At 39.8% G+C, this 121,896-nt stretch overlaps 4 protein-coding genes and 1 long non-coding RNA gene across 16 annotated transcripts in view; 4 read left to right on the top strand and 1 right to left on the bottom strand.

The window, feature by feature from the left end:
* The first annotated feature begins 1,145 nt into the window (after positions 1 to 1,145).
* Positions 1,146 to 27,854, top strand: PLK4 (polo like kinase 4). 3 transcript variants are annotated; one of them, XM_014063048.2, is made up of 16 exons: positions 1,146 to 1,361; positions 8,217 to 8,312; positions 8,908 to 9,003; positions 9,077 to 9,191; positions 9,789 to 10,818; positions 11,197 to 11,297; positions 12,816 to 13,162; positions 14,094 to 14,198; positions 14,478 to 14,580; positions 16,715 to 16,864; positions 18,286 to 18,413; positions 19,001 to 19,089; positions 19,216 to 19,342; positions 19,604 to 19,741; positions 20,290 to 20,396; positions 27,376 to 27,854. In XM_014063048.2, exons 1-16 carry the CDS (start codon positions 1,332 to 1,334, stop codon positions 27,473 to 27,475), a joined length of 2,862 nt encoding a protein of 953 aa, XP_013918523.2. In that variant the 5' UTR covers positions 1,146 to 1,331; the 3' UTR covers positions 27,476 to 27,854. The 3 variants fall into 3 exon arrangements, with proteins under 3 accessions (XP_013918523.2, XP_013918522.2, XP_013918524.2); XM_014063047.2 differs by lacking the exon at positions 1,146 to 1,361 and adding an exon at positions 7,250 to 7,426; XM_014063049.2 differs by lacking the exons at positions 1,146 to 1,361; positions 8,217 to 8,312; positions 9,077 to 9,191.
* Positions 19,617 to 46,897, bottom strand: MFSD8 (major facilitator superfamily domain containing 8). 4 transcript variants are annotated; one of them, XM_087724393.1, is made up of 12 exons: positions 46,650 to 46,897; positions 44,640 to 44,731; positions 43,060 to 43,103; positions 40,762 to 41,002; positions 39,466 to 39,579; positions 38,763 to 38,907; positions 36,927 to 36,985; positions 35,843 to 35,951; positions 32,627 to 32,761; positions 32,280 to 32,383; positions 31,940 to 32,196; positions 19,617 to 19,747 (listed from the first exon to the last, which is right to left on the bottom strand). In XM_087724393.1, the coding sequence occupies exons 1-12, from the start codon at positions 46,724 to 46,726 to the stop codon at positions 19,700 to 19,702; spliced, it is 1,425 nt and encodes a 474-aa protein (XP_087580519.1). In that variant the 5' UTR covers positions 46,727 to 46,897; the 3' UTR covers positions 19,617 to 19,699. The 4 variants fall into 4 exon arrangements, with proteins under 4 accessions (XP_087580519.1, XP_087580521.1, XP_087580518.1 ...); XM_087724395.1 differs by having other exon boundaries at positions 19,669 to 19,757; XM_087724392.1 differs by lacking the exon at positions 19,617 to 19,747 and adding an exon at positions 28,349 to 30,980.
* A 120-nt stretch (positions 46,898 to 47,017) lies between these two features.
* Positions 47,018 to 76,911, top strand: ABHD18 (abhydrolase domain containing 18). Of its 5 annotated transcripts, none has more exons than XM_087724399.1 (15): positions 47,020 to 47,151; positions 48,029 to 48,073; positions 51,947 to 52,031; positions 56,068 to 56,172; positions 56,463 to 56,547; positions 58,191 to 58,291; positions 58,431 to 58,509; positions 58,596 to 58,682; positions 59,118 to 59,143; positions 61,905 to 62,043; positions 63,137 to 63,226; positions 63,815 to 63,916; positions 65,173 to 65,542; positions 70,470 to 70,632; positions 71,431 to 76,911. In XM_087724399.1, the coding sequence occupies exons 4-15, from the start codon at positions 56,081 to 56,083 to the stop codon at positions 71,480 to 71,482; spliced, it is 1,386 nt and encodes a 461-aa protein (XP_087580525.1). In that variant the 5' UTR covers positions 47,020 to 47,151; positions 48,029 to 48,073; positions 51,947 to 52,031; positions 56,068 to 56,080; the 3' UTR covers positions 71,483 to 76,911. The 5 variants fall into 5 exon arrangements, with proteins under 5 accessions (XP_087580527.1, XP_087580525.1, XP_087580522.1 ...); XM_087724400.1 differs by lacking the exon at positions 47,020 to 47,151 and adding an exon at positions 47,199 to 47,393; XM_087724396.1 differs by lacking the exon at positions 51,947 to 52,031.
* LOC148043855 (uncharacterized) lies at positions 59,151 to 61,639 on the top strand. Its single transcript, XR_015697889.1, has 2 exons — positions 59,151 to 60,598; positions 60,834 to 61,639. It is a non-coding gene; the product is annotated as an uncharacterized LOC148043855 (long non-coding RNA).
* A 16,855-nt stretch (positions 76,912 to 93,766) lies between the features above and the next one.
* The window catches only part of LARP1B (La ribonucleoprotein 1B), a 39,603-nt gene continuing 11,473 nt past the window's right edge, over positions 93,767 to 121,896 (top strand). The window contains exons 1-11 of one of the 3 annotated variants that reach the window (XM_087724388.1): positions 93,767 to 94,494; positions 103,398 to 103,459; positions 105,864 to 105,923; positions 106,890 to 107,061; positions 107,229 to 107,375; positions 107,483 to 107,626; positions 112,638 to 112,806; positions 113,329 to 113,473; positions 114,978 to 115,152; positions 119,870 to 120,039; positions 120,940 to 121,308. In XM_087724388.1, the coding sequence (XP_087580514.1) occupies positions 94,143 to 94,494; positions 103,398 to 103,459; positions 105,864 to 105,923; positions 106,890 to 107,061; positions 107,229 to 107,375; positions 107,483 to 107,626; positions 112,638 to 112,806; positions 113,329 to 113,473; positions 114,978 to 115,152; positions 119,870 to 120,039; positions 120,940 to 121,308 (1,965 nt within the window). In that variant the 5' untranslated portion in view covers positions 93,767 to 94,142. The remainder of the gene's footprint in view (positions 94,495 to 103,397; positions 103,460 to 105,863; positions 105,924 to 106,889; positions 107,062 to 107,228; positions 107,376 to 107,482; positions 107,627 to 112,637; positions 112,807 to 113,328; positions 113,474 to 114,977; positions 115,153 to 119,869; positions 120,040 to 120,939; positions 121,309 to 121,896) is intronic. The other 2 variants (XM_087724390.1, XM_087724389.1) reach the window with 2 other exon arrangements.

The raw sequence follows: 121,896 nt of genomic DNA, 5'->3' as shown, positions 1-121,896 counted from the left end.
CTTGTTAATTGATTCAAAGCTGTTATCTAGATTAACACCATTTTTTATTCTTTTAATTATTGATAGGATTCACACAGCACACTAAAGCATGCTTCATTTAAAGATTTATGGTTTAAACTGCAACTCACTGGGTTAATTCATGTCACGATATAAGTCAAAATAGCCAAATTCACCAGTGCAGTAAGAAAAAATAAATTCACAGGATAGTTTAATGTAACATGATCCAATCATAATAATACTCAGTATATGAATCCACTATTGAGCACTGGTGTAATGCGCTGTCTCCCTCGGCTAAGAAACGGAGATGAACACTGCCTCCTAGAGTTGGACAGAACTAAACAGAGAAAAAATTTACGGTACACTTCTCAAATATATAAGCACCACCTTTTTCTTGAACTGGTTCCAATAACACTTCTACAACAATTGTATATAAATTACAGAAATCCAGCTATCCATTATATTTACACTATCTAGCTATATTAGCTACAATGTCTGGAGCACTACATTCTCCAATTTTATCCTCATAACACATAGCTGAGATAGATTAATCTTAGATTGGGTGGGATCAATACAAAAATAATAATTTCTGGATTAGCATGTTTATATAGTATGGTAGTTCAACGTACCTTGGCTTGACACAAGAAGTTTGAAGACTGAAGGTAAATGAATAGGGGAAGCACAGAAACAATGAAAGCAGCTTTCAAAGTATGCTTATAAGTTTCCTTCCAGTATTTGGACGGCCCCTGCACGAAGTAGTTGCTGAATAGCCAGCTAATATATTTTGGCTGCGTTTGCTCAGCACGCATAATCCTTTAGTCGCAAAAAATTCCATTCTCAGCCAACAACTCCATTCTTATCTTATGGTTTATCGCGTTGGGTAAATCTAATAAATTGGGAACACTACGTAAACTAGTAGTAGATGTGTTGTATGACTATAACCCTTTTTTTTACAACATTTATTTACAACAGCTCCCTCGGCTATAAAACCCGCCGTTCCGTTAAAGCAAAAAATGACTACATCCCCCCTCCCTCCCGCGCGTGCGCTTTGTTCCCCTTTTTCCGACGATCATAAACAGTCCAGGGCGCACGCGCTCCTCTCAAGGAACCAGAGAGAGGAAATGACGTGTGACGTCAGACGCAGCTTTTCTGGGCGAAGTTTGCAACGGGCGCGATTTTTCAAAATGGAGCCCCGCAAGGGAGTTTCTCCCCGACCCCCATAGTGGGGAAGGACAGGCCTCTGGACCGACAACCGTACCGACAAGGACGCAGACTAGGCGGTCATGCGATAGCGGTAACGGATTACACGAAGGAGTGAGAGCATCGCCTTCACCATGGCGACCTGCATCGGCGAGAAGATTGAGGTGCGGAACGGCCATTACACTACGGGCGGGGCGGACAAAAAGGATGGACCTGGCCATTCACTCCTTGGGGAAAGATCCAACCATTATTCGGTTGAGGGGAGGGAGGTTTTTTTGAGTGATCCAGTAGTCCCATCTAACCTATCATGACAGATGCTGCGCAAAAGTATCACCCTTGCAGAACACAATTGACGGTCAATTATTACCGACTCGGGTCCCTTTCCTATATAAGAGATATTTCTAGAGGTTCTTTGTGGAAAAGGACTTCATTCTGTCTAGTCCCGCATAAAGGGATAGTTCGGCGTGATCCCAAAACTGTTTTATTAAGATTGACTCCAAGTAACTTCCTGGACGCGTCTCTGTTTTCTAGTCCGGAAATGATTGCCACTGCTTTTCTTCGGAGATGCTTTTTTAAACTTCCGAATCTCAACCTGCTTAACATCTTTGGGATCAGTCGAGATCAAGTACACTACCCTTTGTAAACAAAGCAAAATGTGCCCACCATTTCCAAAATTTTAAACCTTTGGGTTTAAGATAAACAATGGAAACAACGCAGTTTAGTTATCCAGTGCAAATTATCCCATCTGGAAAGCATTCATAGTAACATATGCCCATGGCCTAATTGATTGTAGAAATACTTTATGAAGCTTGCTTCAATTTTTCAACAAGTTTAGATAATTGTAAATTACATCTAACATTTCTGTATACTAAATACAGAGTTCTACAGAGTTCCATATGAAGTAAGCCATTTTGTTCAACTATGGTTTGTTGAATAAGTTATAAGTGGTGTATAAATGATTCTCTGGTCAAAGTCAGGTTTGATTTCTGGTGAATTCATGGACACTTCTGTATTGTTGGGATTTTTTTATTATTTTTGCAACAATAAAGAAGTGGTTTACCATTGCTTGATTTCCTAGTTTAAGCTAGTCTTGATATTTTCTGGAGCTGTCCTATCCAAGTATTGAGCAGGCCTAATCTTGCTTAGATTTTTAATCCTGCTAAGGTCAGCTAGGTAACTTCAATCATCACAATCTTACCTTCTTAGAGGTAAATTACTGTACACTAACTACACTGAGCTACAAAGCATTCAACAATATAGTCCAACAGGTTCTGTAGAACTAACTGGTATGGTTAGTTTATAGTTCAGTATGCCTCAGAAAATTGGATTGAGAAATCTACAGTTAAGCCTTTTGTAAACAATGGAAATACTCAATACTTTGAATGGATATGGACTACAGCTTCGAAAATCATGATCCTGAATTTATAGTTACAGTTCAATACAGACTTACCTAGAAGTTAATCCAGTCAAATATTATGGAACTAAATTATTTGCTACCAATTTAGTTCAATTACAAGGCTGCCTTCCTTAGCCATGTACCATTGTTTCAGGGTCTAATAATGAATAGCAGACAGAAATGTAAGCAGAAATTGCTTTCAGTGTTGAAATTCTTATGCCACTTATGTGTAACACTTCCGATTCCATTCCAAAAGGGTCTTTGAAAACCAAACACCTCAACTCTCTGGAACAGCTTAAAGCAGCTACATGCAATGCCAGGAAGACACATAACTGCTTAAGAGTATTACAACAGGTGCTCTATTGCCTACACATTCGGAGCACCCCCTCCCTCACTTTTTTATGTTGAAAACCTCATTGCTTGATTAAGCATTACAATGACTTTCCAAGTGTAAGTCTGAGTACATGGTAGCTTTCCTACCTTCTCCGATCTATTATTTCTTTGCATACAGTACAGATAGAACCCGACTTATGACAATTGAGCCCTACATTCTTAACACTGGTACACCCAGGGTTGTGTGTTGAGTCCCTTACTCTATATTCTTTATGTGCATGACTGCATTTCCACTACCGCCAGTAATACTATTACTAAATTTGCAGATGATACAACAGTGGTGGGACTAATCTCGGTGGGGGAGCGGGGGTTGAGTCTGCCTATCAAGATGAGGTGGAACGGTTGCTTTTAACTTGGTCGTCCAAGGAACTTATAGTGGACTATAGAAGGAATAGATCCAGCCCTTGGTTATCAATGCAAACAGAGTGGAGTAAGTGGCCAGTTTTAAGTTTCTGGGTGTTATCTTAAAAGAGGATCTGACCTGGGGTAGTCACATTGCAGCACTGTCAAAAGGGCCCAGCAGAGAATATACTAACTGAGACTTCTCAGGAAACAACAACTGACTGAAAAAATAGAGAGTATTTTAACTTACTGCATCTGTGTATGGTTTGCCAATTGCACAGTGGCAGATAGGACAGTACTCCAAAGGGTCAACGTCATTGCCCAAAGATCATTGGTTGCCCTCTCCCCTCTTTGGAAGAGCTTTGTAGCTCCCACTGTCTTAAGAAAGTTCAAAACATTCTTAAAGATCCATCTCATCCTGGGCACTCTTTTTTTGAACTATTACCATCTGGCAGACAGGACAGACAAGGACAAATAGGCTGAAAAACAGCTTCTATTCCAGGGCAGTAACCATATTGAATTCTATGGTATAGTGCAATATCGGGTTTTCAATTTCAATTATATAGAAAGTAAAGGATGTATGTTTGTGTTTTTATTTTTATAATTATAATGTATTGTATTGTATTGTATTGTATTATTTGTATGCCGCCCTTCTCCGGGAGGACTCAGGGCAGCGAACAATTCAGGGGGGGGGGGAAAGGGGAACATAAAAGACAAAATACAAATAATAAAAATAGACAACAGTCGCACAACCATACATGTCGAGAGGGGAGGGAACTCATCACCCCCAGGCCTGCCGGCAAAGCCAGGTTTTGACGGCTTTTCGGAAGGCCTGGAGAGAGGTGAGGGTCCGAATCCCTGCGGGGAGTTCTTTCCAGAGGGCCGGAGCTGCCACAGAGAAGGCCCTCCCCTGGGTAATAGCCAGGTGGCATTGGCTGGTAGATGGCACCCGGAGGAGGCCAACCCTGTGAGATCTAATGGGTCTGTGGGAGGTAATTGGCAGCAGGCGGTCTCTCAAGTACCCAGATCCAATACCATGAAGGGCTTTATAAGTTACGACTAGCACCTTGAAGCGTATCCGGAGACTGATCGGTAACCAGTGCAGCTCGCGGAGGACAGGTGTAACGTGGGTGTACCGAGGTGCACCCACAATCGCTCACGCGGCTGCGTTCTGGACGAGTTGAAGTCTCTGAATACTCTTCAAGGGCTGCCCCATGTAGAGCGCATTACACTGAAGATGGCATTTAATTTCGTTGTACCATGTGCAATGACAATAAACTAAACTAAACTAAACTACATTTCTGTTGCTAAATAAGACCATTGTTAAGTGAATTTTGCCCCCGTTTTACAACCTTTCTTGCCACAGTTGTTAAGTGAATCACTGCAGTTGTTAAATTAGTAAGAAAGTTGATAAGTGAATCTGACTTCTCCATTGCTGTTCCTTGTCAGAAGGTCACAAAAGGTGATCACTGACCCTGAGACACTACAACTATCATGAATCAGTTGCCAAGTGTCTGAATTTTGATCATGTGAGCAGGGAGATGCTGCAATGTCATAAGTGTGAAAACTGGTCATAGGTCACTTCTTTAAGTTTCAGTTCCAAATTTTGAATGGTCACTAAATGAACTGTTGTAAGTCAAGCACTATATATATTATAGATTGTAAGATAATGCTGTTTCTGAAAGTGATAAGAAATGGGAAGGAAAACTGACAGAAAGAAAATACTCCACAGGAAATACATATGTATGTTGGTCTCAAATATACATGGATTGATAGTCTAGAAAAGGAACTAACAAACCTCTATTTGTTTGCAAAGTCTTTTTTAATCTGGTTACTAGAAGATTTTTAAAGTAGACACCAGAGATCAAGCTGGAATATTCCATAAAGTTCCCGAGAATGTTTTGTATTTTATAATTGTGTGTGTGTGTGCGCGCACACACAGAGGTACATACATACACAGATCAGTTTTGCTGATCTGTTTTGAGCAGTTTTGCTAACAGGGATTGTCTAAGAGAAAAATGAATGTAAGAGAGTAAATATTACCAAGGAACACATGTTCATGTGAAATTGATATTACCTTTCGTAATACTCATCTGTTTAGTATGTAATTCTAGAAGTTCCTTGGAAGGATCTCTTACAGATTCTTGATGTCAATAGTGCAACAAATAATCCCCTATTTCAGTCATCTTTCAAAAAGTTATGAAAGCACAGCTGTTTAAACGATGGCATATGCCATCTATTTGACTGGCATTGTTTTGTTTTAAGCTTTTTTATGACTACAGGTATTAAGATCAGATGTTATGTTTACAGTATTTAATAATTTGGGTTTGTGCAACTGTAGCATATAACAAAAAATAGAAAACATATATTTACACAATACTAATATTCACACATTAAATTCAAAATGTTATAGTGCTTGGGTTTAGTCTGATTGCAATTCAAGATTTAGAATGTTAAAAAATTGAATTCTTGGGAAAATATATGTAGCAGTTGCAGTAGTGTGCGGAAAGCTCATCTGTCAAATCAGAGCTTTTGGCAAAAATTGGATTCTTTGTAGGATTGGGCATGCAGTCAGTACTGCAAAATCTGTAACAACTGTATAAGATGTAAAGAGCGATTTTATGTTAAAAAATTGGCCTATTGCCTTAACTGGAACAGGTAGCTAGCTATGTTGGCAGATTTTCTTCAAGAATTTCTCTTAGTTGTGTTTGTTGAAAATGCAGGATGGAATGTCTTTTGTGTTTACAACCCTTTTGCTATATCATTCAGTCATGTAGCCTTTGCAATCCAGCCATTTCATTGGGGAGTATGTCTACAACATGAATTGTCAGATATCCAATTATATTCTATTAGTGGCTGCAGGGTTTGACAGAATTGTTTCCCAAACTGTGAAGAGTATTTAGGCTCATTTTTTAAAATAAATCAGCAGCCTATATTACATAAATAAAGTATTTGTTTTATAATACAGTACTTTCTAGCTTATAAACCTGATACAGGTAGTCCTTGATTTACAGTCATTCATTTAGTAACTGCTCAAAGTTACAAAAGTATTGAAAAAAGCAATTTATGACCATTTTTCACAATTGCAGCACACCCATGGTCATGTAATCAAAATTTAGATGCTTGGCCACTGGTTCATATTTATGATGGTTGCAGTGTCCCAGGGTCAAATAATTTACCCTTTTGAGATATTCTGACAAAGTCAATGGGGAAGCCAGATTCCCTTTAAGAACTGTGTTATTAACAGCTGCAGTGATTCATTTAATAACTTGGACAAAAAGATAGTAAAATGGGCCAAAACTCATTTAACAACTGTCTTGCTTAGCAATCAAAATGTTGGGTTCAATTGTGGTCTTAAGTTGAGGACTACCTGTATTTTATATTCCATCCTTTCCTTAAATTCAGAGTGTTTTAAAATCTAAAGCACATTCCAGAACTGACAGGAAAGAAGAAAAAAGTTTCCTTTAAACAATAGAACCACAGGTTGGGCTTTAGAAAAGGCTGTTTTACTAAAGCTTTAGTGAGTTATCCTAATCTGTGTATACGTAGTGTAACACATGTACACGCATGTGTAGCAGATTTAAAGTCTCCGCTTCAAATGGGATTCAAGCACTCGCTTCTTTCCTGAGGGAAAGAAAAGAGGTCCAAACGCTACTTAAAGCGTTGGGCTTGGTTTCATAGTGAAACCGTTGAGGTAGCTTGACTCGGTCCGATTGGTTCTGTTTGTGGGCTCACTCCTCGTTGAAACGAACAGACTTGGACTTCCGTACTTCTCGGCCGGGCGGCAATAGCTTAAACCACCGCGGGATCCCAAGGGGCAGGGAGGGTGTTCGGTCTTGCCCCCCTCCGGAGTTTTTCCTCGGCGGCGTCTGCTGCTGCTATGGAAGCGGGTGTTGGAAGCCGCGTCTCCCTCGGGAGCGGGAGAAAGAGCGGCAAGATCGCCGGTCTGCATAGCTTAAGCTTCAGACCTCTCAGTGGGCTCGATTCCCGATCAGAATGCCGCAGTGGCTCCTCAGTCTTCTGCTCTCTCCTCTGCCCGGCGACGGCGTTTGCTACGCCGGCATGTCCCATTGCTTGCCTTGTGAGAGCTCCATTAAGGTACAGCACTGCCTAAGCACAATCCGCGGCTCTAAGATTTTTCTTCAAATTACTGACGGGCTAGTTCTCTTTTGGTAGGGTGGGTGGGTAGGTAGGTAGGTAGGTAGGTAGGTAGGTAGGTAGGTAGGTAGGTAGGTAGGTAGGTAGGTAGGTAGGTAGATTAGATAGATAGATAGATAGATAGACAGACAGACAGACAGACAGACAGACAGACAGACAGATAGATAGATAGATACAGAAATTGTGTATGGGGGGGAATGTTGAAGGAGCAGGTGATTTACATTACCCCCCATGCCCACCCTCAAATCAGGAATTTTCTCATGAGCTTACAAGATTAGTCTGAAGGACTTTTCATTAGGTTTTATAGTGCAAAGGAGGAGAGAGTCCAAGGCTTCTGTAGCCAACTTTTGAAAAATCTATGGAATAAGAAAAGTTAAGAAGCCAGCAATACTGTGAACTTTGTAGAACAAAGTTTTGTAGACTGAGACCTAAGTCCAACATTGTAGTCATATTTGCATCTGGTAAATCTTTGCTCTGGGACACAGAAGCAATTTTTTTCTTCCAGTATTATAATATCCTTACTTGGCCTCAACTTTAATTATTTTAAAACATTTCACTATTAATTTTTTTTTTGAAGTAACATATTTTAAACTGTTAGTTAAAGTTTAATAATTTTTTCTCAATTTTTGGTAAAAAATCATTTTAGAATGGGAAAATGTGATGTAGCATATTAAAAAATAGTGGCTAATATTTGATAAACAGGTAATATGAGATTTTTTTTCATTTTTAGGATTTCAAGGTGGGGAACCTTTTAGGCAAGGGTTCCTTTGCAGGTGTATACAGAGCTGTATCCTTGAAAACTGGTCTTGAAGTGGCTATTAAAATGGTAAGTGACCAGCAGAACAATAAATACGCTAATGGACTAATAATATCCACATTTCATGTTTGCTATTCTTTTATTTGCACCAGATTGGCTGATTTCTGATTAGGATCTGACACTGGTAGAGTTTTAAAAATATTACTGGTTTGAATATTGTCCTTCAACATCTACCAGTTTGGAAATGATGTTTATTGCCACAAAAAACTTACAATGTAAAAAGTACATTTATATCCCAGTTTGCCCCCCCCCCTTTGATTGCTATTTAACCTTAAAACAACAGCCAAACCATGTTTTAAGGTAAGACGCTGGCTTTTGATAAAGTTCATTATATTTCCATATGTCTTACAAGGTATTCAAAGCATATTTAGATGCAAATCTTAACAATATACTGGAAGTAATGCTGTTTTGATTCAGTTCATGCATTTTTCTGTGATCAAACATGAGATTGTAATAGCAGAAGTCATTCAAAACTATGACTTGAGAGTAAAAAGCAACCTGTACCTGAAATAATAGTGTTATTATTCATTATACTGTTAAATGTGTTTGCTCATTCTTATTTTCACTCTTGTATATAAGCTGAAAAGATTTATTATCTTTTTAGATCGACAAAAAAGCTATGCACAAAGCTGGTATGGTACAAAGGGTACAAAATGAGGTGAAGATTCATTGTCAACTAAAACATCCCTCCATACTTGAGGTAAGAAATTAACCTTTAGAACTTGAACATCTCTAAGTAAGGTTTAACTTGTTATAACTATTTTTTTTCCTAGTTGTATAACTACTTTGAAGATAGTAACTATGTGTATTTGATACTTGAGATGTGCCATAATGGAGAAATGAGCAGATATTTAAAAAATAGGAAGAATCACTTTTCTGAAGAAGAAGGTAAGATTCCTACATGTTGATTGTATACAAAAATATATGCATTTTAAAACTTTTACATAAAAATGTTTACTTGAATTTCAGAAATTGAAATTTCCAAATACTGCAATTATAACTTTGTACATTGAGCCAAGTGCAATTTCACAATTAATATAATATAACTAAGTTCAGCTTGAGAAACAATTCAGTTTCAGAGTTTACTATTAGTAACATTTGCACACAAAAAAAAGAATGGGATTTCGAAAGAAAAGGCCAGACATTGTTTTCCTTGTAGTGTAAACTGAATTTTTATTCTTTGCTCTTTCTATAAATCAGAAGCTTTTAATTGAGATTGATAAGTAATAGAAGTATCACTTATATACTGCTTCATAGTGCTTTATAGCTCTCTCTAAGCAGAGTCAGCATATTCCTCCAATAATTTGGCTCCTCGTTTTATTGACCTCGGAAGAATGGAAGGCTGAGTCAGACAGAGCTGAGATTTTCTTAAATCCTATCTTTATGAATTCTGTGAATGGGTCAGCTTTCTCTCTGAATGTGTACAATATGTATTTGATATGAGAAAGACTTAAAGCATCCTGTATCTCTCTTTGTTCTATACAGTTCGGAACTTCATGCATCAAATTATTACAGGGATGTTATATCTGCATTCCCATGGAATACTCCATCGGGATCTTACACTCTCTAATCTCTTACTCACCAACAATATGAATATCAAGATAGCTGATTTTGGACTTGCAACACAACTGAAAATGCCTCACGAAAAGCATTATACAATGTGTGGGACTCCTAATTATATTTCTCCAGAAATAGCTACAAGAAGTGCACATGGGCTTGAGTCTGATGTCTGGTCTTTAGGATGCATGTTCTTTACACTTCTGACTGGAAAGCCACCTTTTGATACTGATACAGTAAAGAATACTCTGAGCAAAGTTGTACTAGCAGATTATGAAATGCCAGCGTTTTTGTCAAGAGAGGCTCAGGATCTCATTCATCAGTTACTTCGAAAAAACCCGGCAGATCGTTTAAGCCTTTCATCTGTATTGGATCATCCTTTTATGTCCAGTGGTAGGTCAGTAAGAAGTAAAGATTTAGGAAACGTAGAAGACTCAATGGATAGTGGAAATGCCACAATTTCTATCGCTTCCACTGCTTCTCCCAGTGTCAGTACAAGTGGCTGCTTAAAAGAAAAGAAAAGACTTTTAATCGAGCATCCACTTCCCAACAAAATGACAGTTTTTCCTAAACACAAAAGTACTAACAATGTGGCAATTGGTTGTGGAAGCCCACACGACAATCAGGGACTTCCAATAAATGAAGTTGTCAATATTGGAAGGGGAAGAACAATGCAGCTAATTGAAGAAAGACCTCATTCACGCTATCTCAGGAGGGCCCACTCGTCTGAAAGATCAGGCACATCTCATAGTCAAAATTCAGAAATATTAAGTCAAGTGGAAAGATGCCAGTCCTTGGAAATCCTCCCAAAACCAAGACATGGACAAAAAGAAAATACAAAAGATTTTTCTCCTGCAAATTGTTATTGTGACTTCCCAATTGTATTTAAGGAGGACTTTCCCACTAACTGTGACTCAGTGGAAAAACATTTTTCACCACCTACAAAACAACAGCCTTGGTAAAAATTGAAATCTTATTTTGATTGGGTTTAAGTGGGTTTTCTATAATGTACTATCTTTCTTTTATGTAATGATAAATAATGATTTAGAATATGTTTGCTAATACTTTCATTGCAGGTGTAATATTAGAAATGTACATTTCAATTTGTATCCAGTTACAGTTCAATAGATGAACAAACGTAAGCTGAAACCCTTAAATGTGGTTTAAAGAAATAAGCCAGCTACTTTATCAATTTAAAATGCAACTTCTATCTGAAATACTTATTTATATTGTATTATGTTGATTTATAACCCATCCCATTAAATAAATAAGTATTTAAAGATTAGCAAGTTATTTGCGTGCATTTTAATGGAGAGTGCTTATATTTTGTTTTCAGTTCAGATTTTCCCTGTACAATGAAGGCTGACAATGCTTTCTTAGAATTGAAGACTCAAACTGAAACAATGCAGCAATGGCTTGGAAATATACAGCTTGGTGGTATGGATTTATTTATCTGAGTACATTAAATTTGTATAAAACAAGTAATTCCTAAAATGAAAATTTGCAGGAAAACTTTGTGGACATATCCAATATTGATGTAAAAGATAGAAAATTGCTTGGGGGAGAGGTTAGAGAATATGGGAGAGATTGTTTTAAGAGTAAATATACTCTAAAAGAAGTTGCTTTTCTAAGCCTGTTGTGTACAGCAGAAGAAAGACGTAGTCCTTGTATATATTCAAGCATACATATATTGCAATATTATAGTTGCAATTGGGACAGGATAGCATATTTGATATTAATATGAGTCGCTTTATTATTGCCAAATATATTCAGGAACAATGAACATGTATAGTTAAGGGGCAGGGTGATGGTGAATGGAATCACAGAGAGCATACTTTATACTCTCTGTCTTTACGTCTGAGTTGAGATATGTTTATTCATCCTTAGCTGAATCCCAAATTTGATTTCTTGATTATAATGCAGAGTTCTGGAATGTAGGAACTAGCTTTCACTTGATACAAAATGTTTTGATATTTGAATGAAAACAAACAGGTGTTCCTAAATAGATCACATAATTTGAAAATAAAAAAGAGTACTAACTACTCTTTCAACCAAAATTAGAATTGTCCCCATCTGTCCTTAAAATTTGTTACTTTTCTTAACTATTTTTATTTTATTTTTCAAAACTAAAATGTTATTTGCTTCAAAAAGCTTAGGCATTGCCTGGAAATATATATATAATAAGTAATTATTAGCATTAGTTCATATGTGGGGGGGGGGGAAATAATAGGAACAGACGGGAAGGAGGAGTTTTCTTTCCACTGCATCACATTACAGCAGGAATTGAAAGAATACAAACGTAGAGCTGTAATTTAAAACTATGGTAGTTAAATCTTAAGCATCTTTAATTAGTAGGAAACCCTTTGGGAATTGAAACCAAGGATAAACAGTTAGGATTATCTGAATCCTCGGATAATGCTCTTTTCAATTCTTGTTCTTAATTGCATTTCTACTTTGACAGAAGGGATGTGTTAATTCATACACTTTATCAGGATAGTTTTTGGGATTTTTACCACTCCCTATCCATATGCTTATCTTGAAAGGAAGAACCCACATAATTAGATGTTTTCTAATGAAGGAGACTGACAGAAATCTGATCAGGGCATATACAGTATATACTGAATGCTGGAAAATTCAAATTCTAAGTATTGTAAATAGAAATATTATTGCTGTTCATTTATACTTAGGAAAACAATTTACACAGTAAGAAACCTAGTTTATCAGTTATATAATAATATATGCTATCTTAATCAGGCAATTTAAGTAGAATTGAACTTTGTTGAACATTTTCATATTTGAATTTGAACTTAGATTAAAATTATATGCTGTATCAGTTATGAAAGAGTTAACCTGATTTATTTTTAAAAGAAAATGTACTCTTTTCTTTTTTTAAGGAAAAATTCCTTAACAACAATGCATTTCCAAAATGATTAAAATGTTATTTTGCTACTTCAGTTCAGGTATCAGAACCTTCATATAAAATAAATGGGGATTGTCAGTTCTATCTTGGTATGCCTCAAGAGGCTCTAAAGACAGCGAGAAATAGTTCACAACATAAAAATTATCCTGATTCTGCACCAACTGTGGGACCACAAGAATTAAGAAAATATACAGCTAGACTTCCAAGTAAATCTGAAAAGGCCCTGCTAGCACCTGCATTTGGTCTCCATCTTATGTCTGAAATCAAAAACAGAGACAAAGCATCACAGTATGGACACCCAAAACCTCTCCTGCGAAATATCATATCTCCTCTGAGTGCTCATAGACTGAAACCAATAAGGCAGAAAACAAAAAATGCTGTGGTAAGAACTTTGTATGTTTCTAAATATATCTGCAGAAATAAAAAGTAAAATAGAAAAGTAATAGTGTTATAGAAATTGCTTAGAAAAATAATGTGATTATAAATATAATCATGCTTAAATATGTCTAAATTGCTAAAGTATAAAATAGTGTTTATGATTAACATTCTTTTTTTCTTGTAAAATACTGAACCCCAAACATTAACCACTATCTGTGATTAGCTCTGTTCTTGCATTGCGTTAAATGCTGAGTACAAACAATAAATACATAGATTCAATTTATTTCTGTTGCTTATAAGCAGAGTACAGACTTAGTTCTCAATGCTACAAAACGTGTACCCTCAGGATTTCCCTCAGTGGAAATACAAATTGAGTAAAAAGTTGTCAGTGGAACATGAAAATAAAATTAGTGCTGGCTGATCTAGCATCTTTATGCAGATAAATTTCTGTTCAGATTCAGTACCTAAAAAGATAAAATTGGTATAATCTTGCATGTTTCTGTGGTGCTTGCAACTATTTTTTGGAATGACAGCAACACATATAATTGGCTTTAACATTTCCAATTGTTATTGGACTCAAAAGGCTTCTTCGCAATCCTTAATTTTTAATTTTACATCTGTCTCTATTCGAGTGCTGCTGTTTTATTTTTTTCACCACTCATCTTTAGTTCAAATCTTTTGGTTTAACTCTCATGATATTTTTCCATTGATCATCTCCTTTTTTTCAACTAATATCCATGTCTAGTATATTGGTTGTCATAAAACTGAAATCACTTTTCAGTGACATAAAAAGATTTTTCTGTTTAGGTTGATAGCAATATGTAATATATTATAAATGACTTTGGGACTACAGATATGATGTATATTTGGTGGAGGAAATTTTTCTTTAGATTTCTTGCATTGTATATTTTGTTGATTTTCAACATATATTCTAGGTGAGTATTCTAGATACAGGAGAAGTGTGTATGGAATTTCTAAAGGAATATAATTCACAGGAGTTTGTAAAAGAAGTACTAAAGATTTCTCCTGATGGAAATGAGGTAACTATTAATTTCTATTATTTCTAATTTAAATATTACTAAACTAAGTGTTTATGCCAACATTACCATATTATGTAGAATTCAGCTGAAGATCTTAAAATCTCTAAATCTGTATCTGTAAAATTTGCAGATGATGTTGGTCAATAAAGATAGCAAAGCATTATAGAGAAAATTAGTTTGAATTGAGAACCTATGCAGTTTTAATTTGAAGTCTTTATTGTGTAACTGTTGTTTACTTTATAATTTAATTTAATGAGACTTTTTTTCCTGTATATTAAGGTCACAGTTTACCATCCAAATGAAGGTATAGGTGTTCCTCTTAATGACAGACCTCCGGTATCTCCTGAGCACCTAAATGTATATAGCTTTGATAACTTGCCAGGTAATTATAATTTCTTTGAGTCGTTTAGAATTTGTTTTTCTTTTAAGATCACATTTTTGGATAAAATTTGTGACAGGAATCAGATTGACGCAGAATGAAATCAAGAACAAGTGGAAATGATTGATCAGCGTATATTAGTACACTGCTGATTGAGAATAAGCCAGTAATCTAAAGAATTATGATTTACAGTGATGTCTTAAAAAGTTATAGAATGTGCAATATGATAATTTACCATTTTTTCTCAACTCATTCATTCATTCAATTTCCTACTATCCTCTGTGTCAGCAGGTATATAAATATACACAGTATGTATGTATGTATGTATGTATGTATATATGTATGTATATGTATTATGTGTGTGTATATATGTATCTGTGTATATGTGTGTGTGTATTATATATAATATGAATATATGTATCATCTATCAATTGCATACTGGGGCCTTTTGAAAATATTAATGCCATAATCATAACTATCTTTCAAAGGTGTTTCCTTAACTGCTTTGAAAGATATAATTACCTCCCATTAAATAAATAGCTTTTTAAAGACATTGTTATTACTGATTTTGTGCTTCCAAAGTATACTTTCTGTTCATTACATGAGATGTGAAAGTTCAGATAAAACCTCTTACACATACTCTCCCTCACCAACACAATGCCTTTTGTGCATCCCTATGGCCCTGACCTGTGCCATACCTCTTGTACATGTCCTTAATATATCATCCCTGACCTGCACTGTGCCTCTCATGCTCCCATTTGCAACGTCCTGCACTCACACTATGCGTCTCTCACACTATATCCAATCTTCACCTACATCTCCACATATCCCCTCGCTTTCTCCCTCACTTGGCAGCAGTGACTTACTTACTTTCCTGTGGCCTATAACTCCCTGCCAACTTCCTAAATGATTTTGGTTGTGGGAAGCCAGCCAATGGTTGCCTCATTGGTCGCATCAACCATGCGATTCATTTAACAACAGCAATTGGGGCTGCCGGGTTTGCCATCACTAAGCAACGTCACACTTTACAACTTCATTGCTTAGCAACCGAAATTCTGGTCTCAATTGCTATTGTAAGTCAACAATTACTTTTGTTAATATGCAGCAACTTATTAGCCTACCTGCATTGCTTCACAGTGCTAAATTTAATTATTAAAATTAATTCTAAACTTGTTAAATGAAAATATTGAATTACTGGAATAAACATTAAAATTTGTTAAAGGACTTTTGCTAATACTAACTTTGAACTAATTGAGATCAGTTCCTGAGCAGTTCCTCTTCCATGTATTGTTTTAGTCAGGTGCCACTGAAGCTTCTTTGATTTTTATGGTTCTTTGGACAGAAGCTTCTTACTTTGACCTGTCTCTAGGATTAACTTTAGTTTTTCACAGTTCTGTCATCCTATTAGAAATGCCCAACAATCATGTTGTCCTTCCTTCCTTCCTTCCTTCCTTCCTTCCTTCCTTCCTTCCTTCCTTCCTACTCTACCCTCCCTCCATCTCATCCACAGTTACCTGTTTTAAATCTATGACTGGGAAGATAACAGTATTTACAGAATTAAAAACATAGCAAATCAATAAATAATATATATGGCTGCCAAGGTACAAAATCAACTAACACATCAATAGAAGTAGGTGTGATATGGGTTCAACCATACACTTGACTAAGTATCAAAACCAGGTCTGCATAGCCTTAGAAAGATCAGTAAGTCAAGTTCCCAAAGGGAAGATTTATCAGGAGCGCTGCATATTCATAGAGGCTGATTTATTTATTCTGGCAACTTGTTCAAAGTTTTTTTCAAGTGGCTTTAGTAGACACCATGTTATTTAAAGTTTACTGCCTCATGCTTTCTGTATAATAATAAGGTTGCCACAATGATTTGTGCATTTTCTTATCAATTTAAAATAATAGCAGTACATAAGCATAAATCTGTACATGAATGAAGTTTGGAATTATGCCCCATAGGAGATATATCAAAACAAAGGAAGGAAAAGAAATGAAATATGCAATGATTTACCTATATGGGGATGAAGAGTGTAGGGAAAAATGATTTTCTTAGGTTAAAATCAAGATATATTTGTTTGTTATAAGTAAAAAGACAAACTGAACTGTAACAACTTTCTTTTCTTTCTTTTAGAGAAGTACTGGAAAAAGTATCAATATGCTGCCAAATTTGTGCAGTTGGTAAGATCCAAAACACCCAAAGTCACCTTCTATTCAAGATATGCCAAGTGCATGTTGATGGAAAATTTGGCTCCTGCAGATGTGGAAATTTGTTTTTATGATGGTACATGTCCTTCAGTTCTTCTGCACATTTCCTTCAACTGTTAAGTTTGCAATTAAACTGTTAGTTGACCATGACTTTATTCTGCTAATAGTTCCTTAACTTGTGTATTTTAAGGAATTTTGCTAATTGATTCATCATACACTAAATATACTAAAACTCTTAATTGAAATTAATATATTTGTATATTTAAATCTATAGATATTCTCAGTCATCCAGGTCATGGTTGTCCCAAAGGTGTTTTTTCAGGAAGCAACTGGATTTTCTTGTTTTTTCTTTGAAGATGTTTTCCTTCTCATCCAAGAAGCTTTTTCACCTCTGACAGGATAGTGGGAAATGGAAGGGTTTATATTCCTTGCAGACAGCTGGTCATTTGCATCTTTTTAGAGGGTCATTGAAGCTCTTGGTGGTTTATCTGTGTCCTCAGGGTCAGCAGAGTAGTGCTCTTTGTTCCTGTAGTCTACAGTTTAGAGCTGTTTGCAAGGAATATAAATCCTTTCATTTCCCATTATCCTGTATGAGATAAAGAAACTTCTTGGATGAGAAGTAAAATGTCTTCAAAGAAAAAACAAGAAAGTCCAGTTGCCTCCTGAAAAAGCACCTTTGGCATATATTTGGCTATCGCATGCTGGGCACTACTAAATATGTTTTTCTTGTGCTTTTATAGCAATATCACTTAGACTTATATACCACTTCATAGTGGAGACAATGTTTTCATTACTTAAGGATTTTTTTTGTTTTATAATATTAATGTGATTGTGATTATTCGTGACCCGTCAAAAGCGCGGACGGCAAAAGCGCGATCGACAAAATCGCGCCTTTGACGTCATCACAGCGCGACGAAAAAGATCGAAAAATTCAAATAAAAATTAATAAAAATTAAATTAAAGCAAGCCGATTCACATAAAGGTAAGGGTTAGGGTTAGGGTTAGGGTTAGGTTAAGGGTTAGGGTTAGCTTTAGAGCGTTAGCGTTAGCGTTAGGGTTAGGATAAGGGTTAGCGTTAGGTTTTTCGTTACTTTAACGGTTAGGTTTTGGGTTAGGTTAAGAGTTAGGTTTAGGGTTAGGTTTAGGGTTAGGTTTGGGGGGCTTAGGGTAAGGTTTTCGCTTTATTTTTACAATTTTTCGATCTTTTTCATCGCGCTGTGATGACGTCACAGCGCGCTTTTGTCGAGCGCGATTTTGTCCTACGCGCTTTTGTGGTGGAACCGTGATTATTATAAAACTTAATTGTTTGAAAATTAAATGTTAGTATTTACACTTTTATTTTTACCGACCTTTGCATTTGTATTTTATTTTGATACTGAATAATATTGAACTGTAGGAAATTTTCAACTGCAATTTTCTTTAATTTTCTTTTCTTTTAATATTCATCAAAGAGTATGAGAGTACATTTCTGCTACTTGACCAATATTTTTCTTCAAGGGGCGAAAATACACAAAGCAGCAGGAGCAATACGAATAATTGAAAAATCTGGAAAAGCTTATACAATAAGAGAAGAAAATGAAATTTTACAGAAGGATATACAAATATATGTGCATCATGCAAATGAGGTAAATATTGTTTATATTTTAAAAGGTGGAGGTGTGAAAGTGCATTTACCAAGTGGTTTAAACTTACTAGAGATAATCAGCCAGTATAGCAGACAGAGGAGTAAGATAAGAGGGTTAAGAATGGTGAAATACAAATTAAATATAATAGAAGGGGAAACAATATAAGATGAGCGATATCAATTGGCAATTGCTATTAGAAAGAACAGGAAGCTCCTGTTCGTATTGTATTATGTAAATGTGGTGTATGTCTTAAGTTTTGTGTATTTTACATGTTTGTAAATAAAATTTAAAACTTAAAAAAGTGCATTTTCCAATTAGTCTGTTCCAGCTCTATGTTTGAAAAACTGTAAAAAGTTGTGATAAAGTTGGAGCAAATGAATCAATGAAAAGTAATGTCAATTGGTGAATAACTTTTAGCAGGTCGATCAATTTCAGATATTTAGCTTTAAATTGCCTTTTTTATAGAATTATCAATACTTTCCACTGTTATTACTGTTGTCAGCTCTAATCCTGTTCTATCATAAAGGAAGAAACTACATTATCAGTGAAATTTTAATGTGCCTGTATTCATTTCCTTATTTTAATAGGCTCATCGCATTTGCCTTGCACTAGAAACTGCCATTCTGGCAGAAGAAAAAAGTGAAAGTATTCCATTTTTCCCCATTATTGTTGGTCGGTAAGCTGTCACATTTGGTGTTCTTTATTTTCCAATATTATTGCTTCTCACATGGCTGACACTTTTTCATAGAGATCTTCATTTATGCTTTCATGTAGAGCTAAATATATCTTTTCTCCACCTCAGTAAACCAGGAAATCCTGAATCTCCAAAAGCTTTATCAAGTACAGCCCCATCTTTGATGAGTGCAGCTTTGAAAAGAGATGTTCCCAAATCTGAATCTTCAACTCAAGCATCTAATATTAACCTATCTGTAAGTAAACACATATACAGATCATTCTTTTATTATGAGATTTTTAAATATATACATATTGTACATTTAAATTTAAATTTAAATTTTGGTAACTGCCCAAGATTGTTTAGAGAGACCTAAGCAATGGTGTTAGGGTGCATAAAGACAAGATTGACTTCCTGGCATATAGCTAATGAAATTAAATTATTTTATTAAATAGTGAAACCTCTGGCAAAGTTTGATCCATTATTGCAATCTGATATTTCCATGAATACCTTCTAGATGTGTTATGAAGGATCTGCATTCACAGAAGCTACATCTGAATCAAAGAGCTCTTCCGGTAGTTCCAGTGACTGTGTTCCACATTCAGCACAATTGCTAAAGTCTGTCTTTGTAAAGAATGTTGGCTGGGCTTCTCAGGTGAGTCTGTAATTCACTCAGAAAAAAACACAATTAGATTTATATGATCACAGTGAATATGGAGGAGAGAGCAAGTTAAAAATTTATATGTAAAGCTGTAACTCTGTTTTTTCTCTGCCCATATTTTGATATTTGCAACAGTTGCCTATAGTTAATAGTAAAACATAATATTACCATTAATTTGTTATTGTACTTGATACATAAAAATTGCCAGGATTACAATGCATATGAATAGGTGCATGAGCCAGTATATAATTTGCATCGAAAAATGAATGCAATGATTTCCATTCATTGCAATTTTTTGTCTCCAGTGGAATGAGTTATTTCTCTGAATAAATTACTACTTTGAGATGAAACCAAATAACCAAAATAATGGAGTTCCTTCTCATTTAAGCCCGAAGCCAGGTCCTAATTATGAAACCATTAATATAAAATAATGGCCTTACAATGTGGGATACCTTTTTTGATAATCAATTATTGTTGAGTGATTAGGTAAACAGCTATTTTATAGACTTCCTTATATGAAATAAACTTTTTTCCCCTTCTAGTTCACAAGTGGGGCAGTATGGGTTCAATTTAATGATGGATCCCAATTGGTTGCTCAGGCTGGCGTTTCCTCTATTACATACACATCCCCAGCTGGTGACACAGTTAGGTATGTATCAGTTTTGTTATTATTAAGTAATCCATCAATAAATATCAGTCTCTAGACTTTATATTTTCTCATTTGATTTCTAAGCAAGAATCTGGGGACTGTGGAGATTATAGTATGTGGGAAGTTCCAAGCAAAGTGATTTTTTTGTAAAGTCAGTGTGTCAATTTTGATTTAAAAAATTAAATATTAAAATTTCAGTTTGCAAATTCTGATATTTTGTTACTTTTTCCATTTGTTTTTCATCAACTATTGTACTGCAACATGCATATTATTTTTAATAGAAAATAAGTTTTTTCTGTCAATAGCTTTGACAGAAAAAACTTATATAATAAATTATGTTTAACAAATCTGAACTAAAATTGAGAGAGAAAAGAAGAACCCACCCTAAAAACAATAAAAACAGGAAAACCATTAAACAATAAAAATGCTGTGTATGTATATTGAGAAAATGGTTTAAATGTCAAATTAGTCAAATGCCAAATTTGTATTTTTCAATGTCATGAAAAAGACCGTTGGCTTACCTGAACGGTCGTTCTCTGGGCGCTGCGGGAGAGTCCAAGCATGGGTTAACACCGTCTATCTGCCCTAGGACTGAGTATCTTTTTTATTTGACCATGCCTCCCCTTTGCCTCTGATATCTCAGTTTAAAAACGAAGGACACTCCGGAGGACAGCCCTCACAGATCCTTGATATCACCACTGAAGGTAATTCTGACCCTGGGCGGGTTTGGACTCTCCCGCAGAGCCCAGAGAACGACCGTTCAGGTAAGCCAACGGTCTTTCTCCTAGGCGCTGCTTGGAGAGTCCAAGCATGGGACATACCCAAGAAATGATGTCCCCGGGCGGGGAGAACCATTAGAGTCCGGAGCCTCTGCAACTCTCTGCAATACTCTTCGCCCCAAGGAGGCTTCGGCCGAGGCAAAGGTCTCTATCTTATAGTTACGGATGAAGGCGGTGGGGGATGCCCATGTGGCTGCCCTACAGATGTCTATGATGGACGCCTGGGTCGCCCATGCTGCAGATGTGGCTGCACTCCTCGTAGAGTGAGCAGTCACCCTGCCTGGAACCGGCTTGGATTGAGTCTCGTACGCCAACTTAATACCGGCCCACAGCCAACGGCCAATGGTGTGTGACGATGCCTTTTGTCCTTGTGACCCAGGGTGAAAAGAGACGAATAACGCCTCCAAGTGCCTAAAATCCTTGGTTCTCTTTATATAGATGCAAACTGCACGTCTTACATCTAACTTGTGCCACTCCCTTTCCCTGGGATGTCACGGATTAGGACAGAAGTTAGGCAGGATCACTTCCTGCGACCTGTGAAAGAGTCAGTATCATCAATATGCGGACGATACCCAATTGTATCTGTCCGCCCCGTGCCAACTCAGCGAAGCAGTTGAAGTGATGTGCCAGTGCCTGGAGGCTGCCAGGGTCTAGATGGGAGCGAACAAGCTTGCACTCAATCCAGACAAGACCGAATGGCTATTGATGTTGCCTCCCAAAGATGGTCCAGACATTCCACCTCTTAGCCTGGGGGGTGAAGTTATACACCCCTCGGAGGGGGCCCGCAATTTGGGGGTCCTCCTGGATCCACAGCTGACGTTAGAATACCACTTGTCGGTTGTGACCTGGGGGGGCCTTGCCCAGGTTCGCTGGGTGCACCAGTTGCGGCCCTATCTGGACCGGGAGGCACTTCGAATAGTCACTCACGCCCTCGTCACCTCAAGAGTGGATTACTGTAACGCACTCTACATGGGGCTGCCCCTGAAGAGTGTTTGAAGACTGCAGTTGGTCCAGAATGCAGCCGCGCGAGCGATAATGGGTGTAACCCATGTTACACCTATCCTCCGCGAGCTGCACTGGCTCCCCATTGGTCTCCGGACCCGCTTCAAGGTGCTAGTCGTTACTTTTAAAGCCCTACATGGTATTGGAACTGGTTACCTGAGAGACCGCCTCCTGCCATTCACCTCCCAACAACCAATAAGATCGCACAGGTTGGGTCTCCTCCGGGTGCCGACTGGACAATGCCGGTTGGCGGCTCCTCAAGGGAGGGCCTTCTCTGTAGCTGCACCGGCCTTATGGAACGAGCTGCCCGCAGAGATCTGGACCTTACCACTCTCCCGGCCTTCTGTAAAGCGACCAAGACCTGGCTGTTCCAGTAGGCCTGGGGCTGTTGATTAAAATCCAGCCCCATGTGATTGAATGGATGATATCTTATTTTAAATAATTGTATTTTTAATATTTTTATGTCTTATTTTGTTGTGAGCCGCCCAGAGTCCCTAGGGAGTGGGCGGCATGCAAATCTTATTAAAGTTGCAAAGTTGCAAAGAGTTGACTTTAGGCACAAACGTAGGGTCAAGCCTTAGTATGATCCTATCCGGCTGTATAATGCATAGGTCCTCCCTGACTGAGAGGGCTGCTATCTCTGACACCCTCCTAGCCAAGGTGATCGCGACCAAGAAGGCTGTTTTAACGGTCAGGTGCCGAAGAGATGTAGTCCGAAGTGGCTCGAATGGAGCTCCCGTTAACGCACGGAGGCAAGTTCCATGATGGGTATCGGTGCACCGTAGGGGGCCTGATATTCGACGCCCCTTTCAGGAAGCTCTTCATCTGAGGGTGTTGGCTCAAGGTACGGGAGGAACCCCTGGAGAGAACGATGGACAAGGCTGCTACTTGGTGGCGCAAGGTCTTGGGGGCCACTCCCCTATCCAACCCATCTTGCAGAAAATCCAGCACCTGCGGAATGGACGCCTCTATGTCTCGCAGCCCCTTGCCTTTACACCATGTGGAAAATGCCCCCCAGTTGGCCTCATATATTCTGGCCGTCGAAGGTCTCCTGGACGCCTGTATGGTCTGTATGACCTTGTCAGAGAACTTCTGACTCCTCAGGAGTTCCCCCTCAGGTGCCAGATGGCTAATTGTAGCCACTGGGGCTCTGGGTGGAATATTGCCCCCTGGCTGAGGGATATGGTCTCATGAGGAATCCTCCAGGGCTTTTGGATGGAAAGACTGACAAGGTCTGCGTACCAGGACTTCCTGGGCCAATAGGGGGTGTCACGAGCAGAATCTCTGCCTCCTCCTCCAGGAGCTTGGCCACAACCTGCGGGATGAGCGGGAGAGGGGGAAATGCATACAGGAGCCCGGAAGGCCATCTGCATTGCAGGGCATCCGTCCCCTCTGCCCCTGGAGACTGGTAATGGGAGTAAAATCTTGGCAGGTGGGTGTTGAGGCGGGTGGCAAAGAGGTTGACCTGTGGTTGGCTGAACCTCCGTACGATCTGATTGAATATGTCCGGGTGCAACCGTCACTCTGAATGGTCTATCGTTTGCCAGCTCAAGCAATCCGCCTCCTGGTTGCTGGTTCCTGAAATGTGGTCTGCCTTGATGGAGAGCAGGTGCCGTTCGGCCCACCTGCCCAGAGCCTCCGCCTCCGCCATCAGTGATCTGGAGTGCGTGCCGCCTTCTTTGTTGATGTGGGCCTTCGTTGCTGTGTTGACGGTGAGCAACAGAACGTGCTGGCCCGTCACCTGGGGGGAGAACTGACGTAGAGCGAGGCGGGCTGCCCGGAGCTCCAGCCAGTTGATGCTGTGGGAAGACTCCTGCTGGCTCCACAGTCTTTGGGCCAGGAGGCCCTGGCAATGCGCTCCCCACCCCTGTAGGCTGGTGTCGGTGGTTACCACGACCCTTTCGGGTTCTTTGAACAGACACGCTCTCTTCACTGCTTTCGACCACCAGGCTAGAGAGCAAGTCACCTTGGGAGGAACACGGATGTGCCTGTGCGAATTGCTGTCCTTTGCCCTTTGCATGGACAGCAGGAAACATTGTAGTTCCCTGGCATGTAGACGAGCCCAGGGAACCACCTTCAGGCATGAGATCATGACGCCCAGTAGTTGGAATAACTGGACAATCTGCACTGAATCTGGATGTGCTGCAAATTCGCACCTTGTCTCTGAGAGTCCTCAGGCGCTCCGGGGACAGGGAAACCTGACAAGAGTTCGAGTCCAGAATGACGCCCAGGTGTTGTATGCGTGTGGTCGGCTCCAGATGGCTTTTCTTCAGGTTCACCAAAAACCCGTGCTGTTGGAGAGTCCTGATGGTGGTCTGGATGTCCCGCCGCGCCTGGGCCTGGCTGGAGGAGTGAATAATGATGTCATCTAGATAACACTCCAGGCGGATGGGACGATTCCGGAGGTGAGCCGCCACTACAGCCAGCAGCTTCGTAAATGTTCTGGGTGTGGAGGAGAGTCCGAAGGGAAGAGCACGGTATTGATAGTGCTCTGCCTCAAAGAAGAACCTCAGGAACTTCCTATGATTCGGATGTATAGGCACGTGCAGGTAGGCCTCCTTCAGATCTATTGAAGTGAGGAGGTCCCCCCGCCTCACGCAATCCAAGATGGAATGGAGGGATTGCATTTTGAACCGCCTGTATGCCAGATGGAGGTTCAGGCACTTCAGGTCCAGGATGGCCCTCCACCCCCTGGACGCCTTGGGCACCAGAAATAGGATAGAGTAAAACCCCTGCTTCTGTTGCTCCCTGGGCACTGGTTCTATAGCCCTTATTTGAATGAGATGCCGGATTTCCGCCTGCATGAGCTCCCTTTTTAGGGAACTCCTGGGTGAGGGGCAACGGATGAACGTCCGTTGGGTAAGGGAGAGGAACTCCAGCTGGAGTCCCCTCTGGACCATGCTCAACACCCACTTGTCTGTGGTTATCTCCCCCCACTTGTTTGCGTAGAATTACAGGCGACCTCCTATGGGGGGACCCCTGTGATGGTCATTTTCCGCGGCGGAAGTTCCTGGAGTTGGAACCGCCACAAAAGGGCTTACGAAAGGAGCTATGTTGTTGTTGTCTGCCACGGGACCCAAAGGACCCCCTATCCTGTGCCCTATCGCCCTGCTGGGAGTAGGACCTGGAATATGAAGAAGAGATGGAAGGTTGGGCATTGTCCTGGGGATGAAAGGGCTGTCTCCAAAAGGAGCCAGACCCTTTGTGAGCCGACTTCTTGAGAGTCACCGGTAAGACCTTTCTCTTGTCCTTTGTTTCTATAGTGAATTTGTCTAAAGCCTCCCCAAACAAAAGACCCCCCTTGAATGGGGCTGAAGCCAGCTTCCGCTTGGCCTTCATCTCCGTCTGCCAGTGGCGAAGCCAGAGTAGGCGTCGAGAGGTCACGTTGGAAGCTAGCGCCCTGGATGCAAATTTTGCCACGTTCAGGGAGGCATCTGCAGAATATTCGACCGCGGTGATGATTTTGGTGAGATCGTGTTTCCACCTTGACCTCCAGGAGAGGGGTTTCGCCCTCAGCTGCCTCAACCAGAGGAGCGAGGAGCGGATGAAAAAGGATGCGGAGGTTGAAGCCCTAATGGCCGAGGCGGCCGCCTGGTGAGTCTTCAGACACGCCTTCTCTGATTTTTTGTCTTCTGCCTTGAGACCTTCCAAGAGGTCCGCCGGCAGATTCGAGTTAGAGGTCAGGGAGACCACTGGAGCATCCACTTCTGGAAGCTTCAATGCCTCCTCCATCCTGTTATCTACTGCATAGAGAATCTTGTCCCCCCACTGGGGTTTGTTAGGGTTCCCAGCTGAATCCACTGCCTCTGAACCACGTCCATAAAAAGGTCTGGAACCGGAATGGATTCCTGGGCCAAGGGTGGCTCCTTAAACAGACCCTCCTTGTGATCCTTAGTGGAAGAGGTTCCTGCAGCTGACCCCTTGGGAATAGAGCCCAATTCCGTGGATGCCTTCGCCTTAGGAAGAATTGATTTAAATAGGGAAGGCTTAAAGAGGCCGGTGAATGCTGGCTTATCAGGCGAGAGATCCTCATCCTCAGACAGCTCAAAATCCTCTACCTCCCCTTCCTGTAGGGCGGACTCCTCCGTAGCGGTTGAGCCGCTGGGAGATGCCGGGGCGTGTTCAGTCCCATTTGGGACCCGTTTTCTTAGAGGTCCCAGCCTTACTGCCCTTTTTCTGCTTCATGCCTTCCGCAATCCCTTGGGAGATGGCAAGAGTTATAATTTCCCTCATCTCAGTGGAGAGGCCTGACTTCTTCCTCTTCCTGTGGCGGGCTGGAGTCCCTACCTCCTATGCTGGATAACTGCATAAACACTTGTGCAGAAACCAATGTTCTACAATTATGTGCAAGTTCATCTAGTGGTTGTGTTTTAACATTATACAGCAACAAAAACTTGTAATGTCATAAAACAGCAGTTGGGGAATCAATTTTAGGAACTTCAAGTATTTAAAGTATATTTATGTAGAAGAAATGTGAAAAAGATGTAATCTATTTATGGTTAACATAATTTACTCAATCCTGTTTTTTGAATTTGTACCACACACAACCACACGTTATTGTCCACAGTGCAGGTTATATATGGTTGACCAATTTTTGTTCTGTATGTGCAAAATACAACCATAGCATACAATTGTTAATTTTTTAAATCCCTTATCTTTTGTTTGAAACTGTGGTTTAAATCATTAGACCATTGGTTTCATTTGTTAATGAGGTAATAGCTTTCATCATATTTAATACAAGAGGTGAAAGCTTGTAGACTCCACTTTGATCCTCTTCTAACTTACCTATTTTTAAAAAATAACTTTTAATAAAAGAAAATTAGAAAACTGACCTGCTGCAAAGCAAAGCACCAGCTTTCAGCATATTTAGTGGGAAAAGCACAATCTCTTGTGCTTCAGAGATTTCCATCCACTTTGTAGCTGAGGACAAACATCACTATAGTTTATGCCTCTTATCCCTCCATTGCACTGAAATGTAGTTGGGAATCCATTGTCAAACCATTTTAGGTTTGCACTACAATTTAATATAGTTTTGAAAACTAAAACCTAGCCAAAAATTGCAATGGAGTTCATTACAATTTTGGTCCCTTCAGTGCAGTTCTTACTTACTGTAAGATTCTTCTCTTACATACAGGAACGTTGTAGAATAAAAAGTGTTATCCCAAAAGACTAAAATTGGAATATTGGTATCTTCTTAGGTATAGAGAAGATGAGAAACTTCCAGAATTCATCAAAGAAAAGTTGCACTGTCTATCTTCCATTCTGGTAATGTTTACCAATCCAGTTGGCCCCCACTGACAAAACGATGTATGACAAATTTAAATAACTAGTAGACTTTCCTCAAAAAACCCAAACTGGTTTTTCCTGACTGGAAGTAATGTATAAGTGTTCTACTTTTAAAACATTAAAGAAAAATTACTTGCATTTCATGTAATTTATAGAAAATCCTGTAACCATCTTGGTTTTCCCTCCACAAATGTATATATGTGCATGTTCTGTTTCCGCAGCTCTCAAGAAAAAAACACCTCTGCTATTGCAATATATGCCTGTAAATATTTTGTATTTTATGCTATTTTCAGATATGAAAAGTATTGTTTTATGATTGTTTTATATTTTTGTAACTTTTTAATGAAATATCCCTGCAAAAGTGTTAAAAAATAAATGCAGTGATAATTTAGATCCCTTGATTTATTTAACACAAATGTCTACGTATGCACAGTAATACTAGTTACTAATAAAACTCTAATCTACAGTAGAATCCATACGTTTTGTACACTTACATGCATCTCAAGCAACAGGTTTATAATGATTCTGGTGTTGTATTATTTAATTTGGGAAAGAAATCTAGTGTGACTGAAACATTCCTGAGGGTTTTCTTCTAGAAACTATATTTAGGTTTGTATTGTAGTTTAAAGAGAAATTGAAAGTTACAACAGGAATAATAGAACTAATATAGTAAAAAAAAGTTATTGAGCTAATAGAAGTATTTGTCTTGCTTTATTTGCATTGGAAGTCAAAGCTAATATAAAAAGAGCAAATAGGGCTGACAAAAGAAACCCCTCTCCTATAGCACTGAAAGAGTTCTGGAGAAAACAATAATCCGGGTCCCAATTGTAAAAATTTCAAAATAAGGAGAAAGCAGGTCAGAGAATAAAATATAAATTAGGCAAATTTCATCACAGTTTCATATGACTTTATTACCTAGAGGTTACCGTTATGTGGCATTATTTACTTGTTTAGGTCTATATTATATTTAACTGATCAATAAATAAACATCACATATAATAGAAACTATTATATATTTATAAACAACCATATCCTATGATGTTGAGGAAACAGCACAGCACATTTAATGACATCAGACAGGATTAATTGCCATTACTCTCCTCTATTTTTTTTAACCTTCATTGTGAAAACAGGAAGCATTAGGACTTTCATTAATATTCTCTATTAATATTCATTAATTGTCTTCTTTGTGAAGATCACTGTAAAATACATAGTTTCACAATTTTTTAAAAAAAATAGGAAAATGAATTTTTACTATGGCTATAAAGTGCTTTAGTTTCAATCTCTATGGTGCTTCAGAATGGAAGAAAGCACTAAAATAGTAACTATCTGCCATATTTTGAAGTAATCCCACTCTTTTCCAGGATGACAGCTGCTCTAAAATGTTGGAAAACATATATTGGAGACCAAACGTGAAATATTGTACAGTCCTGGTTTTTACATTGTTCACTACTGGTAGACAGTTCAGTGGAAAAAATGTGGAAATGAGAATATATGCATGTATATTATATATAGAACATAGAATATAAAGACTTTTATGTATTTTATTTGATTATGCTTTGACTTAGACAAACAGAAACAAAAAGAAACAGGTATGCACAAAATAGAAAATGTTTTTTTTTCAAATTTTAGATACACATATTCTGCCAAACCATTCTGGATGAGTTATGCTTCAGCAGAAACTTTGATCTTTGAGTATTGTTATTGTATCAGGTTTTGGATGAAACAAAACCAAGCAGGGGATTAGCGTGATTTTTATAAAATGAATAAGCCAAGATTGGCACACTTCTCTTTCACAGTTTCCATTGTAATATAGTCCCCCAAATAATGGCCTGCCTCACCAGCTTCCAATGCATTCCCTTCCCTGTTTGACCATAAATAGTGATGTGTCCACATGGCATGTCCCATCACACTATGCATTCTTCCTAATATTTTCCTTCCCTTCCTACTACTTTCCTGATCTGTCATTGCTATCTTTGACTTTGGCTCAGATATCCACACTTTAGTATTTAGTTGGAACCACAAAGCCCTATACAATGGTGGGATTTGATTTTTTTTACTACCGGTTGTATGGGCGTGGCTTGGTGCTATGGCAGAGGAAGATTACTGCAAAATTCCCATTCCCTCCCGATCAGATGGGACTCAGGAGGCAGAGAATAGATGGGGGCGTGGCCAGCCAGAGGTGGTATTTACCGGTACTCCGAACTACTCAAAATTTCCACTACCTGTTCTCCAGAACTGGTCAGAACCTGCTGAATACCATCTCTGGCCCTAATCAACTGATACCAGCTGTGTCAAACACAAAACAATTTATGACTTCACCATTTTCTATTTCCCTATCCAAAATCTTGCTACCAAACATGTCATATAAGTGATCTACAAATAAGTGAAAGGATGTGCTGTGCAACCAGAACCCCACCTCTGTGACATCACCAAGGGGCGTACTATTTTCATTTCTCCTGAGTCTCAGCAACATCTGACATCACCAGATTTCTGATTTGTGATCTGGAAATCCTGCTTATGAGACATGGAACTATGCAAGCCAAATCTAAAATCAATTTGGTTACATTGTTGCACAATCAGGTAACTTCAACACTGGGCAATTACCATTTAAAGATTTAATAAAATGAAGGCATTTCACAATAGGTTAAAGTTTTACTGCTCAGGAAAGCAGTGACTAAGATTCTTGGTGTAATAGTGGAAACCTCAGATATCCTCCAATTATTAAATCTGAGGAGTGTACTACCAGTTTCAGTGCTTATCTCTGTTACAAGTGCTGCATCAACATTCCTTATTTTTACTTTTAATCTTGATATTATTTGAACCATTTTTTTAAATATAAAATATACACTGAATGAGTGGGAAATCTCAAAATAAATTATGCGTAACAAAATATCAGCATGTTTCTGCTATTTTTTACTTAAAATACATTCAATTTAAAAAAGCCAACCAATTATAAAAATGCATAAACATTAATCATTCTCATAAAACTTCATTAGAATAAATAGCCTTTTTAAGTTCAGTTTAAATAGAGTTTCATTTAAGACATGATTCACAGAATCAATGTGTTTTAAACATATCCAGTATATATAATTAGAACTAGTGTCATTTCTTAAAACTGCTCCAAAATAATAACATCTACTGTATCACAGTCTGTCATTTCCAGTATTAAACTGATATAAATCTTGTGGTAGAAATACTGTCAGTCTAGGTGAATGATAATTCTATAAACCATCTGCCAAAGATGCAAAATAGTGAAAAGAGCAAATGATTAGAGTAAAACAAGACTGAGCAGAGATAGTTAGGAGATCTGTTCTTGTAGGCTCTCGTATCGGACTGAAAATGCAATAAGTCTCTTGTACACCACTTCAAGTAGTAAGAGAGAAAGAATGACTATTCCACAGATAAAACCAAATGCCCAGCGGGGTCCTAAGGAACTGTAGAGTTGACTGACAAATAATGGGCCCAGAATGCGCGCACCACTTCCACAAGCAGTTAGCCATCCCATATAAATGCCCTAAAATAAATCAGATTGTGTTCAGTTTTAATGACAGGTTTTAATCCTAAAATATTCAAACAAAATCTATTATCATTCTCCCAATTTTGCAATAGCAAACTACCACCACCATCATCATCATTAGTAATAATAGCAATAGCAGTATTAGGATTTATGAGATGGTCTGATTGTCAAACAACTCGAGGTGGCATATAAGCTAAGTTAAAAATATATAATATTAAAAAAACAAACTATCAAACAACCTGTAAGGAAATACAAAATTTAAAACAGATTGTAGCATATTCATAAATTCATGAAACTCCTCTGCCCAAGGCCTGATGGAAGATCCAGGTCCCTATAGGATAGCAATAATAGCTTTTAATAAAATGATTGCTGTCCCAAAAAAATCTCGTCCCTCATACACAAAACTTTCAGTAGCTCAGCTTTACTAAAAATTTTGATAATCTGAAAGGATAAAAAAATCTTTAATAAAATAAGACAGGGGTGTCAAACTCAATTTCACTGAGGGCCCCATCAGGGTTGTGTTTGACCTTGGGTGAGCCAGGAACAGCATGGTCAGCTTGTCACTCGTCTGGGGCACCTGTGGTGGTTCAAGCAGTCTGCCAGCAAAAACAGACTCCCAAGTTCTGTTTTTGCTGGCAGAAGCACTGTGGGCCAGTCCTTCGCTGTTTCCAAGGCAGCCTGCAGGCCAGATCTAAGCACCCTGTGGGCTCGATCTGCCCATGGGCCTTGCGTTTGACACCACTGAAACAACACTATTACAGGAAGCAATTCATAGCTGTACTGCACCCAATCATGTGAGCTAGATGATAAAATATACTGATGCTATGTAGTTTTATTGCTTAACCAAAGCATGACAAAAAAAAGAGTTCCAAGCTCAGTAATCTACCACTTGACAACTTGTTTTCCAAAACTATTAAACCTGTTTAAAAACGTATCCACCTAAATTTAAATCTTACCTGGGGTGTAGGCCCTAAAATTTTTGAATATAGAGTATAGGACATCACATTACAGGCTGGATAACCCAATCCTATTAGAATGTCAGAAGTGATATACTGGCCCATATGAATTACTGGAGTATAACTGCACCAAGATTGTATACTAGGACATCCTGTTGCTTCAGCTGTATTATTGGATGAAAATTCAATTTGTGACATCCACAAAAATGTAAAGGTTTCACCAAAGATCTTTCCTGGAGTAGAATTGTTCCTTATGTCTGAAAACATACAAAGAAATACCATATATGGCTAATTGTATTCATCAAAGGCATTAAAATAATTCAAACTTTTAAATTTATACCTGCCCATTGGATATTAGGTAACTGATTTCCCCAAGGTAACAGAACAAAGAATCCAACCAAGATAATGACTAGACCTCCATAGAGGATTGCACCTTCACCAATCCTGTTGAATAATGAAAACTAAAATTACAGTACCCATATTTTATCCAAGGAAAATTTTCAATATTCAAACCTTGAGTCCTTTGTTCGTAATAATTTAAGTATCAATGATATTACAGAAATTTGTCACTATTGGAGAATACATTTACACACAGCGATTTGTATTCTAGGAATTATTCCTTTTTTAGAAATCAGATTTTTGTGAACATAAATAGTATACTGAAACAGTATAACTTGAACATATTACCTTTTAGAAAGTTCTTTAACTGCTAAAAACACAGCCACTGATTCGATGCCAACAGCACCAAGAATTAAACCATTGATAAACACTGCTTTTTTTCTGGTCCACGCATACATATCCATTGTTAATGGTGTAGCTATGCTAAAACATACAATAAAAGATATATTAAATTAAATAAAGTAGAGAACTTTCTGAATTTCAATGTTCACCAACTACGTAACTGTAACCAACAACTCTGAAACTGAACAAAAACTGCATGAAGCATTTGTACTAATAGCATAATACAAAAATCAAGTGCTACGAATAGAAATGTTTCAAATTCAAAATCATTAAAAAAAATATTTGTCCTTGAAAAAAAATTCAAGACTAAAATACAAATTAATGTTTTTATAATAAAATTTTATGTAGAACACTGTGAAATAGATGATTAACATTTCACAAAAAATATAGTATGTAAAGAAAAATAGCAAGTGCAAGAAAATTGATATAGTTGTATAAAACTGTGAAGAAAAAAAATCCATTAATTAGAAATGTAAGTTTGTAAGTTTAATTTTATTTATAGGCTGCCCAATCCCAAAGGATTCCGGGCGGCTTACAGAAGGGAAGAGAAAGAAAATAAAAGAAAGTAAAAATAAAATAAGACAAGTTAAAACGATACACATACATTCATTTCAGTCGGGGCTGGACCTCAACAATGAGGTCAACAGCCCCAGGCCTGCCGGAAAAGCCAGGTCTTGACAGCTTTTCTGAAGGCCATGAGAGTGGGTGAGGTCCGGATTTCTGGGGGTAGTTCGTTCCAAAGGGTCGGGGCAGCCACAGAGAAGGCTCTCCTCCGGGGAGCTGCCAGCTGACATTGTCTGCCTGATGGCATCCGAAGGAGGCCAACCCTGTGGGATCTTACCGGCCACTGGGAGGAATGTGGCAGTAGGCGGTCTCGCAGGTATGCTGGTCCTAAGCCATGTAGGGCTTTAAAGGTAATAACCAACACCTTGAATTGCATCCGGAGACCAATGGGTAGCCAGTGCAGCTCACGGAGGATAAGTGTAACATGGGTGTGCCTAGGTACACCCAATATCGCTCGCGTGGCTGCATTCTGGACTAGTTGCAGTTTCCGAATGCTTTTCAAGGGTAGCCCCATGTAGAGCGCGTTGCAGTAATCCAGCCTTGAGGTGACTAGGGCATGAGTGACAGTTTGGAGTGCCTCCCGATCCAAGTAGGGCCGCAATTGGTGCACCAGGCGAACCTGGGCAAACGCTCCCCTGGTCACAGCCGACAGATGATGTTCCAGTGTCAGCTGAGGGTCAGGAGGACCCCCAAATTGCGTGCTCTCTCTGAGGGGTGTAAGTTTTTGCTCCCCAGGATCAAGGATGGACTATCTGGGCTGTCCTTCGGGGGGAACATCCATAGCCACTCAGTCTTGTCCAGATTGAGCGCGAGTTTGTTTACCCCCATCCAAATCCTAACAGCCTCCAGGCACCGGCACATCATGCTACGGGGCAGAGAGATATAATTGTGTATCATCAACGTACTGATGATACTTAACCCAGTGCTGTCAAATGATCTACCCAGCGGCTTCATGTAGATGTTAAATAGGAGGGGGGATAAGACCAAACCCTGCAGCACACCACATTTAAGGGGCCTAGGGGTCGACCTTTGTTGCCCAACCAACACCGACTGCGACCTGTCAGAGAGGTAAGAGGAGACCCACCATAGAACGGTGCCTCCCACCCCCACCTCCTCTAACCGTCGCAGAAGGATACCATGGTTGATGGTATCAAAAGCCGCTAAGAGGTCAAGAAGTACCAGGAAAGAGGAATGTCCTCTATCCCTGGCCCGCCAGAGATCATCAGTCAGTGCGACCAAAGCGGTTTCTGTGCTGTATCCAGGCCTGAAGCCAGACTGAAAGGAATCTAGATAATCTGCTTCATTCAAGGTCCATCGGAGTTGAAGTGCCACCACCTTCTCAACAACCTTTCCCAAAAAAGGAAGGTTGGAGACAGGACGATAGTTCTTAAGAATAGCTGGGTCCAGGGAAGGCTTCTTAAGGAGGGGTCTTACCACCGCTTCCTTAAGTGGCTGCGGGAAAGACCCCTCCTGTAAAGAAGCATTCGTAATCCTCTGGAGCCAGCCTCGTGTTACCTCCCTGCTGGTTGAAACCAGCCAGGAGGGGCACGGGTCCAATAAACAGGTGTAGGAACTCATTGCTCCCATGGCCTTGTCCACTTCCTCAGGGGTGACAAACTCGAACTCATCCCAGCAAATCTGACTAAGACCCTCCCTCGGCATCTGCTGCCCAAGTAAGATGATAAGAAGAAAAATCCCTGAGGACGAGGGCGGGGGCGGCAAGAGGGCGAGGGCGACCGGAGAAACGCGCCACCAAAAGCCAAGCCCACGTCGTCCCAAAAAGGCAGGCCCAAGAAGGTAGCGGGTGGCAGCGGTAGATAGTAACGGAAAGGCGACTTGATGTTTTAAGAAGTCAGGATCACAGCAGCCGGAGTATGGACAAAGCAAAAGTCCGCAGCAGTGGTGGCCGCGATGGAGAAAGAGGGGGGGGGAGGGACGTCAGCGGCAGCAGTAAAGAGACCAGCCGCCCAGTCCCAACTCACCAACCCCTCCGAGGATATGGAACTCAGTGGGTGAAAATGTATGACAATATAGTTGAATACAGTATGTATGAATTATGTTATTACATACCAAACATGATTTTATGAGAGACTTGCCATTTATCCAGTTGGACTATAAATTATTTTCTAAAGTATATGCTTGATAAATTTCTCCGTGATAACACATGTGTTAGCCTTCTGTGAAATTTTCTCTTAAAAACTCAACTTGTGATTTATTCTGAATTCTGAACATTAAATTAATTTCATTATATACACACATACAGGCTAGAAATCAGGAAACCATAAGTTCAAGTTCCATTTTAGCCAAGTCAGCCAGTTGGGTGACCCACCTGACAGGATTGTTGTGGGAGAAAATAGGAGAAAGGTGTGTTGTATATACTGTATATGAGTTATATGTAAAAAGTAATAAAGGTGAGATATAAATAAATAAATAACACCCCAAGTACGATGGCTGGTAGCGATAATTCATGTATGTCTGGATGTATTAAATCTGTTATGGTAATAAGAAAAAGCTATTGTAGGAAATGTTGCAGCAAACTTTATTCACAAAATTATGTAGAAATGTAAGAAAGATTATTTTAAAAATCCAAATACTTACGTTTCAAAAACTGCAAAAATAAATAGGATAACAAAGAAAAGAAAGTTTGTTGATACCACAGCCACATGGTCAATGTATCGCTGATTATCTTGAACCACTTCATTATTTTCTGTTTTTAAAAAAAGGTAACTGATAAAATAAAGACATACATAGCATCGATATAGATGCAATTATTTTGAGAAAATCTTAGTTCATGAAATATGCATGATTTATGGACATAAAGGATATGCAAACTCCCTTAGCCCCCTTTAATGACAGAACAAGACAGAAAGGTATAGCTAAGTATAAGCCCCCAGGCATACTCTACAATCCTCCTAAACATATGCATGCCTCTCCTTTTTTTGCAAAAAACGGGCCATTTTTGCTTCTTTTTGCTCCCCCCCCTCCAGTCCCGAGTAGCACTCTACAAGCCTCCTAAAGGCCATGCATGCCCTTTTTTGGCAAAAAATGGGGCATTTTTTGCTCATTTTTGCCCCAAAGTGCAAAGCAGCACTTTGCAGGCCTCTCAAACTCTCTGCATGCTCCGTTTTTCACAAAAAGGCTTGGGAGGTCTGCAGAGTGCAAAAACTAATTTTTTAAATTTATCTCTTTAAAATCTTGATGCGTCTGACACTCTTGTGCATTTTATACTCCAAAAATATGGTAAATAGTTATTTCCAAATTGGACAGAAAGATTTTTCTTTCATTAAGAATATATAGGGGTCTAGAAAGATCAGGTACAGTACATTGCTCACTTTTTGCAGCATTTCATTACTTTAAATTTCTGTTTAGAATTTGATACTTTACGATGCCTTCATACTTTCCAGTAGGATCTTATATATTTAGATATTAGTATTTATCTAGAAATTGCATTGTAATAACACTGACACAGGAATTCATTACTGCAGATATATTCCCATCCATGACAAATTGCAATCATTAGCGTGTGCTTGTGAACCACTGAATCTAATAAATTTGATCTGAAGTTGCAGTTAATTGCTCAGACTTGAGACATATATCCCAAAAGCTATCACCCACATCCTTCACACATTTGACACTATTCCTACCTATGTTAGCAAGTTTATCAAAATATATTTCAAATTACCTTCAGTTTCAGTATTAATGCAATTTTGTGGTCGTCCCGTATCATCTACATGATGCTCTCTAAAAATTAAGAGATTATGTATAATTGAGAGTTTTGTGTTAAAACAATGTTATTCGGCACAATTCTTTGTTAATTCAATTATGCAACTTATCTTGTTTTATGGATAAAGCCCTATAAGCACTCTGTATAAATGTTGAGAATAGAATAGAAGCACTTGTATATTATTTTAGAGAATTAGACTCATTAATATCGTGTTTCCCCAAAAATACAACATGTCCTGATAATAAGACCATGCCACATTTTTCGGGTGGGCAAAAATGTAAGCCCACTCCCGAAAATAAGCCCCCTGGACAACCACCCCCCCAGCCAGGCAGAGCACCACTCACCGACCTAGTGGTATCCCGAAGGCGCCAAGCCGTAAGAACGGAGTGGGGGGGGGGGCAAAGCCTTGCATTGCTTGGTGCCTTTTGGATACCACTAGGTCGATGAGCGGTGTTGTGCCCAACTGGTTGCCAGGTGTTTGCTCTCTTGTGAGCGGGCTCCCGAAGAGTCGGGCACAGCCACAGCGTCAAACCGCTGTGTTGCGCTATCACAGCAGCACTACACAGCAGCCATGAGGAGACCACGCTCACGAGTAGCCGCCTGGCAACTCCCCTTTCCAGCCGGGCACAGCGCCATTCACTGACCTAGGGGTATCGCCAAACCACATGAGCACCTGTTCGCCGCCCTCTGGCTCCCGCCCTCTGGCTCCCGCCTTCAGAATGCCCCTAGGTCAGTGAATGGGGCTCTGCATGGCTGGAGACAGGGGGTGGCGCGAGTGGCTTTTCCGCTCCCCGCTCGTGCACCTCCCAGCCTCACAATGCTCTTGCCTAACTCTCTTTGTAGAGAGTGCCCCCGCCACATGGCTTTTCTGCGGCTTCCAAAGCAGGGAGGTAGGATGTTGAGTCTTCCGGAAGTTGCCAGTCTGGGAATACACTCTATGGTTGTACGCTCTGGTAGTACGCTCTGCCTCAGCCAGCCCACAACCATAGAGCGTACTCCCAGAGCGGTAACGGCTGAAAGACTCAGCTGCAGATCTCCAGAGTTTGGAAGCCGAAGAATAGGTTATGCTCGGAGCGCCACCACGGCAGCGGCACACTAGCCCTGCAGGGAGAGCTGGCCAGGGCATGGTGAGGTTGGGAGGCACACCAGCTGGGACGGAACAGGTGCTCACGCAACTTCACTTTCCAGCTGGGAAGAGCACCATGCGCTGACCTAAGGGTATCCCAAATGCGTCAAGCCGCGGGAGCTGGGGGGGGGAGAGCAGAGTACCATGCGGCTTAGTGGCTTTGGGATATCACTGGGTCAGTGAATGGCGCTCTGCCCTGCTGAAAAGGGGGATTGCCGGGTGGCTGCTCATGAGTGTGGTCCCCTCATGGTTGGTATGTTGCGCTGCTGCGACAGCGCAACACAGCCGTTTACCCCTGAGGCTGTGCCTGGCTCTTTGGGCGCCCGTACACAAGAGAGTAGCCACCCGGCAACCCCAAAACAATAAGTCCCCCTGATAATAAGACCCAATCAATATTTTGGGGGGGTCAAAAGAAAATAAGACCTTGTCTTATTTTGGTGGAAACGCGGTAAGATTGAATAAACTTATCAAACAAAGATCTACTGCAGTATTATTGATCAAGAAATAGTAAAAACAACTGCAAAACCCACAAATTACTCTTTTTGGTTTTTTTCTTGGTTCATAATAAGAACTAAAGAAACTAAATGGACTAAGAAGAACAGAGATTTTATGTATAAATTAAAAGACCTTTCTTATAAACATTGACAAATTTTTAAATTTCCAATTACCTAAATACAGCAATTATCAGAACAATATTAATAATTCCTAGAAGACTTCCAAATAAAACTGGAACTGTGTACATGTTCAACTGAAGATAAATTGTTTTCCATGAGATTCCTTTTTCCCCAATAAGTGAAAAGAGAGTCTGAAAAACTAATAGAAAATGTAAGTTTATACAACTGGATTTTAACAGTAAATATTCTTGATGCTGTTGCCTTTGTTATATTTGTGTTTTTTTTATAGTCTCCCTTTATTTATTTATCAGCACAAACACACACACACACACACACACACACACACACACACACACATATATATATATATATATATCAGCTAAAAATCTAATGTATTAACTAAATGGAAAAAAGAATAAATTAGTAAAGTGTTCAACTTCTGATAAAAAAAATCCAAATAAGTTGCATGGTTCTTTTAGTAGTTTGCATTAGTATTTTTTCTTGACATGCACTGCTTCAAATTTTATTTATCAATAAACTGTCTATAAAAACTAAATTAAAATTGGAGTCTGAAGTCAAATTGGGATCACATTCTGTTCCTTAAAACTCAAGCCCCATTTATAAATAGTCCTGTACTATTACTGTTTTTATATAACAAATTAAAGTTTAAATATGTACACATAGATTAAAAAAATATTCTCCTGCAACTAATTAATGAATCACTTGAAGAAAATGAGAATACAATGTAAGCTTGTACCTGGTCCCAGTATGAATCCCACTGCTTGGCAAGCACTAGTGTTTGCCATGGCATTAGTTCTTTCAGTAAGAGAGGTGGCACCAGCAATATATGAACGAACTACTGCTACATTTCCTAAAACAAAACAAAGCAAAACAGTGTTTATTTGGAAAATCTAAGGTGCATATCTATTTTTAATCATATGCATAAGGTAGTTAAAAGCTCAACAGTATAGACCAAATCTTGGTCTTTTGTCTGCTCACCAAATCTATTTTAATAGGTCTCATTAATACCGAAATAACTAAAAAGATGCAAAAGAACTTTTATCTTAAAATCAATTAGTCAGAAATATCAATGAACTTGAGAAAATCTTTTAGAAACTTGAAATTAATCAGGAATAATTATTTCATAGCATCTCTCAGGTGTGAATTAAAGGAGTAAATTACACCTTTGAGCAACTGTAATTTTCTTCATATGAGAAAAATCCCTAAAATTAATATGACTACTGATAGTACTTTTAGGCTGATATCTTGGGGAATCTTTATTACTCTGATTAGTCTATTAGAATACTGTACTTTGTGGTAACTCAACTTAGGAGACTCTCTAATCCTACAGAAAGACATGGCACAAACATTAGAATAGAATAGAATAACAGAGTTGGAAGGGACCTTGGAGGTCTTCTAGTCCAACCCCCTGCTTTGGCAGGAAAACTTACACCACTTCAAACAAATGGTTATCCAACATCTTCTTAAAAACTCCCAATGTTGGAGCATTCACAATGTCTGGAGGCAAGCTGTTCCATTGATTAATTGTTCTGTCAGGAAATTTCTCCTCACTTCTAAGTTGCTTCTTCTCTCCATGATTAGTTTGAACCCATTGCTTCTTGTTCTACCCTCAGGTGCTTTGGAGAATAGTTTGACTCCCTCTTCTTTGTGGCAACCCCTGAGATATTGGAACACTGCTATCATGTCTCTCCTAGTACTTCTTTTCATTAAACTAGACATCCCCAATTCCCACAACTGTTCTTCATATGTTTTAGCCTCCAGTCCCCTAATCATCTTTGTTGCTTTTCTCTGCACTCTTTCTAGAGTCTCAACTCATCTTAGTAAGAAGGATTCTGGGAAAATCTTTCAATCTATATGTTGAAACAATCAGCAGGATTTTACTTTTACTCAAGATGTTCTGAGTGCCAACTTGTGGGGGAAGAAGGGATTTCAAGGGCCTGAGATTTTGATTTCTCTAACAAATAGTTGAATTGCCTTAAATACATGTAGCTACAAATCTAGCAAACATTACTTTAAATATTTCTCAAATTACCTGCACCAAACCCCACCAATGCTCGAGCAGCTAGCATGTAGTATTTGTTCTGTGAAGGGGGCAAATGGACATAAGCATAGAGGAAATTGGCAGCTACTGAAATAGCAGTTGAAACCACAAGTGGTTCTCTTCTTGGCCTGCAATTAGACCACATTCCAAAGAATGGAGAAGCTATCATCTGACCAATGCTGTATGAAGCAATAATCCAGCCCAGAAAACTTGGATCTGCCGTTTTATCTATCTATGGAAATCATAAACACATTTTCAACAATATTTTATTAATAAATAGGACACCGTAATTTAAAATATTCAATTCTAAGAGATATTATGCTACTAAAATATAGGTGAATGTTAATGAAGAGAACATTTTTAATTACAAGGTTAAATTAGAGGATCCAGCATTTATATATTAAATCTTGCAGACTATTAGTTGGTAAATTAAGCTTATTAATAACATGGAATAACACTGTTAAACTAGCATGGAAACAGACTGAAGTTTAAATTTAAAATTAGTCTATGTGGGAAGACTACCCTCCCACATTATTATAGTTACAAAAATAGTATTTTTAGCAGCATCACTATAAGAATACACATTCCAAATTATACATGAATAGTTACTGAATAATTTATATATCATTGAGTGGTTGGTACAGTTGGAAAAGAATCAATGACAAAAAATATTTTGAAGGGTTGGTGTCATGCACTTTCCTCTTTTTCTTTATTACTTAGATTTATAAACATCTTTTGTTCCAGAACTTTAAAATCGCAATCAAAACTTCAATTCTCTAGAATAGGTTAGGGTGAGGATATTGATTGGCTCAAAGTCACCCAAACAGCTTCCATAACTGACACTGGACTTGAGCCTGATCCTCCATATCCTAGTCTGACACCTAAACTGTTGCACTTCAGTACGTTTCTATTCTAGCTGTTCCTCTTTTCCATAAGATGAATCTCTGCAATTTATGAAGCTGGTCCTCCTTAATTTTGCTGTAACTCAACACTGCACCATTACACTAAAAGCTAAGCTTTCCTATATCTTACCATCTTATATTTCTCCAGAAAATAATTATGATGGTTGCTGTGTCCCGGGGTCATGTGATCACCTTTTACAATCTTCTTGAAAAGCAAAATCATTGGGAAGACAGATTCACTTAACCGTGTTACTAACTTAACAATTGCAGTGATTCACTTAACAACTGTGCTAAGAAAGGTCATAAAATGGGGCAAAACTCACATGACTGTCTTGCTTAGCAACAGAAGTTTTGGGCTGAATTGTGGTCATAAATCAAGGACTATGTTTATTATGTAAAATAATGTAATTTTTTGAAAAGATTTATTTGATTGATAAGGCCTACAGGCCATTGTAATAACTCTAAGCAGCATACAATTCTCCCTCCATAATCTGGATTTTTAAAAAATCAAATCAGAACCATAAATCTCCATGTAAAACCAGGAAATAATTGCAATTTATTCCCCTCATTTAAAGCTATTTCATTAGTAGAGGGGAAAGATGGGAAAATATACATATATATATACATATATACATATATATACATACATCCTTAAAATGCCACTTTATTTCTATACTACCCTTCCCAGTTTATGGAAATTTAATTTTACATACACTAAAACAAAAGAGAGTAAGACATAACGTACGCTAAAACAACTATCATGAAAGCCAGACTAAAACAGTGAATCTTTATATAAATTTGAAGGCCTGTAAACGTGATCCTAAATCCTGATATTAATAAGAACTGCTTTCTCCACTCCAGGGGCAAAAACTCATAAAACTCTCTTCTAAGTCTCCACCAACCCCGAAGCCAAAACTTACAATCCTTTGTCTATTCCAGCCTTTCTTCTTCAATATTTGAAATAGAAAACAGCAATTTGGACACTGCAAATTATTTGCCCATGCTCCCCACAAAAACACTAAAGTTAATATAATGATCTTTTGTATGTTTTCTGTAAATAATTATCTTTTCATTTGGCTGAATGAACTCATAGCATTACTTTATTATTCGATACTTCAAATCACTGTGAATTCCTGGCAACTGCCTGGACAAGTCTCTGCAGTTTTCTTGGTAATGTTTTTTGAAATGGTTTGCCAATGCTTCCTTCCTACAGTTGAAAGAGGAGTGGCCCAAGGTCATTCAGTTGCTTATTGCTGAGAGCAGGACAGAACTCACAGTATCCTAGCTTCTACCGCAGCTTGCTGCTTTAATCACAACATCATACCACTGCAACTGTCAGATGCCTAAGTTAACATCATGCAAATAAAAATGTAGGTGATTCACAAACCTGTTGAAGATAGGGCCATATTGACATAATGACAATAGAGAAACCTGCAACATAAAATACTTTAGTTATTTTTCTCTTGTACTTTTTTGCCATCTACTGATCATATCCAGAGAAATAAAATTATGGAATTCCATACAAAAAACACAAAATTACTTTGGAAAAAGAAAACGTTCAAAAACTGCAAATAATTTTAGATGTAATGTTTAATCTTATCTTGCAAACTTTAATGATATTTCTAAGAAAATTTAACTATCTATAACTAAGCTATATGTTATCCAACGACACTAGGTTATTTTTCGGAGTATAAGACACACCAAGGTTTTGAAGAGGCAAATTTTAAGAAAAAGTTTTTGCACTCTGCAAACCTCCCAAAAACGGCCTGTTTGTTGTGAAAACGGGCCCATTTCTTTTCCAAAAAAAAGGGCATGAATAGCCCTTAGGAGGCTTGTAGAGTGCTCCGGGGGGGGGGGGGGGACGACAAGCAAAAAAACGGTCTATTTTATGTAAAAATGGGCCCGTTTTTTGCCAAAAAAAAGGGCATGGATAACCTTTAGGAAGCTTATAGAGTGCTCCTGGGAGCTTGGGGGGGGGGGAATTGAGCAAAAAAATGACCTGTTTTTTGCTCATTTCTGCTCTCCCCAGCCACCAGAAACTCTCTGAAAGCCTCCTACAAGCTATGCACGGCCATTTTGGTGAAGGGGACAGGGTTTCAGGAGGTAAAAAATGCTGTATTCAGTATATAAGACACACCCAGACTTTCAGCCTCTTTTTTTAGGGAAAAAGGTGCGTCTTATACTTTGAAAAATACGGTATAGTTTAACAACAGAAATGAATACTGTATGTATCTTCCTAAAATATCTACCTTCAAGAAAGAGGAACATCAGTAGAAGGTGCATATGAGGAACTGCTTATAGGGAACTATATCACTGTGAAAACCTTTTAATATATTGTATACATTTATTCAGTTTTTTTTAATGAAAGACAAAAGTCTTCATTATTTATCATCCATTATACAAGATGATCCAGAAATCTACAATTCATACCATTTACCACAACCACAATATTAAGAAAAAGTCAAGGTAACTACATTGGACAGTTTATGAACACTGACCTTTTTTTTTAAAGTGAGGAAAATAGGGGAATATCTACCCGTCAGATTCCAATGTGCTACGAACTACATAGTCTATATGTTACAACAGATACTCTGTTGCATTACCTCCCTATGACCACAGGACATACTGGAAATAGAACCATGCTGTTGATTCTGCTGGTGAACATTTACTTCAGCTAGGCTTAATTCTACCTGCTCCCTACACATTTATGAACAAGTTCCTGAATTTGCTTATTGTGACAGTTGTTCTTCCTTTGGTGCTAGTTTATAATGCTATTGTCTAATATTATTTTGTTTTTGTTAAATAGTACATACTACAGAGTATGAACTTACAAATGAGCCTCCCCCCAATTAAATAAAAGTTTGCAATATAAGGAATTTCTGTACAATATTTTAATTAATATCCATGAAGTAACAAGAAACAGTGTTATATTAAAACACTGATGACTGGTTAGCAAATTTTACAAACCAACACTGCTGAAGAACATTGTGAGATACATTATTCGAATGGATCTCCACCGGCTCTTGTATTGTTGCAATGTTTCCATAACATCCTTAGATCTGTAATAAACAATATTGCAATATTGAGATTAATGTTAACGTGTCAAATATTAATCCTTCTTCAACAAATTCTAACTAAAGTGTTAGAACTGTATGTTATATTTACATTTAGTCATTTATTCCTGTCTTTGTATGATTGAAATCATTCTCTGATGCATGTCATCATATATTGGCAATGCCCCATTCTATTTTACAACAATTAAATACAGCAAGTTTAGAGCAGTGGTTCTCAACCTGTGGGTCGGGACCCCTTTGGGGGTCGAATGACCCTTTCACAGGGATTGCCTAAGACAAAACATATTTTTTGAAAAAATACAGAAAACATAAAATAATTTTATGGTCACCACCACATGAGGAACTGTATTAAAGGGTCGCAGCATTAGGAAGGTTTGAAACCCACTGGTTTAGAAGATAGTGCTGATTGGAATGTAAATGTCAGTTCCTCTCCCTAGTCATATTTAGACCTCCAGCTATCCCAGCTGAGAACAAAGTGAGCTGACATATTTGTATGATGTTTGCATGAGAGGGGAAGCAACTGGGTATCTGGGATGAGGGCACTGAATGCTGGGCAAATGCATTACAGAAAAATTGCTACATTATCTGGAGGTGATATGGGGTCCTTTGACCTGGAGGAAGAATGTGGGTGTTGAGGTTCTGGTGTGTTAAGGAGGGAGCAGGCAATAACTTTGTCAGGAGGAAACAAAGAAATTAAAGAGACTTTTAACACTGATGTCAACCCCTTTGATGTAGGCCAGGGCAAGAAATGTTGGCATACAATTTGCAAGAATTCTCTGTATGAAACAAGATCATGACCCAGTCACAATTTGTAAGATGGATGATTTTATAAACTTATTAAAGATAAATACATAAATACAACCTTAGGTTATATACACAAAAGTATTTGCAAAATCAGGAATCATAACTCCCCTCTATTTTGCACTGGCATCTACTGTGCTTTAAGAAGGTAAGGGTCACAGGAGGGCTTGAACTGTCAGGCATTTAAGGTGCCACACTAGTCTTTCTCCCTAATATTAATCAAGTTTCCCTTTTGGGAAAAAAAACTAAAAAAAAACACTTTAATACACTCAAACAATGTTATGCAATAAACACCATAATAATCACTATTCAATATTACCATAAAGCAGAGGTCTCTAACCTTGCAACTTTAAGACTTGCAGACTTGAGTTCCCAGAATTCCTCAGCCAGTCATTCTGGGAGTTGAAGTCCACAAGTCTTCAAGGGGTCAAGGTTGGAGACCCATCATACAATATTCTAAAAACTCAAACAGACCTGAAATATTAAAAATAATTAAAGTGTCTGTTTCAAGTACACACACATACTTTAAAAATATGCAAAAACACCTACTGTGCCTTATCAATAAACAAACTTGGCTGCCCTTCATACATATTTTATTAACAATGCAACAGACAGTAGGTCAAAAATCTATTAAATTGTTTTAACACAGCTGTATTTATTTAGCCTAGATGTCCCGCAATCTGATATACAACACTAATAAAACACATTACACATAAATACAAATACCTGTATCATTTATATTAAACAAGCATCACCGATTTTACCGCCGCTGGGATATCACCATCAGTTGTTTTGGTTTCTTATATTCATGTAGCTATTTTGCAACTCGTATTGTAATCTAAGATTCAAAACTAATTTCACTAGCACCGATTACTGCAGGCCTCCTTAAGCACCAAGGCGAGCAGCTTACGAGGAAGTTTAATTGATTTATACTACAATTCTCAGCATTTTCATCGTGAGATAACTTGAGTTGCAGATACAGAGGATTTGACTCCATCGCTTCTGGAGTCCAAGTGGATCCCTCCCCCCCCCATTCCCCGCTCATTCAGACCGAAAAGGCGCCCCTGGCAAATAAGACCCGAGCGCGGTGGCCCCTGTGCACCTTTCGTCTCCGTCTCCGTTCAAAAGAGGCTGCTCCCAGTCCTCACTGGCGGGCTCCAGAACAACAGCAGCAGCCATGGCCAACTTCGAAACCTCCGAGTTTCAACCTCTGACAAACGTAGAGCCAACCACCCTATATGCTCCGTCTGGCGAAGGCGCGGGAGCACCTGAAGCCTCGCCTCTGCTTTCTTCCGGGACAAGGAGAGAGGCGACTGTCACGTGGCCAAACAGCAAACACAATAAAGCAAGTCAAGGCAACTGCATGTGACAGCAGCACTTGGACTACAAGGGGAGAAAGGGGAGGGATCAAATCTAATCACGTGCCGGGCGAGCCATTGGTAAAGTCGGCCCCCACCCTCCCGCCCCTCGCTTTTTAAAACCGTCGTTGAGGCTCTCGCGAGAGGAGGGAGGGGAGGAACGGGAAGCGGCGACCTTCGGCATGTTTCTCCACCCCCTTTTTCATTCAGTCGGACTGGGACGCTTTGGCTTTGTGAATGGTGGAGGTAGGTGGCGAGAGAGGGGAAGAGCCAAGGGCGTTACCGAGAGGTGCTCCTCGGCAATTCTCCCGGCGTTCCCGTAGGTTCGCTCTTTCTTCCGAAGGGGACAGGCATGCCTGTCTGACGCCTCCTGAGGTTGTGGGGTCTCTTAAAGTTGTGATTGTGAGAAACGGTTGCGGTGACCTCTGATGTAAAAAAAAAAAAGTAAACAGCGAATAAAACGGCAAGGCGGATTTTACATTGGAGAAGTGAGGCTTATTTCCAGCTTGATATTCTCTTTCCCAAGCCTTCCTGAGGAAAAAGAATAGACTGTAAACAGGCCAAAGTGTAGTTTTTTAGGCGGCGGTTGAATGTGATGTTAAATTTCTACTGTGCCCATTTCCGTGAATTAGAGTGCAGTCTTTTGTACTCTTGACTTGTAGCCTCTATCACGTGCCATGAAATTGTGGAGAGGAGTCGGAGTGGATTGCGCGCTGGGGATGTGATGATTCATGGATTTTGAACCCTTTGCGGTATTGGCGCCTGCCAAAGTGGGTTGGTGATTTGGTTGATGATGTACGGACAAGGGCAGGTTGACACTTCTTTTTATGTATACTGTTTTATTTTTCCCCGTTGGAACTACATTTGAATAAAGTAATGATACGGTAGTACTACCATAAATGAATTTGCTCAGGTAACTGTTATGCTACTCAAAGAAGCTACCTAAATTTGTTTGAAATCGTTTTTAAAAATTAACTTAATAGTTCCAATAGCACATATAAATCTAAAAAAATTGCAAGATTTACTCTGAGAATGTCTAATTGATATTAGTAGATAGCATAGTGTCTCATTTACTGAGTTCACTGAACAGCATTGGATTTTGTCTCATTATTTGAATCAACAGATACAATGAAGATACTTAACAGGATTGAACTACCAAAATTGACAGGTAGGAGCAAAAAATATGATTATATAAAATGCATTTTACAACTATCGGCTATCTGAGAACCTTGCACTACAAATGTTTGGATATGTATATTTTTCTGTAGAAAAAGTGATATTTATTTCATCCTGTTTTAAATATAATTGTTTATCACATTGTTTTCAAGGTTGTTACAATGTATTCCTCACTTGCCTTTAAAAAAAAAATGAATTACTACTTCAGTATAGGATTATTGAAGCTATATTATTTATGTAGTGATTATCAAACTGCTTATGGCAGTATAGATCATTCTTATCTATATTGTTTTTTCAGTGTAATGGTCTGTATTGTTCACTATTCCTTGTAATAGTGTCTTATACATGAAGAGCATCAACCAAGAAAGTTACAAATGCTTTCCTTACAAGCACTGCAAGTAATAGGACAAGCACGAGACAAGAAACTCAGTAACATTTAATTATGTTTAAAATTGCTTTTATATATTCAGAATAACAGTTGGAAGGGACCTTAGAGGTCTTCTAGTCCAATCCTCTGCTCAAGCAAGAGACCATATACCATTTCAGACAAATGGCTGTTCAGTGTCTTCTTAAAAGCCTCCAGTGATGATGCACCCACAACTTTTGAAGGCAAGCTGTTCTACTGGTTAATTGTTCTCAGAGTCAGGAAATTCCTCTTTAATTCTAGGTTGCTTCTCTCCTTGATTAGTTTCCATTCATTGCTTCTTGTCCTGCCTTCAGGTGCTTTGGACTCCCTTTTCTTTATGGCAACCTCTCAAATATTGGAACACTGCTATCATGTCACCCCTAGTCCTTCTTTTCACTAGACTAGACATACTGAAGTCCCTGCAATCTTTCTTCGTGTATTTTAGTCTCCAGTCCCCTAATCAGTGGTGGATTCCGGATCCCGTTGCAACTGGTACGGTGCAACAGGGCCCAGCGTCCACCACATGAACGCGCGCAGCACACATGTGCAGTGGGCACATGCGTCCTTACCTCCTGCGATGCTCTGTGATGCCTCCGCAACGCTCCAGCTGCTCAGCAGAGTGTCACGCAGGTGCTGTATGCTCCATGCGCGGAAGCACCGAAGAGCTCAAATACCGGTAAGGAGCATGGGTGGGTGGGCCCTTTGGAGCACTGTACCGGAACGGTACCCAGTGCTCCAGGCAGGTACCGGGTAATCCACCACTGTCCCTAATCATCTTTGTTGCTCTTCACTTCGCTCTTTGTAGTCTCAACTTTTTTTTTATATTATAGTGACCAAATTGGATTTAGTATTCTGAGTGTGGCCTTACCAAGACCTTACAAAGCAGTACTAACACTTTACATAATCTTGATTCTATCCCTCTGTTAATGCAACCTAGGATTGCATTGGCTGTTTTGGCAGCTACAGCACATTGCTGACTGATATTTTGGTGACTATGTACTAGGACTCCCAAGATTCCTCCCACAGTTACTGCTATTGAGCCAGGCTTTACCTAATTTGCATTTGTCTTTTTTTTCTAAATGTAAAATCTTACTTTTCCCTCCATTTCATTTTTTCTTACTTTCATTTTGTTAGATAGGGCCATTGTTCAAGTCTGTCGAGATCCGTCTGGCTGTTGAGCATATCTTCTGGAGGGTTGGCTATTTCTGCCAGCTTGGTACCATTGGCAAATTTGAAAAAAAAATTCCCCTCATCTAAATTGTTTGTGAAGATATTGAAGAGTACTGGGCCTAAAACAGAACCTTGGGATATCCATTGCTTCCTTCCTTCCATGTAGCTGTAGTTTCATTAAGGGCTACATGTTGAATGCAATTTGTCAGCCTTTAATATTAATGCATTTGGTGGTGATGCTGTCTATGCCACAGTTTTCTAGCTTACCAAGAAGTAGGTTGTGGTCTCATTTGTCAAATGCCTTACTGAAATCTAAGTATTGTACTTTTCGGAATATAAGACACACTGGAGTATAAGACACACCAATGTTTTGAAGAGACAATTTTTTTAAAGGTTTTTGCACTCTGCAAACCTCCCCAAAATGGCCCGTCTTTTGCCCCCAAAAAGGCATGAATAGCCTTTAGGGGACTTATAGAGTGCTTCTGGGGGTGCCCCCCCAAATGAGCAAAAAATGGCTTGTTTTTCATGAAAATGGGCCCATTTTTGTCAAAAAATTTGCATCCATAGCTTTTAGGAGTCTTATAGAGTACTCCTGGAGGCTGGGGGGTGGATAATTGAGCCAAAAATTGCCCCTTTTTTCACGCATTTCTACCTTTCCCAGCCACCAGGAACTCTCTGAAAGCTTTCTACAGGCTCTGCACAGCCATTTTGGTGAAGGGGTCGGGTTTCAGGAGGCAAAAAATTCTGTACTCAGTGTATAAGACGCACTCAGATTTTCAGCCTCTTTTTTGAGGGAAAAAGGTTCGTCTTATACTCTGAAAAATACGGTATACTATATCCACAACATTTGTTGCACAATACAGTGTATGTTTAGTAGTGTCTTTGTCTTAGTGTTGTGGTCACATGAGAAAGTATGCACTGGAATTTGGGCAGAGCTATTAATTCATATTGGATGTTTGCTTACCCTAATATATAGATATTCTCATCCTAACCCTCCCTCGCCTCACTGCATATTCGACACATTGTCCCAATGCTATGCCTTTCTCATCTCCTCTGCGCTGTCCCTCACTCTCGCTCTCACCCACTCTTGCTGACCCTTACCATACCTCCCTCACACACTCCCTTCCTGAGCATCTTTCCCGAGCCTAGCCAAGGTACCCTCATACAATCTCACCAACCCTTGCTGCACTTCCCTTGCACTCACTGCCATCCAGCAGCAACTACTGATACTTTCCTGGGACTTGCAACTTCCTGTTGATTTACCCACTTATCAGTTTGGTGGAAGCCAGCAAGAAGTTGCCTTGTCTAATGACTGACTGGGATTTGGTTAACAGTGGCAATCAAGACTGCCAAGATTACAATTGCTAAGTGATATGGTCACACTTTATGATCACACCACTTGCAGTGGAAATTCTATCTCAATTGCCATTGTAAATCGAGGATTACTCGTATTACTGAATCTTAATTTGTTGTTATATATGTGATAAAACAAATAATTAAGTTGCAAGTTTAATTTTTACGTCAGATTTCCAAAGTTTTCCGTTGGAAACAGGGAAGGTTGTTTAAATTCAGTGAAGAGTAAACCATTTCTGTTTATAAGAAATGGTTGCAAGAAAGCAAATTGCACTAGTGAAATATTAACTAAGCAATGACATAATACCAAAAGATAAAGTAGCTTGTTATTGTTTGCTTTGTCTGATAAATGTAGATGAACATTATATTAGTATTTCTTTTTAGTCAAAAGTTCCTCCCACTCATTAAAATGGTGTACTTTAGTTGTACCGATAGTCTTTGACAACCATTTGTTTAGTGACTGTTCAAAGTTACAACAGCATTGAAGAACGTGTCTCATGACTGTTTTTTTACACTTACAACTGCTGCAGCATCCCCATGCTTACACAATCAAAATTCAGATGGTTGGCAACTGTTCCACATAGGGTCCCATGATCATGTGATCATCTTTTGCAGTCTTCTGACAAGCAAAGACAATGGGGAAGCCAGATCAACTTAACCATTGTGTTACTAAAGCAACAACTGCAATGATTTTGCTTAACAACGGTGTCAGGAAAGGTCATAAAATGGGATGAAATTTACCCGTCTTGACTATCAACAGAAATGTTGGGTTCGATTGTTGTCGTAAGTCGAGGACTAACTGTATAACAAAGAAATGAAACTATTATTAACTATATCTGTAGTTTAAGAACTGTAAAGTTCTTAAAGTTTAATAACTTATACTTTAGATACTATTCCAAAATTAAATAAAAAAAATTTTCTTCATTTACTATTTAGAAGTTGAATGTTTCAGTATAATGGAATGTGTGGCTAAGAGAAAGAGGAAGCAATTGACGAAGGAAGAGCCTTCAAAGACTTAAAGGTCAGAGAAATAAACTTAGGAAGGACTGGTCCTAATTGATCAGACAATTAAAAGTGGTGGCAGAAAGTTAGTACAGGTAGTTCTCAACTTATGACTATTCCTTTAACAACCATAAGAATTACAGTAGTGTGGGCAAAAATGACTTGTTACTTCTGTTTTTTATGTGTGTATATGAATACGTATACATACACACACACACACACACACACACAAACACACACACACACATATACATATATATATATATATATATATATATATATATATATATATATATATAGAAAGAGAGAGAGAGAGAGAGAGAGAGAGAGAGAGAACAGAAGTAACAATAAAAGTAAACAAATCTATACTAAGGGGAAGGCTTGCGTTCTGTCATCATTCTACAGGTTGAATAATTATCTTACATCTCCACTGCACAATTTTTGAACTGACACTATTACTGGAGAGAATTATGACAAAGATATTGCTTCTTACAGCTTTTCAATATTCAGGGGTTGATATTCGTTTATGTAATCCTACTCTGCATGATTAAACCACTATGTGAATTAAAGTTTGTTCTCATTTGCTGAACAGGTAGTTCCATATATTGGTTTAGGGTGATTCATTTTTAACTGAATATTTGTTTTTATGCTGTAACTGCAGAAAAATGTGTTGTCAAAAAGTCACAAAATATAAATGCTTTTAATTCTCCAGTGCACTGCTTGGAGAGTCCAAGCGTGGGTTAACAGCCTATCTGCCATTGGACTGAGTAACATTTTTCTTGACCATGCCTCCCTTTCCTGCGTTCTGGACTAGCTGAAGTCTTCGAACACTCTTCAAGGGCAGCCCCATGTAGAGTGCATTACAGTAATCCAGTCTTCAGGTCACAAGGGCGTGAGTGACTGTCTGAAGAGCCTCCCGATCCAGGTAGGGTTGCAATTGGTGCACCAGGCGAACCTGGGCAAAAGTCCCCCTGGTCAAGCCGACAAATGGTGTTCTAAAGTCAGCTGGGGATCCAGGAGGACTCCCAAATTGCGAACCCTCTCTGAGGGACGTATAATTTCACCCCCCAGCCTGAGAGATGGAATACTTGGCCAATCTTTGGGAGGGAACATCAGTAGCCACTCGGTCTTGTCTGGATTGAGTGCCAACTTATTTACTCCCATCCAGACCCTAACAGTCTCCAGGCACTGGCACATCACTTCTACTGCTTGGCTGAGTTGGCACGGGGCGGACAGATACAACTGCGTATCGTCCGCATATTGGTGGTATTTGATCCCGTGCCGGCGTATGATCTCACCCAGCGGCTTCATGTAGATGTTAAATAGGAGGGGGGCAGGACCGAACCCTGCGGCACCCCATAGTTGAGGGGCCTTGGGGTCGACCTCTGCCCTCCAACCAACACCGACTGCGACCTATCCGAGAGGTAGGAGGAGAACCACCGAAGGACGGTGCCTCCCACTCCCACCTCTCGCAACCGCCACAGAAGGATACCATGGTCGATGGTATTGAAGGCCGCTGAGAGGTCAAGGAGCACAAGGATAGAGGGGTGACCCCTATCCCTGGCTCGCCAGAGATCATCGATCAGCGCGACCAAAGCAGTTTCCGTGCTATAACCAGGCCTGATACCCGACTGAAAGGGATCCAGATAATCGGTTTCATCCAAGGACTGTCGGAGTTGAGAGGCCACCACTTTCACAAAAACAACCTTCCCAACAAAGGGCAGGTTGGAGACTGGACGATAGTTGCTCAAAATGGCTGGGTCCAGAGATGGTTTCTTCAGGAGGGGTCTCACCACCGCATCCTTTAGGAGGAGCGGGAAAATTCCCTCCCGGAGTCAGCAATCGTGAAGCGGACTGGCTGAGCCGACAGCACATCAATCACTTGGAGTGGTGTCTACACCCGGACCTGTTTCAACAGATCGTGGGGAGATTCGGCAAACTGCAAGTAGACCTATTTGCCCACATTCCAACAGACAACTGCCAGATTCTTCGCCCATTATCATTGCCCGTGGGCGGAGGGCACGAATGGGCTGAGGTGCATGTGGCCCCGAGGACTGTTATACGCATTCCCACCTCTACCTCTCATTCCGCAGGTGGCCAAACTCCTGGCGGAATGAGCAGAGATCCTCCTGGTGGCACCCTCTGGCCCAGAAGGTCCTGGTACGCAGACCTTGTCAGTCTCTCCGTTCAGAAACCGTGGAGGATTCCTCAGGACCAAATCTCCCTCAGCCAGGGGGGCATCATCCACCCGGATCCCCAGTGGCTACAACTAGCCGTCTGGCACTTGAGGGGGACCTCCTGAGGAAACAGAACATTTCTGACAAGGTCATACAAACCATACAAGCGTCCAGGAGACCTTCCACCACTAGGATATACGATACGACCTGGGCTGCCTTTTCTACCTGGTGCAGAAATAGAGACATTGTAGACTTTTCTGCTTCAGTCCCTCAAACTCTGGACTTCCTACAGGAGGGTCTGGACAAAGGACTGGAGCCCAGCACATTCAAGCGTCAGGTTGCGGCCTTATCTACCATTCTGGCCAGAGGCTCATTTCGATCCCTGAGCCAACATCCGCAGATTAAAAGCTTTCTGAAGGGCGCAGTGAACATCAGCCCACCGATGGTTCATCGATACCCATCCTGAGACTTTCCCTTCGTCTTGAGCGCCTTGACGGGTCCTCCATTTGAACCCCTTCGTACGACAAGCCTGCGCCATCTGATCATCAAGACGGCCTTTCTGGTGGCTATCACATCTGCCCACAGAGTGTCTGAGCTGGCGGCCCTCTCCGTCAGGGAGGACCTGTGCGTGGTTCACCCTGACAGGGTTGTATTGAGATTTGACCCTTCATTTATCCCTAAAATCAACTCTCATTTCCATAGAGCTCAGGAAATAATTTTGCCTAACTTTTGTCCTAGACCTTCTCACCTTAGGGAACGTGACTGGCGTAAACTGGACATGAGGTGTGCCGTACATATTTACTTAAAGAGAACTAAGGAGTTCTGTTGCTCCGAATCCTTCTTCATGTCATTCCTTCCTGGGACGCTGCGCCGCAAGGTCTCATCTCACACCGTAGGTCGTTGGTTGTGCACCTGTATTAAACTGGCGTACGAACATCAAGGCAAGTCTCCTCCGACCAGGGTCACTGTGCATTCTACCAGGAGTGCGGCTACCTCAGCAGCTTGGGCGACCCAGACATCTATTCTAAACATTTGCAGGACGGCCACGTGGGCATCCCCCACTGCCTTTATCAAGAACTACAAAATAGACAACTTTGCCTCAGCCGAAGCCTCCTTCGGAAGAAGGATCTTGCAGAGGGTCGCTGAGACTCAGGAGGCTCTGGTCTCTGCCCGCCCTGGGACACAATAGCTTGGGCATGCCCCATGCTTGGACTCTCCAAGCAGCACACTGGAGAAAGACCGTTGGTTTACCTGAATGGTAGTTCTCTGGGCACTGCGAGGAAAGTCCAAACCCACCCAGGCGGGTTTTCAACCAGAATACAAGACTGTTTATTGACTGTGAACTCTTATCATATGGTTGTCTCTTCGTTTTTAAACTGGAGATAGGGAGGCAAAGGGAGGTGTGGTCAAGAAAAATGTTACTCAGTCCAAGGGCAGATAGGCTGTGTTAACCCACGCTTGGACTCTCCTCGCAGCGACCAGAGAACGACCGTTCAGGTAAGCCAACGGTCTTTCTACCTAATTCATTTCTTGTACTGTTATTATTACCACAGTTAATGAGTAACTCTTGTAAATACATGGTCAAGCTCATATTTTGGCAACATTTTTGGAAATGGTTTGCCAATCTCTTCTTCCTAAGATTGAAAAGGTGTGATTGGTCAGTTTCCCAGGTGGGTCCCTTGCCTAAAGCAGTTTTAGAACTAATGGTACCCGATGAGGGGTTAGCCTCTTTGATAACTCCCCAAAACTGATGCAACCCTTGTATATATAATTTTCTTTCAGTGTTCTCTTATTTACTATTAACTTTTTTGTTGTCAAAGTATACATTTTCGAATCAGTATACTATTATTGATATGAATATTTATATATTTTTCCTAGATGTGTTTTGCTAATGGGTGTGAGCAAGCTAGATGTCTTATATAGGCGTCTACTTCTCACTAAACTTTTCATTCAAGGATGGGGAAGACCAGAAGACTTAAAAAGGTAGGTTATAAACAGTTTTTTAGAAGTAAATATTTGATCTTTCCATTTAAATCAGTTAAAGTAAACAGTGCAATTATATTATTTGTAAGAACAATAACTTATAGTTGAGCAAAAATGTGAACATTGACGAACTTCCTATAGTAGAGTTCATTAAAAGTAACAGTAACAGGGTGTGTGTGAAATAAAAGTAATACTAGACCTGTTACAGACAATTACTGTTTTAATTACATCTTTATCATATGGAGTCTTTTTTTGTTCTTAATATCTGCAACTAATTCTTATTTTAACAGAATATTTGAATTCAGAAAGATTATTGGAAACAGGGAAAAATGTCAGAATCTTGTTCCAAGGGACTATCCTGTGCACATTAATAAGGTACTAAAATGAATAAATATGCATGGATTTATTATTCATAACCACCTATTCAAAACAGAAGGGTTGACAAAAAGAAACCTTGTATTTGATAAGATATACATTGTTACCAATCTAGATTTATCTATTTCACTACAGTCATCTATGATAGCCTACCTTACATTTTTTCCGTCTCATGAAAAGTTGCCCCAGGTGGACAAGATACTAGAAAACAAATTAATTTGCGTTGATCTTAAACTTTGTTGGAAATTAATTTTAAAATGGTATCAGGTTAACATAATATATTTGCTGTGTGCACAGATTAATATTGGACAGGTAGTTCTTAATTAACAGTGGTAATTGGAAGCAAAATTTCTGTCACTAGGTGATGTAGTTAAGGTACCATATCATATGACCTTATTGTTTGACAACAGGAACTGATAGGATTGCTGTTGCTAATGTTAAGGCAACAGCAGGTTATTAAGTGAGGACCTTCTTGCAACTTCTTGCCAGTTTCCAACAGGCAAAGTCATTGGGGAAGCCAGTAATAATTGCAAGACACAGGCATGCTCACAGGCAAATTGGTCATCACTAGAGTCAACTCTGACTTGTGGGCACACAAACAATGTGAACATAAATTTCTCAGGTTATTCAGAAGAAGCTGGCTTATAAAAATAATTTAAAGGACCTGGTGTCTAGTAGTATGGAAGTTTATGCTACTATGGGAATTCTCTAGTAGAAACTTGGAGAAGTATTAATCTTCTACACAAAATTCATTCTTTAGGCTTAGCAAATCTTTGCAAAGTTACAAATTTTGGAAACCTAAAATATGCTTGAGTAGTTCTGAGGTGATATAGTTTTAAGAAACAGCTGAATATAAGTGAAAATGTGCTTATGAGTTCTTTACTCACTATAGTTATTGTTTTTATTATGAAACAGTAAAACAGTTTATTATGAAACAGTAAAAGCCAACTATGATAAAAAAAGCTTTTATTTATATTTGCTTACCTCAGTGATTTGATGAAGTTACCAACAGCAGTCCAGGCTTTCATGGAAAGTATGATTGCTCCCAAACCAGTAGTGTTTATGACTGCTGTCTTTCTATTACCATGTAGCTATTCAACAGATACTCTGGATTAATGAGTCTAGATATTACCATGAAATTATTTCATTGTTATAAACCTCCTTCATTCATTAGTTAGGATGATTATGAATGTACATCTTATTAAATGTTTCTACTTTCAAAAATTTCCTAAATTACATTTTGAAAGCAGAATCATTTCCTTTCTCTCCAAATTTCTCTTGCCCCCACCCAAACTAACAAAATGCTATATCAACTTGAGCTCAATCACCACTAAAGCAAGAAAGATTTTTCCTGCTTGTAAATTGGTGGAGATGGGATTTGCTTATGAAAGGGTGAGAAAAATTGGCAGAAAATAACACTGACAGGATTCAAATCATGAGTTAAAGTAGTATACCATCAGAATGTGGTTTAGTTGGTTTACAGTACCTTAATGAGTTATAATGTATTTTAATATTTGTGAGCCTGCTTACCTCTAGTTCTAAACTAACATAGCTTTTGTGAACAGTTTACTTCTGTTTAGCAGAGCTTTTATTTTTACATGAAAACTTTGATAGTGACTGTAAAAATATAATGTTATGTATAGGTTGAGGAACAATCAGACTGCAAGATCCTTGATGGACACTTTATTTCTCCTTTGGCACATTATGTTCCTGATATCATGCCATCAGAATCAATTACTGCAAGGTAAGAATAAATATATACTATAAGTTAAAAATTATAGAACTAAATAAGTTATGGACTAAATATAATGATATTGTGCAAGGTATATGAGAATTATCTAATTCATTTAAATCATTTTTCATTATTTTCTTTCTTTTGGTAGATTTCAATTTATAGTACCAAAGAGATGGAACAACAAGTACAAACCTGTTTGTATTCATTTAGCAGGCACTGGAGACCATGTAAGCTTCAGTGTTGTTCAATAATGGTTTCTCAGTATTGCTATAGTAGTATTATTTAATTTAACTTTATTTAACTGTATTTTTAGTACTTTTGGAGACGACGAACTTTAATGGCCCGTCCAATGATCAAAGAGGCCTGCATGGCTTCATTATTGTTAGAAAACCCCTATTATATCCTTTTTATTTGAGTAGTTCTTATACCTTTGAATACAGAAGGGAGAGAAAGTGTTATCCAGTGACTCAGATATAAATATAGTAAATAGGAGAATTGATTCAAAATGTGTTAAACATAAATCTGTTTGATTTTGAGATAGATAAGCAGTTTGTAAATTCACTGAATGTAGTAGTAACTGGAGTTTGAGAGTCTTGCATTGACATTTTGCAGCTCACCCTTATGGCAAATCCCCACACTTCATTTTTTAAAGGTGTAAATTAAGGAAATTAAACGTTCTATCCTAGTGAGTTAGCAATCACTGCATTAACTAAATGTACTTAAAGTAACTATTTTAACAAGAGGCTTATTTGATTTAAAGTAAATAAGTAGAGATGTTAAAGAACTTTTCAAAATATTTCACAATATTTTCTTTAACTTGCATCTATCTGTACATGGGTACAGGAAACCTAAGGATCAGTTGTAAGTATTATGATTACATAATCATAATAATAGCTTTTATCAGTATGTAGAAATAAACTTTACTTCTAATGTATTTTATTCTAATGCATAAAATATGATCATGTTACGGAAAAGCATTTCAAGACATTGTAATAGATAATGCAAATATTGCAATTCATCCATTCAGTGACTACACATTATTGGAGCTTGACTATGAAATGATTTGAGGAAACATTTTAACTTTGAGTATTTTTTGCCAGAATATTTAATCTGATTCTTCAGATCTGACCAGTGCTCCAGTATTACAGACACTGATTCTGCTTTAATATATTGTCCTAAATTTACTTATTCTCAGCAACTAAATATGATCTGATTCAAATGTGTGGGTCCTATATTTCATAATAAATATTAAAAATGATTGTTCTTGATGTGATTTCCTTTCTGTTCCTGCTGAATAAACTGGTAACAGAAATTCAAAAATAATCAGTTTCTAAACAGACCTGCAAGAATTATTATTTCTGTGCTTTCATCTACAATGCTGGATTTTGTTCAGACACCAGATCTATCCACTATTAGAACCTAGAAGAGGTACAGTTAAGCTTATTGTTCCTATAGAAAACAAACATGCTATACTGTTGCTTAGAAAAGATAGTAATTTACCTGCGAAAACATGACAAAAGTTGTTCAAAATCGTAGTACATTAATACTCTATGGCTTATATGTGGTTAAAGTCCATAATGTTTTCTTTTGTCATGCACAGGTACTATGTCAATACAGTATATTCTTTCTTTATCTAAATGAAAAAAACACACTTTTATTATCCATCAATAGCAATTATATTGTTTTGAGATCTTGTTTAAGTGGCTTATTCTATTGAGTGGCTTATTCTATTGATCAGTGGTTCCCAAAGTGGATGGTACCGCCCTGGTGGGATGACTTAGAGGCAAGGGGGGCAGCGGGGGGTGCTAAGAGGCAAGGGGGACGGCAGAGGGGGCTCTAAGAGGCAAGGGAGATGGCAGAGGAGTGCTGGAGGTGGCCCCCTTGCAGGGCGCAATTCTGCCTGTGGCTCTGTTGGCCGCCAGTCAGCTGAGCACTTCCGGCCTGGTTCTCTCGCTTATCTCAACCACACAGTCCATCAGATCTCTGCCCAGTGAATCTTCCTTTGCTTCTATTCTAGCTACCTCTCCCACGCCCCAGCCAAGGTATCTATTCTTTTCCCAAGCTATTTCCCTCCATCTGGTCTCTCCCTTACAGAGCTGAGCATAGCATTCAATTTAAAATCCAGGGCGGGAGAGGGGGGCAACAGAGCCGCCAGGAAGAGGGAAAAAAGTTTTTCTTTTTTCTAAACTATTTCTTTTTTCACAAGGAGAGGAGGAGAGGGGGAGGGAGGCGCAGAGGGAGGAAGAGAAGGAGAGAGAAATAGAGGAAAGAGAGAGGAAGAAGAGAGGAAGGAAGTGAGAGGGAAAGAGGAAAGAAGTAATAGCAATAGCAGTAGACTTATATACCGCTTCATAGGCCTTTCAGGCCTCTCTAAGCGGTTTACAGAGAGTCAGCATATTGCCCCCAACAATCTGGGTCCTCATTTTACCCACCTCGGAAGGATGGAAGGCTGAGTCAACCCTGAGCCGGTGAGATTTGAACCGCTGACCTGCTGATCTAGCAGTAGTCTGCAGTGCTGCTTTTAACCACTGCGCCACCTTGGCTCTGTGAGGTGAGGGAAGGAGGGTGAAAGAAAGTGAGAGGGAGAAAGATGGAGAGAGAGGAGAATAAGAAAGGAGAGTGGGAAGGGGATAGGGAGAGAAAGGGGGAAAGAGGGAGGAGGAGAAAGAGAGGAAGAGAGAAAAGGAGAAAGGGAGGAAGAAAGGTGAGAGAGACAACTGAACTTTACTTATGAAAAAGTGTTAATTATGTCAATGGAAGAGATAGGAAACTGCATTAGTGATACATATATGTCAATATGTTGATTTGTACTAAAATGTTTAGCTTAAAGAAGTTATAAGGAATTACAAATATGTAAGTTAAAAGTGTGGAAAATGTAATGTATGTGTGGATGACCCTTTGCATGAGTTGTATTGGGAAAAATAAAAAATATATAATAATAAATTAAAAAAGGAAATGATTCCCCAAAGAGGTAAAAGGCTACATTTTGCTAGAGTTATTCTTTGCTTCCAATCTGTTGAGAAAGGGGATTGGACTCCATTGTCTATATTTCCCTTTCCATCCCCATGGTTCTTTAATGATTTTTTTAAATAAAAAAATTCAAGCAAATGTTGGTGCTTTCTTAATTACACCAATGCAAACAATGTGCCCACAATAACTTTGTAAAATGAAACTTTATTTAATTGGTCATCTCATCATGCTTCAGAATCCCAAAGATGCATTTTCAAGAGGCAACTGGACTTTCTGCTTTTTCTTTGAAGACACTTCTTGGATGAGAAGCAAAACAATTTTGTTGAATTAACATTAACTAAAAAGGTTTTTAAATTGGATTTTGAATAAATGTGCAATTAATTGTTACAGTTTTGAATTTTACTGTTACTATCTTCCTTCTTTCGTGCAAACCGCCCAGTCACATGACCCCCCCAGCCATGCCCACCAAGCCATGCCCACAGAAGCAGTAGTTCATTTCACTTGATTAAATCATAGTCTCTTAGCTTTCTACAAGCAATTTTAGCACATTGTCTTTTAACCTGGTTTAATAAAATAAATTAATATACTTGAATTTGCTGTTAATATATTTCCTCAAACAAGTAAGCTTACTTTTCTTTCCTTGGGAGGAAAGAAGATCCTGTCTAAAAAATGTGTCTGACCTATTTGTGATGGGAGGAGCTCTTGTTCTAGAATCAGCAACTCTCTTGCATTGGTTGGAAAAAGAAGGATATGGACCTCTCGGGATGACTGGCATATCAATGGGAGGACACGTAAGCTTCAGTGTTTAATTGATAATTTAATTGAAATAGATGGTAGCACCCAGCTGAACTTGTCTGATCATTTAAAAAAATCAAATCTAACTAGTACTAGAATGGAGATTACTTGGAAATTCCAGACTATAGACTAGATTGGAAAATTGCCAAAAAGAAGACTATTTAAAATCACTTTTGTATTGTAACAAAAAAAGTGAAAGGGTAACATATATGTTTATATATTATCACCAGAAGCTGATCTTCACTCAGGGGGGAACTTAATTCCTAATTGTACTTAGGTTCTTTTGTGTCATATTACACTAAATCGGAAATATCCATCTTTCATATTGAAAAATGTGTGAGGACTGGAGTGTTTTGTAGACTAATTCTAAACAAAGCAGTTAAGAGGTAAAGAACATACCTTTTTAAAAAACTATTTTTATGGGTCATTTGCAGTTCTACTGCCAGAGCCTGTAAGAACTATTGTTTTAGGTAATAGCAAGAAAAAAAATGAGTTTGACATGGGAAGGATAGATTCATAATTAGTATATTTTAATATAATTTTTCAAATTAAAGTGAATGTAATTTATACAGCATTGGTCTTTATCAAGGAAACATTAAATTTTCAAATTGGCCAGTGATAACTGTCTTATTTAGCCTTAAGTTTACTATATTAATATTAATTATTATTATTATTAATTATAAGATTAGCCTTATTCAGCTTGTCTAACTATCCCTAAAATAAATGCATCATACAATGTTCTAAATTTAAATGAAATTACATTCATGTGTGACTTTATATAAACTTTCATATGGAACTCATTTAGTAAGGATATTTAGAAAGCAAATGTAAATCTTTGTACATTTAAGGAATACAAACTTCTTCAATAGTTTTATAATATTTACTTTATTTCATATACTTTCAAATAGCATCTTCTATATCTATTAATATCAATTCTGTTCACATCCTATTGCTTGGCTTTATATGAGATATGGTTAGCTGAAATTGAAAAATGAATTATGTGGCAATTTTATCAATTTATGAAAAATATTTCATATTTTGATTTGTACTCATGGAAAAAATTACCCCCCCCTTTTTTTTTTTTTACAGATGGCATCATTAGCAGTATCTAATTGGCCTAAACCATTACCATTAGTTCCTTGTCTGTCCTGGTCTACAGCCTCTGGTGTTTTTACTACGGTATTACCTTCTTATTTGGTATATAATTATGTAAATCCTTTGAAAATATTTCAGCTTGAAATATTAAAGTAGCCATATCTTTTTTTTAGAATAATAGATAACTTCATAACTGCTACAACCTGACTCCATTGCGTGTCCACCCAGCCAATTTGTTTAACTAGGTTGCTTTACTGTTGCAAAAAGATGCATGATATACATTACTATGTGTTGCTAAGTCCTTTTTTCAAAGGTTTTGCACATCCTAATGTATAAGGTCCATGTGTTTACACTTTGAATATTATCAGTGCTTTGTTATGACAAAAAACTAATCTACAATATTCTTTTAATTGTAACATAGAAATAAGTTCCCTTTTCTTATTATTATGACACCATTTCACAAAAGCTTTGATCTTTTTTAAAATGTTTAAAATCCCTGCCCAAATCCTTCATTTCAAATTGATTTGTTGCTTAGAAATCACATGAACTATTGACCCTTTTCTTTGTCATTGAAAAACATTTTCAGAGTGATGGAATTTAACAAATAAAACCCTGGTGTAATTAAAACTGGTTCTTAAATAGTGCGTATAATATATAATCTTTTAATTTCAGGGTGTATTGAGCAAGGCAGTGAATTGGCGGGAACTAGAGAAACAATATTATACTCAGAGTGTTTATGAAGAAGAAATAATTCAAATGCTTGAATATTGTGGAGTGAGTATAAATTATTTTTTAATGGTAACTGCTATACAATTTCTGGGAGCGGTTTAATTTTGTAACTGTAACTCCACTCCAATTTCTGGGACCTGTTTTAATGCAATAGTAGATAAAAAATTTAACACAATGTTATTATAACACAATTTTTGTATTAATCTTCTGAGAAATTCTTTTTCAGTTATGTGTAACAACCATCCAAATAGGTTTTCTTAATCCTTGAAAATCTCTTGAGATGTTTTAGCTACAATTTTTTTTTAATTTAGAAAAGAGGAAGTATATATTTTTATAGAATAACTATTTAGAAAACAGAATTTGAATTATCATACCAAAGATAATTTCTGTGTGCATTATTGAAATTGTTAAACCTTTGAAATCTCTTTAGTAAAATAAATAGTAAAGCGAGTAATTTGCACATTAAAATGGTGTTGGAGAAAACCACTTGAAAATTCTCAGTTCTTTTCTGATAGAAGGGGTGGGATTGGGGGAAATCTTTTGGCTAATAGTCTGATTGCTGCCTTCTGGGCCAGCTAATTTTCAAAACATCTGCAAAGGCAATCCCACACTCAGAACATGAAAGTTAATCCAATTACAAAGTTATCAATATATGAATCCCTTTCAGTAGGCAGATGTGTATTTGAAAATTTATCACCACATTCTCAATACGTTTAGAAAAAGCTAAATGATTGATATGAGTTACCAACATTTCTCATAATATATGGCTGGGAGAATGCTTCAGGGTTGTGTCTCGAATCCATTAATCTGTAGCAAACTTCTGATGGCTTCTTTTTCCTCAGTTTATTTTAAGAGGTAATCAAATAGATTGGCAGTATGGGGACATTTCCATATATATTAGAATGATAGCAATTTATCATAATTTATCAGTAATTTTATGGTATTGTTTTGTATTTGTATATTTTGATAGGTCATTCACAATAGAAAGTAAATTGTTTTTAATAAAAGTAAGAAGACTAGAATGAATAGGAGAACATTAATGCTTATATTTCTTTATTTAAAATATGCTTTGAGTTTTATTTCAAAATAAAAATGTAAGCTACAAATTTAATAAATAAATATCCATATACACTTTTGGACATGTGTTCAGTTGAAATAGACGAAGACTCATATCAAATTATCTAATTCAAGAGATCAATTTGTTTTTACATATTTTAAAACATCAAGATATAGGTTTGATTGAAAAGAGGACATTGAAAAATATGCCAAAGTGCTTCAATTTAATAAATATTTCTATTCAGACAGATTCATTCAAGATGGGACAAGACTTTGTTAAAGATTCTCCAAACAGTGTGGACAGCTTGAGTTGTCTGGATCTCAACTCTGGTATTCTGCACCTAGATATCGGAAACAAAGTTCCTTCTTCAGAAGTGGGTCACTGCCTTAGTCCTAATAAAAACAATCTAAGCTCCTCAACGGAAGAATTGTTGGTGCAAGATGCACCCAAAATGCAGTGCATAAACCAGACATTTTCAACCAGCACCAATAGTGCTAACTTTTCCAGTGAACAAAATCACCTGATAAGTGGAAAAAATGACAGTTTACAAAGGGAATCATTACGATTTATGAAAGGAGTAATGGATGAATGTACCCATGTTGCTAACTTTTCAGGTACATGTTAATTTTAGAGTATTTCAGATTTTTATGCTATTAATTTATAATCCTATTTAATAATTCTCTATCTCTGAGCACTGTTTATAATTTTTATTACACTTTTTTTCTGTTGTCTTTTCCATATGTATACACCTTCTACATTTGAATTTGCTCTTATGCCCTTCATATTTATTTCTAGCAAAAGTAGACATCTTTCTACACACCAGTGTACGTGACATCAGACATACACACACACACACACACACACACACACATCTATACAGTTGCAAGAAAAAGTATGTGAACCCCTTGGGATTACGTGGGGTTTTGCATAAATTGGTCATAAAATGTGCTCTGAACTTCATCTAAGTCACAACAATAGAAAAACACAGTCTGCTGAACATAATACTACATAAACATTAGATGTTGCCATGGTTTAATTGAATATAATATGTAAACATTCACAGTGCAGGGAGGAAAAAGTATGTGAACCGTTAGACTTAATAACTGGTTGACCTTCCTTTGGCAGCAATAACCTCAACCAAACGTTTCCTGTAGTTGCAGATCAGAACTGCACAATGATCTGGAGTAATTTTGGACCACTCCTCTTCACAAAACTGTTTCAGTGTAGCAATATTCTTGGAATGTCTGGTGTGAATCGCTCTCTTAAGGTCATGCCACAGCATTTCAATCGGGTTGAGGTCAGGACTCTGACTGGGCCACTCCAGAAGGCGTATTCTGTACTGTTGAAGCCAATTTTTTGTTGAATTACTTGTATGCTTTGGGTCATTGTCCTGTTGTATCACCCATCCTCTGCGGGGCTTCAGTTGGTGGACAGATGGTCGTACGTTTTCCTGCAAAATGTCTTGATAAACCCTGGAGTTCATTGTCCCATCAATGACAACAATCCATCCAGGCCCTGAGGCAGCAAAGCAGCCCCAAACCATGATGCTCCCTCCGCCATGTTTTACAGTGGGGATGAGGTTTTGATGTTGGTGTGCTGTGCCTTTTTTTCTCCACACATAGTGTTGTGTGTTTTTCCCAAACAACTCAATTTTGGTTTCATCTGTCCACAGTATATTTTGCCAGAAGTGCTGTGGAACATCCAGGTGCTCTTTTGCAAACTTCAAACAAGCTGCAATATTTTTTTTGGACAGCAATGGCTTCCTCCATGGTGTCCTCCCATGTACTCCATTCTTGTTTAATGTTTTCCTTATTGTAGATGTGTCAACAAAAATGTTAGCATGTGCCAGAGATTTCTGTAGGTCTTTAGCTGACACTCTAGGATTCTTCTTTACCTCATGAAGCATTCTGCGCTGTGCTCTTGCAGTCATTTTTACAGGACAACCACGCCTAGGGAGAGTAGCAACAGTGCTAAACTTTCTCCATTTGTAGACAGTCTGTCTTACCGTGGACACATGAACATCAAGGCTTTTGGAGATACTTTTGTAACCCTTTCCAGCTTCATGCAAGTCAACAATTCTTTTTTGTAATAAATTTTTTTTATTTTTTTGTTACATAAACAACACATGCCCACAACAGTGGGGGGAAAAAATCAAAACACACACAAAAAAAAAAAAACAAGGCAGAGAAAAAAAAACAAAAAAAACCCACAACAAATATATGTTATAAAAAAGTATATCAGCTGGTTACAACATGTTTTTGTGCATTTCTTCCATTAATTCATATTAATTCAAAATCTTAACTCAAATGTTTACCATATTAACATCATCATACCTCCACTTTTAGTTGACTACAGTTGTTTAAACATCCTTCATCCTTAACTATGCCAAAGATTTAATCCATAACCACATGCTAGCATTTCATTTACTTGTTTATAAAATCCTCCATTAACATCAAATCCTCATATCCTGTTTTAGCTAAACATCCATATTTAATACCAAAAATTCCATCCTCCATGTATATAGTTTATTATCATTCTCCTTTCTTTATGTAATTATATCGTATAACATAGCATTTCCCCCATATTAGTTAAGATTTAACTGTATATAGTTTTGTTTTATTTTTTAATAGTAATAATTATTGTGATTAATAACCTTTATATATGGTCCAAAAATATTTCTAACCTTCCCTTCTCATATCCAATTATTATTTATCATATCAACTCCACATTATATACATTACTATCATTATCAATTATTATTCAATTATATCTATTACAAATGAATTTAATTAGGTTTAGCTAGTTTTGAATTGTATTTTTCCATCTATCAGCCTGTCTCTCTCCAGTAACAAAACCTCCTTAATCATGTTGCCATTCGTGGGTCGAGTTCTCCAAATGTCTTTATGAGCAAGTCCATACAAAAAAATCTTTGTACCTTTTTGCTTATGGTGCCTCTCATATAATGCTGCCGTCCTCCGTTTGTTTCCTTTTTCAGCTTGTCTTTAATTCTCAGTGGTGGTATCAAAAGTTTTGTAGATGATATTTCATAAAGTATAAATTCTTTAATGCTTCTCACTCCTCCTACACTCTGTCTTTCGAAGTAAATCTTCTGTGTGGCTGCCCCCCCTTCAGACATTCTATCTTTTTCTCTCTCAGAGGTAAACCAGTTGCCCGGAATGTCAGCAAGTTGAAAATCTTCATCTCTGACATCCTTCGTTTGTATTTCAAGAACATTCAAACATTCAACATTCTCATTTTTTTCTTCATATTTTGTTGCTAGAAACAGCAAATAATCCAGTTTCCTCTCAAATCTATCATATGTGGCAGATAATTTTTGTAGTGCAGAAGAAATCATTTGAATAGAGACTTGAATAGACGTCATATTTGTACGCAGTTAGTATTTTTCCTTTGGAAACTCTAAGGTATTTGCAAGTAAAAACAAGCTGGGAGCTGTACAATCTTATCTGATCTTAGACCAAACCAGCCAAGCAATAAAAGTGTCAAGTTGTAAGGAGCCAAATTATAGTGAATTGGTTTACAGCCCACTTACAGAGGATCAGAGGAGATGTTGGAGTAATCTTCCTTTGTCCATGTAAATAGCATTTAAAACATTTAAAAAATAGTGTAACCACCGTCCATAAACCAATAAAGAGATCGAAATCGCTGCTAGATTCTTCTGTTCTTTGGTTTCAATTAGCTTAAATTTTTATGCAGACTGTCTTTCTCTGAGTAATAAAATCACCTTACCAGCTGGAAAACACTTTCGCCATTCTTTGGAGCTATCTGCAGTTTCAGTTAGCCTACGGCTAATCCAGAAGTCACTGGCAAAGGAGGTTAAATTCCAAGCCCCCAAAGACTGCGAACGTCTCTGGGGTCACTGGATCTCCTCCTACCTTTCACTGTCTCTCCGGGACAGCTTGGGTTCAAAATGAACCGTCCAATTCCTTCGGAATAGGGGAATTTCAGGAATAGCCTGAAAATACGTCTTCTCACTGCTAAGCCCCGCCTTCTTCCCCCAAGTCAACAATTCTTGATCGTTGGTCTTCTGAGAGCTTTTTTCTGCGAGGCATGGTTCACATCAGACAGTGCTTCTTGAAACCAGTAAACCTAAAACAGGTGTGTGTTTTTAAAGGGCAGGACAGCTGTCAGCAACACATCCAATATCATGACACTGATTGGAGTCAAGGTTGGCTCACTCCTGGCTCCAATTAGCTCTTGGAGAAGTCATTAGGCTAGGGGCTGACATACTTTTTCCTCCTGCGCTGTGAATGTTGACATGTTATGTTCAATTAAACCATTGCAACATCTAATGTTTGTGTAGTATTATTTTCAGCAGACTATGTTTTTCTATTGTTGTGACTTAGATGAAGTTCAGAGCACATTTTATGACCAATTCATGCAAAACTCCACGTAATCCCAAGGGGTTCACATACTTTTTCTTGCAACTGTATATATATATTTTATATATATATATATATATATATATATATATATATATATATATATATATATATATATATATATATATATATATATATATATATATATATATATATATATATATATATATATATATATATATTTATATATATATATATATATATATATATATATATATATATATATATATATATATATAATGTTTCTTTGAACTGCTAACTATATAATATAGTAATCTGCATTACAATGCAAAATGTAAAGTAATTATATTTATGTACATTTACATTGATATAGTCTGAAGAAAAAACCAGAGCATAATTAGTTTTTATATATACTAGGCTTTGACCACAATTAAGATTTCTTTTAAATAAGATTAAATGTAGGATGAATTTCAGCTTTGCAATTTTATTAAATAATTAAACCATTTGGAAGATTTGAAAAAACAAATGCAGAGTTTGGGAAAAGACAATACTGAGTAGATAATAACCCTGGAAGTGAAGTTAGGGCCTATTAGTTCCACTGATGCAAAGCTGAGATCACCAATGTTTTGCTTTCAGATTTGAGTAGCAAAATGTTAACAGAGCTATGCAACTGATTTTACAGTGTATGGAAATGATATAACACATTTTTTTCTACAACATGGCATTTGAATGACATGTGTACCATACTTCAAAAAACAAGAGATAGGACAACCTCAAAACTATATTTGATTCATGCTTGATTATATTTAATTATTACATAAATGTAATATAATTAATATTGCATGTGAAATTATAATTGAATAGATTAGGGCAGTTTGTAGGGTCTCTGCTTCACTATTGGCCCCATTCTCATACTTTATGGAATATAAAGTCTTATTTCTGCAGTAGGAAGAAAACTGATTTAATTTAAGTAATTTTAGTGTTAGAAACTTTTCTGATTCACACTTTCTAATACTACTATATACAAATCTAAGCTTTATGCAGTTATTAAGATTATATTGCCACCTGTTGGTGTACTTATGAGTGTTCATTGAATTATTTTGTAATGCAACAAACATTTCTAACGTTATATTAAATCTAAAGTTAATAAATTTTTCTTCAAATAAATGGTTGTTCTCAGTTCCAGTTGACCCCACACTGATTATAGTTGTCCAAGCTAAGGAAGATGCCTATATTCCAAGAACTGGAGTGCGTAGCCTTCAAGAAATTTGGCCAGGATGTGAAGTCCGATACTTGAATGGAGGTCATGTTAGTGCTTATCTCTTCAAACAAGGATTGTTCAGGTTAGTAATTCAGAGTAAGCACTGAAAATCAAGTCTAGCTGCTGCTTAAATAATTTAAATTATTTGTATACTGCTTATTTAAATATTCAAAATCAGTTTAGCACAATTAATTACAAAATAAACTCCACAGAGCATTAATAGCTCTAATCGTACAGTAATAACATTACTATACTTTTTTAAATACTTTATACAGATATGTGTAGAGACTTTTGATGCTACAAAGTACATGCCATAAACACAAAGCCGCCTTCCATTCCCATGAACTGGCAATCTGTAAGTCATTATGCAGAAAGTAGGATATCCCCAAGGATCAATAAGGTGTAAAAGGAGATATAATTGAAAATGAACTTTTAGGTTTTAGTTTCTACTAGATAATTCATGACCCATTGAGTCACCAGAGATATTTCCATATCAGATTTCTCGATGGATTCAACAGTGGCAGAGCTCATAATGTATTTGGAAAGATTCTTAAAAACTCTGGGAGACAATCAAAGATGTATCTGCTTGAAAGCAGTCCATGTCAAATATCTTAACAACACAGTCAAGCATCATCAATTGACCATAGGAAATGTTTTATGACATTCTACAATTAGTTTCAGGGGTAAGGCTCATTTGGGTACTTAATATTAAGGTGCATAAACCATTTTGCAAGTAGAATTATAATTTGTCCATGAAAATCTGATAATGAACCATGAAGTTATAGTTTATAGTGTCAGCATTCAAGTTGAATTTTTAAAATAATAAAGCTTTATAGAAATCATTTTCTAAATTATATTAGTACATTTTTTTTTCTTTTAGGCAAGCCATATATGATGCATTTGAACGTTTTGTTCAGAAATATTTGGCATAGTCATCTTCTGTTGAATTGTTCCACGTACTTTCATTTTCTTGTGTGGATCCATTCCCATGAACTGGCAATCTGTAAGTCATTGAATAGAACAAACCTAACAAGATTGTAATCAAATGTAACTTTTTAAAGTTAGATTTGTGGTGCTAAAGTGATTTTAGCAAAATTTGTTAATATTGGTGTCTTACATCTGCAAAATATGCTTTGATTAAAAATAAATATGATTTGGAAAGTTTATACATCCACAGAAGACAGACCAATTCAATATTGACAACTCTTTAAATTTCAACTTGCACACTTCATTTTGTTTTACTATATTATAAAGAGCCAAAGAATTAGGAGTATTCTGTTACAGCAATTTAATACTAGTTCCTAAAAGGAAAAATAATAATATAAATTAGGCTGAATCTTTGCACATGTGCTATGGAAGATGGCTGCCTGAGCTTGTTGCTCAGGTTGCAAGAGAGACAAAATAGCCTAGACTGAGCCTCCGCCGATCACCAGACCTTTGAAAAGGGAGAACTGGGGTGAGAGGAATCTAAGACGTCCTGGAGGGTTGCTTGTTTGGAGATACGTTTTTCAGGTGGCTTAGGACGGGCTTCGGCGGTGTCGGACGGTGTTGGACGGCCTTTGGGCAGTGCCCCCCCCTCCGCGGACGGCGGTTCCTAGCTAGCGGAGCAGCGTTTTTGCCTGCGTTTCGCCGGGAAGGGCGGCGTTTACACCTGGAGGGGGACCGCTCTGGTGGCTTCGGATAGTCCCTGGTGGTGCTGGGCAATGGCGAGCGGCTGTTATGCAGCGCCCGCCTCCTCGCTGCATGGTCAACGGCGGCGTTTTCTTCAGCGATTCTAGCGGCGGCACTGACTTCCGACCCTGTCCGCTCGTCGTGATAAGCCTCTGGGAGTTTTTCTTGATTGCCATCGCCCCGGAGAGGAGGTTGCCGAGCTGGGCTGTTGCCAGAGTTGGACAAATCGGGCGGCTGGCCTCCCATCGCCGCCGCAGCCTTTGGGGTGTCCCCTCTTCCCTGCTTGGCTCGGGCTCTCGTCAACGCTGCAGCGTTTTTGGCCTTATCGGCATTTCGGCCTTACTTTGGAGACCTTAGGGGACTTGGGAGGCCTGTGAGAACTGGCGCTTTTGGCGAATGGGAGAGAACTTCTGGACTGCGTTATCAACATTGGCATAACGAGAGGATGGTTGGCCCAGATGGCGCCGAAGATGGTCGAGCGCCTGGCGTGCAGCTGCCATTGCGGCCTTCGCGAGCCTTTCCCCCCCCCCCCGGCAGTGTTTTTCGATCTGCAATGCCTTTTATTTCAGCTTATTGCGTCTGGGAGAGCTCTTGGAACCTGCGGGGTCTCCCCTTTCTGCCTCTTTCTGTGGCTGGAGAGGGCCTTCTCTCCTTACCACCTATGCTATCTGGTTCCCCCTGTCCACGCTCATAGATTTGGACCCTTGGACTCCCAGCTTTGCAACCGTATTCCCGGGCCACGATTATCACCGCCCTCCACCATCTCAGGAACCCGATCTCTGCCACCTGGACTTTTACTCCCCTTTCACCACTCTACCACAAACTTTGTATGAACATTGCACATTTTAACAGCCGCGCAATTTTTTTCTCTTTGTATGGGGTATGTATGTGATATGTATGTGATGGATGGTTGATGTTTGTACCCACTTTTATGAATCTTTATTATAATTGTACCCTGTAATTTTAAATTGACTTATATGGGGATTGTATGAGTGAGCGACTGTGTATGTATGAAAGGACTGGGAGTACAGCCGGGTGCCTCCTCCACTGAGTGCTATTGCAGAAGTGGTAGGGGGCCCAGGCCTACCTCCCGTCCTAGAATGACTGAGATAAATGGCCTGCCGGAGAGAGCGGAGGCCACGGGAGGGGAAATGGGGTCCACGGATATGGGAGTGGGCCAGAACATTACGGTCATGACGGGGAGGGGCAGGTATGACGGGAACTTCAGGGCTAGCCATTACCGGGGAAGGAGGGTCCGCTACGTCACAGCGATCCCTCCTTCCGGCCCTGTTAGTTCCACTCCAGGACCAGATGGCGAGAGTGGTCAGGGCCCTGGTCTCAGGCTGTTGTTGCTAAATGCCAGGTCTGTGGTTCACAAGGCTCCCCTCGTCCGGGACCTAATATTAGACGAGGGGGCAGACCTGGCATGTATTACTGAAACCTGGCTGGGCCCGGAGGGAGGAGTCCCCCTCACTGAAATGTGTCCAGAAGGGTTTCAGGTGCTCCATCAGCCGCGACCCCAGGTAAGGGGTGGGGGAGTGGCTGTCATCATCCGAGGGTCATTAGTTCCTCGTAGGATCCCTGCTCCGGAGCTTGTCGGGTGTGAGTCCTTGTTGGTGAAGTTGGACCTTGAGGGTCAAGTGGGTTTGTTGCTAAGGTATCTTCCTCCCAACAGCGTTGCAACAGCCCTCCCCTTGCTCCTCGAATCAGTAGCCGAGCTGGCGGTAGAGTTCCCCAGGCTTATGGTGCTGGGGGATTTCAACCTGCCTTCGCTCGGTGAACGCTCTGACGGAGCGCAGGAGTTCATGGCTTTCATCACAGCCATGGACTTGACCCAAGTAACTCGGGGTCCGACTCACTCAGCAGGTCACACACTTGACCTCGTATTCCTCTCAGAGCAGTGGAGACGTGATCTCGATTTGAGGGGCATTAAGATCTTGCCCTTGTCATGGTCTGATCACTTCCTACTGAGGCTTGACTTTCGGAAACCAATCGTCCACTGTAGGGAGGAGGAACCGATTAGGTGGTTCCACCCCAGGCGCCTGATGGACCCTATGGGATTTCAGACGGCGCTTGGAAAAATACCTGACGCTCTCGTCCACAGTCCGGTAGAGTCCTTAGTCGCTGCTTGGAATGCAGCAGCAGCGGGGGTTCTAAACCGGATTGCACCTTTACGGCCTCTCCGAAGTAGTGGATCCAGGAGGGCTCCTTGGTTCTCCGAGGAACTCTGGGAGGTGAAGCGCCAAAAGAGACGCCTAGAGCGCCGCTGGAGGGCCAGTAACTCTGAATCAGACCGAGCACTGATGAGAGCCTTTATCAGGACCTATCTCGTGGCAATATGGACGGCGAAATGTGCGCATTTTGCCGCTCTTATTGCATCCACTGAATTGCGCCCAGCCGCCTTGTTTAGAATAACCCACTCCCTCTTGAAAGGGAGGGACACGGACGACCCTTTACAGGGTAGAGCTGAGGAATTTATTCAGTTTCTAACGGATAAAGTCGCTCGGATTCGGACAGATCTGGACTCCAATTGCACGGTACCAGCCGAGGTACCGGGGGAAGGTCTTGAGCGGATTTCTTGGAGCGAGTTTCATCTTGTCACTCCTGAGGAAGTGGACAAGGCCATGAGAGCGGTGAGTGCCTCCACCTGTATATTGGACCCGTGACCCTCCTGGCTGGTCTCGACCAGCAGGGGGGTGACACGCGGCTGGATCCAGACGATAGTTAACACCTCTCTCCGGGAGGGATCCTTCCTGCACCTCCTAAAGGATGCGGTGGTGAGACCCCTCCTGAAGAAGCCTTCTCTGGATCCAGCCATTTTGAGTAACTATCGTCCGGTCTCCAACCTCCCCTTTGTAGGGAAGGTTGTTGAGAAAGTGGTGGCTTTTCAACTCCGGCGGTCCTTGGATGAAACCGATTATCTGGATTCCTTTCAGTCCGGTTTCAGGCCTGGTTACAGCACAGAAACTGCTTTGGTCACGCTGATCGATGAACTCTGGCGAGCCAGGGATAGGGGTCACTCCTCTATCCTAGTGCTTCTTGACCTCTCAGCGGCCTTTGATACCATCGACCATGCTATCCTTCTGCGACGGTTGCAGGAGGTGGGAGTGGGAGGCACCATTCTTCGGTGGTTCTCCTCCTACCTCTCGGACAGGTCGCAGTCGGTGTTGGTCGGAGGGCAGAGATCGACCCCTAGACCCCTCAATTATGGGGTGCTGCAGGGTTCGATCCTGTTCCCCCCTCCTATTTAACATCTACATGAAGCCGCTGGGTGAGATCATACGCCGGCACGGGATTAAATATCTTCAATATGCGGACGATACACAATTGTATCTGTCCGCCCCGTGCTAACTCAGTGAAGCGGTAGAAGTGATGTGCCAGTCCCTGGAGGCTGTGAGGGTCTGGATGGGAGCGAACAAGCTTGCACTCAATCCCGACAAGACTGAGTGGCTATTGATGCTCCCTCCCAAGGATGGTCCAGCTATTTCATCTCTTAGCCTGGGTGGTGAAATTATATGCCCCTCAGAGAGGGTTCGCAATTTGGGAGTCCTCCTGGATCTGCAGCTGACACTAGAACATCATCTGTCGGCTATGACCAGGGGGGCCTTTGCCCAGGTTCGCCTAGTGCACCAATTGCGACCCTATCTGGACCGGGAGGCCCTTCAGATAGTCTCTCACGCCCTCGTCACCTCAAGACTGGATTACTGTAAAGCGCTCTACATGGGGCTGCCCCTGAAGAGTGTTCGAAGACTTCAGCTTGTCCAGAATGCAGCCGCGCGAGCGATTATGGGTAGGTACACCCACGTTACACCTATCCTCCGCGAGCTGCACTGGCTTCCCATTGGTCTCCGGACGCGCTTCAAGGTGCTAGTCATTACTTTTAAAGCCCTACATGGTATCGGACCTGGCTACCTGAGAGACCGCCTCCTGCCAGTTACCTCCCAGAGACCTATTAGATCGCACAGACTAGGCCTCCTCCGGATTCCATCTGCCGGCCAATGTCAGCTGGCGATCCCGAGGGAGGGCCTTCTCTGTGGCTGCTCCGGCCCTATGGAACGATCTCCCCATTGAGATCCAGACCCTCACTACCCTTCCGCAAAGCGACCAAGACCTGGCTGTTCCGGCAGGCCTGGGGCTGTTGAATTATCCAGCCCCATCTTATGTTATGAATGTTGTTGAATTTTTAACTGCTGTTTTTTTATTTTTATATCCCCCTTTCCCTTCTCATTTGTAAGCCGCCCTGAGTCTTCCGAGAGTGGGCAGCATACAAGTTAAATAATAAATAAATAAATAAATAAATAAATAAATAAATAAATAAATAAATAAATAAATAAATAATATATTAAAAGTCCCCATCCCAATCTCTTAAACTATTCTATGTTGTACTTTGAATTATGATCACGTACAAGAGTTAATTTTTTTCTATTTTAGCTTGATGAGTAAATTTAGTGCACTTAACTAGTTTTCCTGTAATCCATTTCTTGTTTTATTACTATATTCATTTAACATAAATGATAGCCATAATCTGTGCCTTAAAAAGACAAAGAAAAGATGTGCATCTTCTTGAACCATAAGAATTGGAATAAAGATTGGAGTTTCTATAAATGTTGCATGTATGAAGTTTTAACAAATAGTTTCTTGAATATATTTTTAAACTACATATTGCACTAATAAAAGAGATTATGCTACAGTTCCTTGTTTCTATTGCTCTATACAATTTTGCAGTGATTTTCTTACAAAAATTCAAAATCATTTCATTGCATAATATTGCTTTTGCAAAACCTTATGTACTTTTTAAAATTGAATTTTAAAGTTAAATGTATTGTTAACCATTGCAACCTTACCCTATGCAAGAGGACCTATCTATTGTACCTCACTTTCATTACCATTTAGACTACTATGTGCTTTATACGAAGCTCACCTTAAAAGATGACCAGAAAATTGCAACTGTTCCAGAATGCAACATGCATGCTTGTTGGCTGTCAACACCAGGAACATAAGTCCAATTTTGTGAGTCCTGCATTGGGTAGAATTTAAGGTGTATTCACCTATACTGTATTTTTCAGAGTATAAGGCACACTTTTTTCCCTCAAAAAAGAGGTTGAAAATCTGGGTGTGTCTTATACACTGAATACAGCATTTTTGGCCTCCCGAAACCCTGCCCCTTTGCAAAAATGGCTGTACATAGCCTTTAGGAGGCTTCCAGAGTGCTTCTGGGGCTGGGGAGGGCAAAAATGAGTGAAAAATGGGCTTTTTTTGCTCGTTTGTGCCGCCGCCCCCCCCCAAGCCCCCGGGAGCACTTTACAAGCCTCCTAAAGACTGCATGCCCCTTTTTTTTTTTGACAAAAAACGGGCCATTTTTGGGAGGTCTGCAGAGTTCAAAAACTTTTTTTTAATTTGCCTCTTCAAAATTTTGGTGTGTCTTATACTCCGAAAAATATGGTACTGGAATCTTAAATTCCTTACATCCTTTAATCATAAATGACTTTTGGTCCCATACTTCCAAGAGAAGGACAGGTCAAAGCTAGAAGAACATATTGTTCATTTTACATGTTTTGTCATATAAAATGGAAGTTGCTGAGAGTTATTAGAAGAGCATAACTGCAGGGACCCCAGGCAGTCATCAAATGTCAACCCTGAGTTGAAGACACCTCCCCCCACAAAAACAAAAGTGTAACATTAAATAAAAGGGATTAAGGTAAAAATTAAGTTTTCTGCTTCAAGTAAATCTACTGTATATACTATTGTTGCTTTTAGCAAGCATTGGGAGAGGGGGGTTGAGAAATTTAATCTTGATTTAATTGTGGAAATCTTGCCAAATATTCTGGTTATTGTAATGCTCTTAAAAGTATTACTTTCACTCATTCAAAGCACTAGTACCAGTGCATTCTGATTAGACTAAAAGTCTTTACATGCCATCTGCTACAGAATGTAAGCCACCAAAACTCTTCATAGTAATAAACATGTCAGTGTTCCAAATATGCAGAATTAAATCAGAGTCCAAGGCAGAGCTATCCTTAAGTTCCAATTTAATAAGACAGACATGTTGGCAACCATCTATGGAATCCCAAATCTAAAAACTTCCTGGGATTCCACCCAGTTGAAAGTTCATGATCTTATCCCCACACCCATAAATCCATCACATGGTCCAATCTTCTTCGGCCATGCTGGCATCGCCACCCAGCTGGTCCTGGTCAGGTGCAGAGGTGTGGAGACAAAAGATGACCTTGGCTTCTAGAAAGGAATGACAACAACACATTCCACAATTCTACTCCTTTCTATTCCCCCTCCAAACTACTACACTAATGAAACAGCATAATTAAATAATAGAAAGAGTGGCAGGCCAAAGATCCTAAAAGGAACATAACTACAGGCCTGACAGACAGCCTCTCCTCAGAAGAAAAACGTTTCCTGAAAAGAGAATAACATAAAAGTTAATACAATTAACACTTCTCCCCCCCTCCCCCAGGGGGACTCTTTGGCTTATTGGGAAATTTCTCATGGAATTGTTTTACAAATGTCTCCACTTTTAGGTTCCAGCTTCTCACCCAAGTAGCTTCAGACAAAGGGTAACCCAATGCACTAATTACTGTAAGCGACCCCTATTCAGCCTGGAGTCTACAATATTTTCCACCTCAAATTGTATTTCACCTTTTATCACTACAGGTGGAGGGAAAGCTTGGGTGGATGGTCTTATGCTAGACCCAATTACTGGTTTCAACAAGCTACAATGAAATTCTGGGCCAATTTTCCCTAGATTTCTGGGTAGACTGAGTTGAACTGTAACTGGGTTAACTATCTTCACTATTGAGAATGGACCTAGAAATTTTGGACCAAATTCTTTGCTAGGCATTCTTAAACTTATGTATTTGGTAGATACAAAAACTTTGTCCCCCACACGGAAGGGGGTTTGGAGCGAGAGATGTTTATCAGCTTGCTTCTTGTAGGCTTCTGCCGCATCTGCTAGAGCTTTCTTTGTATTCTCCCATCCTTTCTTTAGCGTGTCCATCCATTCATTCAAAGACATGGAGGAGGGAGGTCCTCTAGGCAACTCAGTCATGGCAACAAATTCCATGCCACTGGTAATCTGGAAAGGAGTTAATTCAGTGCTGCTGTGGACCGCGTCGTTGTACGCCACTTCAGTGAAGGGTAGCAAATCTGACCAGTTGTCTTGCTGATAATTCACATAACACTGGATGTATTGCTCCACCAACGCATTGGCTCTCTCCGCTGCGCAGTTCATGCTGGGATGAACCTCTGAGCTCAGTTCTTGTGTGGACCCAATGGATCTCAGGACCTCTCTCCAGAACTTGGTTGTGAACTGGCCTCTGCGGTCTGAAATGATCCTCTTGGGCAATCCGTGCAGCCGATAAATGTGTTTCACAAACATTTTCGCTAATTTATTTGCAGACAGCAACCCTGAGTAAAAAATGAAGTGTGACTTGGAAACCAAGTCAATAACTGTCCAGATTACTCTGTTCCTACTGCTGTCTGGGAGTTCAACGATGAAGTTCATTGCAACCTCTTCCCATGGTCGGTTAGGGCTGTCCAGGGGACTTCTCCGGCAGTGGTTTCATCGTTGCGCAAGTAGCACAGCTTTTTACATAATCTTCCACCTCTGATTCCATCTTTGGCCACCAAAATTGACGCCTGGCGAGGTGGAGCATTTTTAGGAATCCAAAGTGGCCTCCTAGTTCAGCCTCATGGGTTCGCTGTAGAACTTCCAGCCTCAACTCCATGGAGATGTACAGTTTGGACCCCTTCCAGGCCAATCCATTTTCCATCGTTAGGATTTTCTGGTTATTGTTGAGCCATTGGTCTGTTGGGAGCACCAATTTCATAGCTGTCCTCAGCTTATCCTGGCTTCAATTACTGTCGTACTGCGGTTTTCTTGACAAAACATCCCCCAACAAGGTTTTTGGTACTTGTTGGACCCCTGGGGTTTTTGTCTCTGCTGCAGGTGCTTCAGGTTCTGGGCTCTTGGGTTCAATCATCCCTGGCTGGCCCTTTTCCTCCACTGGTGGTAGCAGTCCAAATGCAATAATTAATTTCCTACTGCTGTCTTCCCACTTCCCACTTTATCGTAGGCTTCCACGTGTCAAGCCATGCAAGTCCCAAGATTATTTTCTCCAGCATCTCTGGAGCCACAATGAATCCAGTTCAGTTATTAGCGTGGTTGGGGCCCCTCCAATTAGCGTTCTATCTACCTGCTCAACCCGAATGGGACAGGCTAGAGGTATTGTGCGTATGCCCAGTTGCTTGACAATCGACATGCTGATTAAGCATCGAGTGCAACCGGTGTCCACAACTGCTTCAACTTCCCCTTTCACACCCGTCTCGGGTACTTAGAGGTTGACTTGGAAGGCAAAGGGGCGGATGGGTGCATTCACCATTGGGTCATCTTCAGCATTTTCCTCCTCCAAGGCCTCCCCATTGGTAGGACACTTCATCACCATAGGTTGAGGATCCTCTTCCAGATGTTGTTTGCTCTTTTCCTCCTCCGAGGCCTCCCCCTTTGTAGGACTCTTCATCACCTTAAGTTGGGGGTCCTCTTCCAGAGGTTATTGGCCCAGATTACTCTTTTCTGGTGGCATTTGGGGCCTTCTCTTTACCGCTGTGGCAGTTGGCGCACACGTTTGTGGCATTGGGGCTGGAGCCAAGCATTCTGATGCTCTGTGGCCAAGTTGACAGCAACGGTGGCATTTTATTGGCCCCCATGAGGAAAGGAACCTAGTTACATCTTAGGAACTGCCTCATCACATTGTTCTGCTATCCATCCTGTAGCTTCCCCCTTGGTAATCCCTTCTTCCATTGTCGAGAACCTTTCTCTGTAGGAAGGTGAGGTAAGAACCTGTTGGGGCATTGCAGGTGCACATTGTCCCGCCATCCATCCTTGCAGCCTTCCCCTCATTCATCCCTTCTTCCATTGTTGAGAACTCTTCTCTGTAGGAAGGTGGGGTAAGAACCTGTTGGGGCATTGCAGGTGAGACTGGATTCTGCCACGGTGCCATCTACTGAGGGAGGTCAGGTGCCCACTTCCATCCATGACCTGGGGTTAAGACCCATCCCGGGGTTGCCTGATTCACAGGTTGCAGTTCAACCAACGATGGCTGGCAGCGAGAGATTGTATACCAAGGAACCCTCTGCTGGCTTGGAGGATTTCCCCATGCTGATGGCTTCGCAGGTGCCCATTGGCATCTTTTCCATCCATACTCTGGGAAGAAAGCCAAATTTGGTGGTGCTTCATTCACAAGCTGCAGCCCAATTTCCAGTGGCTGGCAAGTGAAAGATGCTGGCCAAATCCCTTCTTGCTGGCTGGGTTGAATTTCCCATTTTGATAGGGAATCTGTCTTCAACTCAGTTGCAGGGTAATGGGTCATTTCATTTATCGCTGTTTGGAAGAAGTCAAAATCTCCACTCCAGTTTTTTCCCCCCAAACCTTGGCTGGGGGAAGGAGGGGGAGCATGCACTCATGTTTAGATGCTCAAGTTGATCTGGGACTTTCAAACGTCTTGTCACTTCCAGCTGTGTGCAGAATCTTTCCCCCACTGCATTCCTCCAGATGCTATAAATCTTCAAACAGAACCTCCTATGCACTCCGAGGCTTCGCAAAGAAGCTTCAAAGAGAAAATCCTTTGCACTCAGCCTAAATGTTGGAGGTGTGGTTCTCTTGATGCTACATACTATCATATATGGTGGACCTGCCAAAAGGTTAAGGCATTCTGGATAAAAATATGGTGGATTATGCAAAATATCTTTAAAAGAAGGATAAAGTTTATTCCTCAGTTATTTTTACTAGGCATATGTACTGACTTTACAGTGGTAGAGACTAACTTGATTCTGCACCTAATAACGGCAGCAAGACTGTTGGTGGTGCAATACTGGAAGAAGGAAGACTTGCCTACAATTCAAGAATTGACATTGAAAGTCACAAACTTAGCCGAGATGGCTAAAATATCGGCATATCTTAAAGATCACTCAAATGAGAGATATAAACGAGACTGGAAAAAATGGATTGACTATATACAAAATAAATACGGGACCAAGAAATTCCAGTTAGCCTATGCTTAAGATCAGAAATGATTTAAATTGTTTAAAGTTAGTTCACAAGAAGAAGCTAAGGTCAATGTAGAATGTCATTAATTTCTTTATTTCTTTTTTCTCAATAGATTTTAGACTGTGTTTGTTAAAAATCCATACCGTGTACGGGTTCTGGGAAGTCGGGGGGGGGAAGGAGGAGGGGGTTGGAGGGAGGGAGGGGCATACAAAAAAATTGTACTTCGATGTTTTAATGATTGACGAATGATGAAATATTTGTGTTTTAAAAGAAATAAAACCTTTGAAGATAAAAAAAAAGAGAAAATCCTTTGCACTCTGAAGTTTTGCAGAAAAGCATCTTGTCCAGCTAATTTTCTTCGCTGATATTTTATGTTGACCAGGTCAGTCAATGTTGGGAATCAGTACCCATCTCACCAGCCCACCTTGGGGGAGGGGGCTGGTGATTTATTTTAAAAGGAGATTTGGGATAATGTCAGCGTTCCAAATATCATGCAAAATTAAATCAGAGTCCAAGGCAGAGCTATCCTTAAAGTTCCAATTTAATAAGACAGACATGTTGGCAACCATCTGTGGAATCCCAAATCTGAAAACTTCCTGGGATTCCACCCAGTTGAAGTTCATGATCTTATCCCCACACCCATAAATCCATCACATGGTCCAATCTTCTTCGGCCATGCTGGCATCTCCACCCAGCTGGTTCCGGTCAGGTACAGAGGTGCGGAGACAAAAGATGACCTTGGCTTCTAGAAAGGAATGACAACAACACATTCCACAATTCTACTCCTTTCTAGTCCCCTTCCCAACTACTACACTAATGAAACAGCATAATTAAATAATAGAAAGTGTGGCAGGACAAAGATCTTAAAAGGAACATAACTACAGGCCTGACACATTATTTCTGTAACACTAACAAATGTTTTGATAGAAGCAGAAGCATGCCTTTATGCCATACTAGACAACTCATACCTCATTCAGTCATTGTTTCAGAGATATTTCCTTAGTTAAATAGAGGTTAGATTAGTTTAGTTTATTGTCATTGTACATCATATAATGAAATTAAATGCCATCTTCAGTGTACATTATAACTATAACAATAAAAACCCAAACACACATCCTTCACATGCTGTATAATTGAAATTGAAAACCCAATATTGCATTAATATTGCACTATATCATAGAATTCAATATAGTTTCTGCCCTGGGATAGAAGCTGTTTTTCAGCCTATTTGTCCTTGTTTTTATTATCCTGTACTGTCTGCCAGATGGTAATAGTTCAAAACGGGTGCCCAGGATAAGATGGAACTTTAAGAATGTTTTGAACTTTCAAACGATTGAGAAGAGTATGTGAGTGTGTGCCAGATATGTGCAGGTTAGAGTGTGAATTAATGGGTAGCGTAGGCAGCGAAGGGTGCCCTAGAGTGCAGTATAGTCAGGGCAATAGTGGGGCTGAAGAAGTATGTGTGGCCATCCCAGGGGTATATAAAAGGTTACTGTGTGTGTTAAATAGGACATGTGTGGGCTGCATGGGTCAAGAGAATGCACAGGGAGGTCATGAACATGTGAGAAGTATTAGGTTGGGGATGGTATTGAGTGAGGTTGGCATAGGAAGGGTACCTGGGGGTGTTTGAGAATGTGCAAGAGGTGCCTTGGAAGTCAGGGACATGTGGGTAGGCAGTGTGGGTCAGGAAGGGTGTGTGCGTGGGCCCAAGATGTGCTGTGATGGTCAGGGAAGGCATATGAGGGGGCAGCAGAGGTTAAGGGACTGCACTGGAAGGTATCATGAGCTGGAAGGGATGTCAGGGGTTCCTTCTTCCCTCTCCTTCATCCCTCTCTTCCCATTTCCAGCAGACAGGTAAGTGGGTGCATCTGGATGAATGAGGTAGCAGTGTATTGGTAAACTGTCACAGAAGGTTGTAAATGAAGATCAGAAGACCCCAGAAGCAGCCAGCAATACTGAAGCAGTAAGAAACCATCATTATCTCAAAAGTAATTAGTCCCAAATTTCAGACACAATGATGAACCATTCAGTCCAGTTAAAGGTCATGACAAGTCATATTTTTAGTAGTATATGGATTTAAGAATGTTAATACACACACACACATACACACACACAATGTATATTTTGACTGAATTGTATTTTATATTTTCCAATGAAGACCTTACAAAATGTTTGGCATACTATAAAAATGTCTTCATATATCTATCATCTAACAATTTTGCATAATTACATTATCTGAATCAGATTATCAAAGTAAGTATATGAATTTATTGGTTTCAGAAAATACTGAGATGGCATCATTTTATATTAAAATTTAGATTGCTATAGTAAAGTCCCTGTTCCTAACCTAAACAATATTCTTAGTATAAATACAGGATGGGTATATTTTCAAACAGTTATAAGTAACATCTCTGACTTATTTTGCAGGCATCATAAAATGGACACCGGTATTTATTAAAATGTTTTTAAGTTTCTAATCATATAGGAATACATTTAAATTGTGTTGAAGTATTGGAAGAAATGTCCTTCTGGGTTCGGCTCCAAGTGGGGAAAAAGACATTGGAGATATGGAGGCTGATTGGAAAGATGGTTTAATGGTGGACAGGACCACATGGCTTGAATCCTGAACAGAAAAGGTGATCACATGCTTCAATGTCAGGTGAAGAGAAGAGACAGAAGGGCTGAAAGTTCCTGGCTTTATACTCTCTGTTCGGCCCCTCCTCTCTGGTTCCTGTTCCTGTGTAAGAAATGTATTCTGATTGGTTGTCAAACTCCCATGGGGCCATGCAGGGGCAACTCTATAGGCTTTGTTTTGAGTCCAAGTTTGAGTTTCTAAATGCCATGTGTTGAATGATGTAAAGGGCTAATAACAATCATGCCTTAATCCAGTGGTTCTCAACCTGTGGGTCGCAACCCCTTTTGGGGTTGAACGACCGTTTCACAGGGGTCGCTGAGACCAGCGCAACTCTAGAAGTTTAAACTCCACCTCGCGTTCCTTGAAATTCCCGCAGATGGGCTCCAGAGTGGCCTCAGAGCGTCGCCGCAGCTCCACACCATAAAAAACAGGTGCGCATGCACACCCTGTACAATTAGCCTCGGAGACTTTGTAATGGAGGGAAAGTATTTCTGTGAGGGAGGAAGGGGCTTAGGTCCTGCTGTAACTGTGCGGGGTGTGCACGCAGCTATATTTTCCATGCCGCTGCCAGATACTTTTAACTATATCTAAATCCACAACCAGACCTGTCATCAAGAGCCAAGCTCAGGAGCCCAAATTGGCCCCATTCACACAATGAAAACCTCCTTGCTAAAAGTACCATAAACCATGCACAAAGAGAAAGAGGAAAAAATGCAATGCAAGATAACAATTTTAAAAATGAGGGTAAGAAGGAGGAGAAGAGAGGAGGAGGGGAGGAAAGAGTGGAAGAAGAAGGGAGGAAGGAGAGGAGGAAAGAAGAAGGCAGAGAAGGGAAGTAGAGAAGATAGAAGGAGCAAAGGTGTTGCAAAATAAAATGGGGTGGCAAGAAAGTGACCCAAACTATATTCTATATATTTGTAAGAAAATAACGATAAATGATTAATGATAATGATATAATTAATGGTAATTATAAGAGTGTATATTTGTGAATGAACTTGAAAGAGAAAATAAAAATCTTTTTTAAAAAACATTAAAAATAAACAATGCACAACGTTTGCACAATAAATTAAGGTTAAGCTTACCACCACCACCAAGGTTAAGAGCACTCCTGCAAACAACCCCAAACCAGGTTGAAGATCCATCCAGGAAGGGTAAGCAAGTTTGTGAGCGCAGCTGCAGGCATCTTAATTAAGGAGGTTGTGGGAATAAAGCCACTGTGTCTCTGTGTATGTGTGTGTATGATTGTATAGCAGCGGAGGTTGTCCAGCCTCCAGGATGTGATTCTTCTCGGATCCAAAATTTAGGAGCAGACAAGATGTTGCCTGCCTGTATAAAAAAGATGTGGAGACTCTAGTCTAGAAAAAGTGCAAAGAGCAACCAAGAGGATTAGGGGACTGGAAGCGCAAACATATGAAGAACAGTTGCAAGAACTGGGTATGTCTGGTTGAATGAAAAGAAGGACTTAAGGGTGATATTATACCAGTCTTCCAATATCTGAGGGGCTGCCCCAAAGAAGAGGGGAGTAGAAGTAAAGTAAAGTCTTAACACTTAGCCAAGAAAAACCAAAATTACAAATATAGACTGGGTCAAACCAGCAGTGTGCAGTGGCAGCCAAAGAATATAGTGAGGATTTTTACAATATGGTTTTACCTCAATAATTACAGCAGGAATTGAGAAACCGTGATGTGTTATTTGTTGTGAAGTTCTATCAGCCGAATATATGAAGTTGAACAAACTAAAACGCCATTTTGATAGCAAGCATCCAAGCTTTGCCAGCAAGGATACCAACTATTTTAGAAGCAAAGCTGATGGACTCAAGAAAGCCAGACTTGACACTGGTGGCAAGTAACACAAACAAAATGTAGCAGCCATTGAAGCTTCATATTTGGTGGCAAAAAAGAATCGCCTGAGCTATGAAACCTCACACCATTGCTGAGGATTTGCTGTTGCCAGTGGCCAAAGACATTGTTTGAGTTACGAAATTGAGTGCAATTTCCTTATCTAACGACACTGTCTGCAGAAGAATAGATGACATATCTGCTGATATGCTTTCCTCTCTGTGCGCATGCCCAAGATGGTGTCCTGTCACATTTGAAGAGAGCTTCGGGGAGATGATTGTCCTCAGGGGCTTGCAGGGGGTACCCTATCCCATCGTTGGTTCCAGGTCTAGCTATGAGAACTTCCTGGGACCTCGGGGATACCCTTGAGCTGTAATTTACTGCTTCATAGCTGGAACATCGTGAGTGAAACGGGCGGCTGGTGGTGAGTGGAGAATGAAGAGCGTCGGTGGCTGCCAGCGTGGGTGTGGCCAGCGGTGGCAGCGGGACACCCGGCCTGGGGTCTCTGCAGCCGGCGTGGGTGTGGTTGTCGGGACGCCCGGCCTGGGCTCTCTGAAGCCAGCGTGGGTGTGCTCAGTGGCAGTGGCGGTGGGTCGCCTGGCTTGGGATCTCTGCAGCCGGTGTGGGGGTGCTCAGCAGCAGCTTCCCACTACCCCCCTTGAACACTGTCAGCTCCCCCCCGTAGACATGTCATCTCGTTCCATCTTCCCGTGATGTCATCCCGTTTGGTTGATGCCACACTCTCCTCTATGTTATACTGCAACAGAACTTTATTCCCTTCGGGAACTCCCCCTTTCCCCAGGGATGGCCTTCTTGCCTATCAAGACGCTTCCTTAATGACGGATCTTGGGATCCCGAGAGGTGGCATGTGAAGAAGAGACTTCTTAGGGGTTTTTTACAGGGGTTTTTAAATAAAATTTTAAGGGGGAGCAGGGGGGGTTGATACGGAGGGCTCAGACAGGCTTGTGGGGGAGTCTGCCAGGGCACAGGCTAGAGCTAATTAATGGGCGTGGGTCGGGAGTGCTGGGAAGAGTTGGGATTCCAGGGGAGATATTAAGCCATTCCATTGGGGGGTTCACCATCTCTACCGTTTGTGGGAGAGGCAGATATGGTGGGGGCCGAGGGCCAAATTATGTTCGGGGGACGCGGGTTCACTGTTTAAGAGCGATCACGCGTTCCGACCCTCATCACCCTTCTCACACCCCTGGGTGCTCGGGATTACAGGACCCTGGTCTCCGGCTGGTGTCACTTAACGCCAGGTCCGTGGTACATAAGGATCCCCTCATTTACGACCTCATACAAGAGGGTAGAGCGTACCTGGCGTGCATTATGGAAATGGGGTTGGGCCATAAGGGGGGTGTTCCCCTTAGCGAATTATGCTCACCAGGCTTCTGGGCATTTCACCAGCCGAGAGCCCAGGGCAGGGGCGGGGTGGTGGTGGCGGTGGTTATTAGGGAAAGTCTCGGACCTCAGGAGGTCACTGTGCCTCAGATAGGTGGGTTGAGTCCCTTTTTGTGAAATGGGGCCTTGGAGTTCAGGTGGGCCTTTTTATTACGTACCTTCTCCCTGCTACGTTTCATTGTCCCTGCTGGAACTGCTGAATGTGTCAGCTGGATTGGTGGTTGATTTCCCCAGGTTTATGATCCTGGGGGATTTCAATCTGCCTTCCATTGGCGAGACATCCGAATAAGCTTGGGAGTTCATGGCTTCCATGACAGCTATGGACCTAACTCAGTTAATTCAAGACCCCACCCATAATGGGGGACACATGTTCAACCTGATTTTTGTCTCTGGGCAGTAGATGAATGATCTAGATTTAGGGGATATTTCTATCTAACCCTTGTCATGGTCGGATCATTTCCTAATCAGGCTTGACTTTCATACTTTTACCCCTCACCGCAGGGAGGCGGAACCGACTAGATGGTTCCGCCCCAAGCGCCTGATGGACCCTGAAAGGTTCCTGATGGGGCTTGGGACTTTTCCTGAATCCCTTGCTCACAACTCGACCGAAGCCCTAGTGGAAGCCTGGGATAGGGCAGCCACTGGGGCTTTGGATCGTGTTGTGCCTTTGCGGCCTCAGACCCGGTGTCGATCCCAGGTAGCTTCCTGGTTTGCCAAGGAGATGAAACACTGGAAAAAACGCCTAGAGAGTGGTTGGAGGGCCAGCCGGTCCGAATCTGATCTAACACTAGTAAGAATTCATATTAAATCCTACTTAGTGGCGATAAAAGTGGCAAAATGGCAACATTTTTCCGCTCTTATCGTGTCTGCAGATAACTGCCCAGCCGCCCTGTTTAGGGTGACCCTCTCCTTACTTAACCAAGGAACTGGGAAAGACCCCTTGCAGGGTAGGGCTGAAGAATTTGTTCAGTATCTGCAGATCACTCAGATCCGGACAGGCTTGGACTCTGACTGGGTAGATTCGGGCAAGTCAACGGGGATGAATCTTGTGGAGACCACCTGGGATGAATTTGACCCTGTGACCCCCGAGGGCATGGACAGGATTATGAGGAGACTCAGTGCTGCCACTTGTGCACTGGACCCGTGTCCCTCTTGGTTAGTCTTGGCTTCCCAGAAGATGACACGAGGCTGGCTCCAGGCGATTACCAACGTTGAGAGAGGGGTTCTTTCCCACCGCCTTGAAGGAGGCGGTGGTGAGGCCCCTCCTTAAGAAGCCTTCCCTGGACCCAGCTTCTTTAGCCAACTATCGTCCGGTCTCCAACCTTCGCTTTGTAGCGAAGGTTGTTGAGAGTGTGGTAGCACGTCAGCTTCCCCAGTTCCTGGATGAAGCTGTCTACCTGGATCCGTTTCAGTTGGGTTTCAGGCCCGGATACAGCACGGAGACAGCATTGGTCACATTGGTCAATGAACTCTGGCGGGCCCGGGACAGGGGCTGCTCCTCTGTCCTGGTCCTATTAGACCACTCAGCGGCTTTCAATACCATCGACCATGGTATCCTACTGCAATGACTCAGGGGATTGGGAGTGGGGGCACCGTTTTACGGTGGTTCTCCTACCTGTCAGATCAGTCGCAGTTTGTGTTGACTGGAGGGCAGGGATCGACCCCGAGGCGCATCACTTGTGGGGCCTGCAATCTGGGTGTTCTCCTGGATACGCAGCTTAGTTTAGAAGAACACCTGACAGCCGTGACCAGAGGGGCCTTTTACCAGGTTCGCCTGGTACGTCAGTTGCGCCCCTTCTTGGATTGGGATGCTCTGTGCACAGTCAGTCATGCCCTCGTCCTTTCTCGCCTGGACTACTGTAACGCTCTTTACATGGGGCTGCCCTTGAAGAGAACCCGGAGGCTTCAGCTGGTCCAGAATGCGGCTGCTCTGGTTATCATGGGGGCACCTAGGTGCTCCCATGTTACATCCCTTTTAGGCAGCATGCACTGGTTGCCAGCTGTCTTCCGGGTGCGATTCAAGGTACTAATTATGACCTTTAAAGTGCTTCATGGCTTAGGCCCAGGATACCTGCGAGACCACCTACTGCCACTGGAAGCTCCCACTGTCCAGTGCGAACCCACAGAGTTGGCCTCCTCAGGTGCCATCAGCCAGACAGTGTCGGCTAGCAACCCCCAGGGGGACAGACTTCTCTGTGGGAGCACCTTCCCTCTGGAATTAGCTGCCCCCGGAGCTTCGTACAATCCCCGACCTCTGGTCCTTCTGATGCACCCTAAAAAGTTGGCTTTTCCAGCAAGCCAGCCTGGCCTGAACAAAACAAAATAAATTATTGATCATTGTTAATTTTAATTTTAATTTTTAAAAAAATGTTATTGTTAATTCTAATTGGGTTTGTTTGAGATATTCTATTTTTTAAAAACTTTTGTATTATGTGTTTTTTTTAATGTTGTACACCGCCCTGAGTCCTTGGGAGAAGGGCGACATATAAATCCAATAAATCCAAATCCAATCAGGTAATCCAGGAAATTAAATCTGCTCCACTTCCAATATTTAGTATCCAGCTTGATGAATCTACTGTTCACAGTTACTGGTTTACGTGAGTTATATTAATGATGGTGACTTTAAAGATGAGTTTCTTTTTTGCAAACCTCTTGAAACAACAACTACTGCACCTGATGCATTTGACACAGTTGGTTCATTTCTAAAAGAGCATAAGATCTCTTGGGAAAAGGTTTGTGGTGTTTGCACAGATGGTGCACCAGCTATGCTAGGCTGTCGATCTGGATTTCAATGTTTGGTACTGAATGAGTCACCAAAAGTCATCGGAACTCACTCTAAAATCCATCTGCAAATATTAGCAATGAAGACACTGCCACAAGAATTACAAGAAGTAATGAAAAGCGTCATAAGTTGTGTCAATTTTGTAAAGGCGAGCAGTTTAAACAGTTGACTGTTTTTGCAACTGTGCAATGAGTTGGATGCGCCAAACAATGCTCTGCTATTTCACACTGAAGTGAGATGGTTATCGAGAGGAAGTTTTAAAACGTGTTTTTAAGATTTGTGATGAACCCAGAACATTTTTTAATCAGAAAGCAAGACTGCAATTCAAAGCACTTTTCGGCGATAAAAGTGAACTGCAGAAAATAGGTTACTTGGTTGACATCTTTGCCATCTTGAATGAGTTAAATTTATCACTGCAAGGACCAAATGCAACTTGCCTCGATTCATCTGAAAAGATCTGATCATTCCAAATGAAACTTCAGCTTTGGCAAAAAAAAAATTGGATGAAAATAAAATGTACATGTTGCCTACCCTATCTGCTTTCTTTGAGGAACATGACATTGAACCAGACAAAATGATTATGGTGATAATTTCTGTGAAAGAGCACTTGCGCATGCTTGCAGACGAAATTTCATCATACTTTCCAAATCTACCTGACACCCCATTTGCACTTGCCAGAAGCCCATTCACAGTCAAGGTTGAAGATGTTCCTGAGACAGCACAAGAGGAGTTCATTGAACTTATTAACAGTGATGCAGTGAGAACTGATTTCTCTACAATGCCAGTTACAAAATTCTGGATCAAGTGTTTGCAGTCATATCCTGTTCTGTCTGAGATTATGTTGCGTCTTCTTCCATTTCCAACAATATATCTTTGTGAAACAGGGTTTTCCAGCTTGGTTATCAAGTCTAAATACAGAAGTAGACTTGTTGTGGAAGATTATCTTCGTTGTGCTCTTGCAAAGACTGCCCCAAGAATTTCTGATCTGGTGAGAAAGAAGCAATCTCAACCTTCGCACTGACGCTGGTTTTTTACCCCTACTGTCGCAAAATGTAGCAATGTAGTTTACTGTTGTTATATTAAGGCTGTTCCCCATGCTACACCATGCTTCAAGACAAAATTTCATTTATTTGTAATTAGAAATAAATATTTCACAATATATAATTACATATTATTTTGTGATTAATCACTGTTTTAATTATGTTCAATTTATAACAATAAAAATACATCCTGCATATCAGATATTTACATTACGATTCACAACAGTAGCAAAAGTACAGTTACAGAGTAGCAACGAAATTTTTTTTATCGTTGGCGGTTACAACATGAGGAATTGTATTAAAGGGTCAGGGCATTAGGAAGGTTGAGAACCACTGCCTTCATCCCATCACTCTGGAGCTGAAGGGGAGAACTCTTTATTATGTCGAATAGACTGGCTTGGGCATCTTAATAGGCCATTGAGGAAAGCGGGGCTACCAAGAGTGAGTCTGTCCCCTGCTCAAAAACATGTTTCTGCACTTCCCATCCAGGGAAATGTAACACTCTACCCCTTCAACATTCCCCAGGATATTTCATTTTTCCAGGAGAGGGCTGGGTGCTAACTTCCTACAGAAGTAAATTTGCAAAACTGATTAAAATCCTAGAGGAAGAGGTGACAAGGAAGCTGAAGCTGCATTTTTATTTCCCAATTCAGTTCATCATAATTTGATCAACAATAAATGGAAAAAGGATTTAAGATTAGAAAGGAATGGTACTGACAAATAGCTAGAACTATAGAACGCATATCAAGGAAACAAGAGTTCAAAACCAAGCTTAATATTAATAAGATATCCCAATAACAACAAAAGGTCTGCTTTAGATATAACACTACAGAAAAAATAATCAAAAAACCAAAAAGGTGGAACTGCTCAACTCCAGTCTTCTCAAAAACAAATCCTGTTCCTAAAAAAAAAAAAAGCAAGGAGCAAAACGAAAGGGCAGGACTGAACTTGAAAGTGATAAAAAAACATGGCCAGGAAATTCTTTTTTTGTTTAGCTTTGAATTAAATCACCGAGACCTGATGAATTGCGCCCTAAGGTACTATTATCTTTTGACGAGACCACCATGATCCCGGAGAGATGGGAAGACAGAACAACTGTCTGAAAAGTGGACAAAGGAAAATCTAGCATTCAATAATCCAATCAGTATCAGACATTCTAGCGCAGATCCTTAAAAAGAAGTATGTGCACGTGCCTTGAAAACAGTGTCATTCCCAGAAATCTTTATTTTCTCGTCTCCTCTTTATTTCAATTGAGCATTATTTGACAAAGCACCCCGTGTTTTTCTTATTCGAAAACAGTTAAGCCTGGGCAAAATCGCACGAACTGATTCCGAAGTGGTTCACAAATCGTAGTTAAAAAGTGGTCATCGATCGTTCGTCGAACACCGGAGAGAGACATTAAAAAACGTTCAGTCCTAGATTCCCCCCCACCCCCAAGGTTGTTTGCCAGGACAATTTTTTTTCCTCCTGATCTCCCATTCAGAGGTCCTTGGCCGAATAGGTGCTCATCCCTTTCGATTAAAATTCCCCACCACCTGAGGGGGGGGGGAGGAAACCAAACCCCAAAATAAGAAAAAAAAGACTCCGCTCCACTCTGCGCTGCTGGCCGTTGTGATGTCACAACGGATCGAAGAGTTTGAAGACTCCACCTCTTCGTAGTGATCGCCTTGCTTACTAGTTCTTCGCCTTCCCCTCTTCCTTTTATTCCCTTCCTTGTGCACTTATCCCCGCCCCTTTCCCACCCACCCCGCCCCTCCCCCGGCGCGAGATAGCACGCACACGACAGCTGTGACGGTGCTCACCAGGCCCTCGAAAATTGACTCTCTCACCACACACACACACACACCCGTCGTCGTCGGGAACCCTCGTTTTTTTTCCCTTTCTCCGCGCGCCACGCACGATCTCTCTCCGTTCCTCCCCGCCGTAGGGCGGTGGCGGTTGAACCACCCCTTGAGGTGTATGAACAACGCCGCCCCCGGAGGCCGCTGTTCGGGCGGGGGGGCGCTTTCCCTCCAGCCTCAGCCCCCGTGGGGCGGCCCAGGCTCGCAGCACGGAGCTTCTCTCAGCTTCGCTCCGGTCTTTCGGCGCCTCGCTTCTCTCCCTACTGCTGCCCGGCAGGGAACGGAGGGAGAGGAGCGTGCCGGGCGGTGCGGCGGCTCCTCTTCGGCATGTCAGCGGCTGCCCCGCAGCCACCATCTCGGGGCGCGGAGAAGAGGAACGGTGAGGCCTGGTTACTGGAAGAGAACCACCGGGAGCCGTTCCTGCTTCCTTCCGGCCAAGTAACTGAAACTTCCCGGGAAAGTGGCTTCGACGAGGATTTGCAATCGCAACGGCAGCAAGAGGACGGGGAGGGAAACGACAAGTGGCAACTACGGGGGAGGCCGCCGCCGTGTCATGTGGTCGAGGCACCGCCGCCTAAAGAGAATCCCTGGACGCGTTGGAAGCCTCCCCCCAACTCCAGTAGTAGTTTATCTCCTCCCAACGCTTCGTCGGGCGGCGAGTTAACTTCGCAGGATCCGGGTGAGAAAGGCCGCTGCAGGTGGCGGGGAGTGGAGTGGGTGGGGGTGGGCGATGTTTAGGTGGGAGAAGTTGTCAAATTGAGTAGCAGCGTTATTTTAGTGTGTGTGTATGTGTGTGATTTTGTGTGTGTGTCTTGGGGTGTGTGTGGGAATGATGGTTCAGGTTTCTTGAAAGCTTCCCCCTCCCTTCTCACTTTCGTATTGACCCCGAATAACACGAGCTGTGGAGAAAAGGCGTGGGGGGTTTGCTTTCTTAATTAAGAAGTGTTGACTTTGGAAATTTAGGCACGCGGTCAGATTAGGAAAGTTGAGCGTGAAGGGAGGGATGTGGCGGGTTTGGGGAGTTAAGCGAGACCGGAGAAGATTGGAAGGTTCTTCTGACTGCAGAGTTTTTCAAATTTGGCAACTTTAAGACTTGTGGACTTCAACTCCCAGAATTCTCCAGCATAGCATAGCTGGCTGGAGAATTCTGAAAATTGAAGTCCACGTCTTAAAGTTGATAAGTTTGGAGACCCCTGTGAATCTAACGGGAAACAAAACCCTAGAATTTATAGTTGATGTTTGGAGGTCTTTGGAGAGCGATCATAGAGTTGGGAATGAAATATGTCGTCATCTGGTTTTGAGTATTTTTAAATATTTCCAGAGCACCAAACACCACACATTTTTAATGTGGAACAACCTGTAACTTTTTTCCCTTTCTTTTTTAAAAAAAGAGAGAGTATGGCTATAAAACGCGGTTTAAGAACACTGGATATTTCTTCTATCATTTAATATGTAATGCATCTTAATGATATCTGAACTTACTTGGCAGGTGGCAATGTATTAGCATTCGTTATTACAGTCGCACTAATTTCATCCCATTTCAATATGGGGCAGAAAGGGAAATGGATCCTTTCTACTGAAAATATGCTATCTGAGCTTTAATTCAAACTTTAATTATATTTACTGAATATAGCAATAGCAATAGCAGTTAGACTTATATACCGCTTCATATGGCTTTCAGCCCTCTAAGCGGTTTACAGAGTCAGCATATCGCCCCCACAGTCTGGGCCCTCATTTCACCCACCTCGGAAGGATGGAAGGCTGAACTGCAGATAACAGTCAGCTGAAGTGGCCTGCAGTACTGCACCCTAACCACTGCGCCACCTCCGCTCTAATATATTCATAGTGACAGAGGATCAGCTCGTAAAATATTTTGTTTAGAAGAATATTGATGTTCTGCTGAATGAAGCTTAAAATATTTTAAACTACAAATAACTTGATTTTACATGATGACTGTATCCAGAAGTTATAATAAAGTATGCATAAGATTTTGGAGTTCTAGTCATCCTGAGTCAAGGAAGCTTGTTGAGTGATTTTTAGGTAGCCGTTGTCTCAGCCCAATTGGTTCTATACAGGTAGTCCTCGACTTACAACAGTTCACTTAGTGACTGTTCAAAGTTACAACAGCATTGAAAAAGTGATTTATGACTATTTTTCATACTTACAACCTTTGTAGCATCCCTATGATTATGTGATCAATTTTCAAATGCTTGGCAACTGGTTCATCGTTGCTGTGTTCCAACGTCATGTGATCCCCTTTTGCGACCTTCTGACAAGCAAAGTAAATGGGGAAGCCAGATTCACTTAACAAGCTGGTTTGTTTGTTTGTTTGTTTATTGAATGTATATTGCCACTTATTCGCATATGGCGACTCAAGGCGGCTTACAGAATATAAAACCTCATTTAAAACAACAAAACCAGAGGTGGGTTGCGACCCAGGCCTGCCACGTCTCCGAACCAGTTCCCTTGCTGCTGCTTGACCGCCGCCATTTTGAATTTTGGTGATTGTGCATGCGCAGTTCACTGTAAATTGTTCTGCTCATCTGCATAGAACAATTTACATTGAAGAGTACCCGCACTTTGCTCATCGGTTGCAAACTGGCAGTAAAGCTGGCAGCAGCCCACCCCTGAACATAATAAAATAAAATAGAATCAAATTAATATAATATTACATGATAAAATCATCCCCCTCCACGGTGACAGCAGATCACATGAGCCATTTAATGGGCTCCATCTTGCCCTGGGTTCTCCAGGCCCACTGGCAGAACCCGGTCTTCAGCTCCTTCCAGAAGAATGTTAGCATGGGGGCCATTCTAATCTCTGGGGGAATTATGTTCCAGAGAGAGGGTGCCACCACAGAGAAGGCCCTTCTCCCACCAGGTGTTTCTCCCTCTGGGATGGGACCCGCAACATTCCCTGCCCATCTGCTCTGATGGGTTGGGCAGATGTGACCGGCAAGAGATGGTCCTCAGATAACCGGGTCCCAAGTCATGAAGAGTTACTAACTTATCAATTGCAGTGATTCACTTAACAACTGAGGCAAGAAATGTAAAATGGGGCAAAACTCACTTAACAAAAATTTTGGGCTCAATTGTATAAGTTGAGGACTACCTGTATTTCATTTTGGGGTGGTATATGTTACTTGATTTATTTGATATTACAGTAGAATGTTTATAATTCCTGCTTGTATTATGAAGCTACACATTTTTATTGAAACCTAGAATTCTGGAAGAACCATTAGGAATTTAGTTAAACTTCTGCACTGCACAGAAAAAAATCAATTAAACCATACTCCAGGGATGGTATTCCAGAGACAGAAACAACAGTCTCCACTGTTGTGAAGATCTAAGAATTAGGAAATTTTTCCTGACAGTTAAATAAATTCTAAAGTATCTTCTGATCATTTTCCCTATAACACCTTTTTATTTCCCTTATATCTGACATATCTTCCTCTAGTTTTTTTCTTTACATTGAATATCCCTACTTCCTTCTGTCTCTTTCTAGAGCATATCTCAAATCTGTATCATCTTCGTCACCATCTTCTGAGTCTATTCTGACCTGACAATATTATTCTGGAAATGAGGTACTCAGTACCCCAAGTGTGGTTTTGTTGATGCCGAGTAAATGGAAATAAGATTTCATGTGTCTTTGATACAGTATTATTGCAGTCCAGAATTGCATTAGATTTCTAGTGTTTGTTTTACCCTGCTAGTTCATGTTCAGCTTCCTGTGAATGACTGCACCCAATTTTTTTTTTGCTGATATGGTTCTTTACTTCCATGTCATGAGTCCTTTATTTTTTGTGCTTCTATGTTTTCTCTCCCCATTTTTACATTTATATTTTTCCCTATTGAAAAACATTGTATTCTTCTCAACCTAGTCTTCCAATCTGTCAAGATTAAATTATAACCTCATTCTATCATCCTGGGTATTGCCCAAATGTCTCAATGTAATATTAGCCACAAATTTGATAAGCAGCTCACCACTCCTGTTATCCAGGCCATTAATAAAATAAGACTAAGAATCTAACAAGACTCCTGTGAGATCCCACTGGTGGCTGTTATCCAAGTTGATGCTGACTTTATGTGCAATTAGTCACCAGTTGTGAATCTATCTTTCTGAAGTGTTGCTCAAATTATCTAATAGGTTAAGTGAGAAGGTCATGTTCTTGTGTAAAACTTTATGAAATCAAGGCAAAGTACATCCACAGCATTTCTCTTATTCGTGGACCACTTAGTCTATGATAAGAGTTTTGTCCCACATGATCTATTTTTGACAGTGCCATGTTTTTGGTAGTAATATTGTCTTTGAGACGCTTATAAGTGGTTTGCTCTATTCCCTGTTCTGACTTATTTCCAGGAATTAATGTTAGACTAACTATAATTATTGGGATTCTCTTCCCCATCCCTCCTTTTTTCAGAGGTGGACTATATTTATCGTTCTTCAATTTTCTGGTATCTTTCTACTTTTCTAGGAGTCTTCAGAGAAAATATCAAAAATCCTAAACAGTATGTATTTAATGTGTCCTATGTCTTGAAGGCATTCAAGTTACTGTAAGATCATCATTACAGGTCTGCATCTTTCCCTGTTTGTTATGTCTGTGCTACTCAAATAATCATTTGCTTTGGATGGAGCAAATCACTCCTTTCCCTAGCATCCCATAGGTGCCCAAACACTTTTCACCCAGTCGGAGAAATGATGGAGACTCTAAGCTTCGTCTGCTTGCAAATGGGATGCTTTGAAATGGACAGATTACCTCCATTTCAAAGCATCTCATTTGTAAACTAACAAAGCTTCATCTCCCTCTGGGTGAAAAGTGTGTGGTAGAGCCAGCGAAGGCAGAACCACTGGGGGAAGGGGGATGCAACCGATTCCAGTGTTAGCTCCATATCAAAGCGTCCCATTTGCAAGCAGACAAAGTTTCCAGTCTCCGTCATTTCTCCATCCAGGTGAAAAGTATGTCTGCCTGGGAAGCCCTGTGGCATTACGGCTGTGCGCAAGTAAATAGTGGGAGGGAGTGGGCAGGCCCCTGCAAAATAAAACATCCCCTGAAAAAAAAAGGCCTGGGTCTTTTGGTCCAAATATATATATAAGACCTGGTCTTATTTTCATAGAAACACTGTATAGGTGATAACACATTTTTTTTCTAAATAAAAGACATATGTTACTCACTATTTTATTCCCTTCATTGTCATTTCTAAGACTATTGCTTCTACCTTATATCATTAATATGGTTTTCTTTCTATTTTATTTTAGTCCCTTTTTTCACCGTGTTCTTTTTTTTTTTTCTTAGAGTTTGCATATCTTTTGCATTTTCAGCTATCAGAGTAGTGTCATCAACATAATTCATGTCACTGAAGTCCTTCAATTCTCCCTTCAATTTTAAAATCACACTTAACTTCTTCCAGTCCAGCTTCCCTTAATAGCCATTTGGTGCATAGGTTGAATAAATGGAATATACAGCCTTGTTGCACTCCTTTGACATCCTGGAGCCCCTCTGTTTCATCATGTTCTGTCCATAGCAAAGTCTTTATTGTCATTGTACAAAATAAATGCAACAAAATTGTACATATTCCCATCACAATAATGTCTTATGTTCCTCTGCCTTTTCTAAAGTTTGAACATCTGGTATCTTTTTTTCCCCCATGTAGGTCTCTAATCGGCATTGTGGATGATCCTTAACGTTACTTGCTACAAGTATTTTACTAGCATGTGGTATTAAGGATATGGTAAGATAGTTTGCACACTATTGGATTGGGATGTTGATTTACCTCTTCCAATCTCTTGACCACTGTGTCATTCTACAGACTTGCTGATACTGTATAGCTTATTTAGAACTTTACTAATGCTTCTTTTATTGTTTGCCATAATTCATTGGATAGTCTGTCAGTTTCTGTAACTTCCTGTTCCATAATGACCGGAATGCTGATCTAACTTTATCTTCTAGTATTAGGGGTTCTTGTAATTAAGAAATATCTTTTAAGGTATTCTGAATATTGGTATCTCTGCTATACATTATTTCAGCATGCACTTTCCACTTTCGTTAGATCTCCTTTGAATTATTTATTATCTGTCAATCAATGTCCGATTGAAGGTTGGAATGTCTCCTAACAGTTCTCCTGAACTCTTTGTAAAGATTCTTTTTGAGGTTTTTATCTTTACTGGCTTTGATTTCTTTTCTCCTCTCACCATTAACTTACTCAGGATAATGTAGTGAAAGTAATTACCGTATTTTCACGACCATAAGGCGCACCGGATTATAAGCCGCAGTATCAGTTAACGTTAATTTTTCAAACTTTTTTCATATATAAAGCGCACCGGGTTATAAGCCGCACTTTTTTTTGCAACATTTCCCCCCACTGCCTGCATTCCGTTTCCTAGCCTGGCTGGCCACTCGTTCATTTCGTTTCCCCCCCTGCCTGCATTCCGTTTCCTAGCCTGCCTGGCCACTCGTTCATTTCGTTTCCCCCCCTGCCTGCATTCCGTTTCCTAGCCTGGCTGGCCACTCATTCATTTCGTTTCCCCCCTGCCTGCATTCCGTTTCCTAGCCTGGCTGGCCACTCGTTCATTTCGTTTCCTAACCTGTCTGCCTGTAAGATAATAAATGACAGTAAAAATATAAAGCATAAGTATTCTTTTTCTTTGCCATTCTTATATTATTATTATTCCATTTGGAAGGTTATAAGGTATAGTTTAAAATGCTTTGAAATCCCCATTCCCTCCCCACTCTAGGGGAAGGATACTATGAAATCCCCATTCCCTCCCCACTCCAGGGGAAGGATACTATGAAATCCCCATTCCCTCCTCACTCCAGGGGAAGGATACTATGAAATCCACATTCCCTCCTCACTCCAGGGGAAGGATACTATGAAATCCCCATTCCCTCCCCACTCCAGGGGTAGGATACTATGAAATCCCCATTCCCTCCCCACTCCAGGGGTAGGATACTATGAAATCCCCATTCCCTCCCCACTCCAGGGGTAGGATACTATGAAATCCCCATTCCCTCCTCACTCCAGGGGAAGGATACTATGAAATCCCCATTCCATCCTCACTCCAGGGGTAGGATACTATGAAATCCCCATTCCCTCCTCACTCCAGGGGAAGGATACTATGAAATCCCCATTCCCTCCCCACTCCAGGGGTAGGATACTATGAAATCCCCATTTCCTCCTCACTCCAGGGGTAGGATACTATGAAATCCCCATTCCCTCCCCACTCCAAGGATTTCCCACCCCACCACCTCTTAGGGAAAGAGGAGGTGTGGGACAGATCGTGGGATCGCTGGTTTCTGAGCTTGATGGGCAAGGATTTCCCACCCCACCACCTCTTAGGGAAAGAGGAGGTGTGGGACAGATCGTGGGATCGCTGGTTTCTGAGCTTGATGGGCAAGGATTTCCCACCCCACCACCTCTTAGGGAAAGAGGAGGTGTGGGACAGATCGTGGGATCGCTGTTTTCTGAGCTTGATGGGCAAGGATTTCCCACCCCACCACCTCTTAGGGAAAGAGGAGGTGTGGGACAGATCGTGGGATCGCTGGTTTCTGAGCTTGATGGGCAAGGATTTCCCACCCCACCACCTCTTAGGGAAAGAGGAGGTGTGGGACAGATCGTGGGATCGCTGGTTTCTGAGCTTGATGGGCAAGGATTTCCCACCCCACCACCTTTTAGGGAAAGAGGAGGTGTGGGACAGATCGTGGGATCGCTGTTTTCTGAGCTTGATGGGCAAGGATCCCACTATCTTACTATTTTATTTTTCTTTATGTACACTGGTCACCTTACCCAAGGGACGTGTGCCTGCTTCAAGTTTGAGCGTACTAAGTAAAATTGGGGGGGAGAGACCCAAGGGACGTGTGCGTGCTTCAAGTTTGAGCGTAAGTAAAATCGGGAGGGAGAGATTTTCGATCTTTTTCCATATATAAAGCGCACCGGGTTATAAGCCGCACTGCCGGTTTTTTATCAAATTTTAGGATTTTCAGTGCGGCTTATAGTCGTGAAAATACGGTAGATAGGAAAATTGTTATTTTGCTTCAGAAATTTTTTGATCAGTAACAAAAAAAATGTGAATGTTTCCTTGCATTATAATTTGAAAAACATACATTTATAACTATACTTGCAATTATATTTTCAATATTATTTATTAACATTATGAAACAGATTTTAAGAAAAAAAATGAGGTTGTTTTTATTTTCTCAGTTCCTCTTCTTTCAAATGCTTCTAAGACATCTGAAACTGTTTGGGAGAGCCCTGATACTGGAAGTTGTTGTGGCACTGAATGGCAGTGGGAGGAACAAGCTCTTCTACGTTTTTTAAGGGTCCCCCCCCTTTTTTTTTTCTTTATATCATGACATGCAGAAGCTTTCATCTTTAGAACATGGCTTTGTGGAGCACTCCTCATTTAGCAACTACCTCAGTTAGTGACCATTCACAAATATGTCAGTAATAAAGACCAATGTACTTATTTATGACTAAATTTTGTATGCCTGACAGCAACACATGCCAGAGTGAGAATAATGCTGGCATAGTTGTTAAAGAACTTCATCTGAATGAGACAATAGTGAGCAGTGATCCTGTCTGTCTGTCTGCCTCTCTCTCTTTTTCTCTTTTGAATGGAATGCAATTGCTAAACAATAAATGATACAAAGAAACAAATGATAATTACATTCTATCTATGCATTTCTCTGGAGATTATCCATTAGTTATACCTATTGTTCCCAACAGCCTCATTTTAGTGCTTTCATTAAATAAGATTGCTGAATAGCTATACTTTGTAATATATTTGTTTTTTTCCCTTTTGAAATGCTTTAATAATTCAATGCCATAAAGACCATGAGATCTTAATTACCTTTTTTACAATGCAGACCAGGGGTGGGTTTCAACCGGTTCGCGGCGGTCCCCGCGAACCGGTTGGTCGGCGAATCCGGAAGTAAGTAACTTCCGGGAACGGCGAAGGGCCGACCTGCCCGCCCGCATTCCTTACCCGGTTTTGACGAGTTCTGCGCTTCCACGCATGCGCAGGACGCATACAGCGCCTGCGCGATCCTCCAAGAGCATCTGGAGCATCACAGACGCTAGTACACATGCGTGCGCGCGTGCACGAGGACGCCACTGGCCCCGTTCCAACCGAACTGGTTGGAACGGGGCGAGAAACCCACCCCTGATGCAGACCTATGTGTCTTTATGTAGACACAAATCTTGGTTAGTGCATGCATTTTTAGTTAAGTATGTAGAACAATCTTTGTCAACTTGATACCTGCTAAGTATGTTGGATGTTGAAATGTTTACTTAGTACAGAGACATGATGGGGAAACATATAAGCTCGAAGCTTTATGTTTAAAGCTTAATAAAATGCATGCTGACGTGGGTAAATAATTTATAAAACTATTGTTAAATATTTATAAGTACTGTATTTCAGATTTTCTAAGAAACCATTAATCTTGAAATACGTTGGTAAACTATTTCACAAAGAAATTATTTACAGATAAATTGATGCTATACATGTACCTGCTAAATATATAGTACTATTCAACTGAATCAGTTTAAATCAAGCTTCACTGATTTAACTACTTTCCCTTTATTTTAGAGCTGCAGTGTTCTACTAAAGTCATAAAAGCAGGAAAGTTGAAGATAAAGAAACCCAGTAAGGCATGTATCAATACAATTTAAGTTCAATATTCTATTATTAAAAATTCAGTTACTGTGTGTATATTTATATTCTGACTTTGATTATAAAATGTATATAACTATCGTAAACACTTTGTCCACTGTTTTTAATTACAAGATAATGTAAAATGGCTTAAGTGTATAACACAAGATTTATGCTTAGCAAAAAGGCTAATATTGGTGAGTATTAGAATTAGAATTATTAGAGTGTTAGAATTGTTTTAATCATTTATTGATTGGTATTTTTTAGAAAAGTATTACATCCAGGAGTTAATTTGATTAAAAGTGTGCTTAAACAAAAAAGACTTACTAGAATAATCTTTGCATAGTTAGATATATTCAGAAAATATGGTATAGACTGTTAAATTGAAGAAGTCATTCATTACATTAAGTGCTTTTTTAAAAGGTTGATGTTTTTTCAAATTTTCTTGAAATTGGGTCAAACTACATTGCTCTTTCTCCTGCACTTTAAGAAATTTCTCTTTCTTTTGAACCCTTAGGTACAGGGGCATTAGTAGAGTACAAACATACAACAAATCTCACTAAACCTGCCCAAAGGAATTTATACTTTGATATTTAAGTGAACTTTAAAGATTCTGCAGAATACAATAGGTTTTGTATTTAATTTATAATCTCAGCAATTTTAGAAATACTTTTGCAGCAAACAGTATGCACACAGATAGCATTTTTGACTTTATCTGCCTTTTTAATGCAGATATGGCTCTCCGTCTTCACATTCATATTCAGAATATTCTTGTGAACCAAATGCAGTTGATTTAAAGACATGAATTTTGATTTCTGTGTTAGAATTTTAAAATGTTCTTATTTTTTTTCTTTTCTTAAAAGATGTGCTTCCTTTCCATATTCTATGTTAATTCCTCATGAGAAAATATTTTTAATAACTACATTTTCCTCGTGACAGTAAACTTTTTGGTGCTGTTAGAGCTAATGTGTTTGACCTTTTCTGACTGAAGGCTTCCAGAGTTCTGTACCTATTAGTATTTCAACTGCTGAAAGAGGAGGACATCTTAAAGCTTTTTCCTTTCTACTTTGAGAAATCTACTCATAACAGGGGTGGATTTCAAATTACTTTACTACAGGTTCTGTGGGCGGGGCTAGGTGGGGGCATGTGATTCAGTGTGTGTGGCTTACTTGACATCACTCATGCACACGCAGTCACACACACCCCCATAGCCATGCCCACAGAACTGCGAAAATTTGTTTTGTCAGCTAGGAGGAATAAACCCAGTAATTTTTTAGGCAGTCTAGCAGATGATAAACTGTTTTTTCTTCTCTAATGTGCTTTAATGCTGTTCAGTCACAATGTGTCATTATCATTTAATTCCTTCCAGTCTAAAATAATAACAAGTGTGTGTCTCGTCTCTAATTCTGCATTATTTGATATAAAAAACATTTTGAAAAAAAGATAACAAAATAAAATAGAAAACAAATGCCTTATCAGTTATATTCGGAACAGTCAGAAAATGACACCATTCAGAATGGCTACACTTGGTTTCAGGGTATTTGATTCTCATCTAATAGGCTTTTTTTCTTATCAAGAAATAAAAATATTGTAATTAATATAATTTTTTGTGATTCACAATTGCGTATGTTTTTAAGGGACTTGACTGCCACATCTACTGTGGCATTGTTTTCTAAATTACTGCGGCAGTACTGATTTAGAAAAATTAATTCAATCCTGCCCACCCCCAAAATCTATGTAGAAAATATGTGAATTCATGCCTTTTCAAACGCTGTTTCAGGTTTTAAGTATTGCTTCATTTCTGATCTTAAATTCCATGTTGACCCTTTTCCTTCTTAGATATATGTTTTTAAAGAGATATAATCTTATACAGTAAGGCTACATTATACTTAGAATTATTGCAGCATTTCTAGAGTCACATTGTCAAAATCTGGGGAGGGCCTTATCAACCAGTGGGTGTTTATGACTATTGCAGAGCCCTGCAGTCATGTGATTGTCATTTGCATGCTTCACAGGTGGCTTCCATGAAATAAAGTCAATGAGAAGCCAACAGTAAAATCACAATTTTGGTCATGTGATGTCTCAATTAAGGACCATGGGTGATGATTTGCTTAACCATTGTGGCAGAATGAGGTTGTAAATATGTCATGGACCTTAAAGTTTCATTTAGCGACTCACCATTTAGCGATGGAGTTGCCAGTCCCAATTATGGTTGTTAACGTGAGGAGTACCTGTATTTGCTCTATGCATCTTGTCATCCTGCTGTAATAGTGAAGGCAGTTATTAATAATTTTATCTGTAAACTAGTTTCTATAGTATGATTACATTGACAATTATGAATACTTTTCTGCTTGTTTTTGAATAAATATTGTATGAACATTAAGCTGTTTTTTATTGCTGCAGGGAGATTATTTCAATGATGCAACAAACTGGCCAACACCAAGTGAAATTGCAAGCTCTGGGGTAAGGGTTTTTTTTTTTGGGGGGGGGGGAAATGCACCAGAGCTTTAGTTTTCTATGTCATTGTAGAAGGAGTTGTTTGTCTACACTTCTAGAAAAGTGTGAATATATACTTTTTGATGCTCATAACAATCTACTGGTAATCTTTCCTGTCTAGAATATTCATAGTTTTATTTCTTTAGTTAATCACAGAACATTTAGTTCTTTCACTTTGTGGAAAACTACTATTTATTTTTTAAAATCTTAAATGGCAACAATAACACTTACATACTGATAACTTTTCTTTTTCCCTATAGTATACTTTGTTGTCATTAGCCATATGATGTATTTATTGTGAAAGTATATTTGAAAGAAAAAATCATATTTATTTTTGATTGGAAGCCACCCAGAATTGGTTATAAGATGGGGTGGCTGTATAATTTTTTTAAATAAATAAATAAAAATAAAAGAATTGGTATGCTTGAAGATAACTGATGAAGCTTCAACCATGCTTAACAAGGACAATTAAAACTTACAAAAATTAGTGTTTTCTGTAATCATTTTGTAGCTAGTCTCTATTGCTGACCTTGGTCACTGGCATTTTCTTAGCAAGATAGCTCAAGCGTCTGTTTTAGAAGTGAACATAAATGGGTAAGAAATTATTAGTTTAGAAAATGCAAGACCCTACAAGTGTCTCTTTGGATCTTGTTCCCATATGTAAAGAAAAAAATGGATCTTATTCCAACTAGTATCTGCAAAGAAAATTAAAATACTGTTCATAGAACATATTTGAAGCAGATTTGAAGAAATAATAATTGGTACTCTGTGGAAATTACCTTTGGTAAATAAGGGAAATAAGGTCATTTGATTAATAAGGGACACAAAGATGGAAGAAAATAGGATTTTATTAAAAATATTAATTTTAAAAGGCCTCAATTATATGAATATGCTTAAAATTGAATTCTTACATTCTTTAATATTTTGTTACAGTGTAAAAATGTAAGTAATCAGAATAAAAAAGCTCCAATTAAAAAAGAGAAAGAAGAAAAAAATGAAAAGAAAAATACCAATAAAATAAAGGAAAATGTGGAGATAAATCTAGAAATTCATGGAGAAATTGTTAGTGAAGATGACTGTCCAATTAACAATCAAAAGAAAAAAGGTTAGTCTGGACTAAATTTTATCTATAGTTTTTAAGTATAGTAAATGTAAATATTTTGAGAATATTGCTACATGTCCTCTCTGTGTATATATTAGAATTTAATTGTAACTAATATTTTAGAAATGATTGTATTAGATCTATTATACTTTTATATTTTATATTTAAAGGTAATAAGCATAAATGGGTACCACTTCATTTAGATGATATGAAGCCAGATAACCAAGAAAGGCCAGGATCTCAGAACAGTTCAAGGTCCCAGCCAGAAACCAGCAAGCTTGTGCCTCACAACAACAGACGCAATGAGGCAAGAACTAGTATGTCACTTAAAATTCTGGTGGTTTATCTTGCATATGTCATTGATGTCTGTCTATGGAAACTTCAGTTGTGTAACTGCAGAACTTTATTCTTCTGTTTCCAAAAGGCTGGCGAAGGGATCGGGAAAAGCGAGAAGATCATGATGAAGTTTCGAGTGTGAGAAGTGAAGGTGGCAGCGTTAGAGGATTTTACAGAGGACGAGGGAGAGGCAGGGGAAGAGGAAGAGGACGTGGAAGAGGAAATCCTCGAAGTATGGAAATAGAAAATTATTAAGAAAGAATGGTATTGAACATACTAAATTGCAAAACTAGCCATAGTTACATGGGTTGCTTATAACGTAATGCCAACTCATGGCTTGTTATATGAATTAGTTTTAAAAACTGTAAAAATAAATAACAAATTGAAATGGGCTTAGGGTTTTACAATACAATAGCAGAGTTGGAAGGGACCTTGGAGATCTTCTAGTCCAACCCCCTGCCTAGGCAGGAAAACTTATACCATTTCAGACAAATGGCTATCCAACATCTTCTTAAAGACTTCCAGTGTTGGGGCATTCACAACTTCTGGAGACAAGCTGTTCCACTGATTAATTGTTCTAACTGTCAGGAAATTTCTCCTCAGTTCTAAGTTGCTTCCCTCCTTGCATAATTTCCACCCATTGCTTCTTATTCTACAATCAGGTGCCTTGGAGAATAGTTTGACTCCCTCTTCTTTGTGGCAACCCCTGAGATATTGGAACACTGCTATCATGTCTCCCTTAGTCCTTCTTTTCATTAAACTAGACATATCCAGTTCCTGCAACCATTCTTCATATGTTTTAGTCTCCAGTCCCCTAATCCTCTTTGTTGCTCTTCTCTGCACTCTTTCTAGAGTCTCCACGTCTTTTCTACATCGTGGCGACCAAAACTGAATGCAGTATTCCAAGTGTGGCTTTGCCAAGGCATTATAAAGTGGTATTAACACTTCACATGATCTGGATTGTATCCCTCTGTTTGTGTAGCTTAGAACTGTGTTGGCTTTTTTGGCAGCTGCTGCACACTGCTGGCTCATATTTAAATGGTTGTCCACTAGGACTACAAGATCCCTCTCACAGTTACTACTATTGAGGAAGGTACCACCTACAGGTGAAACTCTAAAAATTAGAATATCATGCAAAAGTTCATTTATTTCAGTGATTCAACTTAAAAGGTGAAACTAATATATGAGATAGACTCATTACATGCAAAGCAAGATAGTTCAAGCCATGATTTGTCATAATTGTGATGATTATGGCTTACAGCTCATGAAATTTTCTTACAATCTCAGAAAATTAGAATATTGTGAAAAGGTGCAATATTCTAGGCTCAAAGTGTCCCACTCTAATCAGCTAATTAAGCCATAACACCTGCAAAAGATTCCTGAGCCTTTAAATGGTCTCTCAGTCTGGTTCAGTAGGAATTACAATCCTGGGAAAGACTGCTGACATCACAGTTGTGCAGAAAACCATCATTGACACCCTCCATAAGGAGGGAAAGCCTCAAAAGGTAATTGCAAAAGAAGTTGGATGTTCCCAGAGTGCTGTATCAAAGCACATTAATAGAAAGTTATGTGGAAGGGGAATGTGTGGAAGAAAAAGGTGCACAAGCAGCAGGGATGAGCGCAGCCTGAGAGGATTGCCAGGAAAAGGCCATTCAAAAGTGTTGGGGGCTTTCACAAGGAGTGGACTGAGGTTGGAGTCAGTGCATCAAGAGCCACCTCACACAGACGCATCCTGGACATGGGTTTCAAATGTTGTATTCCTCTTGTCAAGCCGCTCCTGAATAACAAACAACGTCAGAAGCTTCTTACCTGGGCTAAAGAAAAACAGACCTGGTCTGTTGCTCAGTGGTCCAAAGTCCTCTTTTCTGATGAGAGCAACTTTTGCATCTCATTTGGAAACCAAGGACCCAGAATATGGAGGAAGAATGGAGAGGCACACACTGCAAGATGCTTGAAGTCCAGTGTGAAGTTTCGACAGTCTGTTGATTTGGGGAGCCATATCATCTGTGTTTCATTAAGTCCAGGGTCAACATAGCTGTCTACCAGGAGATTTTGGAGCATTTCATGCTTCCTTCTGCAGATGAGTTTTATGGGGATGCTGACTTCATTTTCCAGCAGGACTTGGCACCTGCCCACACTGCCAAAAGCACCAAAACCTGGTTCAATGACCATGGGATTACTGTGCTTGATTGGCCAGCAAACTCACCTGACCTGAACCCTATAGAAAATCTATGGGGCATTGCCAAGAGAAAGATGAGAGACATGAGACCGAACAATGCAGATGAGCTGAAGGCTACTAGTGAAGCATCCTTGTCTTCCATAACACCTCAGCAGTGTCACAGGCTGGTAGCTTCCATGCCACGCCGCATTGAGGCAGTAATTGCTGCAAAAGGTGCCCAAACCAAGTACTGAGTACATATGCATGCTTATACTTTTCAGAGGTTCGATATTGTTCTATGTACAATCCTTGTTTTATTGTTTGCATGTAATATTCTAATTTTCTGAGATTGTGGATTTGGGGTTTTCATGAGCTGTAAGCCATAATCATCACAATTATGACAAATCATGGCTTGAACTATCTTGCTTTGCATGTAATGAGTCTATCTCATATATTAGTTTCACCTTTTAAGTTGCATTACTGAAGTAAATGAACTTTTGCACAATATTCTACTTTTTTTGAGTTTCACCTGTATACTGTACCTGTGCATTTCATTTTTCTTGCCTAAATGTAGAACCTTACTCTTTTCACCATTGAATTTCATTTTATTAGATAGGCCCCAATGTGCAAGTTTGTCAAGATCCTTCTGTATCTTAAGCCTATCTTCTGGAGTGTTGGCTATTCCTGCCAGCTTGGTGTCATCTGCAAATTTGATGAGTTCCCCATTTATTCCCTCATCCAAATAATTTATGAAGATGTTGAAGAGTACTGGCCCTAAAACAGAGCCTTGGGGTACTCCACTGCATACTTCCCTCCATGTAGATGCTGTTTCATTGAGGACTACACGTTGAGTGTAGTTGGTCAGCCAGTTACGAATCCATCTGGTGGTGATGCTTCTACTTTATCTAGTTACTAGTAGGTTATGGTCTACCTTATCAAATGCCTTACTGAAGGCCAAGTAAACTATATCGACGGCATTCCTCTGGTCCACTAATTTTGTCACTTTGTCAAAGAATGCAATAAGATTAATCTGGCATGATCTGCTTTTGACAAACCCATGTTGCCTTTTGGCTATTACCGTATTTCACGACCAAAAGCCGCACCGGATTATAAGCCGCAGTATCAATTAACGTTAATTTTTCAAACTTTTTCCACATATAAAGCGCACCGGGTTATAAGCCGCACATTTCCCGACGCTTCTGGACATCTGTTGCAGTCGCGAGGAGGAGCGGAGAAGAGCGCGGAGGTTCTTGCCGCTCCAGGAAGCCGGGAAAGCAGGTGGGGGAGGCGCACGGCTTGGTTTCTCCTCCCTGGACGTCGCAGCAGCAGCCCCAAACTCACCGATCTTAGTGTTTTTCGCATCGGGGTGTGCTGCAAGAGCATGCCCCAATGCGAAAAACACAGAGTTTGGTGCGCTTGGGGCTGCTGCTGTGACGTCCAGGGAGGAGAAACCAAGCCGTGCGCCTCTCCCAGCTGCTTTCCCGGCTTCCTGGAGCGCCAAGAACCTCCGCGCTGTTCTCCGCACTCTCCTCGGCTCCTCACAACTGCAATAGACGTCCAGAAGCGGCAGGGGCTATCGAGCTGGAAATCCAATCCCCATTAGCCCCAAAAGCCGCTTCTGGACATCTATTGCAGTCGTGAGGAGCGGAGAAGAGCGCAGAGGTTCTTGGCACTCCAGGAAGCCGGGAAAGCAGCTGGGGGAGGCGCACGGCTTGGTTTCTCCTCCCTGGACGTCGCAGCAGCAGCCCCAAGCGCACCGAACTCTGTGTTTTTCGCATCGGGGCATGCTCTTGCAGCACACCCCAATGCGAAAAACACTGAGATCGGTGAGTTTGGGGCTGCTGCTGCGACGTCCAGGGAGGAGAAACCAAACCGTGCGCCTCTCCCAACTGCTTTCCCGGCTTCCTGGAGCGCCAAGAACCTCCGCGCTGTTCTCCGCACTCTCCTCGGCTCCTCATAACTGCAATAGACGTCCAGAAGCGGCAGGGGCTATCGAGCTGGAAATCCAATCCCCATTAGCCCCAAAAGCCGCTTCTGGACATCTATTGCACTCGCGAGGAGCGGAGAAGAGCGCGAAGGTTCTTGGCGCTCCAGGAAACCGCGAAAGCAGCTGGGAGATCTTTTTCCACATATAAAGCGCACCGGGTTATAAGCCGCACTGCCGGTTTTGGATCAAATTTTAGGATTTTCAGTGCGGCTTATAGTCGTGAAAATACGGTACTTTGTTTACTTCTAAGTGTTCGCTAATTTGTTGCTTGATTATCTTTTCCAGAATCTTTCTTGTTTTAATTTGTGAACAGACAGAGTGCCTGGCTCGCGTAACAAGCAATTATAATCTATTGCTTAATAGGACATTATAGGAAATTGAACATTTGCAAGTGTGATTTAAGAGAATTGATTCTAATATCTCAAGAATGTAATTTTTCCTTCAGAATATCTAATTTGCAACCTTGTACTTTTGCCCAGACTCTGAAGAAGACTTTGTAACATTTCATTTGAGGAAAGAGATATAAAAGCCAAGAACATATCAACAGTAAATCAGTTAAAACTTATGGATACTAGACTAATAATAGTATGTAAAATGTCTTTAGGAATGAAGAGTTGGGTATAAAATGATATCCCCCAGAGATTCATATTGCTCCTATCCTCCTGAGTTTTTGTAATGACATTCAGACTTAAATATTATAATAAAACAAAATTAGAAATTATTATTGATATACAAAAGTATTCAATGTCCCACTTTTTCTATGCTCAGAAATCTTGATTCCCTACCACCACCACCAGTTAAATAGCCATATGAACTTTATTCTACTATAAGCCAAGCCATGAAACTGAATTGAATAATATACATTTAAGGAAGTTAGTAAAAGAATCCTTACCCTCTGAGAATAAGAGGAATAGTTGGAGATGTATGTATTGATTATGTTGACAATGACATTATGTCAGGGTTAACACTTAGCAACAGAAAAAGAAAGAATATTTACATTAGTACAAATATTCTGTGATTCCTTTCACCCATTGAATCAATTAAAGCTTTCAAGAGTACATTTACTTAATCTACTTTTCTCTTCTGCTAATTTTGAAGTGAACCATGACTATTCGTATGGCTACCGAGAACAATATAGTGAAAGGACTGATCAGCCATTTCAGCCAGATCTTAGCACTAATATGATGTATTATTATGATGATGGAACAGGAGTGCAGATGTATTCTGTGGATGAAACATTGCTTAAAGAATACATTAAACGCCAAATGTAAGTAGATTGCTTAATGTATGTGCTACAGAGGAGTGAGGAAGCCAAACTTTAAATAAACTGTCTTTGAAAACCTTAGCTTTTTAATGTATCAGTGGCATTGGTTGGAAATCAGTGTTTGTTCTTTTACTCACATTAAGCATTTTCACTGTGAATTTTTAAGAAAAATGAGACGTGATACTCTTCATGCTACAATTTTTTTTAGTATGTTTTACCTTATGCATTATAGTCTGACAAATTTACATATCTATGACACTGTAATTTGAAATTGTCATTATATAAGACATTTTTCTAAAGAGGTTTTGATGGTTAGTTACTATATTGTATTTGAACTGCAAAACAAATTGAATATTTTTATGCATAGTTATAATTCAATAATATACAAATAAAAGTAGAATAAAAATCTAAATGCTCAATTACATCAAAAACTGATACTGAAGAAAGTCAATTTAATCAGTTTTCAGAGGACAAGGGCTCCCCAAACTTATTTTGTGTTAACCTAAACATTTTAATTGTTTTTAGTGAGTATTATTTTAGTGTAGAAAACCTGGAAAGAGACTTCTTCTTGAGAAGGAAGATGGACCAGCAAGGATTCTTGCCTATATCTTTGATTGCAAGCTTCCATCGTGTGCAAGCTCTCACTACAAATGTAAACTTAATATTAGAGGTAAATCATTATTTCTAAATAGTAACAAATGTATATTACATTTGCACCTTTAAAAACATTTTGACATTTTTTTTTATTTGGACACTTTCTGGAATTTCAATTTGCATTTAAAATAGATGGATTGAATTAAAGATTAAAACAATTGTTTTTTTAATAAACAATGAATTTACACTTTATATTTTTATAAAAATTATATGAGTGAGATGGATGGCATATAAATTTAAAAACAAATTTAAAAAATAAAAATAAATCTGGCCTAAGTAAAGAAAATTCCAGCCTAACTTTTCCAACATATAAGGTAAAATAATAAAAAAAATAGAATACTATTTAAATATATTGATTGCTTATTATAGAAGATCATAATTTTCATTGTCAGGTAGCTCTTGTTTACTGACTACTCATGTAGCATCCATTCAAAGTTGTGATGGTGCTGAACATGGACTGACATAACAACTGGTCCTCAAAGTTCAAACCTTTGCAGTGCTCCAACAATTATATTACAATTTAGGCATTTGGCAACCAGCTCTCACTTAGGATGATTGCAAAATTCCACAGTTACTTGATCACCATTGATGACCTTGCCTGCCAATTTCCCACAAGCAAAATCAGTGGAAACGATAACCAGCAGGAAGCCGGCAGGAAAGATCACAACTCACTCAATTAAGTCCCTATTCTGATCTTCCCATGCACCATGCCATCCCTCCTCACACTACACCTAAGTCATTCTTCTCTGTATTTCCCTGTGTTTATATGTGTGCACCCAATTGCTTCTTTCCTGCACTCATACGCATACACGTCTCCTTCTCTGGGCCTCCCCGTGCTCACATGCATGCACCCAAGTTCTTCTTTGGGCTTCCCATTTAACAACCTGCAGATCTTGGGTAACGACAGCAACCAGGACTGTCTTCATTGCTATTGCTAAGCAATGTAGTCACTTGACATGCTTTACAATCATATAACTTAGTGATGGCAATCCCAGCCCCAATTTCTATCATAACTCATATATTACTCACATAACTTATATTTTGTGTTAAGTGAAAGCTAAACATTTTAACTCTTTTTAGCAAGTATTATTTTAGTGTAGAAAACCTGGAAAGAGACTTCTTGAGAAGAAAGGTGGAACAGCTGTCATAACTCATATATACTTATACACAGGTATTATCAAAGATTACTTGTAGAAACCAGGACTGAGACCATTACATATTTCATTTAAAAAAGAATTTCCCATCAAATATTGTTTACAGTTCAGGGAAAAGTCAGCTGTTTCCAAATGGAAATTTAACATATTTTTGCAAAATTCAGAAAATCAGGCCATCTTGAGAAGTGAAAACAAAACAAACCATCATGCAAAGGTCATTGTTGGCTTCATTAATATTTATCAAAACAGAAGTTAAGTAACTTGTATTTTGTAATTTTTATGTATCAAAGGTAAGGTCCTAGTGTTAAGCACAACTGCTTTTTATTTACATGCAGGTTAATTAATATGTGTATTTGTATAATACAGGCCTTAAAGGACAGTACTGAAATAGAAATAGTAGATCAGAAGATGAGGAAAAGGATAGAACCAGAAAAATGGCCAATTCCAGGTCCCTCTCCACGTAGTCTTCCACACACAGATTTTTCTCAGCTTATTAACTGTCCAGAGTTCATACCAGGGCAGATTTTTGGTTCACATACAGGTAAGATGTTTTTAATTCAAATTGTATTTTAAGGCGCTGTATATTTAAAGACCCAAATATCCTATTTTTATGAAAATGAAAATGTCAGCCCTCTTCTGGGGCTGAAAGGCTTGGCTTTGCCGGCAAAGCTTCCCTTCCCTTCACTTTTGGCGTGGAGGGGGGCTTTTTGATCTGATGGGGGGGGCGACTTCTCCGCTTCTCCCTCTTTCATGCATTGAAGTCTGGTCAAATCTAGTTCAACATCTGCTGCATGTTCATACCAAACAGTCACCCGGCAAGGAAGGTGTCTGTTAACGCAGTGCTGGTAAATGTTTTCATTCAATCCCCCAGCGAACTGATCCAACAAAGCGTCTTCTGACCATCCCCTCATATAGGCTGACAACTGTTGAAACTCCTGAATATAATCAGCCACTGGTCTATTTCCCTGCTTCAGGGCCATAAATTTCACCCTCCCGCGTTTCTCAATCAGCTGGTCATCAAACCTCCTCTTCATTGCAGCCATAAAGTCATTAAAATTCCTCAGGAGAGGGGAATTGTATTGGTGTAAGCCCACCATCCATTCAGCCACTTTTTTCTCCAATGCCAGTAAGACCATTCTCACTTTCATATCATCAGTTTCTAAATCCGGACCATAAATCTCCATATAGTTCCAGACCTGTAGGATAAACAACCCTAAACTCCTGGGATCACTATCATATTTTACTGTTAAGGGAGGGACTTTTGCCATCCGGCGTCGCCTGGGGGCCCCCCTACTCTTTGAGCGGCCCTAGCTGCGGGGGGAGGCTGGTTCTGGGTTTCCTTGCTCCCAACCCCCCTCAACCTCTTCACTCTCCCCCTTAACCTGTGCATGGAGTACCTTTGCTCAAACTCTTCAGCTTGCTCCCTTTCCACTGCTCTTCCACGGCTTTTGCGTTCGGACCAAGCTTCCTCGAGGAGTCTCATAGCGTGGGACAATTTGTAATCCTCTTCCCCAGCGTCACCCCATTCCGCTGATATTTTTTTTGGTCTCCTTCTCGTGACTCCCACATCCAACTCCTCCGACTCCTCTTTTTGTCCCACACCCAAAGTCCATCGGGGATGAACAGTAGGCTCTTCCACCCTCAGTCCAGCCAGCCTTTCAGTTAAAAATGGTTCTGCTGCCGCCCCTTCAGTTTCCTCTTGATCACTCACATGCAAAGACATTCTTTTTCTTCTTGTGAGGACACCCCCCTTGGTAGGTTGTAGCTCCGGGTGGGGTGGAGGTGAGACTTAGCTTAAATTGTCAGCCCTTCTTCATTCAAAAATCAGGAAAGAAAACCACAGGACTCCATTGGTAGAAATCAAGTGTACTTTTACTAATTATAAATGAATAGAAGCTAAGCTAAGCTAAGTCTGAATATTTAGGCGCGAAAGCGAAGAATATATTGTATAATTCATTCCCCTCCCCTTGGCATCCCGTGCACAGTCCAATCATAATTCTCCCAAATGTCAGGTGTGAGATAACTTCGAAAGGCATCACCAGGATGGAATGCTGGTCTGTTGGCCTTGGCGGGAAACACTCCTCCTCCACATGCGCAGTAAGGTGGACAGTTCAAAATCTAGAATCTTCCTCCAGCATAACAATGAGTCCCCTTCCAAATACCATGCCCCCCCTCCCCGTTTCAATGGCAGCCGAAGCAGCAGCAAAGCGGAGGCTGACAGAAAATTTATAAACTACTATTGACCATTACTGCTTCGATTTTCAATTTACTTCCATTAATTTTTTCCCCTACTTCTATTCTTGAAGAAATAGAAAATGGAAAATATAACTAAACTTGTAAGCTATATTTTCTTGCCCTTTATCTTTAAGCAGCAATGTCTATATAAAAGAGGCCATGGTATCAATCAGAACAATCAAAATTTCCAGCTTTCTAAAAACTTTCCTTTATGCAAATGACTTTAAGAGAAAAATAAACATACTTTCAAATTGTCTCTATGGAGTTTTGATTGATGACCCTTAAGGCCTTTTTAAGTATTGGGTGATATACAGGGAGTTATTGTATGAGCTTTTGGGCAGAGTTAGGTTAGCAAAAAAGGAAGAAAACACTAGAGTTCTTCTTCATAGATCAGACTAAAGGAATTGCTCCAGCTAGAGCAAGTCTTTCCACATGTTAGTTTCTGAGCATAACTATAAACTTAATTATTTGTTTGTACGCCACCTACTTTTAAAGACACTGAGTAGTTAGCAATCAGACACATCATAAAAACAACCTCTTGTATAAAAAAACAACCCATCCAGAAAGAATAACAAAAAATCCTAATAATATAATAAGGGATGAAGTAAAATAAGAAGGGATCAGTAGCAGAGAGATGCTGTTTTCATGATGCATCCCTAGATTCTAATATATGAAACTCTCCTTGTGGGATGGACTGTTGGTTTTAGCAACAGCTCAAGTAGGAAAAGCTAAATTGTATTGGGCATTAAGGTCTCAAAAACAGTCATCTCATGATCATTTTAATAATGGCACCTCAGTGCTTTCAGTCTCCTTGTCTTTGTAACGGTATCCTTGTGGATTTTACTCTGCTAGTCATTGCCGACTATAGAGAGTGGTCCTCATCTCCATTTCAAGGCCATTGAGCCAGTGCTGTTTGAAGACATTTCTGGTGATGTAGCCAGAATGATATCACGGAGTGCTGTTATGTTCCCAATAAAGTGATATCTATTTGTCTACTTGCATTTGTATGTTTTCAAACTGCTAGGTTGACAGGAGCTGGGATGAGGACAGGAGCTCACCCAGAAAAGATCATTGTTGGAAAATTTTGAATATCTGCCTCATATTCCTTTTTAGCTGTTTTCCAAGTAATATTGCATAGTATCAGGGGTGGTATTCACTTATCTTCCCTACCGGTTCGCAAATGTGAGTGTTAGCATGCATGTGAGCAAAACCAGCACAGCCTTCCATGCATGCACTTTTGGTGAAAAAAGAGCCTAAATGGGATGCAGTAGAGCCAGAGTGGGTGAGCAAGGCCACCCACAATTTCCACTACCAGTTTGGGCGAATTGAATTAAACTGAACTCAACTGAATTTTGGCCAAGAGTGATTTGACACACAAATAATTAGTCTCCAATACAGAAGCATTCAGGGTACATGCAACGCAACAGAATCATCATTATCATAATAATAATACCAATAAAAGGGGGGAGTGAAGAAGATAATGACAAAAAATAATACCACAACTACACTACATGGGTAACTAGACATAGACATTAAACAGTATTGTAAGAATTAGGGGTTCATCAGAGTGATGGCTGGGGATGAATTATTAGGGAAATGGATTGCCTTTCAGAAATTCCCAATTCTATTCCAGCCTTCATTCTCCCAAAGCTCCCTAGGCTAGCAGAAAAAAAAATCCCCAAATGTCCTTGTTTGTGACTGACAAAAAATTGCTGAACCCTCTTCTGTCTAGTTTCTACTAGATAAAAACCTTAACTCAAATTCTGCCCCCAATGACTTATAAGGACACATCCATTCGTTACATTGACTATAATAATGAAATGGTTTGCCATTGCAATATTTGAGGATATTTTTCAATTTTGGAATTTAATCTATAGTTTTCAGATTTCCTGGTAGTCTCAGCCAAGTATTTCGGGCCTGTCTCTATTTAGCTTCATATTTTAGATAAGATCATTGAGGTACTGCAAGGTACTACCTTGCTTTGTCTGTTGTTTATGAAAATATTATTTATATCCCACCCTTTTAATCTGATGTTTAAAAATTCATATAGATTAAAATTTCAAAATATTAGATTCCAATCATTTAATAGTGAAAAGAGGGAAATTTATAGATTTTTGAACACTGGATGTTTGATGGCCATACATTATTTTTGAAAGACAGTGTTGTATAGTTTGAGAATAATGCAATAGGTGGTTTGTCTTATGTGCTAGAAAAATAGGCAATTGAGAGAAAGAATATTTTCAAACGAGCTAATACTGCAGTTCTTAATAGAACGTATTGTATTTTAAAATGTTTGGTTTAAGTCAGGAATATACAATTGTCACAGTCTTAACAGGTACACTAGTATTTTTTGCAACATGTTGTAGGAAAGACACAAAATATGGGTATTGCTAGTACCAAAAGTGGGATTAATTTTTACAAAATGCAAGGTTTTAAGAATTGAAATTAATTATGCCTACCTACAATTCTGTCCATAACACCCCCCATAACACCCCCCACCTCCACCTTTGCTATTGAAGATGCCATATATTTGGCTCTGTCCACATGGTCCAGGATGCGATATTAATGATTTACAAGATCCTTATAGGGTAAGAAGGAATTCCAAGATTGTGTGTGTCTTTTGCAGCTAGCTGGAACAAATATCATATACTTAGTACTAGTTTATTTGGCTAGTGGTTTTATATTTCCATAACACACTATTTAAAACATGCTCCGAGCTACAATATAATCTGCATGACTTTATTCAGTGTGTCAGTTTGGATTGTATCTGTTATGAGATATAAAGTAGGAGAAAACATCAATATTCATTTTGTTTTATCCTTGGTGCCATTATTTGTTGTATATAAGAAAATTAAAACTGAATCTATACAATCATCACTTATCTCTTTGAGGTTTAAGATATTTCTACACTATTTATAGTCACAAGAGCAAAAAGTATATAAATTTTATTAAGAAGTATGTTGATTGATAACAAAAAATGGGCTGATCTTTCAAAGCACAGAAAAACATTTTTTCCATTTTAGAGTCTGCACCAAGTTCTCCAAGAATAGGAAGTCTAAATACTAAGAAAAGCATTGACATAAGCAATCTTGAAGTAATATCCAAAGCATTATCTACAAGCCTCCCGGATTTGGATTCTGAACCTTGGATAGAAGTTAAAAAAAGACATCGTCCCAACTTAGTTAAGCCAAAGGTAATGCTTAAAATGTTAATTTTAATATTTGTATTTTTTTAAAAAAAATCCCTCCTGTTAATGTAGAGCAAGTCTAGAGAAAATAGGTCATATTTAGACATGATTCCCAGATAATATATCCATGATATTTTGTCTATACATCTAACTTATTATGGTTGTCTCATTGAAAGATTGAGATACCATATTTAAGAAAAAGACATTACATAAGGGAATTAGAAAAAGTAGCAAAGATCAGTTTTGATAGCAATAGCAATAGCAGTAGACTTATATACCGCTTCATAGGCCTTTCAGGCCTCTCTAAGCGGTTTACAGAGAGTCAGCATATTGCCCCCAACAATCTGGGTCCTCATTTTACCCACCTCGGAAGGATGGAAGGCTGAGTCAACCCTGAGCCGGTGAGATTTGAACCGCTGACCTGCTGATCTAGCAGTAGCCTGCAGTGCTGCATTTAACCACTGCGCCACCTTGGCTCAATACAGCATGACATAATGAATGATATGCATATGTACCCACTTATGTTAAACTGATCATTCATTGCTGGTATTCTTCTTTGAATAGATTGGTAGAAAGAACTGTGTTTAATTGCTTCTCTGGACAACAGTTAGGTTTACACGTATCAACTGTTTGCCTCTTGGAAAGCAAATGTATATTAAAATGGCAGCTGCGGATCATATGTCAATGCAGTTTTCGGAAAAGAAGAAAATAATATCTAGAATCTACTGGCCACAATACTGGCATATTTAAATTAATTAAATTCATTAATTTGTACATTTTGTTCTGTTTTATTTTATTAAGCATGAATACTAAAATTGCTATTTCAGCTGATAATTGATCTATTATTTCTCCACGTAAATATTTTTATTTTTGCAAGAATAATAAACATTTTTTTGTCATTTTCAGGAATCTGGGTCTGGACGTGAAGAATTGACAAATCAACAACCGCCACCACCATCTTCTGAAGAACAAGAAGAACTTGATTTTTTGTTTGACGAAGAGATGGAACAAATAGAAGGCAGGAAGAATACATTCACAGAATGGTCAGAAAGTGATTCAGATTATGAAATAGATGATCAAGACTTAAATAAGATTTTGATTGTGACACAGACCCCACCATATATGAGAAAACATCCTGGAGGAGATAGAACTGGCAACCATGTGTCACGTGCAAAAATTACATCAGAACTTGCCAAAGTTATTAATGACGGATTATACTATTATGAACAGGATTTGTGGATGGAGCCAAGTGAAAATGATTGTATTGCTATGAAGGTAATTATGAGTTTGAACGATGAATATAATGTAATTTAATAAATATGGCTGCTAATACCATAACCCTTCAGCACAGTAGATAAAAATATATTTGAAGAATCTGACAAATTCTAGTCATGAGTAAAGATTGGGAAGGAAACTTTCAAAATCAAAGTAATAAAAACTCAGTCAAATTAGTTTCTTGAAACTGAGTGGAAAATTAAAACACAGCTTTGAATATTCATAGTAAAGCTTTTTTTTCAAGTAGTCATGTAAATGATGTATTACTATTTCATTGACAATAATATTGTTTAACCAAATATATATTTATTTCAGAGGATCATGGGAGACAAGAGCTATGAAATATTTCTTTTTTCTTGGATAATTAAGAGGGTCAGGCTTTTGTCTAAGTGTTCTCTTAATACTACATTTTGAGTAATTTGATTGATGCGAATGATTTTATATTGAGGGCATAGTATATGAATTTGAAAAAACTGAAAACTTCAATCATTATGAGCACCATAGTATTTCAGTTCTCTGTTGCTGGGTAGAATAATTATTTCATATTTTAAATTTATTTTGTAGAAATATAAATATTTCTATAAATAT

Source organism: Thamnophis sirtalis, unplaced genomic scaffold, assembly GCF_051295495.1.
Source record: "Thamnophis sirtalis isolate CommonGarterSnake01/CBP01778 unplaced genomic scaffold, rThaSir2_p1.2 scaffold_10, whole genome shotgun sequence".
Lineage (NCBI taxonomy): Eukaryota > Metazoa > Chordata > Lepidosauria > Squamata > Natricidae > Thamnophis > Thamnophis sirtalis.
This window is presented reverse-complemented; position numbering and strand designations above follow the sequence as displayed.

Coding starts and splice junctions, on each gene's coding strand:
- PLK4 (XM_014063047.2), top strand. CDS start 7,325: ATGCCGCAGTGGCTCCTCAGTCTTCTGCTCTCTCCTCTGCCCGGCGAC. Junction 11,298..12,815: donor TGGAAATATACAGCTTGGTG/GTATGGATTTAT, acceptor TTGCTACTTCAG/TTCAGGTATCAGAACCTTCA. Junction 19,343..19,603: donor CATCTAATATTAACCTATCT/GTAAGTAAACAC, acceptor AATACCTTCTAG/ATGTGTTATGAAGGATCTGC.
- MFSD8 (XM_087724392.1), bottom strand. CDS start 46,726: ATGGCTGCTGCTGTTGTTCTGGAGCCCGCCAGTGAGGACTGGGAGCAG. Junction 38,908..39,465: donor GGGATTCATACTGGGACCAG/GTACAAGCTTAC, acceptor ATTTTCTATTAG/TTTTTCAGACTCTCTTTTCA. Junction 35,952..36,926: donor CATTAATACTGAAACTGAAG/GTAATTTGAAAT, acceptor TTTTAAAAACAG/AAAATAATGAAGTGGTTCAA.
- ABHD18 (XM_087724396.1), top strand. CDS start 56,081: ATGGGTGTGAGCAAGCTAGATGTCTTATATAGGCGTCTACTTCTCACT. Junction 62,044..63,136: donor GCATATCAATGGGAGGACAC/GTAAGCTTCAGT, acceptor TTTTTTTTACAG/ATGGCATCATTAGCAGTATC. Junction 63,917..65,172: donor AAATGCTTGAATATTGTGGA/GTGAGTATAAAT, acceptor ATTTCTATTCAG/ACAGATTCATTCAAGATGGG.